We start from the raw sequence: 141,910 nt of genomic DNA, 5'->3' as shown, positions 1-141,910 counted from the left end.
TGAAACCGTATTTTATAGGGTACTCGCCGGCAGAATTAGCCCTTTGACGTGGGTGGTGACTTTTTGTTTTAGTTTTCCTTCCAGATGAGAGCCCCATAGCAAGCAAACTTCCATCTATCATCCCCAGAGAGAAGCCAGCCAGCGGAAAGGCCTCGAAGAAGGCAGGCAGGGTGACATCATGCAGACCGGGCTCTCCTGGGCTACACTTGCTCCTGCTCCGGGGTTTTGTCCACTGGAGATAGGCGTGCACCACCGGTTGGCTACAGACTCCCCCAGAGGCAGCAGCCACTCTCTCTGGGACGTGTAGTGGAAGGTCCTGAGGTGGGTGGAGGTATAGGGAGGAGACGACAGTCGGCGGGCGGGCGGCTGAACAAAGCCTTCCGAACTTGCTATTCCTGCGGGAGAGACTCGAGGTTCCAGATGCCTGGCAGGGGTTCCCACCTCCACACACAAAGGTGCGGAGGGAGGGAGGGAGGCGTGTTCTGCCAACAGCTGCATCTGCCTCTGCCCTGCAGGCATCCTGCCTCGTTCTGGGAAGGGTAGCCAAGTGCTGTGTGCCTGCAGCAGCTGCTCCCAACACCTGCACATCAAAGGCAGTTTCCCGGCCCCATGCCGGGAGACAGAACCAGAAAAACACATTCGGCTCCAAGCAAGCCCCAGCCGGCTTGTTGGCAAAGGCTAGCTGCTGTGGCTTTTCCTGGGCTGAGGCCTTTTCATCCTGTGGTCCTCTGAGCGTCTCCCCAGACTCTGTTAGGGAGGTGTCTTGGTTTCTTTTCTGTTGCTACAATAATATGTCCCCACAGGAGCAACTTAAGGGAGAAAGGGCTGATTTCATCAGGTAGTTCAAGTCAATCACAGAGAACTCAAGACAGCAGGAGCTTGAAGAGGCTGGTCACATGGCGCCCACAATCAGGAAACAGGGAGGAATGTGTTTGCGGACTTGGCTTGGTTAACTTATTTTGTGGAATGCAGGATCCCCTGCCCAGAGAATGGCCTTACCCAGTTAAAATGGGTCTTCCCACACCAATTAACTTAAAACAATTGCCCAATGGGGCTGGAGAGATGGCTCAGCAGTTAAGAGCACTGGCTGCTCTTCCAGAGGACTGGGCTTGATTCCCAGCACCCACATGGCCACTCACAATCATCTGTAACTCCAGTTCTGGGAGATTCAGTGCCCTCTTCTGGCCCCTATGAGCACAGGCACCGAAGTGGTACACAGACATACATGTAGTCAAAACACATTAAATAAATGAATGAATGAATGAATGAATGAATGAATATTTTTAAAAAATAATCCCCCATAGGCGTGCTCAGAGGTATAATTCCACATAGGCATGGTCTCCCTGATGATCCCTGATCTTGTCAAGTTGACACTGTAACAAGTCCCCAGAACTTAGTAGGCCCTGAGATCTTAGCAACTGACTCCTTGGTGGAAGTACCATTCAGGCTCTTAAAGTCAGCACATAGACAGTACCACCTGCCAAATCTGAAACAAAGGCCCAATCCATCAGAATCCATAGTTAGGGAAAGTCTCTAAATGCACTGACCTTGCTTTTTGGCTTCTGTAGTTCTGCTTCTGGCTAATTGTTCTTGTTAACTGAAGTGTGTCAACCCAGGACATGGTTTTTTGTGCTTAAAAGCTGATCCTGAGAAAGGCTCGGGGCTACACTGGGATCCCTTATACCCAGTGTAGTTGCTGGCTGGCTGATAAAGACTTTCTTTTGGCTTAAACCGATGTCAACCATACTGTCACAGGGCTGCTTTTTGCAACCTCATTCTAAACCTCTGAAACCATAGGCTGTGGGCAGAGCATCATGAATGTGTAGGACCCCAAATTCCAGGGACCCAAAGTGACTGCCCAGTTCATAAAATCCAGGATCATGAAGGCAGCTGACAAAAAAAAAAAGACAGATTTTTATGATCGAAGGTATGAGAGTGGACCTAGAAAAAATGTGAGCCGAGTCAGGTCCATTTAAAGCTCTCCTGGAATGTCCTGTCCTGGTGCTGGCTTGACCCATGTTGCCCATTCTTGGGGGTATCTCCCTTGTGAGGCTCTTTGTTCTACCTCTCCTGGCTTTTCCCGCCTCTCAGACCTGCAGCTCCTGCAGCCTGGCTCTGCTGTATGGCACTCACAGGGGGCTTTCCACAAAGCCCCAGCTGGTTGACGTTGTTAGGATTCTGCCACTCCTCCAGCTGCATGACCGCACATGCACAGTTCAGTTGCTAAGCAAGGGGTCTTACGTCTTACTTCATGTGTGTGCTTCGTGATTACGTAATTCGGGAGGCGTGGTCACGCAATCTGTGCATGCGTGGAGTAACTCTGTAAGCCCACGTGTGCAGGGGAATCCTCAAAAAGCCGGTCACAGACTCCTCCCCTCTCTTCTGCTCCCCGCCCCCCATGTGTCTTCCACAGGCCTGGTCACACTCTTCTGTCCCTTTCCCCAATAAAGCTCTGATACTGGGTTTTATGGTACCTTGTGATACGGTAACAACGCTGCTTATTATTTAAACCAACAGATGTTCTTCCCTTTCCTGCTGGCAGACTCTTAGGCCATTGGGTCTCCAAGGTCTGTCCCTCCAGTGTGGTCTGGTGAGACATCTAAGAAAACACTGACTGGAACTTCACAGAGAGGCTCTCAAAGCACCATGAAGGCATGCAAGGAAACCAGAGGACGTGGAGAAAGATGCCACCTGCAGGTACGTGAGCCAGCATTACCAGGTCAAAAACATGTGCAAGGGAACTGGGGTCCGATTACAAAGCAGTAAACGTTTTTGGATTTTGCATTTTTTTGTGGGTTTGGTTTTGTTTCATTTTGAGACAGTCTCACTATGTAGTCCAGCCTAATCTGGAACTTCTTGCTTTGTAGCTCAGGCTGGCTCAAACTGACAACCATTTGTCAGCCTCCCAAGTCATGGGATTACAGGCGTGTGCTACCACGGCAAGTAGAGATTGTATTGCAAATGGAAGTTGTTAAATTATTTCTACAAGTCTTTGGCAAGACAAAGTATGAGAAACAGCCTAGATGGCATAGAAGAACATGTTGGGAAGGCTTCTCTCTACAGTCAAGAGGCCTTTGCCACACACTAGTTACCACGAGGCTAATAATGACACCATCACAGAGACCTGGATAAAGAATAGAGAGAGGGAGCTTCCCCAGGTGACCTTGAGGATGAGAGCAAAGGATGAGAACAAAGCACAGCAGGGGGACAACTATTCTGATAAAAATAATTCCACTGGGGGCTGGTAGGATGGCTCAGTCGGTGAAAGCACCTGCTGCCAAGCCTAAGGCCCTGAGTTTGGTCCCTGGGACCCACACTGTAGAAGAGAACTGACTCCCCAAAGTGGCCCCTGACTTGCACACGAGCACTGTGGCATGTGTGGGGAGGACTGCACATGTGGTGATATATTGTGTACCCTAATAAAATTTGCCTGAAGAGCAGAGAACAGAACCAGCCACTAGATTCACAGAGGCCAGGCAGTGGTGGCACACACCTTTAATCCTAGCACTCGGGAGGCAGAGATCCATCTGGATCTCTGTGAGTTCAAAGCCACTCTGGACTACATGAGATTGACTCAGTCTAGGAGAGAAAACAGAGCCAGGCAGTGGTAACATACACCTTTAATCCCAGTACTGGGAAGCACACACGCCTTTAATCCCGGGAAGTGATGGCTGGGCAGAGAAAAGTATGTAAGGCCTGAGGAGACAGGAACTAAAGACTCTTAGGCAGAAGCATCCCTTTCAGCTAGAGGCTTTTTCAGGCTGAGGAGTCCTAGAGGTAAGAGGTGTCTGTGGCTTGTTCCTTTGTCTCTCTGATCTTTCAGCATTTACCCCAATATCTGGCACTGTTTTTTTTTTTTTTTTTTTTTTTTTTTTTTTTGTTTTATTAAAAGACTGTCTAGAATCCGGGTTATACAGCACTACCTTTTTCTTCCCTCCTCTCCCTCCCCCACCCCCGTTCTGCTCCTTCACCCCCTTCTCCCTCCTCCTCCTCCTAATGACTTTTTGTTTTTTGTTTTTGTTTCAGACACTGTCTCACTATGCAGCCTTGGTTGGGCTGGAAGGCTGCCCCCCAACTCACAGAGATCCTCCTGCCTCTGCCTGAGGAGTGCTGGGGTCAAAGATGTAAGTCACCATGCTTGACCTCTTAGGCTGTTTGCATTAGTATATATTATATTATATGGTATATATTATATGAGTTTCATTATGGTATTCTCACACATACACGTAGCACACTTCTATCACAGCCTCTCCCATGCCACCACCCCCCCCCCCCCCCCCGCTGTGCCCCACTCCCAGCTTCCTCTAATTCCTTCCTTCTCCCAGCTGGAGACCTTCTACTTCTGTGTCTTCTCTTCATGTGACTCTGAGTTTCATTTGAGTTGCTTGCAGGAGGATGATCGCCTTTCCCCCCTCAACCCAATCAACCGTTAGCTGCACATAAATCCTCAGGGAAGCCTGGGCCCCGTGGCCCCTCCCCTTTCTCTCCTTGGACCTCTTCGTATTCCGACCAGCTGTGGGAAGGCGCTGCCCACTATGGAGGAAAGTCTTTCCTCCTCAGACCTTGGTGAACGTAGGTCTCGTCAAGTTGACCATCGAGATTCCCTTTGGCTAAGGGCAGGTATCTCATGAGAGTCAAGGAGGCGGCTGCAGGCCAGAGCAGCTGTCCATGCGACCCAGCTGCAGGGGCAACATTTCTCTGTGACGGAGGATAACCAGGCTGCACCGTGGGGCAAGAATGTGGGAAGAGCCTGAGGACTACACTGTCTAGCTCCAGTTGGACTGCCCACACCAGTATCCTTTCCAGAAGATACCATGACCTCATCCTTCAATTTACCTGTACCTGGCTGACCTGTGACCCCATGACCACCCTTCTGCTACTTGGATTCTGACTGATGCAGTGAGGAGACTCCTGGGTTGTAGGTTTGCTATGAGAAGCCAAGGTAATGGTGTTTACAGAGCCCTTTGCATAACCCTCTTCCCGCTGTGCCTGTGGATGTTGACAGATACTAGCCAGGGGGTTGCTAGGACACAGGGGCTCTGCAGCATGGTGGCTGATCCCAAACTGTGGTCGCCTGGAGTCCCTCACAGGACACCTGCCCCGTGTCAGCTCCACTAGCCCCAGCTCATCAGTGAGTCCTTGGAGGACATCTGAGATCTCTTCCATCACTTTTATTTCACCCACGAGGAAACTGAGGCTCAGAGAGGTTAAGAGTCTGTAGCAAGAAAGGAGGGAGCTGAGACCAGAATCCAAGCCTGTCTTCAAAGCTTCAAAGCTTCTCCGTCCCCTAGGGAGACAGGCATACACACACACACACACACACACACACACACACACACACACACACACACACGGGAGTTCCACTGGCAACATTTTACTTGAGAACAAAATTTTGTGTTGGAACCACAGCGCCCCTGTCCCCAGCAGAGTGGCCTTTGGGCCTTCACTGGCCACATTATTGTGCTAGTAGCAGCCATGTTGCCAGGGAGGCAGGAAGAGCCAGGCCCTGGCTCAGAGATCTCACTGATAGAATTGGGATGTTCTTTCCGGTAGGGAAGGATTGCTCTAGGAACCAGCCAAACAAGCCATGTACTCAGCTCCTGGAGGCAAGAGACAGACCTGGCTTTGGCAGCTGGGGTGTCTTGGGTCTCAGGGCATGGTGAATGGAGAGGGGTCTGTGAGTGGGGTGCCAGGTCATTGTGGTTGGAAGAGTTCACATCAACTCCCTGGACTTCTTACGTTTCTTTCCTGTGTCCCCTGCTTCTGAGCCATGCTCCGAGGCAGCTCATGAGACCTCAGTCCTGAGGGCCACAGACCATGGGTCCGGCACATCCTTTTGGGGAGTCTTGTCATCTGATCAGCCAATGAAGGGGACAGCAAGGTGCTGGACTCTGAGGAGGATTCCCTGGTGGTCTCCTTTGACCTCGTCACATGACCTGCATAGATGAAACACTGGCTCTGTTTGCTTCCCTATTCCTTCCCAGCTCTCTTTGTGGATGTTCTTGGCTCACTTCCACTTGGACATCGTCGCACACTGGACTCCCTCTGGAGCAAAGAGCCAGATGCTAATGAAGTCACCACCAGGCTCCCTGGAGGCTTCTGGAGGCACTAGTCAAGATTGGCAGTCTGGTCCAGCAGCCTGCATCTGCAGTCTCGGGAGGGCTCCTGAGTCTTGTGACTCAGGGCGGACGATGAATACACCCAGATTTGTTTTCTTTCTCTTCTTATCCACAGATCTGCAACTCTGCATCCTCCTGCGTCATGTGCAACCGGTGTGGATGGTGCCTGTCAGGATGAGCCTCCTGCTGTGTGTCCAGCCAAGGGCCCCCAGCATCTGCATCCTGACCCATGGAAGGTCTATCCCAGGGGGAAGGTCCTCACACTCTGCTCACAGGTAAGTGGCACCATATCTGAAGCTGTGCTGGTCTTTTTGACTCTGGCTTAATGCTATGCAAAACTCAGGCTGCTGTGAGGAGCATGTGGCCAGTGTCTGTTGTAGAGTATTATTTTAAGGTGTGTTACTTTTTTTTTTAATGTTGCATTTGTTTAACTCTGTGAAGCTGTGTTACTTTGTCTGTCTAAAACACCCGATGGTCTAATAAGGAACTGAACGGCCAACAGTGAGGCAGGAGAAAGGATGGGTGGGGCTGGCAGGCAGAGAGAATATGTAGAGAGAGAAATCTGGGAGGAGGAAACAAAGAAGTAGCCAGAGAAGGAGGAAGACATCAGGGGTCAACCACCCAGGGACACAGCAAGCCACAGAGTAAGAGTAAGATTTACAGAAGTGCCGGGCGTTGGTGGCGCACGCCTTTAATCCCAGCACTCGGGAGGCAGAGCCAGGCGGATCTCTGTGAGTTCGAGGCCAGCCTGGGCTACCAAGTGAGCTCCAGGAAAGGCGCAAAGCTACACAGAGAAACCCTGTCTCGAAAAACCAAAAAAAAAAAAAAAAAAAAAAAAAAAAAGATTTACAGAAGTAAGAGAACGGGAAAAGCCCAGAGGCAAAAGGTAGACAGGATAATTTAAGTTAAGGAAAGCTGGCAAGAAACAAGTTAAGGCCATGCATTTATAATTAAGAATAAGCTTCTGCAGATCTATGTGAGTTCGAGGCCAGCCTGGGCTACAGAGTGAGATCTAGGAAAGGCGCCAAAGCTACACCAAGAAACCCTGTCTCGAAAAAAAAAAAAAAAAAAAAAAAAAAAACAAACAAAAAGAATAAGCCTCTGTGTGTGATTTATTTGGGAGCTGGGTGGTGGACCCTCAAAGAGCAAAAACAAACAGTGTCTGCTGGATGCCGGTCCCAGTTCACAGCCTGTGCTGCCTTGAGAGGAGTCGACCCCCAGCCCTGGGCCCCCAAGGTGGCCGTCTCTTTCCAGTGCTGGTTCCAGATCCCTTTTACCTTTGCTGCACAGTGGCACCAGAGTGTGACAAGGTCACACATGTGCTCCATTTGAGGCTTTTCTCATTGCCCCTCCCTCTCAGGAAAAGAACATGCTTCAAAGGAACTAGAAAGCATACCCTCTCAGCTCCTGGCCTGTCTCTCCCTCCCTTTGATTGCTCTATCTATTATCTATCTGTATATCATCTATCTGTCTGTCTGTCTATCAGTCAGACAGACTATTTCTAGTATCTGTCTGCCATCTGTCATCTATCATCAGTCTACCTATCATCTGTCTGTCATATCTCATCTTTTGATTATTTCTGTCTTTATCTACTGATCATCTATTTCTATCATCTATGTGTCATCTCTGTCTTCTATCATCTGTATCACCAATTCTCAATTTTCTCTCTATTCCATCCATCCTATCATCTATCTATTTATCATCTATCTATCTATCTATCTATCTATCTATCTATCTATCTATCATCTATCTATCTATCTATCTATCATCTATCTATCTAATCTACCACCTATCTATCATCTATCTATCTACCTTAATACCTAGATAGCCATCTCTCCATGGTCAGGGTCTTGCCATGCAGCCCAGACTGGCTTTAAGCTTAGCCATCCTCCTTCCTAAGCTTCCTGGGTGTCACCACAAAGCCTGGCTTGGTCTGTGTTAGTTTTCTTCCCATCCACATCTGGCATGGCTTGTATCAGCTCCTTCAGTAGGAACATTGGAAGCACAGAGTTGCAATTCTTTTTGCTGCTTCATGGCTCGTGTCTAGAAACAAGAGTGCCCTGTGTGTTGTGGGAGCTCAGTTAGTGGTTGGTAGACACTGCACATCTGTCCACTAAATGTTCATGACTGGGCGTGGTGTGACACCTTGAGTGCTGTGGAGGACACCAACACTGGCTGTGTGGCAACAGCTTACGGCAGCTGGTCTGCACACCTTGCTTTGTCCTCCTCTTTCCTGGTGGAGTTGCACTGGGGAGCAGCAGGTCCAGGAGGGCTCTACCTCCGCCCCCCACCTCGCACCACCAGAGCCAGTTTGTCCCCAGCTCCTGTGTCAGTGCCCATGACTGTAGAGTGAGGCAAGTGAGAGCATCCAGCCACTGGGGATGTGGCTGAGACCCAGTGAGGTAATGCAGCAGAGCAATAAAGGCACCCACGAGGGCCATGGGCTCAGCAGCAGGCTGCAGTCCAGCCAGGAAGCATTCCGGCATGAGCTGCACCCGCTCTCCCGGCTTTGCGGTTCAGTGTGAGAGCGGAGCCCGCCTCACGGGTGACCCAGCTGTTAGCACCAGTGCCCACTGCCATGACACTGAGCCAACTCCCACGTCATAGCTGGGGATCCTGAGTCTCTCAGGCTTGTGGGCTGGAGTGGCACCCCAGTGTCTCGTGCTGTGGGTAATTTTATATAAATAGTAGGATGTGTGGAGGGAGTCTAGTAAATGGGAAAATTCCCACAACTCAGATCCCAGCACAGTGGCATACTAGCGATGAGCTGGGGTGGACATGCTGGTCTCATTCATAACTAAGTGCAGTTGGGGGCCTAAGCAATGACCTTTAGCCTCAGCCTCTTAGACTCTGGGTCATGACCTCATTTAGGGGATTTCTGTAACTAAACAGTGTGAAAGATTTGGTGCCAGTAAAAGACTTTGGAATGCACAACAAGAAAAAGTGAATTCTGAGGTGTGGTTGGTTAACTTCGATGTGTGGTGTTTTTTATTTTAAAGTTAAAGAAAATAAAGTTTAAAAATTCTATTTTAGATTTATTTATTATTTATTTTATTTTATGTGTATTGTTTTATCTGTGTGTATGTGTGTGCCTTGTGCTCCTGGAGGTCAGAAGAGGACATCAGATCCCCTGGAACTGGAGTTGCAGATGGCTGTGAGCCACTACGTGGGTTCTAGGATCCTTCCTCTGCACCAGTTTCAGGAGCCTTTAACCATCTCCCCAGCCCCTCTTTGCAAATTTTTATAATAAAGTTTAAAAAAATTAAATTGCTCATTGAGTTGCTAACTTGAATTTCACTTAAAAAAAAAAGAAAGAAAAGAAGGAAGAAAGAGAGAAGAAATGAGTTTTGATTTGGGAATCACCACAGAACTGCCAATAATTTTTGAGTGGCCTGAAAAAGCCTCTGTCATTTTATGCTATGTGTGTATTTTGATTATAAATAAAAACATTGGCCAACTCTGAGAAACATTGAAGATGTTCTGCATCTTCCACTATTATATATTTGGCCATAGTTTAATTCCTCAGGTAAAAATAAATAAGGTCATCAACATGCAAATTACTTCAGTCTTTGATGAATAATAAAATTACATGTATCTCAAGTATTTAAAAAAATTAAGTGATTTATTATTTATTTATTTATTTATTTATTTATTTATTTATGTTTTGGTTTTTCAAGACAGGGTTTATCTGTGTGGTTTTGGTTCCTATCCTGGATCTCACTCTGTAGACCAGGCTGGCCTCGAACTCACAGAGATCAGCCTGGCTCTGCCTCCTGAGTGCTGGGATTAAAGGTGTGCATCACCACCGTCTGGCTTTTTTTTTTTTTTTTTTCTTAAAGATTTATATCCATTATTTTCAATTATGAGTGTGTCTTCAAGGAGGTCAGAGGCATTGATCCCCCTGGAGCTGTAGATACAGGAGGTTGAGAGTCACCTGGAAAGGATGCTAGGGACTGGACTCAGGTCCTCTGGAAGGGCAGTACCTCAGTAACTGCTGAGCCATCTCTGAAGTCCTGAAATAAATTTACTTATGATTTATTATCACAAACATTTGACTTGTGTACATTTTACATACCTGTAGACCTGAGGTCACATAGAAAAAAATTCCTGGGTAAAATGGGGTGTTGGGTGGAAAGGTTCAGATTTAAGAAGCCTGGCATGGGTCAAGGCTTCACTTCTGTTTTAAGCCCCCAGTGCTGGGAATTGAGCCTACGACCTCCTGCATGCTAGGCAAGCATACTCTACCCTCGTCCCTTGGTTTTGTTTTAAAAGCATGGAATCCAGGGCTCCAGAAGCTGACCAGTACAGTACACATTCTGCTTATTCCCAAAGCCAAGATGGACTGTACCCTGCAGGCCGCACTGTTTGTGACAGCGCCCCACCCCCACCCCCTTCCCCAAGCACTTCCTTCTCTGCACAACAAGCTGTAACCTGCTGAACACAGGGGAATCATTACTGGGCCTGCCTTTGAACTTCCCAGATGCCACGTTCCGGCCTCAGAGGCAGGCTGAGCAGGCGCTGGGCTGGGCCTCCTGGAGGGGCTGCATCATCGCTTAAGAGTTTGCAGGTAACTTCCCAGAGGAGACGGCCAGGGCTGGTGCCAAGTTCTGTCCTCCAAGTCAACGTGAGAGAGTGGGCAGTGGACCTGGGCTAAGTCTTGGAGAGAGAAGGTTCTGTTTAATAGAAGGACTTGGTTCCCATGGGCCAGGTCGGTGTGTGCAATATTTAGTAGAAGTCAGTATCCCTGTGTTGATGAGAAGGAAGCTTGGTCTCAGAGAGGGTCAGGAATCTTCCCAGGTCACATAGCTATGATGTTGACACTTAGTGTGCGCATGGGCTGGGAAGCCTGACTACAAGTTCCACACCCCACGCCTGTGCTAGCTAGTTCGTGATTCCCCCTCTCAGGGAAACAGGAGACCAGTTTGTACTCAGAGAAAGAGAAGATGAATAGAGAGAGGGATCCAGGGGCAAGAGCTGAACATGTGTTGGGAAGTGGGCTGAGGTGGCCTCCTTGGCTTGCTAAGGCTTTCCCTGGGACCCTGGGCTATTGGCCAACAGCACCTCAGAACACAGAGATAAGCAGGGAGGCATAAGCAAGGCAAAGCAAACTGAGTCACGCAGCCTTTCTGCGGGTGGTGGGCTCCTGTGTAACAGAATGGTCTCCTGCAGCTTTTTGGCCGCACCAGGTGTGGGAAGCACCTGGTTTGATACTCACACAGGAAGTTGCCTGAGGACGCGTTTCTCAGAGGAGCCTATCACTAAACCTGACAGTGACTGTTAAATGTTCTGCCTGTGGGTTCCAGTAAGCTATAAAGGACAGACAACCCATCGAAACAGATCGACAGGAAAAGCAAATACTGGTGCATGTGACTTGACTCCCAGGTAGCAGCTGCAGGAGGCCTGTCTCCAGATGTTCAACTGTCCTCTCCTTTCTCAGCAACTCCACTGGGAAAGAGAGTGTCCCAAAGATGACAAAAGAAGCCCCGGGACCATGTGTTATGCCCACTGCCCTCCCCTCCAGCCAGTGCGGGGTCTGATGCAGCTGCCATGGCAGGGAATGTGACCGACTTCCTCCACCTGGGCCTCCCCTCCTCACCACTACCCAGGAGAGCTATCAAACCCCAAAGCTGTCAATAATGAATTCATTTAGGAGCTCTGAGCCCTCCTGCCCCAACCACTTTCCAACAAACAGCTTGTCATCTGGCAACTGTGCCATGATAGTGAATATTGGCTGTCAACTTGGCAGGATCTTGAATGTCCTAGGAGACGCCTCTGAGCATGCTTGTAAAGGATTATCTAGATTAGGTAACTGAGGCGGGAAGACCTGTCCTGAGTGTGGGCATCATCACTCCATGAGCTGGGACCCTGACTGCATAAAAAGGAGAAAGTGAGCTGAGCACCAGCGTTCATCTCTCTCTGCTTCCTGACTGTGGATGCCATGTGACCAGTCACTTCCTGACTGTGGATGCCATGTGACCAGCTTCTGACTGTGTGCCATGTGACCAGCCACTTCTGACTGTGGATGCCATGTGACCAGTCACTTCCTGACTGTGGATGCCATGTGACCAGCCACTTCCTGACTGTGGATGCCATGTGACCAGTCACTTCCTGACTGTGGATGCCATGTGACAGCTACTTCCTGACTGTGAATGCATGTGACCAGCACTTCCTGACTGTGGATGCCATGTGACCAGCCACTTCCTGACTGTGGATGCCATGTGACCAGTCACTTCCTGACTGTGGATGCCATGTGACCAGTCGCTTCCTGACTGTGGATGCCATGTGACCAGCCGCTTCCTGACTGTGGATGCCATGTGACCAGCTGCTTCCTGACTGTGGATGCCATGTGACCAGTCACTTCCTGACTGTGGATGCCATGTGACCAGCTGCTTCCTGACTGTGGATGCCATGTGACCAGTCGCTTCCTGACTGTGGATGCCATGTGACCAGTCAGCTTCCTGTGTGATGCCATGTGGATGCCAGTGTCCTGACTGGAGCATGTCAGTCTTCCTGACTGTGGATGCCATGTGACCAGCCACTTCCTGACTGTGCATGTCATGTGACCAGTCACTTCCTGACTGTGGATGCATGTGACCAGCCACTTCCTGACTGTGGATGCATGTGACCAGCCACTTCCTGACTGTGGATGCATGTGACCAGCCACTTCCTGACTGTGGATGCATGTGACCAGCTGCCTTCTAATCCTGATGCCATGATTTCTCCACCACGATGGGCTGTACACTCAAACTGTGAGCCAAAGTAAACCCAAGTCTTTTGTTTGTAGCAGCAAGAAAAAAAAAACAAAACTAATAAACCTAGCTTTGATAGAGGAGTCTCCCAGGGATCTATTAGACCATCACTGTGCTTGGACCACATTCCTACATCCCATCTAGATAGATGAGCTTGCAGATTGCTTTGCAGAAGACAGCTTTGTAGCAGCCTTTCTTAGGTCATGGCCTGCACTACCCCATCCCTGCAGTCTGAGGCTGGTTCCCTGCAATGCGGTCCAGCTTGTGTCCCTGTGTCTCCTAGCCACAGACGACACCTTGACCCTGGTCTCTGGGTCTTCGAGGCACATTTCTTATTTTGCCCCCAAGACTGCTTCTTATGCTTTGGCTTCTCAGTGAGCATTTATGGAGAGCATTTATGGTGCTGGGGACATCGAGGCCTGGTCTGCCTTCCTGGAGTCCCCTGTCTCACTTGGTAGGTGGGAAACTATCAATTACACAGAGCATCATGGCCGAGTTGTGCTGTGGGATAGTCTGTATGTCAAATTGCTCTGATTGGTCAATAAATAAAACACTGACTGACCAGTGGCTAGGCAGGAAGTATAGGCGGGACTAACAGAGAGAAGAAAAGAAAGAACAGGAAGGTGGAAAGACACTGCCAGCCATGACAAGCAACATGTTGAAGACACTGGTAAGCCATGAGCCACGTGGCAAGGACTGGCGGGACTTGGTGGGACCTGGAGAGAAAAGCACTCCAGCTACAGAGTTGTATCATTGCAGTCCAGAGGGTGGTCGGTCCCTCCAGAGAGTTCCTCTGAGGAGTCAGGAAGGACTCTAGAGGGAAGGGACACAGGAGCTGAAGTGGACCTGGAGACACACTAGGCTGGAGATGGAGACAGGCGCTCCAGGCAAAACCTGCTGCCCAAAGTGGGTCAGTGGTCTCCAAGAGGAGACTTCTGCCAAGAGGAGACTTCCACCTTTGAGAAATGAGAGGCCTCAGATCCAGCAAGGAAGGAGTCTCCAGTAGGTGTCCAGGGACATTTCCAGGTGCACTGCTGCTCCAGGACACCGGCTCCTCCCCCCACTGTTGAGCCCCGGAGCCTCTGTTGGAGGCACCCAGCATCTTGCTCACTTTCCAGGGCGCTAGGTCTCATGTTGCTGTGTGGATTTCCTTTGTCCATTTCCTATGCCCTTTATAGTTGTAGCTAATGAACAGGTAGACGTTGGCATGTGTCGGGGCACGACCACACCCTGAGATCTGTTCCACAAACAAGACCAGCATTTTTTCTTTGGACCATGAAAAGTTTCCAGGATATAAAAACTGTGCCTCCATCCCATCTGTCACTGAGGGTTGTGACATTTTACTGCATTCCTGTCCTTTGATTGCTCCTACGTGATATGTCCGTCTCTCCTCACCTATCACCCACTTTATTTTCCAGAGCTGCTTCAGTTTGCAAAGTTTGCAAAAGTGTAGGTGACCCTGAAATTTACCTGAGTGAAGTTTTTTCTTCTCTCTCTCTCTTTTTTGTTTTTCGAGATAGGGCTTCTTTGTGTAGCCCTGGCTGTCCTAGAACTAGCTCTATAGAGCAGGCTGGCCTTGAACTCACAGATATCCACCCGCCTCTGCCTCCTGCATGCTGGAATTAAAGGTGTGCGCCACCGACCTCCCAGCCACTTTTTTTTCTTTAAGTGTTTGCCATTGTCTCCAGGGAAAGCTTGTCCTCTTTCCCACCTCATCAAAAGAGCTCACCTTCCTAGGTTTCTGCCTCAGAAGTGTAGGGTAGATTTTCTGCATTGGAAGTGCATGAACAGGGCAAGGCAGCCAGCTCACTGGGTAAATTGCTTGCCTTTCAAACATGAAGCCCTCAGTGCCAACCTCAGGACTCAAGCAAAAAACAAAAGCATGGTGATATGCACTGACAGGGAGACTGGTGAACCCCAGGGGTTCAGTGGCCAGCCAGTCTAGCCTAGTCAGCAAACTCCAGGCTAGTGAGGGGTTTGATCTCAAAGACAAGGTACATGGCCTGAGGAATAGTCCTCAAGGATGTTCTCTGACCTCCACACATAGGCATGCACACCTGTGTACACACTCACACTCACACAAGCACATACACACATTCTCTCTCTCTCTCTCTCTCTCTCTCACACACACACACACACACACACACACACACACACACACAGAGCACATGTACAAGGCAAGTATAGTGGTGCATGCTGCTGGTAATTGCAGCACTCAGGGGCACTGAGGCAGGAGGATAGAGAATTGAATTGAAGCTTGAGCTACACAGTGAGTTCCAGGTAGCCTCAGCTACATGGTAAGATGTGGCTTCAAAAAAATAAAAACAAAAACAAACGAACAAAAAACCCCAACCAATCAACCAACCAACCAAACAACAACAACAAAAACAAGAACAAAAAGAAGTATACACAAAGTTCCCATTCCCATTCATCCGTTCATCTATCCATTCATTCTAAAATGAGTTCAAATACAAAGTCCTGGGAGGAGGCGCTAGACGTTGCCCAGAGTCCTTGAAGTTCCTTGGGACCTGAATAGTTGAGCAGGGCATGGTGTTTAGAAGCCACCCAGTAAAAATGTGTTGTGTGTTGCACAATAAAATGAATCTCTGTGTTCTTTTTCTGTTGCTGTGATAAAACACCATTATCAAAAGCAACTTTAAAAAAGGGGGCTTTGTTTATGGTTTATGGGCTGGAGTCCATTAATGAGAGGGAAGACATGGAATAACCGAAGGAGCAGGAAGCTGGCCAGTCACATTTTCATACAGAGAGAGAGAGAGAGAGAGAGAGAGAGAGAGAGAGAGAGAGAGAGAGAGAGAACCGGGCAGTGAGGTGAAACTGTAGACCTTCACAGCCCACCCCCAGTGACATACTTCCTCCAGCATGGCTCTGCCTCTGAAAGGTTCCACAGCCTTGAACAAGGGACCAGTGTCACCAACTTGGAAGCAAGTGTTCAAACACAGGAGCCTCTTGGGGACATTTTTCACCAGAAATGCCACAATCTGTGACTAGCTTCTCCAGCAAAGACATTCTTGTATGGTGGTTCGATTTATTCGTGGCTTGGTTTTGTGATTATTTCTATTTATTATGAGTTTAAGTGCAACTTACTGTTTGTGAACATTAGAAAACACTCTAGAAATGTTCAAATGTGTAAATTCTCCCATTTCTGACTTGTGTTATTTGGGTTAAATTGTTTAAATGTTTTCAAGATGTTTATTTTATTTTATTTTTACGGGGCTAGGAATCCAGTCTAGGCAGGGCTTTATTCATATGAGTGCCAGCCCCACAAAATTTTGGTTTCTGTGCCCCAAATTTCAGGAACTTCCTTTTGGTTTATTTGTTTAGGTCAGGGAATTTTTTTGAATTAGTAAATATGGTATGAAAACAGGCCCTGGAGGTGGTTGTGGTTGTTGTTGTTAGGGGTGCTGGGGATGGAGCCCAGTATCTCACACAGATTAGGCAAGGGTTCTACCACTGAGCCATAGCCCATCCCCTGGCAGAGTGTGTTTCTGTCTTCCCTCCCTCCCTCCCTCCCTCCCTCCCTCCCTCCCTCTTTTTTTTTGAGACAGAGTCTAAACATGTAGCCCTGGCCTGGAAGTCCTGATTTTCCGGCCCTCACCTGCAGAATTCCAGATTGCACCACCACCTTGGTTAGCAGGAAGCAAGCAGTACCACCCCAGTCTTGTTGCTGGGGTCGGGGGTGGGGGGCGGTGCAGTGCAGGGAGCCTTAGGAGGTGCTCAGTGCACAGTGCCTGCCCCCTGCTGTGGATTATGTCATCTCTAATTGTGTGCTCGACCAAGGCAGCTCAATCATCTCACAGACCCTGAAGAAAAAAAGCTCTGGAGGGGACGAGGCTGCTCCAGAGGTCTGGGGCCATCTCGGCCTTCCACCCCTCCATCGTTTCATCTCCTGCCTTGATGCAGCGCACTCCAGTCCCTGGTCCCAGAAGTGCATGGTCTCTGTGGTAGTTCAGGAGGGCTGGTGTAGCATCAGAGGCCCCTCTCATTTACTGCCTACACCTCTGACTCAGAAGACATTGCCCCAATCCAGCCCTCGGGTCACCCACAGAAAGCCACACAGACCTCCAAGATTCCTTCTGAAAAGCGTGGGACAGCTTCTTCCAGGTCACTGCAGTGGAATGTGACCTCTGAGACCCGTAGTCAGGATTCCACCGTTCACCCTGCCCCCTCCTTAGACACGGTGCTGGCTGGTTTCCCACAGGCAGATTCTGCTTGTACTATTTCTTGATCGTGAAGGTCATACAAATACTGAACATAAATAAAAAAAATGCTGAAACATGAACGGAAGAAGCAAACTCCTTCCTCAAAAGCACGAGCAGTTTGGGAATATTTCCTTTGCATTCCCCTGTCTTCCCTGGTTGATGATGATGGTGGTGGTGGTGGTGGTGGTGGTGTGTGTGTGTGTGTTCCTGTGGAGGCCAGAGTCCTTCTCAGGTGCTCTTCCTCAGATGCCAAACACAAAAACCATCAGTGGCGCCTGGGGCTCACCAATGAGGCTGGGCTGGCTGTCCAGTGAGCCCCAGCGATCTCTTGTCTCTACCTCCTCGGTGCTGGCATTACAGGTGTGCACCTCCATGCCCAGTTTGTTGATTTTTTTTAAAATGTAGGTTCTGGGGATTTGAACTCATATCCTCACCCCTGTGTTACAAGCATTTGGCCAGCTGAGCCGGCTCCCCAGACAGGGGCTTCTAAAGGAGAACTGAACAGAACACACACACTGTTTAGTCACCTCCCTTCTGTGGGAAACTCCCAACTTCCCAGACATCATTGCAACCACCGGACAGCACTCTAATGGAGTTCTTCTTCCGTACTAGCTGCAGAGACTCCCATGGTGAGGCCCCTCTCAGTGCGTAGGAGGTCGGCAGGCCTTCACAGTCACAAATGTTACAGAGTGAACATGCTTGACTGGTAACATTAAAAACTGGAATTCCGTTCAGAAAGGCAGACTCACCAATCAAATGATACACTATGAACCAGGTCCTCCACACGGTTAAAGTACTTTCCTAATTAATAATGAGCCTGTCTCTGTCTATGACCCATTTTACAGGTGTGAAACCTGAGGCACCGAGAGGAAACTGAGGTACAGTGAGATCACATCACTCGTTAGAGGCTCATAGGCCAATACAGACTTTTGGGGATATCATTTATCTGTTTTGTGTCCGTGTGCGGTGCTGGGCTTTGAACTCGTGGCCTCACACATGCCAGGCAAATTTGGTGAGGAACGCCCCAGTTCAACTTCCAAATGTATTCCCATCAGCAGAGCCTGCCTCCCTGGTCCAGTGGCAGCAGGAGGAAGCTCACTTTCCTAGAGCTTCCTAATGCTCTACAGCAGTGGCAGCCAGCCGTGGGGAGGGCCAGCATCACCCCACTTAGAGGAGACTCCCCCAAGCCCGGAAGTCAGCGTTTTAAGGTAGTACAGGCAGCTTGAGGGGTGTGGCTCCTGCCTGATTTCCAAAATGAATGCAATTTGTGTGCAAGTAATTTTGAGAAGTTCCCGGCCAGCCCCGGGTTTCCTGAGCCACTCAGGTGCCCCACCCCACCATTCCTCGGTGTCACTGGGGACTTGTCACCACAGGTGGTAGTGGTGACGGCACTCACGAGGTTTGCGAAGGCAGCTGGGTGACAGACAGGGTCTGCCCTTCTGAGATGAAAGGCGAAGCTCTCCCCTCCTGCCTGGTTGGAGGGAGGCAGGACAAGGACTTGGTCCACAGGTGTAGGAGCAACTGGGTCCCTGAGTGGAGGAGTCTATCAGGGCATCCCTGCCCACTCCTTGCACACGGTCTGGCTGTGCTCATCTGCCTCTGTGGGAGGCCTGCAGCCTCCACCTTCAGGCACTGTATCAGACTCCCCACTCCCCTCCGAAGCAGTTACTTTATTAGCAGAATCAACTCAGCGCTACCCCATCTCACTGCTCCCAACTCAGAGCCTGGAGGTCCAGATGGGGACCTGAGACAGGAAGAACGTTATCCCTTGCCCCAGGACTTATCAAGAAGGAGAAAGACACATTATATATAGGCCTGTGGGAGTGACCAGCTGATATTGTGGGGACAAAGCTTCCCCAGAAACCTGCTTGAGAACCATAAGACCCCAAGCCAAGAAGGAGAAGGAGATCCAACAGAGTCAGGCCAGCACAGGAGGTGCAAGGATGGTGTCCCTGGAACAGCTCAGAGGAGAGGTGGGGAGGCCAAGGCCCGCGAAGATGGTGGGGGACTACTTTCTTTGTGTCAGAAGGCCTGGCCCTTCCTCTGAGAGCCACTGGTGAGTGTGGGAGCCCGTGCAAATGGAAGGAAACTCATGTTGGTTTTCGCTTCCTTTGACCACAGTGTGGAGGGTGACCTGGCCTGGCACAGGGGTTGAAGAAGCTGTCACTGCTGTCTGGAGCCAAGGGCCTGAGCCTGCAGAGACAGGTGTCCCTCCCGTATCATATATATATGATATATGAACATATATATGATATATGAACATATATATGATATATGAACATATATATATATATATATGTTCATGTGGGGTGAAGTGCACATGTGAGGCCAGAGATTGACATCAAATGCCTTTTTCAATCTTCCCCATCTTATTTTTTCCTTCCTTCCTTCCTTCCTTCCTTCCTTCCTTCCTTCCTTCCTTCCTTCCTTCCTTCTTTCCTTTTTTTCTAAGACAGACAGGATTTCTCTGTGTAGCCCTGGCTGTCCTGGAACTCACTCTGTAGCCCAGGCTGGCCTCGAACTCACAGAGAGCCACCTGCCTCTGCCTCCCAGAGTGCGGGGATTAAAGTTTTGAGCCACCACACCCAGCCTCCACCTTATGTTTTGAGGCAGGTTCTCTCGCTGAACCGGAGTAGGATAATTCAGCTAGCCTCAGTGTTTTCTGTCCAGCAAGCCGCAGGGACCCTCCTGCACCGCCCCCCCCCCCCACACACACACCAGCTCTGAGATTCAGGCGTGAGCCGCTGCACTGGCCTTTTCCTTTTCCTTTTCTTCACAGGTGCTGGGGATCAAACTCAGGTCCCCGTGCTTGCTTGTAAGCCCTTCACTGAACGAGCACCCTTATTTTTTTTCCCTGTCTTTAGACTTATATGACGTTTGAACACCCTCCTCCTCCATGAATTCCCATGGCAGCCCCCGAGGCTTGCACCGCCATCAGCTGCGATATCGCAGCCAGGAGGACAGAGTTTCAAAAGAGTTAAGGGACTCATTCGAGGTCACGTGGCCAGCCAGTGGTGTGTGTCCAACACGAGCCCTAATCTGTCTGCATCTTGGCCTTCAGTGTTTACAAATGTGTCTTGCCAGCTGGGAGAGGCAGGAAGCCCACAGAAAGTTCTCAGGGAATCACAACCAAAATGTCCCTGTCCTTTATCTGGCTGGTCACCCCCGCAGCGATTCAGAGCAGAGATTTTTGTCTGGCTTCTTAGCAGCTGGCTCCTGGCATGTCAGTCCTTCAGTGCAGGGAGTGGACGTGGGGAGTGGGCTTTGGAGGCAAACCCATCTTTGGGTTCCGCAGTTCTGTGGAGCTGTGTGACTCGAGGGAGTTACTTGGACCTCTCTGTGCTATGGCCTCCTCAGTGTCACCTCTTGCCAGGGAATCTGAATTCTGTTTCTGTGGTGGACTCTGCTGAGTGCCTGCCCCGGCCAAGGCTGGGTCTTGTTTCTGGGCTGTAGGCTGGACTCTCTGCCATCGCTCAGTGGGTCACAGGCATCTACAGAGTTCTCAGCACTGGAAACTGACCACAACTCCCCAACCTATACCTCCATTTCCTTTTCTATATTTTTTGTTTGAGACCGAGTTTCTCTGTGTGGCCCTGGCTGTCCTGGAACCTGCTCTGTAGACCAGGCTGGACAGATCTGCCTGCCTCTGATCCTGAGTACTGGGATTAAAGATGTGCATTGCCTCCGCCCAGCCCCTTTTCTTTATGTGAAGAAAAAAATTTCCTTTATGTGAATAGAAAATTCATATTTATCTTGTCTATGGTAGGTATGACTGTAAGAAAGAGGAGGAGGAGAAGGGGAGGAAGTGGAGGGAAGAAGAGAAAAGAAAGAAATGAAGAAAAAAGGGGGGGCTAAGAGCATTTGTTCTTGCAGAGGGCTCGGGTTCAACTCCCAGCACCCACAAGGCAGAACTGTCTGTAACTGCAGTTCCAGGGGACCTGACGCCCTCTTCTGGCCTCTGTGGACACTGCATGCATGTGATGTGCATCCACACAGGCAAACACTCATACACAAAAAAACTAAACTAAATAACTATTTTTTAAAGTAAAGAGGGAAATAAGTAAATAGGAAAATGAGTCTGTATATAAACTTCAAACCTTTGACACTCTGGCTATTAAGAGCTGCGCTGTAAGCCAAGTATGGTGGCGCACGCCTTTAACCCCAGCACTCGGGAGGTAGAAGCAGGCAGATCTCTGTGAGTTCAAGGCCACACTGATCTACAAAATGAGATCCAGGACAGCCAGGACTGTTACACAGAGAAACCTTGTCTCGAAAACCAAAAAGCAACAACCCCCCAAAATCTCCAAAACAACAACACCGTCCTCCCCACCCCACCCCCCAAAAAAGAGCTGCATCCCTCAGTGTTGACCCGAGGAGAAAGGAGGGTGGTTGTGAACAAGAGCCCTTACCAGCCCGAGGGAAAATATGAGAAGCATTTGGTGGACCATTCATTTGCCCCAGACTCACTCCAAGCAGCTTGAATAGAGTCCTGCCCTGCATAGCCATGGGGCCAGCAGGACACACTAATCCGGGGTGCCAGGGGACTGCACGCCATGTGGCTGGCCACTGCAAAGGAACCCCATCCTTGTTTAATTAAAAAGTGAAGAAAGGAGAAGGAAGACTGGAAAGGGGGGCAGTGGGGTGGAAGGAAGGAAGCAGAGAGGGAGAAAACCGGAAGGGAGGGAGAAAGGAAGGTGTGGCCCACTGGGAACCGCTCTTTTTACTCCAGAAGACATCAACAGCCCGCTGGGTGGGAGGGGCCCTCCCTGGCAGGAGGTGGCTGAGAGGCAGCTGGCCTCAGCGTCTCACTCATGCGGCCTTGGGACTCATCTTGGGCACTTGACTGCCAGCTTATTCATCTGCAAGACCAGTGAGTCCCACTTGTGCCCAACACCTGTGTAGACTGAGCCCTGCACAGTCATGTCTGCAGTCAGGGGCTGGGTACCAGCAATGCTGTAGGTTATCCCGTACTGGCCAGGGCAGGCTGCTTGTGAGCACATCCCACCCATGGCCACTGAGATCCAGTGCCCAGCTGAGCTGAGCCACACTGGGGACACCACTGAGTCCTGGAGATGCTTCAGACATACAGGGCTATTTCCTGGACCAGGAAACAGGGACTGTGTGGCCTAGGCTTTCATCTCAGGGTATCTCACTAGGAGCACCCAGGGTTGCATTGTGGGAGTACTTCACAGCCTGGACCCTTGACTGTGATGAGCAAATCAGTTCTCAGTTATTAAACCGGTATTTAAGTTGGTCTGTCTGCTTCCTCTCTTCTGGATTCTGCTTGAACCCAAGGGTGCAGTGGCCTCCAGAAGAAAAGCAAAGGTTCTGAACTGCAGCTCCCGTTGTGTCTTTGCAATGCTGAGCAGGTGCTGCACCCTGCCCGTCAGTAGATTCACTCCTGAGCCTCTGGAAACGGGTGTCCCTCCTGGAAGACATCCCATGTCATGTACACACACAGACAATAGTGCGAGTGCTGTGTGCCTGTGACAGAACTCCTGACACTTTGAAGGCACTAATTACGGGAACTGTGGGTCAGTCCTGCCTCACACACACACACACACACACACACACACACACACACACACACACACACACCGCCTTCCCCCGTTTTCATCTCAGACAACAAATAAAAGAACCAGCCTCCCTTGTGGCCAGACCACCAAGGCGGAGCAAAGGCCTAGCCCTCCCCAGCGCCTTGGCTCTGCCCAACAGGGCACTTCCAAGGTGGTTCAATGGCTGCCTTGTTGAGACTTCCACAGGGCTGGCCTGGAAGGAACCATTAAAAAACAGTTTAGTCAGAACAAAAGCTTGTCTGTTGTTATTGTCTCCCTGGCTGCAGTTTGGTCTCTGAAGCTGAAAGTGGATCCGATGGGCCCCAGATTTGGAAGCAGCCAGCTGTGGGTTCCCCATCTCTGGCTTCAAAGTCTGATCCTCAGTGGAAAAAGTATAGCCTAAACCAAACCCAGGCAGAGACCTTGGTAGGATGAATGCTAATGGCCTTAGAATCCCTTGGAGCTCCCTGGAAACTGGGGTGCTTATTGCCCTCATGCTGACTGTCCAGTGTTATTTGGGGCACATAGACCCTGGTGTGTATGCAGCCTCCGTGACTCTAGGCTGGCTGTTCAGGAGCCAGGCAGGACACATGGCCTAGAGAGCTCTACTGTGGCTGTTTCCCAATCCCCATGTTAAAAGTGTCCAGTGATCAAGCATTTCAGAACCCCAACGTGGGGCTGTACTGCCATGTGTTATGGAGAATGGGACCCTCTGCTTTAAATTTATTTATTTATTTTTTTTTTTTGGTTTTATTTTATGTGTATGAGCAGTTTGCCTACATGTATATATATGCATCACATGTGTGCAGTGCCCTCAGAGACCAGAAGAGGGTGTCGGATCCCCTGGAACTGGAGTTACAGAGAGAATGTGACATCTAAAGGAAGTCAATGTGACTTCCAGCAGCAAGACCCCACAGGGCAAGGGTTAGGGTTAGGCTTAGGGTACAGTTAGACCCCACAAAATATGGCAACTCAAGGAAGGTCAGTATGACTCCCAGCAATGAGACCCCACAAGGCAACCTTCCCAACCCTCTTTCTAATTTGTATTTTGAGTTGCCCAGGCTAGCCTTGAACTCACTCAGTAACTCAGGATAGCCCTAGTGCTGTGATTGTCCTGCCTCAGCCTCCTGTGTAGCACACACTAATGAGGCTGGTTTCTCCCCCAGGAGGGTTCAGACGCTCCCTCCTTAGGGCACCCTGCCTGTGAGGCTGTAATGGAGACCCATCCTATATGATACAGCATCCCATGTCATCATCTGTCTCCATGCATTACCTCAAGGTGAGCCTGCATAGTCTACAGAGAATGGGGTGAAGTGGGATGGCCTGATAAAGCCACTCAAGTCACATGGCAAGTCTCTGCTGCTGGTCCATCAACACACTCCAGTCAGCAGGAATTTGTCAAGGGTGAGAACTCTCTCTAGAGGGTCAGGCTGTACATATGTTTAGATTCTGCGGACCATGGGGGTCTCCATCACATCATCTGCTGCCATAGCAAACCAGATCACCACAGATAATATGTAAGCAGCACTGTATTTCAGTAACATGTCTTACTTAAATTAAAATGGGCACCTTATCTGGTTCTCAGACCACAGCTTATGGGGTCCAGATCTAGTGATATATGCTCCCTCTACCTCCTGAGGATATTGGAGGATGTGTTGGTCTAAGCCTGGGATGTGTGGCTGCAGCCACCAGTTTCTTATTCTCTTTCCTTTCCACTAGACTCTCTTGCAGCTATGTGGATCCTGTGCCAGCTGAGGAAATTTGAGGATGAGATATGATAACATAAGGAAAGACTATTACTTTCCTAAAAATTCAGACTCAGCTGGCAGAAGCGTCTTGCCTTTCCTTCTATTTATTCTGCCTGGAAGGTTCAGGGTGGTGCCTGGAACTGGAGCAGCTCTACCACAAAACCACAGGCCAGGAACAGCAGAGCAGGATGCTTGTGAAGAAGGGCACTCGAAATGTTGTTTGAGAACTTGTACTAATTATATTGGACTTCCTTCCTATAGAATTCCTGTCTCGTGAGAAAAAAACACAAACAAAAACAAACCCCAACTCAAGCCTATCATGTTCTTGTTTGGTCAGTCACCATGGGGAGGTCTCTGCCACAGCCAAATGCAATCTTGATTCAAATGCTGAGCCCAGTGATGGACTAACAGCCTTTTTTTTCCTTTTGTCAACTTGACACAATCTAAAGTCATTTCGGAAGAGGGATTCTTAATTGAGAAAATGCCTTTGTAGGACTAGCCTATGGGCAAGTCTGTGTAGTATCATTTTGATTAGTGATTGATGTGGGAGGGCCCAGTTCACTATGGGTGGTGCCACCCACTAGGCAGGTGGTCCTGGATGATATAAGAAAGCAGGCTGAGTAAGCCATGAGGAGCAAGCCAGTAAGCAGCACCTCTTCATGGCCTCTGCATCAGCTCCTGCCTCCAGATCCCTGCCCTGTGTGAGTTCCTGCCAGGACTTACTTCGGTGATGAACAGTGATGTGGAAGCATAAGCAAAATACAAACCTTTTTCTCCGCAAGTTGCTTTTGGTCATGGTGTTCTTGCTGTGTTCTTTTCTTTTCTTTTTTCTTTCTTTCCTGTGTGCCAGCTGTGACGGCTGTTTCCCTCCCTCTATGCACATATCACCCGCTACAGGCTTGTGGGGGTTTAGGATAGAACTTTCTGTGTTAGTAGAGTGGGCTTCTCAAGATAGCAACTGAACTAACTACCCATGAAGCTTCACTTCCTTGAACCCTTGTGTGACCCGCTCGGACAAATGGAAAGCAGAGGAAGTCCTTAGCACATCTGAGAGAGAAGTCATTCCAAACAAGAGAGAGAGAGAGGCAATCCAGTCCCCCTCCTTACCCTCAATGCCTGGAGCTCTGGCTCCTTCTTATGACCTCAAGGTGATGGCTGGAGTGTGAACAGGGAAGCTCTGAGGAGGCTGCATTGGGAAGGTGGCCTCAACAGATTCCTGATGACTGCCAGGGAACTCCCGAGACCATGCCGGTGCCACAGCCTCCCTCCCCACGGCTCTCTGAGGGCACCCGGGTCTGGTGGTGAAGACACTGCTACCTGGGCGTCCCACAGACAAATACCTCAACCTTTCAGGCCACAACTCCTAAACCTGGTGAAAGTAACACTTTTTGTTGTTGGTTTGAGACTGGTTCTCACTCTACATCCCAGGCTACCTTGGAGCTTGCTATGTAGCAAACTTGTGGGCCATCTTCTTGCCTCGACCTCTCAAAGTGCTGGGATTACAGACTTGAGCCACCCTACCTGGTTTTGGTGGGCATGACTCCCCCCCCCCCCCCCCGAGTCAAGGACCGAACCCAGGGCCCTGTGCTTGCTAGGCAAGTGCTCTACCACTGAGCTAAATCCCCACCCCCGAGCATGGCTCTTGATGATGTCCCAGTGCACTCCTAGGCCATCCCTCTTCTGTATCCCCTACTTTAGTAACATGGTGCTACCCTCCACCCACCCCACTTCTCAAACTCAAACCATAACACTTCCCTGCCTTCCTCCCTTCGCATGTGATCCATCTGATAACCACTGAGCTCCACCCTCAGGAATCATGGCTGCCTCCGACACCAGGTCCAGGTAATGCCATCTCCACCCTGACGCTCCCGTGGCTTTCACAGCTCCAGGCTTTCCACAGCCCAGTCTCCAGTTTCCTTGTGGTTCTTGGGTGACCTTGAGCCCTTACCCTGCTGTTTTCTCTCCTGGGTCTTCCACGTGTTTCTAGCGTTCTCACTCATATCTACAGCTATGCAGTAAAAGTGTCACAGACCCGGGGGGTGGGGTGGGGTGGGCTCTGGTGTGGTCCATGGCTCTCCTGCAGCATTGTCAGGGCATAGCCAGGGCTGGATCCTCACCGGGGCTTCAGTTAAGGAAGATGGCTGCCCAGGCTCACTGTCCCTTGATGACTGTGGGCCAGAGACTATGGGTCACCAGCCCGGCCACTTCATCAAAGCAGGAGAAAGCTGCAGCATGGCGTAATCACAGAAAGGTCACTAGGCCATTGGCTATGAGTGAGTCACAGCCCCCTCCCATAGCTGAATATGAGGGAGGTCACAGGAATGCCAGGAGGTGGGACTGGTCAGGACCTGCCTAAGGATCTGGGGGCTCCATGGCCTGCAACTCCTTAATGGTGTATCCCTGGAGTCAGGCTCTTAATTCCCCATCTTGGTGTCCCAGTCACTGTAACCCTCTGGTTGTTATGTAAACATACACATCTGTTCTGCCCCAGGACCTTTGAACATGTCATTTCCTTGATCTAGACCACACTTCTGCCCAATAGTGTGATTTTCTCCACTGCTTTCAGGGTCTCTGCTCAGAGTTCTCTCCTCCAGCAGTGTCTCCTGGCTGCTGCTGACGTGGCCCCGTCCCTCTGAACCTCTGCTCAATGTCACTGGGTAGGAAACGTGTTCCCTGTCACACCCTCCCAGACTCTTGGAAAGGGCCTGTCACAGAGTGGTACTCAATTAATGCTTGTTCTATGAGGATGAATGGAGTCTAAGAAAAAAAAAAAAACTCAAGCACACAGAGAGGCTGGAGAGATGGCTCAGTGGTTAAGAGCATGTGCTGATCTTTTGGAGGACCAGAGTTTGGTTCCCAGTGTCAGCCTGTAACTCCAGCTCCAAGGCATCTGCTGCCCTCTTCTGACCTACTCGGGCTCCTGCATTCATGTGCCCATACTCACTCATAGACACACACATAATTAGAGATGAAACTAAGCATGGGGGCATTGGGAGGGGCAGAGGGAGAAACCTGTTCGAGACCCAAGAGAGGTACAAAGACTCAGCCAAGCAAGCCCACACAGCTGAACTTCTGGAGAATGCCACTGTCCTCCTCAGTGTTGCGGTGCCCTGGTGTGTGCCAGCATGGATACATGAGACAGTGGGACCCGCCACAGGCGTGATCTGGGGGTTCTGCTGAGGGAGGTGAGAAGCCAGCAGGAATGTGTACTCATCAGGAAGTATCTGCTGCAGGGATACACAGGAGATTTGGCTTCAGAGTATTCATTGAGCACTGACTGTGTGCAGGAATACACAGGAGATTTGGCTTCAGAGTATTCATTGAGCACTGACTGTGTGCGGAATCAGAGCCCCGCACTGACGGTGATGCAACATTAGGGCCTGCAGGTCATGTGTGACCCAGGATCCAGAGCTGCCAACTTACTGAAGGCCATGGTCCTTCTGGGACAGAAGGGTCTGGATCCTGTCTCCAGAGCTTCCAGGAAGGCCTCCTTGTTAGGACATCACCCTGGCCTGGGCTTTGTCAGAGGACCTGCCTAGATTCTCCCTCTGAGGGGCTGAGGGCACCGCTCAGTGGTGGAGTACCTACCTCGAACCCCTCTCTGAGGGTGGGTCTTAGTGGAGGTGCGCTTGTCCAGCATGTTTGGAGTTCTGGGTTCTGTTCCTGCACCTCAACCTTCAGACCATTTCAGAAACACAACACCCCTTTCCCCACGATTGAAGATAGAGAGTCTTCAAGCCCGCTGAACTTTCCGGACACCATCACCTCCTAACCTTACCAGACAGACAGTTCTCTCTTCTTGATGGTGGTCATGGTGAAGGAATGTGTAACCCGAAACTCATCGAGAAGGCTGAGACAGGAGGATTGTTAGGAGCTGAACACCAGCTACGCTCCACAGTGAGACCCTGTCTCAAACCAACAAAGAACCCAAACCCAGACGCTCCAGAGGCTTCCAGGTGGCAAAAGACACTTCCAAATTCCTGACCCTCTCTTGCTGTGTGCGGCTCGCTCCTGAGCAGGGACTTGGGTGCCCGCTCAGGGCCCTTTTCACAGCATGTCTTCGGAGTCTTGTCCTGTTGTTTTATCTATAAAAACGCTGCCTGGGAGCCAGGCCCGATCCTCCACCACAGGCCAGTTTTATCTGCTAGGCTTGTTTACTGCTTCATTCCAAGACAAGGGTGTCTGAGGCCCAGATGCCTCCAACATGCACCGTGCCTGGGGCGCGGGACGGCTGCCCTCTGTTGATCTCCTGCCTTCTTCAAAGATGAGAATAAAAGAACCAAATGTCTGGAAATTAAATTTTCTGGTTATAACAAGGCTTTTGAAGCCCCAAAAATCAGTCTTTTGTTTCTCTGCACACACACACCCCGCCCCCGCCCTGCTCTCCCCAGAAAATTCCCACATGGCATTTCGGAATCAAAGGATTTTACCCCATCAAAACAAAATCAAGGCCACAGTGCCGAAGACACTGAGGGCCACAGGGAGCCACCGGCTTGCACCACTTCCACGGGGTTGGGGAGTAGGGCTCAGGCCTGAGACATCTGCTAATCCCTGTCCTTCCTTGGTGTGTCATAGAGGAAAGCGTGGTGTGACAAACGCTTTGGTGTCTGGCACCATGCCAGCTTCTGGCTCTGGGTGCTTGTGGATGGACAAACAGACAGCCCCCCCCGGGGGGGGGAGCATGCTGGGGCAGAGCAGGCTGGGGTGGGGTCTAGCTTCTTCTTTGGCGTAGCAGGTGAGAACCCAGTGGTGTTCTGTGTGGACTCTGTCCTGGGGAGGGAGCTGGCAGGGATCTGTGCTGAGTTCTGTTGGCAGCAGCAGGTTGCTCCTGACACTGACTCCTGCCACCCCAGTGACCGAGGTGGTAGGAGAATGCAGATAGATGGAAGGGACTGGCACAGGGCTGGTGATCCGCTGGGTTTGAAGGTGAGTCTGGCTCTGTTAGTCCATTAGCTCTTGATGATGCTCACATTGCACCTACTGTTTCCTGCACCAACAATACCCTTCCCTGTTCGTCTCATGCCTGGCTTCTCAGAAGTCCTTTGCTTGGCTCTAACCTGTCAGATTTTTTTTTTGTTTGTTTTTTTACAGGGAGTGGGGGTTGACACTGGGTCTCACTGTATACCTCTGTCTGTCATGGGACTTGACCTCACAGAGTTCTGCCTGCCTCTGCCTACTAAGTGCTGGGCTTAAAGACATGTGCCACCGTGCTGGGTCTTGTCACTCACTCCTGTTCCTCCTTTCTCTGCCCCAGCTAAAACCGAAAGGTCATTTTGGATGTCTCTCCACTGCTGCGGCTGAGGTTAATAAATACACGTAAATGAATCAGTGAATGAACAGGGTACCATTGCTCAGAGTGTGCACTGTGTAAGTCAGGAGGTCATCATCCTCAGAGATGATTGTGGTGACAGCCCAGCCCTGGGTCCCTCTGTGACACCAGCTGGCTCCTCATTGATCACAGCCATGCTGGCTCTGCCTTCTACAGCTTACCTGACCAGGATCCCAGTTTTTCACGAAAGGAGTAAATCTGAGGAGTTTGCATAGTTGTCATGCTTGGAGCTGACACATTTGCCACTCTGGCCAAGTTGGATGGTGACTTGCATGTGACATGCTCTGGCCTGGTTGTCTCTGGTTGGAGAGGCGTAGGTGGTGGAGGGTCCATTTATAGCCCTCCCCGCCCCAGGATTTCACACAGTCATTTCACACATCCCCAGTAGGTGGCGCTATAACAAAAATGGATTCTATGAATCGGCTGAGGCTTCAGTTAGGCCAGCTGGGTTCACAGTGGCTCTCTGTTTTCTCTGTATGCAGCCTGGAGCAGGCTGCTTAGCTTCTTTGGGCCTCAGTTTCCTCATGGGTGGAGTATACAAATAGTGTCTCTTTGGAAAAGTGAGGGGGAGTTCAGAGGTGACGAGGGTCGTGCCAGGAGCTCCTTGCTGACAGCTGCTAAGTCTGCTGTGGTCCCCGGTTCTGCTTTCCCAGCACCACGACCTGTCTGCAGAAACGCTGGGGTGCTCAGCCTTACACTCACAGCCAGGACAGCCCAGGGCTCTGTCCCTGGCCACAGCTGTGGGACATGAGCTGGCCAGGAAGAATGGGGGGAGCCACTGTTGCTGAGGGAGGGCTCCATCGCGAATCTTCTGTCACACGGTAGTCCTATGATAAGGACTTGTCAGCTGAGCCCTGCTGAAGGAAGGGGACCCGAGGTGTGTCTGTCATCACTTGGCAGGTGACTGAGTGTTGGCTCCAGATTCTGAGTCAGGTGCCATTCCAGCCATGCCATAGTTCTCTCTGAAAGCTTCTCGTTTATTAATCAATCAATCAATCAATCAATCAATCAATCAATCAATTCATCACTGAGCACCAGGTGCATTTCAGACACCATTCTGGTTCTCAGATATGTGAGTGGGTCAGAACAGAACTGATGCCCACATCTTAAAATACTTTACTTTTAAGTGTGTGTGTGTGTGTGTGTGTGTGTGTGTGGAGAGAGAGAGAGAGAGAGAGAGAGAGAGAGAGAGAGAGAGAGAGAGAGAGAGAGAGCACTATGTGAACGTGTACTTAAAGTGCAGTCCCCCTTGGTGGCCAGGAGAGGGAGTCAGAGCTCCTGGAGCTGGAGTTAATGATGGTTCCGATCCACTCCACTCCACACCGGTGCTCAGAACCAAACTTGAGTCCTTTGCAAGGGCAGAACGTGCTGTAAACTGCCTCCCCACCTTCTCAGTCCCACCCTACAGGTCCACATTTTAACAAGGGGAAGAAAGCAATAGACAAGGAGCTATATATTTTTGGGTGGTGGAAAGTGTGAATGAGAAAAATCCCACCTCCCCAAGCCTGTCTTGATTTTAATTTGCCAAATCTGACGGTTCTAAGCAATGGTTAGAATCGTGGGCACGGTGGAATCTACACCTTGTACTGGCTCCACGATAGGGACTGCCCAGCTGAAACAGGACTTTTGGCAGCAGGTACCCCTGGAGTGGAATGCTGGACTCGCTGCTCATGACCACATGGGTGCCTTTCTGCCTCATCTGTGGGACAGGAAAGCCGGCAACTCCATGTAGGTTAGAGTTGGAGTCCAGTGCTTTGACATGGGGAGCTGCGCCCTTAATCTAGTTCTTAGGAGGCTTTGCATCCCGTTTAAGACCCTCCCGGAACTGCTAATCTCCCCATATTGGCTTTCTCCCATGAGTCAGGACTGAGGTAGCTAAAGGAGGCTTTAGGGAGGATAACGAAAACCACAGAGTGAGAAAAGATCACACTGTTTCCGTGTGTGTGTGTGTGTGTGTGTGTGTGTCTTAGGTCTATCTTTCTCCACCGTCTATCCTTGAGGCAGGGTCTCTCACTGAACCTGGAGCTGGGCTAGCAGCCAGCAAGCCCCAGCGATCCTCCGGTCTCTGCTCCTCCACAGTTCTTGTGCTTGTGCCTCTCTTGTGGGTGCTTGTGCCTCTCTTGCTTGTGCAGCAGGCAGTTTTAACCTACTGACCCATATCCCCAAGAAGGTCCTGTGTCAGATAATGACTGCACACCTGAGTGCAGCTTCAAACCGCAGCTTGGCAATGGTGCCTGAACTAGAGCATCTCTCCTGCTCTAAGAGGGAGACACTGGAGCCCCGATTTCCAGGGCCTTTGCTGCTGCTGAAGCACTCGACACACAATGGCTTAACCTGGGAAATTCTGGCCCAAACCTAGCCGTCCCCTCTGAGACCAGGGCTAGCTGGACTCCCAGAAACAGATCCCTGAATCTTTTTAGTCCAATACTCAAATCCGAATCGGAGAGTGGTAAGAGCGCTCAGTGAGTGAGGGCACTTGCCGCCAAATCTGATGACCTGAGTTTGATCCTTGTAACGAATGTGGTGGAAGAAGAGAATCGATCGGCTACTGCAAGTTGTCCTCCTACCTTCTCATGCATGCATGGCGTGTGTGTGTGTGTGTGTGTGTGTGTGTGTGTGTGTGTGTGTCTGTGTGTGTGTGTGTGTGTGTGTGTGTGTCTGTGTGTCTGTGTGCGTGCGCGCGCATAGAGAGTAAAATAAATAAAATAAATGTAATAAAGCAATTTAAAAACAATGTGCTTGTCAGCAAATAAACATGAGGATTGTTATGTGTATCCCTTGAGATCAGTGCTGTCTGGTGACTTGGGAGTCAACTTCCGGGACAGTTTTTTTTTTTTTTTTTTCCTGAGACAGGGGTTCTCTGTGTAGCTTTTGCGCCTTTCTTGGAACTCACTCTGTAGACCAGGCTGGCCTTGAACTCACAGAGATCCACCTGGCTCTGCCTCCCGAGTGCTGGGATTAAAGGCGTGCGCCGCACTGCCCGGCTCTGGGACAGTTTTAACGTCCCCAGCTCCTCCCAGCTCCTCCCCTCCTTACTGTATAAAGGCCTTGTACCTGAGCTCACAGCTTCCTTCATGGAAACCAGTAAGGTGCAAGCATTCCCCGGGCCCAAGTGGGGCTGATGCTGGTTTCTTGGTGCTTTCTGTGGCACTGGGCCACATTGCTTCTGCTTTAAAGGGGGCAGAGAGGACAGGCCCCAAGATGCTGTGGGCATCATGCCACAGTGATGGGCACTCCTATGGGCAAGGCTCCTGTCCGGACTGGGAGATGCATGGGCAAGTCCCTGCTCCAGGGTGTCCCATGTTTAAGGACTAGACAGCCTGCATTAGAGTTATGGTTGATTGACAGCCTTGGGCGGGTTCCCGGCAGCTGAGCTGAGCTCTTCTGGTGTGTAGACTGAGGACAGCAACAGTGGATATGGTACAGGCGGTTGGGAGAGAGGGACCACTGATTTAGAAAGGACTCCAGTCCTAACTGGCATGCATGGGATTTTCAGTCTGCAGCCTTCCCACCTGAGTTGGCACTTAGGAGAGTGTATGGTTCTCCGTGAAGAGTTCACAGACAGTAGCAGCTGCCAGGCCTGGGAATGGCATGGGGCAGAGTCCAGCTGCTTTCTAGGCTGCATGTGAGATCTGCATTCAATCTGCACACCAGCAGATCCCAGCACCCCAACGCCAGAAATAGTGCTTGTGGATGGGGCGGGAGGGAAGAAGAGCTAGCTACATCTCTAATGGCGCAGTATGCCTGGGCCTGCACACAGTGTGGCTCTGGATCCTGGTCCTCTGCCGACTGGCTGGACCTTGGCCAACCTTTCTCAGCCTCTCGGCCTTCTGTTGCATCACGTGGAGATGGAAGTGTAAGGCAACGTTGTCTTAGTAGGTGCCAGCCCTGGAGCAAATGTGTCCTGTGGGTCAGAGGCTCCCTGTCACCTTCTGAAAGGAGAGGAAAGTGGAACCAAGGGCAGCTGATGTCCACTGCCAAACTGGTCTCTCTCCAGAGGAAGAAAGGACAGCCATGATGGTCAGAACAAAGTACCCTCCTGCCCTACCCCCGACATTCCGATAGCCCATTGCTTGCCAAACCCTAGAAATCACAGAGTCTGTGTGTATGGTGGTGGTGTGGTCTGTCTGTTTTGGAACTGTGGTCCTGATGACTTGTGGGTCTTTGGGAGTTTTTTTATTCCTTTCTTCCATCCTTTTTTCTTTCCTCCTTTCTTTGTTCCTTTTTTCCTTCTTTCTCCTCCTCTTCTTTTTCTCCACCCCCCCCCCGTGTGTGTGTGTGTGTGTGTGTGTGTGTGTGTGTGTGTGTGTGCATTTGAGTGAAAAGGCCAAAGGTCAACCTCAGGTAGGTCCCTCAGGAGCTGTCCACTTTATTTCTGAGTCAGGGTTCCCAAGGGAAGCTGGAGTTCACAAACGGGCTAGGTTGTCAGGCCCAGCCGTGAGCAGCAAGGCTCCTCCCGGGGAAGCACTTTCCTGACTGAGTCAGTTTCCCAGCCCGCTTTCCTTCCTTCTGGCAACAGGCTCTGTGTAGGACAGGCTAGCCTCCATCTTGCAATCCTCCTGCCTCATTGTCCCCAGAACTGGGGTTTCTTGGCCACTAGGTGCAGTGCCAAGCTGGGCTAACGGGTGATGTCGAGTCTCCTGTTCCTGTTTAAGTCTGCAAAGAGCATCGTGAAGGAGGCATGGGCGCAGGAGCTGCTACTGCTGCTGCTGCTGCTGCAGAGGAGAGTTGCCAGGAAGAAAGGCATGGCAGGTGTGCAGAAATAAGTTCCCAGTGGGGTGGTGCTCCAGGCACAGAGGAGTGTGTGTGAGTGAGTGTGTGTGTGTGTGTGTGTGTGTGTGTGTGTGTGTGTGTGTGTGTGTGAGAGAGAGAGAGAGAGAGAGAGAGAGAGAGAGAGAAAGAGAGAGAGAGAGAGAGAGAGAATGGAGAGAGAGAGAGAGAGAGAGGCAGGTTTGATGGGGGGGGGGGGGAAGGGCGGAGAGAGTGCTTTTCACTCTGGGTCTGAGATCTAGGTTGTTTGGCCTTGACCAGATTGGGTGGGAGCAGGGGAACTGCCTGTACCCCGTAGCTGTGCAGGGAACCCCTAGGCTGGCTCAGCTCCCGCTCCCCAGGCAGATGGAATGAGACTCTGCAGTTGAAGATGAGGTCCCACCTTGCTCTGCAATGTATACATCAGCAGAATTCTTTTCTTTTTTATAGCCTTGGAGACATATGCTGTTGGGATCAACATCGTCTCTGCAGGGTGTGACTGATGGTGCATGGGATGAAAACTCCTTGCCCAGCACTGGGAGGCTAGCTGGTGAGAGCAGCCTCCAGACACAGCGACACCCCTCCATTCCAGGCCCAGGTGGCCCAGGTGTGGAGCAGCCTGGGGGATCACATTACACTCTGAAGCCTGTGCTGGGTGCCCTGCCGGGTTGGGGGTGGGGCTGGTGTGGGTCAGGGCCTGCCTGCTCAGGAAGTCCCTGGGCCCAGGCTGGCCTGGGGTGGGGGCTGGGGACAATGAGAAGCTGGCAGGGGACCGGAATTCGGGAGCCTTAAAATTGACTGGGCCTCCTTTCCTCACACACCATTGCTATCTGCTCAGGGCTGTCTCGATCCTCTGTGCAGACCACCATGGAAAGTTCTGCTTGTTTTAACTGCCGGAAGCTTCCTCCAGAGGTGTTTTCAGTCTTACCAGATGGCAACTAACATTTACCAAGGATGTCCTCGGTACTCCAGGCAGCTGGCAGATCCCTTTCCATGTGGGGCACTTGTGAATCCTTAAGCAACCTTGGGAGTCACAAGCTCCTAGGCCCCCATTTTATAGACTGGGAAACTAAGACAGGAGCTGGCCAGTTTCCTGTCACTGGACCCAGGCTGTCACTTCCTCCCCACAAGGCTGTCCCTAAGCATCCCCAAAGCCTTTCCTGAGATGGCCTGGGTGCTCCAGGGATGCTTCTGTCCTGCCCCATCATCCAGAAAGAGCTGGGGTCTGCTGAGGACTTGGGGACTCCTCTGGGAGGAAGAGGAAGCAGAGATAATGATGACTGGGGGGTGGTTGGAGTTCAGAGGGAATCTTATCTCCAGAATTGAGGAATGAGAAAAGGTGGCTGCGGGGAGGTGGGAACCTGGGTGAGGGGCAGCCTTTCATGGTCCACCCCTGAGACATTGGCCTTCTGGGTTATGTTGGAATCATCCAACATTGGTGAGCAGACATCCACTTTGTGTGGGTGTGTGGGGTCCTCAGGGAGGGACCAGCAGGAGACACACTAGGATCCTTCGTTTAGGCCTTTTTGGTGGAGGAGTCATTGGAACCCCTCACAGGAGTGTTTTCCATATGGAAATTGGCAGGAGCCAGACCTGATCCTCCTTCTGCAATGACCCCACCTTGCTGGCTAGGGAGATGCTCCAACAGATGGAGCCAAGGATTTGAACTAAGAGGCTTCCTTGAGCAGTGCACCTTAGCTTGATGTCATTCTAGACTTCGGAAGGCAGCCACTCCCTGCATTGAAGCTGGCATTGGGATCGGCATAGTTCCTGTGGGGCTTTGGCTACGGCTTCAGGAAGGTCTGGGGCCAGGCTAGTCCTCGCTTCTGCTCTTCGGCACTTGCTGGCTGGGCTCCGCTTCTTGATGTCTTTTCCAGGAAAGTGTCTCTTTCAGCAGCCCTCCGTCCCATGGCTCACCTTACTTGGGTGGCTCGCTCTCTTTGAGGGGTCTTGCTTGTGTGCTGTCCTATGGACAGTGGCTTTCCTGTCATCCCCCTGCAGCTCCTGAGTCAGATGTCCCCCTCCACCCAAAGGCCAGCCAGATGTTCTGTCTCTATTTTCTTGGGGGCCTCCTCCACCTGGCTTTGGTGCTTCCCAGGCAGAAGAAGGAAGGGACTGCTCCATTCTGGTTCCCAGACCTTACTGAGGGTCCCTGCTGTTTCCAGGGGCCCGAGGACCGGCTTGTCATGGGGGTCACCATGCGGGCTCCTTCACTGTTATGTCCTCCTGCTTGGCCCTGTGTGTGGCATCCAGGCTGGCCACAGGGTTTGCTGAAGTGAAAGTAGAGCCCTTTTGTTTATTCATTATCAAGAACTGTAACATGGTGGCCAGAGGTCATGACACCAGCTCACAGCTCACAGCCAGCATGGCCTCAGTTCACAAGGCAAAGCAGGTCCAGGGAGGGGACTCTCAGGGGTCTGCACTGGCCAGGGACTCAGTACGGGGGGCATCCACAGCCTGGGTTTAAGACCTGCAGGCCTCTTTTGTTGTCTAAATCCTGCAGGCCTCAGGCAGCCATGTTGTCAGAAATCCCCATGGGCAGGGGGATTGTAGGAGACTTTCTCACCAGGCTGTCCCTTCTCACCCTAGGACTCCAAGAGGGCCCCCTTCCCAATCCCTCCCCCAAACTCTGCCCCTCACACTTCACCTCAGACTCCCTGGGTCCTCTGGAAGCCAGCCTTTAGGAGAGCAAGGAAGCCTGCCCTACCCTCCCACAGACCCATTGCTGCTCTGGGTAAAACCTGCATCGCTCCCATTTTTCAGATAAGGAAACTGAGGCCGCAAAGAGCAGCAATCCACTAAAGCCCCAGAGGCAGAGTGTTTGGAGCCTTTACTTGTGTGAGGAGAGGGTGACTGGTCCTTCCGGGGACAGGAAAATGCAGCTGGGAGGTCTCCTGAACAGCCCTGCGCCATGAACTTGGGTACAATGACCAGCTGCTGCCTACTCCTCAGCCCTGCCTGGGGCTGGGAGGTGTCTGACCGAGAAGGACTAAGAGACTTGTGTCCGGATAAGGGGGGTGGACCCCCCCAGGAGAGGGTGAGAGCGTTTTCTAGTCCCAAATTTCACTTGTGCACTCAACAAAGTTGCAACATCAGGGGATCCCCAGGTTCTGGGTTCAAAATACTAGGGTAAAAAAGCCTAGAAGCCAAATCTGAACACTCAGGGTGCTGGACTTGGGAGTGAGGGGGCGCGCAAGACCATAGACATCGTAAATCAAGAGTGTGGGTGTGTGTGTGAGAGTGTGTGTGTGTGTGAGTGTGAGTGTGTGAGTGTGTGTGTGTGTGTGTGTGTGTGTGTGTGTGTGTGTGTGTTTCGGGGAGTGAAGTGCAGAAAATAAAAGTAACGTCCGTAGGAGGAAACAACCTTATCTCCACATTATCTCTGCCCCTCCTTCCCAGAGGAAGTGGCACCCGAGGGGGAGGGGCAGGGAGAGAACGTCCCCCGAGGAGGAATGGCCCGGGTAGCAGACCTGGCAGCCGAGCGGGTGTGCGGAGGGGGTCTGGATGACTGCAGCAAATGGAGAAGTATTCGGGAGGGCTGGAGACGAGCCAGGCCCAAGGGTGGCCACTTCCGAGGAGCCTTCTCGGATTCCCGCGCTCCCTCTCCGGTACTTTCCCACCACAGCCCGAAGGTGACACAGGTCTCACTTTGGCCACCTCCAAGTGCGAGTTCCGAGAAGGCAGGGCCGCCTCGGACTCCTCTCTCCGCACCCCTGCGGCGTCGGTCCAGGTACCGGACACATGGTGGGCACTCGGTAAATATTTGTAAAGCGCCCTGGGAGGAATGAATGAAGCCATTGGGCCAAGCTTGGGGAGGGCGGGGCCGGGCGCAGGTGGGAGGCCGCGGGAGCGGGAGGGGCGGGGAGGTCGGTCCTCCTGCTCCTCCTCCCCCTCCTCCTCCTCCCCGGCCCCAGCGCGCACCACTCTGGGGCTCCCGAGGCGGCTAGAGGGAGATCCGGGGCGCGCAGGGCTGGAGCAGCGACCCGGGGCCCCTGTTCTGGGAGCGGGAAGTCGGAAGAGGGTTTGTAGCCGGTGCCCGCAGGCCTGGGCGCTACCCGAGCCAGAGAAGGGAGCGAGGGCTCGCTCAGCTGCCTCCCCGGCACTCACTCTCCGGACTCCAAGGTCTGCAAGGCTGCTGCTCCTCCCATCCCGGCCCGCCTCCTCGCTCTTTCCACAGCTCTCCGGAGCTGCTGTGCTAACCCTGCGGTGCGTCCCGGCGAGTGCGGGCCGAGGGGCCCCGCGCCAGGGCTGAGCAGAAGACAGAGGCGTCCCGGGCAGAGCGCAGCCGGCCGGGGAGTGGCCATGTGTGGCAAGGCCGCGGCGAAACTAGTCTCCAGCGAGTGATCTCGCGTCGTGGACCGCTGCCCTGCCCCCTCCGCTGCCACCTGGGGCGGCGCGGGCCCCGGTGCCCCGGATCGCGCGTAGAGCCGGCGAGATGCACGTGCGCTCGCTGCGCGCCACGGCGCCACACAGCTTCGTGGCTCTCTGGGCGCCTCTGTTCTTGTTGCGCTCCGCCCTAGCCGACTTCAGCCTGGACAACGAGGTGCACTCGAGCTTCATCCACCGGCGCCTCCGCAGCCAGGAGCGGCGGGAGATGCAGAGGGAGATCCTGTCCATCTTGGGCTTGCCCCATCGCCCGCGCCCGCACCTCCAAGGAAAGCATAACTCGGCGCCCATGTTCATGTTGGACCTATACAACGCCATGGCGGTGGAGGAGAGCGGGCCCGACGGCCAGGGCTTCTCCTACCCCTACAAGGCCGTCTTCAGTACCCAGGGTCCCCCTTTAGCCAGCCTGCAGGACAGCCACTTTCTCACCGACGCCGACATGGTCATGAGCTTCGTCAACCTCGGTGAGTGGCGGTGGGAGGGGTATGTCTCAGACGGGGATCACTTTGGGACAGGGAGGGTCGCTGCTTTCAGCCAGTGGGTCCACCTTTCCATTTGCAAAGCATCAGTGCCCGCCAGAGACTCTCGCACCGGGGTCTTAATGGACCCTAAGCTCTGTGCGCCCCCCGTAGGGCTTGCACGCTCATCGGGTTTGTGGGGGCTACCGGGAGGGAAGGATCGGTCCTGAGTCTCTGCCGGCTTCGCCGCGGGTTGGGGCGGGAGGTGCGGGCTGGGCCGCGGCTCAGTTCAAAGAGCCCGGTTGGGTCATGTGAGCTGAACCGGCTACAGCGGCCCGCCGCGCTACCTGGATTTAAAGGGCCCTTGTGGGTCAAGCTGCCTTCCCGCCCTTCCTTCGCTCCTCTGAGTCCAGCCTGGCTCTGGGATCGCGAGCATCCCTTTCCCTTCCCCGCCCTGGCCAGCCCTACCTGTCCCCTTGCGGTGCGCCTGTCTCGGCGCGCACCCGGAGCGCCTCGGGGCTCCTCCTCTCCCAGCCGCCGGGCCCCTACCTTTGGGCTCTCGGCTGGAGCCGGGGAAAGAACGTTGCCATTGCAAGCTTTCTATTTTAAATATTTAATGATAGGTCCCGGGCGGGCAGAATCCATTTTCAGCGTTTATCACGTGTGGCGCGCAAACCACGGGGTTTGGCGATTGGGTAGCTGGGGACCTCGGAGCAGAGGCCGCCACCGAGTGGCTAGGGAACCCTCTTCCCTACCGGAGTCCCAGCCAACCAAGTGATGCGAGGCTGGGCTGCGGCTGGTCCGGGACAGCTCCCCCTGCATCTGCGCGCTCACATGCTTACATGTGTCTAACTTGCTCAAACTAACCCCCGGCGGTGCGCTGTGGGGTTGATCATCAAATATTTGCCTTTGGTGATAACACACCCTGATAATGCTGCTTCCTGAGCCGCTTGTATTCTGCTTGTGGAAGTTGCTGAGAAAGCCCCAAGTCAAGACACCAAACACACCATGGGTGCTGTGTCAACTTGGAAATAATGCAGCTTGAAGGCCACCTCTCCCCCGCTGGGCACCTGGGGCGCCGAAGGGGTCTCACGTTAATCCTTCCAGCTCCAGATAAAGGCCCTGGAGTCCCCAGGAGGCCATTGTCTGCCTCCGTTATTGGTCAGAAATACCAAATAATGAAACAAGGGTCATGGTGGGTGATAGAGATGCCCAAACAATATGAATCAAGTTTAAATTCTCCTTAGACACTTGTTAAGAAGAGGCCCTGCTTTGGAACAATCTCCAAGACGTGAAGGTAGGAGAAAGCTGTGACCCGACAACTGCAGAGAGATTTTCCTGGGGGCAGGGTGCTGGGAGATGGAGCTGTGTTTCACTGTGTCAGTTTTTTAAAGTATGTAGATTTATTACTAAAAACTATAGAACACTCCTAAATAGCGTGCTTGGCAGTATGTGGTCAGCATGAATGTGTGAAGCCATCTCAAAGCCAGGGTTAATAGGGTCCTTTCCTTGGGGCGAGGGTAGAGGCTTTCCGCATCTTCTGTTCTCTCCCCCTGTGATCTCCAGGAAGGTCCTAACTGATGATTCAGAGCCTTGCTAGGCTCATCAAGCAGCGATATATAATCCCCGACTGGTGGCAGTTCTCTGTTCTTCAGGTCAGGCAGTGTGGCCCCAGCTGGCCTCCTGCATCCCAGAAGGCCAGGTGGCTCCCAGGGCGGCTCCCCCAGCCCTGCTGGGAACTTGGCGGGGGCGGTCGCTCCCCCTGGCCTTGGGTACAAGCTGGGGCATGCTGGGGAGGCCACAGCTGGGTGGCTTCCTCTGGCTGCACACACACACACACCTTTCAGTCCATTCTTTCATGTTGAAAGGACAAAGACCAGCTTGTCTGAGCCTCTTACTCAGTGGGGCTGGCCTTGGGCTTTTGTCGGACCATCCTGACTTTCTCAGGCCCCGTTTTTCTGGACCATCACTCCCAATTAGATAGCAGAGCGGCTTTTAAGAGAACCCATGGACCTGGATCTTGTTTTCTTTCTCTTTCTGTCCCTAAACTGTAGGTCATTAGGGGAAGCCCCAGACTGTAGCTGCCAAGAGCTGGCTGTAGATGCGTCTTTAAGCTCTGCTGGGCCACGGCACAGCCATGCACCTCCTGCCTCTGCTGATGTGATCTCTCCCTGGGAGCGATTTGGGGGAGCAGTCGTGTTGAAGAGGGGTGATATTCCGACTGTAAACTCATCCCGACACTGAGTCTGCCAAGAAAGCTTAGTCGGACTGCCAGTCACGCGGATAAGAAATAGACAAAGCTTTAGAAAGCCAAGTTGACTCTTAGCCTCTCACTCCCTAGAGTGAGGAAATGTCACTGGTTCCCGTCAAGCCAACCCTTGTCTCTGTTGTTGCACTTGGTGTTCCTGCAGACTGGCTTCCCCAGCTCCCCCCTCCCGTCCCCCCCCCCCCCCCCCCCCCGTCCCCCCGTCCTCCCTCCCCCGCCCCCGCACACCTCCACCGCTCCCCAGGCCTGCCTGCTGGGGGACCCCTGCCTCAGTCCTGAAGGTTTTTGCAGATCCTTTACCCTTCTGTCTGCAGCCAAACTGGTTTTTGTTCTTGTAAGTCATTCTCGCTGGAATCTGAGCAGTTCGCCAGGCTGAGTGGGATCTACACTAGAGGGAAATACACCACAAAACCAGGTGCTGCTGCCTGGGAAGACTTGACCCTCCCAGACGACACAGACCAGCCTGCATCATAAAGCCCCTGGAAAAGCCAGTCGGCTACTTGCGTGGGACACCCATCTTCCCAGCTCTGGCCCCTAAATTCAATGGCAAGATCTGTAAACTGGTTTGGATTAACAAGCCCCTGAGTCCTCTGGGTAGAGTTCATTTTGGAATTCAAAACAGGCCACACTCTCTTAAACAGTCCCCAGGCAAAGTTGATCCTGCAGAGACTTAGTCTAGCCGTTAACCCCAACCATTCTTTCTCTGGAAACCCCAGCGGCTCTCTTCAGAATCTTCTAGAAAGCCAACCGGCTTGGAGAGGGTGTACGTGACTCCTGTTTATCTCGGGGCCAGGTTAGGAAGGAATGAAATTTGTTTAATCTTCGAAGCTGAGTTAGAGAAAGGGGAAGTTAGAACCCTGTCATTATTGTAGCCAGCACATGAAAGTGGCTTTTGTTAACTCAGGCTGGGAAGCAGAAGGGAGACCGAGCGGTTGGTTTGCACTTTACCCCATCTGGCTGTCCTTTCTGCAGACAAGTGTTTGGCGTTAAGATCTCTCCTTTACCCCTCGGAACAGGCCCTACCACTGGGGAGTAGTAGGGAGAGGTTCTGTTACAATTTAAACACGTCCTTTGGGGAGGTGCTCCACGGAGCATGCTGCAGGCCCCTGCAGCTGTAAGCTGGCCCGCCTTAGAATTTGGAAGGGGCTCCTTCACATTCCAGCTCTTTCTGGTTAGCAAAGGAAGGTTAATAGAGATGTCACATGGTTTCCTCCTTCATCTTTCTCCCTCTCTCTCTCTCTCCCTCTCTCTCCCTCCCTCTCTCTGCAGACCAACTTCACCATAGGGGTGCACCAACAGCTGTGTTTTCAGTAACCCTTTCAAAATCACTTTTAAACCTCATTTTCCTGGGTCTATAAATCAAAAGATTCCCCCCTCCCCTTTTCCCAAGGATATTATGTGACCCAGATTTGAACTGTTTTGGATCTTTTGTGTATTTCCCGTCTGCAATCAAGGCAAAGGCTGGGCCCTGGATGGCAGCTCGGATGGCTGGCTTGGGTGTTTATCCCAGGGCTGTCATTTGGGTCTGAGGTTCCCGGTGGAAGGTGGGAGGTGGTGCCTAGAAGAGCTGGTGATTGTTTCCCTACGTGGAGAAAAGAATGCCTCTGAGACCCAGCTCCAGAGGACTGGGTTGGGGCCTCAGCCTCAGCAAAGATGGTGGCGGCCACCGAGCCTTTGCCCAGATAAACACGGAGCGTGGACGATCCCCTGACCGCTGGCATGCCTGTGATGTGAGCGCATGTCACATGCCTGCTGAACTGGGAGACAAGTGATGATTTCATCCCAGGCAGAGTCCCGTGGACATTGATTGATCGCCCCGATCGCTTTCATATCTTGCCCACCCCGCTTGCTAAGGTCATATTTGGCCCTCATCGAGCCTCACAGTGTCCTCCGGCTGCCGCCTCCACCCTTCCCGCCCTGCCCCTTTGTGGAGCTGTGGAATGGAGAGCCCTTCCCACCCAGCAGCCGAGGCTGGGGCCCATCGACACACAGGGGATGGGGCTGGCCACTGCACAGCTTGCCTTCTCCAGCTCTGCTGTGTCTCTGGGGTCAGGGCACAGGCAGGGATGTATAGGATCTGTCTTGCTATTGTCAGAAGGAATGCACTCCGGGATTAGCGGGAGAGCATGGTGGTGGGAGGGAGCCACAGCTGTGTACACTTATTATACAAGATTTAAGTCCCACTGGTAAAATCAATATATTGAATTGCACAGCCCTCTGCTTTTAATTAGTTTAAATCAAACGCGTCCAGGCTGTTTTGCCTCCCCTTGCCTCCGTGGGGTGAGGAAACACCAATATTTACATAGAAACTGATAACACGTTCAGCATCACGCACTCCAGTGGCCTCAGCCTGATGGATCCCAGATCGACGTGGAGTTGGGAGGGATGATGTCAATGGGATGAGGGATGTCGTTGACGCCTAAGGCTTGGATCCCGATATTGGGACACAGTAGGTGTGTGCTCAGAGGTAGTGTTGGTGAGCCTAGACTTTCAAGAAAGTAGCCCACTTTTTGTATAGGCATTCAGAAAGCTGAGATTCACCGATTCGCCCTCTAGAATATTCTTGCAAAACCATTCAGGGTCTTTGCCAGCATGTGGGGTTCTTTGTGCTGGGGCAGCTCGGGGCACACGCTTTGCTTTATTTATTCCAGAACTCGCCCTCCTAGTCCCTGCAACTGTTTATAGAGCCAGGAGGGCTTGCATTGCAAGCGATCGCATGCACCACTAAGGCTATTATGTGAGCCAGTTGGTATTAGCTGTGTGCTCAGCTGGGATTGAATTCCCCAGGTTTTGCAGCAAATGGCATTTGACAAATACTATTTGACAAAAAATGTGACTTGGTATTTCTTAATGTGGAACAGATATTTCACGGTTAACCTCCCCCGGGTGAAAAAAAAAAAACCCGCTCGACCCCAAGTGTGATGGTGGTGCAGATGAGCGCCAGGACAGGCTGGGTACTGCCCCGCTCCGGGATGGGCTGTTTATAATTTGGGGGGATGTCAGGAGTGCACGGAGCCCGCCACGCCCCGTTGTGAAGCTCAGAGTAGCATGTGCCAGGCTGTCCTTTCAACATTTGTGTCGGAAGGCATCGCGGGAGCGGCGCAAAGCCTCCGCTGATCCTCTAGGAGTGGATCGAATTAATGAGGCCTCTGCGAGCACCAGGGTTTGGGTAACTGCTTTATTGTTTGGGAACCAGAGTGCTTATAATCTGGTTCCTGTACCAACATGTTTAACGTGTGTTAATGCATTTCCAAACCGGAGCCTCTCAGCGCAGCCCTGCTTTTCATTAATTGATGTCAGTAGCATGGTACAGTATTTCAAAGGGCTGGCCAAGCATAAACTGTGTTTCCAATTTCCTTCCTTTCCTGTGTTTGGGATGCCATTGTTAATTTGTTCCCATGCAGGAGCCGGGACTGCCAACCGGCGTTCTATAAAGGGCTTCCCAGTGAAGGCTTCCAGCCCTCGCTCATGCTCAGGGCTGCCTGGCCAAGTTTCCTGACACTTTGCAGTTAATTCTGGATGATCTATGGGGTGGGGGGTTGGGGGCTTCCCTGCCGAGGAACGGAAGTTCTTGGTGACAGCGGTGGGTGTGGCTTGGCAAGGGAGCCCTGAGGAACATCCACAGTAATTCTCTTTAGACACGGCTTAAACCCATGCGTCTGTTTCCACCCTGGTGGAATAAGTAGCCGTGTGACCTTGGGCGAGCTACTTTAATTGTCCCTGAGTCTGTCCCCTCATGTTGTAAAGGCTGGATAGCAATCCTCTCCTCCACAGATCCTCAAGAACACACCCGTCCCATCATCCCAGAAATAGTAGGTGTAGAATGAATGTACTTCTTGTTGTTGGACTGGCTAGAGCTGTATTCATTTTGGTATGTTAGTCTAAATTTTAGTTAAAATTTCTTATTACATTTATTTATTGGGCAGGAGGTGCATGTGTGGCCCATGGAGCTTAGAAGACATTGTGGAAGCTTAGAACTTGTGGAAGCTGGTTCTCCCCTTCCGCCATGACGGTTTTAGAGATCAAACTCAGGTTTCAGGCCTGGCAGCGAGTGGCTTTACCTGCCGGACCGTCTTGCCCACCTCTGCATTTCAGGTTTTTAAAGAAGATTCTTTTCTTCTCTTTCTCTCTTTCTCTCTTTGTCTCTTCCTTCCTTCCTTCCTTCCTTCCTTCCTTCCTTCCTTCCTTCCTTCCTTCCTTCCTTCTCTCCTCTCTCTCTCTCTCTCTCTCTCTCTCTGTCTCTCCCATCTTGTGTGTGTGTGTGAGAGAGAGAGAGACACACACACAGAGAGAGAGAGAGAGAGAGAGAGAGACAGAGAGAATGTGTGCACATGTGCTCACAGATGCCCCTGGGCCAGCGGAGGATGGCTGGTCCCTTGGAGTGGAGTCACTGGCGTTTGTGAGCCTCTCTATGTGCATGCTGGAGTGACTCTGAGCTTCGTGACTGAACACCAAGCATCCTTCACCACTGAGTCATCTCTCCTGCCAAAATGTCAGTTTCTGAGTAGTTAACTATAAATACTGAGATGAGGTGCTGGGAATGCAGCTTGATTGGTAGAGCTCTTGTCTACACGCAAGATGCCCTGGGTATGATTCCCAGCACCACAGCAAATCAAGCGTTGTAATGCCAACACTTGGAAGGTAGAGAGAGGGCAGGAGATTGGCATTCTAAGGCTAGCCTTGGCTATGGAGTACATTCAAGGCCAGCTTTGGCTACATAGAGTACTTTCAAAAAAAAAAAAAAGTACACAGATACTGAGATCAAGTATTTGAAATGCAGCGGGGTGGTGGTGGTGCACACCTTTAATCCCAGCACTCGGGAGGCAGAGGCAGGCAGATCTCTGTGAGTTTGAGGCCGATCTGGGATACAGAGTGAGTTCCAGGATAGGCTTCAAAAGCTACACAGAGGAACCCTGTCTTGAAAAAAACAAAAAAAGTATTTGAAATGTAAGAAAATGTCCTGAGACCAATGAAATCAAATTGAAGACCCTGACATTAATCCATGCACATATGAACACCTGGTTTTTGACAAAGGAGCCAAAACTATACAATGGAAAAAAGAAAGTATCTTCAACAAATGGTGCTGGCATAACTGGATGTCAATATGTAAAAGATTACAAATAGATCCATATCTGTCACCATGCACAAAACTCAAGTCCAAGTGGATCAAAGACCTGAACATAAATCCAATTACACTAAACTTAATAGAAAAGAAAGTAGGAAGCACTCTTGAACGCATTGGCACTGGAGACCATTTCCTAAATAAAACACCAACAGCACAGACCCTGAGCACAACAATTAATAAATGGGACCTCTCGAAACTGAGAAGCTTTTGCAGGGCAAAAGACACAGTCAATAAGACAAAAAGACAGCCATCAGAATGGGAAAAGATCTTCACCAACCCCACATCTGACAGAGGATTGATCTCCACAGTATATAAAGAACTCAAGAAACTAGACATCAAAATACTGAACAGTCCAATTAAAAAATGGGCTAAAGAGCTAAACAGAGAATTCACAAAACAAGAACTACAAATGGCTGAAAGACATTTAAAGAAATGCTCAACATCCTTAATCATCAGAGAAATGCAAATCAAAACGACTGAGATACCACCTTACACCTGTCAGAATGGCTACAATCAAAAACACCAATGATAGCCAATGTTGGAAAGGATGTGGAGCAAAGGGAACACTCCTCCACTGTTGGTGGAATGTAAACTTGTACAACCACTGTGGAAATCAGTATGGCGGTTTCTCAGAAAATTAGGAATCGAACTACCTCAAGACCCAGCCATCCCACTCTTGGGCATATACCCAAGGAATGCTGATTCATACCATAAAGATACATGCTCAGCTATGTTCATAGCAGCACTATTTGTAATAGCCAGAACCTGGAAACAACCTAGATGCCCGTCAACGGAAGAATGGATGGAAAAAATGTGGTACATATACACAATGGAGTACTACTCAGCAGAGAAAAACAATGAAAGCATGAAATTTGCAGGCAAATGGATGGAACTAGAAAAAACCATCCTGAGTGAGGTAACCCAAACCCAGAAAGACAGTCATGGTATGTACTCACTCATAAGTGGATTCTAGATATAAAATAAAGAACAATCAGACCACAAAAAAATGTATACTAGAAAAAGTACAATTATTGAAGAGGGAAAATCAATTTTTCACAAGTATACTCTGAATCAACAACTGCTAGTCACATATGGCTTTTGAAATTTAAATATAGTAATTTGCATTTAATGAATGAAATAAAAATGGTTAATTAAAAAAAAAAGAAAGAAAATGTCCTGAGTTAAGTTTCCCCCTTTTTTTTTTCCTGAGATTTAGAAACTCTTTTCAATTGTCATTAATTCCATCCATCCCACTCAGATTAGCAAAGCCTCACTCAGTACTACTCCCCATAATGCCACCTGACATAAATGGGAACAGAACACCAAGCTGACCGATGGTAAACAGAGAAAATGCTGACTCTTTCTCTGGATTTCAGTATCTGGTTATTTAAAAACATCACAACCTGGGAGATCAAAATGGAGTGTAAAAACTTATTTCAACATGAAAAAGTTTAATTAAAAAAAAAAAAATCTCATTACTGAAGTATTTCTTCCCACCTCCTTCCTGGAAGCTTTCCCTTCGGGGGAGTGAGGAGCCCAGAGCATTCATTAACTGAGCCTGTGGCTTCACTTGTGATTGGAGCAGGTGCAAGGTGCCCCTGACTCCTGCAGCTGGGGCTGAGCAGACATCAATAAGGCCTGGTGTGGATTCCACAGAGGCCAGAGAAGGAGAGAGGTCATGTCCAAGGCCTGAGGCAGATGTGGGTGCCCTCCTCCCGGGCCCCACAAACGTCCTTCAGCTCTCCATGCCTTTGGAAAGCCTAGCACAATGCACACATTTCTCAGCATCCCCGAGGCCACGTGTTTTGTCCCATCTGTGTCCCCAGGGCCTTTAGGCTTCCGTCTCTGTAATCATGCTTAACTGTGAGTTCGAACTTGTGCTGTTTTCAGAGCCAAGGGCTTGCGTGTTTTAAGCCCTGGTCTGAGGTGTGTGCGTTCTTACTTCAGCCTCACTGTCACTTTTATGTGGCACTAAACATCACACCCTGTATCCGATGGGCCAGGTGTTCACCGGCCGTGTGACTTCATACAATCGTGCACGTACAAACATGAATGGATACATGCACATGCAGATACAGGTACAAACGTGCATGCATGCACATGCATGTTCACATACATGTGCATATCCACACATCTGTACACACACACACACACACACACACACACACACACACACAACAACCCAGGGCTTCTCTGGCTTTGGCTTTTGATGAGGGTCTCCTTGATTATTTTCTCAGTCCTCCTTGCTGCTCACTCAGGCTCGGCCTTGCACAATTCCCAGGGTGCACCAGGAGTTCACATGTTGGCTGTCTGTGTCTGTGTCCACGGCAGCGGCGGGCAGGGTGATGACATTCCAGGCAGAGTCCTGTAAATGTGTCTGATTCCGCCGTCCCTCCCTGGTTTATTTTGAATGCACAACCTACATAGAAACAAAATGCATAATGAGTAGCATGTTGGGGGATTTTTGCTTTTTGTAAAGGCGTAGATGAGAATAGCTGTGTAAGCAGGGGCCTGGAGAAGAAAAACAGCACAAACTCTTTGTCAGGAATTGAATGTGAACTGTCCCCCCCCCAGCTCGTGTGTTTGAACACCTGGTCCCCAGCTGCTGCTGGTGTTTCGGGAGGTCGTGGAACTGTTTGGTGATGGACTTAGGGTGTATGGGTGGAGCTTGATGAGGAAGACACGTGCCCAAGTTTTCTCAGAAGGTGCCGGCTGTCCCTTGTCCCCAAGTCTTGGCCTGAGTGGAGAAATCCCTGTTCTCAGGACTTAGAAGTGGCTTCTCTTTCCCCAGTGGGCCTGTGTGCCTAAACCCAGACACTGGATTCAGGGTCTTATCTAACTCTCTCTGAAATGCGTCAGAATGATCCTGCAAGTCCAGAGCCAGCTCTCCATGTAGCCATTTACTTAGGCTTCCCCGCCTCAGCCCTGCTCCTTTTTAGCTCTCTCTCAGTGTTCTGCAAGGTAAGGGCCATGGGCAACCCTGCCTTACCTGATGAGTGTAGACCGTGCATGTGATTGAACACAAGCCTCTCCGTCCAGGGAGGGTCCTGGAGGAAGAGGACAGACTGACTGCCTGGGAACAGATGCCGGGCCTTGACCTTGACTTTGTGGTCCCTTCTGATGGGTAAGAGAGAGAAGCAGGCATGCCCCCTCCCTCTGGCTCTCCATCCTGATTGTAATAACTCTCTCTGTAATGGCTAGAAAAGCATTGTCAGGGCAAGAGGCCTGTGTACCCATATGCGAGGACTGCATCCCTCCTGCTCCCTCCGAGGAAACCCTGGGGCAGCTACGTGTGTCTTTTAGCAATCAGACCTGGTGATGCAGATGGAAAAGTCTGGAAGCAGCCTTACCACGTGCCCAGGGTTTCCGATTGTGGTGGTGTTGTGATATGGGAGGGTCACCCTTCTCTGTCATCCTCCAACGGGGAGTTGAGTTCTTTTCCTGTGTCTCTGTGTATGCATGTGCCTGTGTGTGTGTGTGTGTGTGCGTGTGCCTGTGGGTGGGTGTATGTGCATGTGGTAGATGAATTGTGGAGAACACTCTGGGATGGCTCTGGGAACCACAGCAGCTGTGCAGTTCAAATGCACAGACCTCTGTCTGTGTCCAGGGTGACTTAGAACACATCAAGAGAGGAAGCGAGGGGCAGAGGGTGTTTAGAGTGTGAGCATTTATAGGCTTAGCACACAGGCTCACTGGGCACTGGGAGTGACTACAGACTGTAGGTTTTCATGTTCTGTAGTGAGGCCATGAGCATGAGGAAAGACTCATGACCTTCAGGGTGACAGCTGCTGGGGGAGGTCAAGGCAAGGGTTAAGGACCCGGAGCACATGCCTCAGCCGAGTTTCATTCTTGTGCACACATGGTGTGTGCATTTACACAGTGGTTCCCCACCCTCCTCACACTGCAGCCCTTGAGTTCCATTGTGTGTGTGTGCACATGTGGTGTGTGCATTCACACCAGGGGTTCCCCACCGTCCTCACACTGCAGCCCTCGAGTTCCAGTGTGTGTGCACATGTGGTGTGTGCATTTACACAGTGGTTCCCCACCCTCCTCACACTGCAGCCCTTTAATATAGTGCCTCGTGTTGTGGTGATTTCCCCACCACCACCATAGAATTATTTTCACTGCTACTTCATAACTGTAATTTGGCTACTGTTATGAATTGTAATGTAAATGCCTGTGTTTTCTGATGGTCTTAGGGGATCCCTGTGAAAGGATTGTTCAAACCCCCAAAAGGATCATGACCCACAGGTTGAGAACTGCTGACTTTTACATACTTAAGTGTGTGCCAGTGTTGGGGTGAGTACACACCTTTCAGGCGTGTGTCTGCACTTGTGTGTGGAGGCCAGAGGTCAACATGAGGTGTTGGTCTTGTCTTTCTTTCTCAGCTACTCTCCACTTTTTTGGCTTTTGTTTGTTTGTTTGTATGTTTTGAGACAAACTGAACAAGACCTCAGCATTGGAAGGCTGACAGGCCAGTGAGCTCTAGGGATCCCTTCCTGTTGCTGAAGTAACAGGTGTGTGTGTGTGTGTGTGTGTGTGTGTGTGTATGTGTGTATGTGTATATGTGTGTGTGTATGTGTATGTGTGTGTGTGTATGTGTGTGTGTGTGTATGTGTGTGTATGTGTGTATGTGTGTGTGTATGTGTGTGTATGTATGTGTGTGTGTGAGTGTGTGTGTGTGCGCGTGCCTCATGTAGCTTTTTCCATGGGTGTGGAGGATCCAAGCTTGTGTGGCAAGCTGTCTGCTGACTGAGCCATGTCCTCAGCCCTCAAGTTTTCATTCTCCTAACAGTAGAAAGGCAAAGGGAAGCATGGTCCGAGGTTCTTGGGTCAGATCTCGGCTAGGACTGGACAAGACAGCAATGAGCGGTCACTCCCAAAGCTCCCAGCACTCACGTTCCGCAGCTCGCCAGCACGACTCTCAGTTTTGACAGATGCCTGTGTTTCTGGACGACGCTCATATGGGGACGGACAATAAGGGCATAGGTAGTAGTTCTGCACACTAGCTTTAAGATTCGCGTGCAAATCTCATCATTCTCAAATAATTTATCTCACTTTATTTTTTAAAGGCAGCAACCAGAATGTCACCTCTCGTGGGTACATGGATGCCTGGCATGTTTGTCTCTAAGGTTTGCTATGTGAATAAGCTTTTCCCAATTCCAGACCCACCAGACCGATTCCTACTGGAGATGCCCGCTGGGTACGGTCTGCATCGCTGGGTACGGTCTGCATCGCTGGGCACGGTCTGCATCTGCATCGGGTCTCAAGGCTCTCTGCGGCAAGGCGGCCCCTCCCTGCTGCCCAGAGTACTGCTGTGGATTCGTGCCTCATGGGTCAATAACCAATCAATCTTCAGACCCATTAGCACAAAGGGGACCGGCCGAGAGCAACCGGAGACTCAGTGGGGTAGTGCCCGGAGACATTTAAAGCTCCCTTGCCTGTCCTGAAAGTGCTTAGAATAAAGCAGCCATTTGTTCACGGGGCAGGGGCTGTCTGGGGTCTTTCCATTTACTCCTCGGTCTTGAACTTTGTAAAACATACCCCCACTCTTTTCCCTTCTCAAGTTCCACTTTCTGACTGACTTGACCTTAACATTTGTTGAGAGACAAGCCCTTAAAAATGGCAGTGGGGCCTGGAATCTTCCAGGGCCAGTAAATGTTTATAGGATGGAGGCATTGGTTGGTCCTTCACCACAGAGGAAACAATAAATGAAGTGACTTGCCTCTCACCCGCTCACTCACTCTGGGTTGTATCAGTGGGGGTTGGGTAGGTGGAGAGGAGGGTGGGGAAGGGGATGCAGAAATATTGGGGCCTGTGTGGCTTGAACACCCTGGGAACATGGAGGTACCCTTTGCAGGGAGTATAGGGCTGCTGTGGGTGTGGTCTGCGGGGTCACTGTGCTCTGTGCACTGTGGAATATCCAGCCATCTCCCAGGCCTCCACACACCACATACTAGGAGTGCCTATGTCTTGAGTTGTGACACCCTAGTGTAACCCCAGGCCTGGTTAGGCATCTTTTGGGCAAAGGGAAGCTCCTCCCAGTTGGAAGCTACGGGTGATTTTTCAGAAACTTAGAAAGTTAGCCGCAAGTTTGCAGCAACCAGGCTGAGTGGGGATACCACTTTCTTGGGGGTGGACCGCTTTCTGGCTATAAGGAATGAGTTTTGCAATCAGAAAAGGGCCACTCCTGGACCCTGCTACCTTCCTGAGAGATACCACAGCGACTAAGGTGGAGGGGGACACCCTGAGAACAACTGACCAACTATTCTCTTTAGAGCCCAAATAGATGGCCCTGTTCCCACTCCCTACATGCTAAAGACACTTAAATGTGCACCCAGACGAGCTGATCGCCTGGACCCATTCTGGGTCCATTCATGAGCTCTCTTCCAGCTCCCCCAGGAGGAGGCTGGATGTCCTAGCCCGGTGATCTTTTCAGATGGACAAGATGGACAAGCCAGCTCCCTACGGGCTTCAAAACTCCTCAAAGCAGGGAGGCCACCTTAGACCTTGGCTAGAGTTGGACCACAGCCTGAGGGAGACTGCCTGAGACCTCAGCTGAAGTTGGACCATGGTCCAAGGCTCAGTCTAGCCACTCACCTGTTTCTCTACAACCCGTGATCTCAAAACGGTTTGTTCACCTAAAACACGAGTTAAATGGTCAGAAGTTACAATTACCTGCAGGAATTACCTGTCAGGGAATGCTAAATAAATGTTTAGCTGGCACACAGGCTGGGTGTGTTCTTGGTGGCCATTATCAGTCCATAGTGGCTTACCAATGGCTGCGTCAGATACTGTGGTAGTCAAAGCCTCAGTGTCTTCAGCCTGGCCACCATGGGCCTTTGTGGACCCCTGCCTGTGAACAGATGTTGTCTGGAAGCATTATCCTTCTTCAGGGAACTCCTCCCCCTTCTCAGAGCAACTCCTTCCTGGTTTGGTTGGACCCCTGTCTCCTCTGATGTTAGCTCCCCCCCACCAAGTGGTCAGATCTTTGTGTCCCATCCCTTCATGAATTTTTCATAAGCTGCTCAGCTCTGAGGCCCACTCCTACCCCTTGGTAGATCCAAGACCGTTTTCTTTTTTAGCTCAGGGACTTGGTCCATATCTAGCATTGTTCTGTTGCCTGTACGTTGGGGTCTGGGTTAGGAGAAGAGAGGAGATTGGTGTACGCACGCTGAGGCCAGGGACCTCGGCTGTAGGCCTCACTGTGGCCTGAGTACAGGCGTGCATGCAGCCAGGGTTCTGAGCATGGTGTCTCAGCCCTATATCTAGGGCACTGGATGGAGGTGGCATGCCTGAGCAGAGAGACACACTGACTCTGTCAGAAGCTTGCCTGTGTTGACAGGACACGAGGCAAAACAGGAAGTTGGTGATATCACACTGGGCTGATCCTGTTACACTAGAAAGTTATGTCTTGGTTGATTAAGATCTGTCATTGCTCAGGGCTTTTAAAGAAACAGAACTGGGGACCAGATGGAGAGGTGCCCCAAACAGAGTCCTGCTAACCTCACCTGAAGTTCCCTAGATGTCTCCTTCCTTGACTCTCCAGTCACACTGGGTCATAAAGACACATCTTGCTGCAAGTCAGGGTAGAAAGGTGTGCTCTGGCCTCCAGCCAGCTTTGCTCATGGAAGGCAGAGGGAAGGTTAGAGCTGGCTGTTGGGAGCCATGTTGAATGGATTAGAGTGTTCTCTTCCTCTTTGTGGTTTCCTGTATTGCGTACTTGTAGTTAGGAAGGTATGCATGTGTGATTTGGCTCCACTGTATGTGTGGGTAAGTAGAGCCTGAGCTGGCTTCCAAAGCCTGCAAACAGCAGTGTGCCCCTGTGAGTGTATGCAGAAGGCTGGCTGCATTTGATGGTTGTTTTGTGTTTATTGGTATTGGGGACAGAAGCTGGGGCCTTGAGCCCTGCTGGCCAATGCGCCACCTCTGAGCTGTGCCCCCAGCTCATTACTGCTAACCAAACGAGACTCTCAGCAGTCCGCAGACTGCCCCGAAGGTCTGGCCTTGAAGACCCAGCTGAAGTTAAGCATTTGCTGATAACATGACCAGCAGAATCCTTCCCATGTCCTTCCACAAGGGCAAACGTTCTTGACAATGACCTAGGAAGGTCAGAAGTCCTGTCCTGCTCAGGGACAGGTGACAGCTGTCTCCCTGGTCGGAGTGTTCACAAGGACAAGATGCTTTGAATGTCCTAAGAGTCTGGTTCACACTTGATCCTTGGAGGTGGCTCAAGGCCCTGAGGACCTGAACCCTGGCAGGCCCTTCATCAGTGGGTGGGGTCTAGCCTTGACCCTACTGCTGCATGTTCCCCTGGGGGAAGCTGGGACAGGGCCTGGATGTTTCTTCTAATGGATGTGGGAGGTGGGAGATATCCATAGAAGGCTTTCCGGCCAGCGTGTGTCTGCTCATTTGTCAAAATTCTCTGATCATGGGCATCACAGCTCAATAATGAGTAGCTTATATGTGTTGGGGAATCAGTGCCTCCCCAAGAGTAAAGAAAGGGCACACTATGCCAGCACCCACTGAGTCCTGGAGAAGGTGCCAGATTTGTTCGAAAGGCTCCCAGCATTGTCAGTAGACAGATGTAAGCCCTCCTGCCTCCTGCTTCCTGGTCTATTGGAGCCAACATGGCTGCTCACAGCAACTTGTGATTACAGGATAAGCGCCCCTCCCCCCTTGCTTGCTCAGCTTCCCTTGCAGCTTGAAACAGCCTTGGGCTGTTATTCTAATTAGCAAACACAACCGGAAACCTGCTGGTTGTACGACGGGCTAGGAGGTGGTTCTGGAAAATATTTTGCTTCCCACTGAGTGACTGCTGAGCCGACAGAATCTTGTCTTTTTCCTTTCCTTGTGCCTTGAGTGTGGTTCTATGAAGACGTGATGCTTGGTGCTGTGACAGCTCTTTTGTGACCACGAGGTCCAAGGATTAAAAGCCATTGTGCAAACAGTGGCAAGGTGAAAAAGACGAAAGGAACTTGAGTTATTGATGAGGTGACTGAACTTCCGAATTTAACTAAAAGTTTTGGAGAGAGACTTGAAGCTTGATCACATGCTGTCCCACGACTCAGTTGGTTTAGAAGGTAGATCTTACCAACTAGATGGGTGGCAGGGAGTCAGCCTCTGGTCCCCTGTGGCTGCTCTGGGGACACGGGGTGTTGTACCTGCTCTTTGATTGCAGCTGGGTTAGTCAAAACAATAATGATCAAGTTTGCTTGTGCCTGATATCCTCTCGTTACCCTCTTGGTTCATAGCATCTTATTCTTGTAACGTATACCCCTGAACACTTGGAGCAGTGAGTGAGATGTGGGGTCCCCTTCCCTGCTCTATAGCCTCCTGTTCTCACACTTGGTGGTCACCACTGTCTGCCTCTGAACATGTAAGTTTGTTTGCCAATCCGTTCTTAAATCGAAGATTCCAGAAATCGTGGAGCAGTATGGACCTGTCTTTGGCTTGGTGTGAGTCGGCAGTAGGAGGAGCCTCTTCCTCAGCTCCCGGGGGGATCCACAGGGTCTCACCATGAAGCCTGGACTGGCCTGGACTCAACAGAGGTCCCTCTGCCCTGCCTCTGCCTGGAGTGCTGGGATTCAAGGCGTGTGTGCGCCACTGCACCAGACTCCACAGGCCGTTTTAAAAGTGCTTGGGTGGTTCAGACCAGGAGTTTGAGCATTTTTTGTAAAAATGTGAGCTTGAGACAAGTGAGGGCCTTGAAGATTTCCAGTTTCCACCGAATCATCTCCAACTATCTCCATACCAGTCTTTTTCCAGGAGTGAAGTCGAGCACTCCTTTGTCCATGAGTGGACTGGAGCCTCAGGTCAGCGCTACGGAAGACTCTTATTTTGAAGGGGAGATGGAGCCTGTTCCTTTCTGAGACACCTGCGTCTCTGGGGCTAATGAGTTTAGGCTGATAGAACCCAGACCCCAGGAAGGATTATAAATTCTCATGTGATTTGATTTGCTGCTGAATACCTGAAAGCAGCTGTGCCTGCCCACTGACCCCACAGCCCAGCTGCCTGGGGGGCGGTCTGGGTCTCCCCTTGCCCAATGGGGAAAGAGGAGGCCACAGGTCCACTCCCACCTGGCTGTTGAGCCTGGGCCCCTGCCGGGGCTGGCTGTGTAGCAGGGACCTGGTCCTGCCACACTGTTGGCTGGCCTCTGTTGTCTTTACTTTTCACTGCAGTCCATAAGTAAGGGCCTCTGTGTGGCTTTGTGTCACGGGGGAAACTGAGCCTGTTAGAGATGAACTAACTTGTCCTGAGTCCCCGTCAGTGGTCAGCTGTGTCCCATTGGACATTCAGGCCCCTGGGATCATACTCCGCTTTCGTTCTGAGCAGATTGAGGTCAGAAGAGGAGTCGTCCTGGGCACTGTGGGATGCTGCTCAAGTCCTTCCCAGGAAACTGTGAGCACCTGGCTGAGGAGCGGTGGGCGGAGCAGAGGTGAACCCAAGCGCGACGGCAGCCATCTTTGAGGACCTTTGAGTGTACCTGAGGCTCCACAGATGTCATGCATCCCAGTGGTTGTGGAAGTGGGGTGCCCTGGCAACATTGTAACTCTTGGGAATAGGCTAGGCCCAACCCCAGAGCCTGTTTGGCCATCAGCGTCTAGGGGGAGCAGTCTTGACTCTCCCGTGGCCTGGGTCCTCGGATCTGGAGCAAGAGCTCATGCCAGGACTGTGGAGCCAGGACCCGTCCTAGCTCTGACCCACGGTGGAGACTGGCATTCGGTTTCTGCAGCAGGCAGCTGTATTCCAGGCGGGAAGGCCTAGAGGCCATGGGAGCAGAGCCCTGCACATGTCACCTGGACATGTCTGACCACTGTCCCCACAGGAGGACATTAGTCACGAGTGTACTGTGAGCATCTGCTTCAAGGGACCTTGCCACCTGAGCAGGGGTCTTCCCGCAGGCAGAACCAGGGACATCAGTGTCCACGGTCCATGAAACCTACACATGCGCCTCAGACCCCAAGATCTGGAATGGAGAGGTGTGTGTGTGTGTGTGTGTGTGTGTGTGTGTGTGTGTGTGTGTTCACGTGCTCACACAACACATGCTCGTGCACATTAATGTGTAGGTAGGTGCATGTGGAGGTTGGAGGTTAGTGTCAGATGTCAATCTCTTTTCCTCTTATGCTTTGGAACAGAGTCTCTCAATGAAGCCAGAGCTCATCAGTTCAGCTAGACTGGTTAGCCAGTGAGTCTCAGGGATCCTCCCGTCTCTGTCTTCCCAGCACTGGGCTGCAGATGCGTGCTGCCCTGCCCAGCATTTGTGTGGGTGCTGGGGGTCCAAACCATACCCTCATGCTTCCGTCGCCGGCACTCTACCCACTGAGCCGTCTGTCTCCACAGCCCCTTCCGTGGAATTCTGCTGTCCACGGATCTTCTCACCTTAAACCTCCTCTCTTTGAGGACAGCCATCCTGTGTGTCCCACACACGTGCTCTCCTTCCCACTTCGCACCAATTCTACACAAGTTGCATGGTTTGGAGCAGGTGGTGGCACCTGGTTCAGCAGAGTAGTGCTGATCCACAGGATTTTCCACCGTGCCGCACACGTTTGTTGGGCAGAGAGTCCACAGGCCACAAGTGGCTGTTTAAGCTTTAAGTTAAATACAGCAGCAACAGCAAAGCACCCAGCCACGGTGGCCACATCTCAAGGGCCCGGTGGCCACATGTGGTCCGTGGCTACTGCCATGGGCAGTGCCCATGGATAGAGGCCATCCTGAGCCATATGTAGGTCCAAGTTGGTGGGATGCTGGCAAGTTTGCATGACATGACCTCCTGGAAGAGAAGGAGGATTTCAGAGTGATGAAAAGCTTTGGGGTCCCACCCAGCTGGCTGACAGCCCAGATACGGACCAAGTCCAGCACCCTTGACCTCTTGAGGTTTGGTTAGCTCAGAGCCTCTCAACACTGCACAGTAACATCTGGGAGGCATTGTGGAACAAGCCTGCAATCCTAGCACTTGACAGATGGAGACAGGAGGGTCAGGAGTTCAAGGTTATCCTCAGCTACACAGCAAGTTCAAAGCCACATCTCAAAACAATCAGAAAAGAGCTTAGGGATGGAGCTCAGTGGTGGAGGGCTTCTCTAGCATGTCTGAGGCCTTGGGTTTAATCCTCATCTTCACAATAGATTAATAAATAAAGAAGAAAGAAAAGGGAAAAAGTTAGAGTGAATCTCACTATTTTGCTGGGTTGTCCTTGAACCCGGAGGCTCAAGTGACCCTCTTACCGGAGCTTTCCCAATAGCCAGGATCCCAGGGATGAACCACCATTAATCCCCTCGTGCCAGTCTGCAGTGCATGAGTTGTGGGGTGCGGCAACATTACGACTTCCACCTACTAGATTCCAGTAACCGTGTCCATCTGTATGACACCCACGGACACATGGGTGCTGCTCAGATGGCCCGGTGCAGAAGGGGTCAGGGTCAAAGCTGTCCTGATTGGTTTCGTGGAGCGTTGCCATGACTTCTCTTGTTTCCCTGTGTTTTTCAGTTATGTGAGGATGGCACTGGGACCAGATGGCCCTGGGTCTCACCCTGACCTTGGTCTCCTGGACCTCTGGTCTCACCCTGGGGACCCCTGGCTTGTGGAGGGAGGAAGGCCCCAGACTCATGGACCATCTTTGCTCTCGGCTCTTTTCACTCTGGGTCTTTTTAGGCAAACAACTGGCCCAGCCCTGGAGAGATAATTAGACCCATCTTTCCCCGCTCCAGCCCAGCCCGAACCCTCCGCTTCACCAGTTTACAATGATGACATTGTTTGAGCTGTGCTGCACACATGTGGACACTGAAGTGTTTAATCTTGTAGCAAAGACCTCATTCCTCAGTGCCGCCTCCGGCCCACCATCTCTAGGCTGCGGACTAGGACAGAGAGGCACCCCACCCCCTGCCGATGCCAAAGCAGCCCTGTGCTCAGAAGGAGGCTTCGTCTCCTAAGACCCCACTGGAGAGCTGGTGCGGGAACTCTGGAGGCCTGACCGTCACTACAAATACTCAGTGATGTTCCAGAGCTAAGTGGCGGCAAGATGAACGTGAACCTGTGCGGAATGCCAAGGGCTCTGTGCACATCCAGCTCAGGTGCCTCCCCTGTACAAAGCCGGCTGTGGTTTAGAGTGGTGGGCTTGGCCCTGGCCTGTGGGCCTCCAGGTCTCTGTGGCTGTCGCCAGTGATTTTATACCGAGCCTCAGTCTCCTCAGTTGTGAGACAAACCTGTCTCGGAGTAGGGGTCTTGTAAGGATCAAGGATGTAACCTGTGGGATAGGGGTGGGGCATCTAGGCCATTGAGAGAGAGAGAGAGAGAGAGAGAGAGAGAGAGAGAGAGAGAGAGAGAGAGGGAGAAGTGTATGGGATGTGTGGTGGTAGTGTGTTTTGTGTTGTGTTGTGTATGTTTTTTTATGTGTGGGATGTGGGGAGCATAGTGTGTGTGGTTGTGTGATGTGGGTGTGATTGTGTGTGTGTGTGTGTGTGTGTGTGTGTGTGTGTGTGGTGTATGGAGACTGGAGGTCAACCTGAGGTATCATTTCTCAGAAGCTGTCCAATCTTATTTTTTAAGACAGAGTGTCTCCCTGTGTTAAACAAGGCTGGCCCCACAGACCACATGTCCCGACTCCCCAGAGCTAGGGTCACAAGTGCATGCCGCCATGTCTGTTTTTTCACATGGGTCCTGGGGACTGAACTCATATCATCATGCTTTTCCGGCAAGTACTTGACCATCTTTACTAGCTGAGAGAGCTCTTAGGACGGTGGCTACCCACATCTCTGTGCACTGTGGGTAAAATGAGCAGTTTCGGAGGCCGACAGTGATGCTGTTGTAGTTCCCCTTGATAGCAAACAGAACTAGCATAGGACTCAGCCATTCCTGCTTTTGGTCTCTCCTCAAAAGAATTCAGAGCAGAGACTCCAGGAACTGCCTGTACAGCCATGCTCACAGCGGCATTTGTCACAACAGCTGGGACAGAAGCAGTCCAGATTCCACAGGAGGATGAATAGATAACAGGGCGTGGTCGAGCCATATGATGGAATGTTAGTCAACCTTGAAAAGGGATGTTCTGATGCCTGTTATAACCTTGATGATCCTGAGGACATTGCTGAGTAAAATGACCCAGTCACAGGACAGATTCTGACAGGAGGTCCACGGAGGAACGCAGCTAGAGGACAGGAAGTTACACAGTGGTCTCTAGTGCCGGGGGAGCGGAGACTAAGATGAGCCTTTAGTGGGGACAGAGTTTCACTTTTTCCAGATGAACATTCTAGAGACAGCGGACTGAGATGCGTCTCGCAGGACTGAGTGACGTGTGCGCAGCGGTGAGACAGCGCTGGTCACCCACATTTCCCCAGGTGACGGTAAAGCTTGGCGGCTGTTGAAGACTAGAGACGTCTCAGCCGCTAAGAGCAGCTGCCGCTCCCCCAAAGGACTCAGGGTTCAATCCCTACACCCACATCAGTGGGCGGGCTCAAAACCCACCTGAAACTCCAGCTCCAGGGGAGCCAACACCTTGGTCCTGCCTTCACAGGCGTGCATTCACACACACACACACACACACACACACACACACACACACACACACACACACACTCACAAGTGTAGGGGCTTTCATGTTGTCTGGCTTAGGGGCCACATTGGAGAAGACACTGCAGGCCCCACGGCCCCCACCACTTCTCTCTGGTACAGTCTAGCCAGGTCTCGAATCCGAGCCTGGCCTCAGTGAGCGCTGTGTTGACTGAGGTGGTGGGTATGGAAAACCTGTCTGTCTCCTCCCTCCCCCGGGAGCAGTGTGGACGTCCTGGCCTCTCTGGTGTGGCACTGCCCTGTTAGTGGGGACACACTTTCCTTTAGGGTCCCAGGGTTTCAGGACCACACAGTTACCATGTCCCTCCCGCCCTTTTCAAGCTCTTCAGTCTTGTCCTTTCTAGATCTCTCTGTCTCTCTCTGTCTCTCTGTCTCTCTGTCTCTGTCTCTCTGTCTCTGTCTGTCTCTGTCTGTCTCTCTGCTTTGTTTGGAGTTTAAGAGATGTGCTCTCAGCCACCGTGCCTGCCGCTGCCATGCTTCCTCACCGTCGTGGTGATGGACTCTCGCCCTCTGGGAGCCCAAGTTCATGTAAACCCTTCCCTGTAGTCTTGCCTTAGTCCTGAGAACTTGGTCACAGCAACAGAAAAGTAATTAATACAGCGTCCCTTTGTTTGTTTGTTTCTTTCTGCCTCATGCTTCCTTGTTTGTCTTTGGTAAGTGACCCTGTCCCGTGCTGTGATGTAAACACCCACAGGTACATCCTGTTGTCTGTACTGATGGGCGTTCTCCTGCCTCATCATTTGGAGGCCCCGTGACAGTGGCAGACACCCTTTGCCATTACTGCTTAAGGGCCACCCTTGATGACTGCCAAGGCCATTGCTGTTATCCTCTGAGGACACAGAGACAGTTGAGCACAGGTCACATGACCCAGGCCACACAGCTGAGTGACACAGCCAAGACCAAACTTGGACCCCAGGTCTCAGTGAATAGAGGTCAAAAGTGTGGGGTTCAGAGTTCCGCTGTCACACATTTTGCATTGTGCATAAGCTAATTGGCCTCCTGAACCCCAGTTTCCTCATCTGCAAAACAGGAATCCCTCCAATCTCACAGGTTCCCCCTAGACAATGGCCAGAGCTATTCATGGTGAGCATCTCTGAGCACTAGCAAGGCCTGTGCCTTCTGCACCTCTGGGTTCTTCAGCCATCCTTGGCTAGGAAAGAGAAGACACTCTGCTGTCTTCTTCTCTGCCTGATCCTTTGGTTTGCTAGTGGAACTGGTCTGAAGCCTGGGGGAGGGGACACAGAACTAAAGCTTGTCGGGATTGACTGCACTCCAGCTGGGAGCCCACAGTGACCCTGGGCAGACACAGGGTGGCTCTCCTTGCTGAGCCTGGAAGCATCACTCGCCCAGGGAAACATGGCCTACTCCAGGAGGGGAGAGGAGTGGAGAGAAGGGGAGGGGAGGGAAGGGCTTTTCCTGTGGGCAGAGCAGGAAAGTGGGTAGGAGGACATGGTGAGGGCCATGTCTTAGCGGTGTGGGGTGGGCACCGAGAGCACTCTCCCGACACTCCAGGACACCACTGGAACCTAAGCAGAAGTTCCCATGATAGGCTGGTCCCATCTCTAGGCAAAGTGCCCAAACTCAGCTGTGTGGCTGGAGAAAAGGGAAGGGGCGGAGGGGGTGGCCATAGAGAGAACTGCTCAGGAGCCTTAGGATGAGGAGGGAAGGCGTGCGTCTGGGTTGGTTGTGGGGGCTCTGCTAGAGCAGAAAAGAGTGAGCGTTGCTTGGCCAAGCTGAGAGAGTGTCAGGAGAGAGCCGGTCTTGACTGGGGTGATTTATGAGTGATCTGGGGACTGACTTCTCATTGGTCTGTGAGTCCTACTACTGGAGATACCAAGACAGGACTAGATGCATGGGCAGGAGGCTTGGGGGAGACAGCCAGGTATGAGAGGAAGCCACGTGCAGAGAGTTGTCTCCATGTCGGAGCCCTTAGCAGGTAGGTGGTCCTTTGTAGGTGGGGTCCTCTGGAGGCGGGGTCCTCTGGAGGCGGGGTCCCCTGGAGGCGGGGTCCCCTGCAGGTGGGGTCCTCTGAGGTTGGGTCCTCTGGAGGTTGGGTCCTCTGGAGGTGGGGTCCTCTGGAGGTGGGGTCCTCTGGAGGTGGGGTCCTCTGGAGGTGGGGTCCTCTGCATGCAGGGAGCCATCTGCCTGTGGGCTGTAACCATGTCCTGGTAGACGAGCTCTCCCTGGGGAGCTGTGAGTAAGCCAAGGCTGAATCTAGGGAATGCTTGCCAGATGGACAGATGTTAGGACCAAGAAGAGTAGCTAGGCAGTCAGGAGGCCCCTAACACTTTCTGGTGAAGGAGGAAAGTAAGGGTGGCATCCAAAGGCTGGAGTCACTTGCTAGCTACCTCCTGGAAGCCAGCAAGACTATGGATGGCCATTTATGTCCCAGCTGGATACAGGGTGGTCTTTAGTGGCTTTGCTTGGGTGGGGATGCTATTGGGGTGTACATTGGAAGCTCCTCCCTGGGGTGAGCGGATGGGGTGGTGTGGGCATAGGTACTGGCTGTTCACTGCGGGACTGGTGGCTGCCGCCTGAGCTTCAGGCCTCCGTGGCTTCATCCTTCCCTGTCCCTGTTCACAGGACTGTGTTCCGTAGCTCCTTCACAAATCTCCCCGGCACCACACTTTGGGAAAAGAGTATTCTGTCTTGGTTAGGGTTGCTATTGCTGTGGTAAGACACCATGACTGTCTTGGGGTTGCTATTGCTATGAAGAGACACCATGACCACAGCAACTCTTATCAAGGAAGACATTTAACTGGGTGGCTCACAGTTTCAGAGGTTTAGTCCGCTATCATCAGCAGCATGCATGTGGTTCATGCACACGCTACACATGTGTAGTGGTACACTGTGAAGTCGTTCAACAAGCAGATAACTCAACCCACCCAGCTGATCTCACGGTTGCTTTAAACATATGTGGTGGTGCAGGTCCTGGGTTTGGTAGGTCCTGGTGTGAATCCCAGCATTTTGACTCTAGGCAGGCTGTTAGACACCTTCGGGTCTCAGGTGCATGCTTGACCATTGCTGTATTATGCTCCCTTTCTCAGGTAGCTTGGGCACTGTGCTGGTTAAGTTTATCTATCCATTGACAGCACCTAGCATCACCTGGGACGTTGAGAAATTGTCTAGATCAGGCTGGCCTGTAAGCTTGTCTGCGAAGGACTGTCTTGATTGCTAATCTTTGTAGAAAGACCAAGTCCTCTATGCGTGCTGGCATTCCGTAGGCAGTCAGGCCCTGACTGTATAAGAATGAGGAAAGTCAGCAAGCCAGCAGGCCACGTGGGTACCTTCATTCCTCTCTGTCTTGCCTGTGGCCAAGCCCCTGCCGTGATGGACTGTCACCGGGACCTGCAGGCCAAAGGGACCCTCTCCGCTTTAAGTTGCCTTGTGTCAGGGTGTTCTATCAGTGTCAGAAATGAATTGAAGCAGTGTGGAAGGAGCTGCGGGTGAGAACTATCCAAGACTTCCTGCCTTGACTCCTTATCCTGGGATCACCTCCCCAGGCTCTCTTGATACCCAGGAGACTGCCTTTCTCAGCAGCTTCTGCAAAGGGGCCCTTCCCTCCATCTCTGACACCTCATTGTCATGTCAACTCACCTCCCTATGTGTTCCTTGCTTCAAAGAGTGGGCAGGAGAAGAGCCGATACCAGGAGGCATCTGGAGAGTTCCCTCTGGCCAGCTCTTGATCCCTTTTGGTTCAGGGTGGGCTATGAGGAGCACGGTGTGGTGGCAGCTCATGGTGTGCGTATCTTCTCGTCTGAAGTCCCTTTGGGTCATCAGCTGAGCTCTCTCAGGATGGTAGCATTTACACCATAGGAATTGTCACACCTATGCTGAGAGCTGGTTATAGCACAAGCCCACCATGACCAGACTTCTTTAATTACTAAAAGCATCCATAGTCAGTCTTCCATGCAGCCCAGGGCTGGGAACCATTGTCCTACGCTGTCCCTGGACAGGCCAAGCAAGGTGCCTGCTCACTAGTGACAGTTATCTACCATAACATTATCAGTCATGTATGTGAATTCGGCCCCTCACACATCACAGCCCCATTTTCCACATGGTGAAACTGAGTTTCAGATGGGGTATCGGGCATCTTTTACTGCCACAGTGCTACTTAGTGGCCGAGGCTGGATTAGAACCCAGTCCTAAGCTTCTAGGGTTTGGTGTGGTTGTTGCTGTGGTCAGTGCTTTACTTTCCCCAGCAAGTTGGATACAGAGCCATGCTCTTGTTCAAGATTGCCCTAGGGTCTGGACCAGTGACCATCGGGTCCACAGTGTGTCTGTATGGGATGGAAGGCTTTCACAAAGGGTTGGCCAAGGCAGTGTCCACCCAGCTCAGGACACCCAGTCAGTTGCATGGACAGAGATGAACCAGACACTAAATGTTCTCGGTGCTGGTGTGTTTTCTTCCCCTCCAGTGGAACATGACAAGGAATTCTTCCACCCCCGCTACCACCATCGAGAGTTTCGGTTTGATCTTTCCAAGATCCCCGAGGGCGAAGCAGTGACTGCGGCTGAATTCCGGATCTATAAGGACTACATCCGGGAGCGATTTGACAACGAGACCTTCCAGATCAGAGTCTACCAGGTGCTCCAGGAGCACTCAGGCAGGTAGGTTCTGCCTCTGCATGGGAGTGGGATCCTGAGTTCCCTTAGCTGCAGAGGAAGGAGTGGGTGACGGCTGAGGGTGGGGCGGGAAACAATCCTGGCAGCTTCCACTATTGGGCCCTAGACCAGATGACTGCCTTAAGGTATGTGATGTGTGAATGTTCCTTCAAACTATGACGGTATATAAACTTGGTGGGGGATATTGGGAGGCCAGGAAGCCTGGGAAGCCTGTGACTGTGCCGCCCTAGACAGGTCTATATGAACGGTCTAGGTGTGGTGGTGTGTTGGGGTTGGGGGAGGGCTGGTGTTGATGGTCCTTCTATTCACTGCTCTGAGCCTTGGGTGATATCAGGACCACCAATGAAAATGGCCATTTGTAATCAAATGCTAAGGGAAGGAAAAAAAAAAACAAAACAAAAACGAACCAAAAGCAAACAGCTGGAGAATCTTGGCTGTCCAAGAAATGCTAGGTCAGGAACCAAAAGTTTGTTTTGAAAGACTTATTTCTGGAACCTCGAGAAAGGTGAAGAGCTCAGAGATGATGGGGGGCCGCCCTCAGATACATTCCAAAGTTCCGTAGCAGCCAAGATCTCCTTTCTTGTGGCCAGGCCTTTGTATTCTGAGGCTGTAGGACTTTTATTGTCCCCACAGACACTGTGGCACAGAAGTTAGTGGGAGAATGCCCAGCTAGGACGGGAACAGGGACAAGGAGAGCCTGGGCCAGGCACTGCTTCTGGGCAGCCCGTCTTGGTGGCTAAGGAAACAGAACTTCTGTGGTGTGTTTCTAGTGTCTTGCACTCATGTGTAACTTAATATACACACTAGCACTCTGAAGTAAGGAGTCTGTGAAATGGGCAGGATCAAAGTGTCCTCCCACCAAAGAAGGTCAGCCAGACAGAGAGAGAGACTCGGCCCAGGTTTGGGAACTGGAGACCAGGCTTCTGAAAAGCTTTTCTGATAATAGTTTAGTTTTGAATGGAGTCTGATGGTACTCAGCTGAGGATTGGCATCTCTTAGTGACACCCTGTCTCAAACTGAAAGATAAAATAAGAGGTGTGGGAACTAGCTCAGTGATGAGTGCTTCCCTAGAATGCGCAAGGCCCTGGTTCAGTCTTCAGTGCAACAAGGAGGGAAAATATTTTCAGATGGACGCGACAGACGCATGGAAGGACGCTGCAGAGAGAAGCAGAGGCCACTGGAGTTTAGGTTTCCTCTCACGGTCGAGGCCTCAGTCCCTTCCCCAGGCGGCCTCTTTGGCTCTGTTTCTCTTTCCATGGAGGAGTTCACCATCCACTGTCTCCTGCTTCTAGGTGGGGGCATTTTGCTCGACACCGCCCCGTCCTGAATCTTTCAGACCTGCACAGTTCTGTGGGATGGGCTGTGTTGTGTTGGGCACCTCATCTGTTTGTTCTGTGAAGCAGCCTTCATCTGCTGTGGTGGACAGTGCTCTGGGGGTGGCCTCAGGGACAACTGGAAGAAGTCAGTCCTCTCTTTCCATGTGGGTTGCAGGGATCAAACTCAGGTGGCCAAGCTTGGTGGCAAGCACCCTTACCCACTGGGCCATCTTGCCTTCCCACCCTCTGGCTTTTTCTTTACGCAGTTCAGGGGGATCCAAGTCAGGTCCTCATGCTTTCGAGGCAAGCCTTTCCTTGATGAGCCACTCCCCAGGCCTGCTGCCTCCTCTCACCCTGATCACGTCTGCCTGAAGTTCTGTGGCTGGGTTACATACATGTGTGCACATGCCCATCCACACACCACACATGGCCTTCGCAAATGTCACTGGGCTCCTTCCCCCAGTGAGGGAGGAGACGGCTGGTCCCCATGCACTCGGGAAGGCCTCTTACCAAACTGTTTTGATCTTTGTCACTCTGATGGGTGACAGATGGCATCCTGGTGTGGCTTTAATTTATGTTTACAGCCCCCACGGCCCTGCACAAGCTCTACCCTGTTCGGCTTTCTTGCCAGAGAGGTAGGCAGTGAACGAGATGGCAGAGACAGGAAGGAGCTGGGGGGGGGGCTGGGGGCAGGGCGGCAGCTGTGCAGATTGACTTTAGATCTCCCCAGACACTCAGGTGTCCTGTGGATCTTACCTTGGTCCCAGGCCCAGCCTCATGCGGAGGACATGGCCCGTCTTCTGGAGTTCCAAGCACCTACTGTGGACTTGGGGACATCATCACTGCCAGGACTCTTGGTTTACAGTGCTTGGAATCAAATCCGGGTTCTCATGTAAGCTGGGCAAGTGCTCTCAACCACTGAGCCGCCCTTTCCAGGCCATCGAGATTCTTAGCCAGACCAGATGCTTGATCTTTCTTGAAGGCTGATGGCTTAAGGTAAGGCACATACCCAGAAGTTCCTTGTCAACAGGTGGGGCATCCACCTGTGCCCAGGGCTCTTGGCTGCCTCCGTATCTGCCTCATTGAGAGGTCCAACTTTGGGAATGTGGTGGCATCTGGTGAGTCCTGCCTAGCCCACCTGGGATAGCTGACTGGCCATACACACACTCTTCTCCCATCTCTCCCTGCGGGAACATGTGCCCTCCTGGTGGCTGAGGGCCATTTGGTCTGCAGGTCACCTCTGACCCTGAGCTCCTCTTGCCTGTGCAGAACTTGCTTCCTGATACACAGCTTTTGCATGCTGTTTTTCCAGAGAAGGGGTGTCTCTGTCTCACGCCTGTGTGCACCTGCTGTGCCCTGTGTTGGAAGGTCTGGCGGCCCAGAGACCCACAAGCTCAGTCAGGCGGCTTTCATGGAGGTCAAGGCCATATCATTGATGAAACAATGGGCTCCGAGGTTTATTAGTCAGCTACTTTTGTGCGCAGATATGCCCAGTGCCGTTCTCGGAGGCCAGATAGTGGAAATAAATGGGGGGTGTGTGTGTGAGAGAGAGAGCATGAACGTCCTGTGAAGCTTTGGCTGAGGTACATCTGAATTTCCCAGGATGCCACCATAATGAAGTCCCACACACAGGGTGGCCCAGAACATTAGGGCTGGATTCCCGGAGGCTGTTACTTTAGAATTAGTCAGTGGGGCCTGTCCCCTCTGAAACCTGTCTCTGTGTGTGTGTGTGTGTGTGTGTGTGTGTGTGCATGTGTGCATGTGTGCATATGTGTGTGTACGTGTGTGCATGTGTGCATATGTGTGTGTGTGTGTACATGTGTGTGTGTGCATGTGTGCATGTGTGCATATGTGTGTGTGTGTGCATGTGTGCATGTGTGCATATGTGTGTGTGTACATGTGTGCATGTGTGCATATGTGTGTGTGTGTGCATATGTGTGTGTGCTTATGTGCAAATGTGCTCTTCTTGAAGTGTCCTGAGGTGGCCATCAGCTGCTTGTGCTTTTAGGCTCCATCTCCTCTCAGTATGACCCCAACTGTTTTCACTTGGGTTCCTCCTGTGTCTGCATATGTCTACAGAAACACTAGTTCTGAATGAGGATGATTCCATTGACAGATCTGGGGGTTAGGACTGGAATCTCCTTTTGGGGGTACAGGATGACAGGTGTCTGTTAGGTAGTCACCGATGTCCTGCTGAGCTGAGGATGTTTGAGTGACAGAGACTCTGTCAGTAGAGGGCAGAGGAAGAGTGTGCATGGGGGACCACAAAGGGTCCTGTGGTCACGTGAGGCAGGATGGCGAGAACTGCCCCCCCTCCCACGCTATGATGGGATGAACCATCTACGCCTTGCCTAAAAGATAGCCTTAGTGCATCTTAGCCCTCCCATTCCTGAGATTCAGTGATGGATCCTGCCGTGTCAGGGAGGTGAGGTATGGGTTGTCACAGTTGACAGAGGGACACACGGCATAGGACTCTTCAGCCCCTGGCATACTGGTGTCATGGGTGGCTTATCGCTGAGGGCCTGCCTCTTGGGGCTCCTTGCTTAGCAGAGGAGGGTCCAGAGCAGGTGGAAGTGTACGGCTTAGAGGGAGCAGAGGGGATTGACAGCAGGAAGGCGGGAATCGTGGACTACTAAATATTCTTTCTAGCTCCACAGGCGGAAGCGATCAGGCCCTTCTCCGGGAGTTAAAAAGCTTTAGCTTTTAGTTTGTTTTGTTTTCTGGTTGATCTTGAATCTAGGTGCTTCTCTGGAGGCATGGGGGTGGGCTAATCCGGCTTTAAGAAGGCAGATTCAAATCCTGCTTGAGTGATTCTGGGAAGTCATGACCTTGGAGCCTCAGTTTCCTCCCCTGGAAAGGAATGGGTTTGTGGAGTCTCCCTCCCAGGGTGTGGGGAAGGTTTTTAGAGACTGTCTTCCACACAGTACGTGTTCACTAAGCGCTCAGTGATGGTCTGTTTTTCTCCTCACTGTAGGAGGGAGAGTCCATAGCGGAGTGGGGAGCTGCAGGCTCTGGCGGCCCCGCCCTCTCTGGGCTTCATCTTCTGAATGCCTGAATACTTTAAGCCCAAGAATATGCCTGGGGACACAGGCCTGAGCTAGGTAGAGATGTGTGGCTCCTTTGCATAATCCAACTGTGCATCTTCCATTGCAAGCCTCCCACTTACCCAGTCCTTTAAGGAGGACCCCCCCCCAAGTCCTGCCACCACCCCGGGCTCTGTGCTTAGAGAATGAGAATGAGCTCTGCTGCCACCAGCCACCCAGCTGTTCAGGGCCTGGGACATCTGGCTCTCTGGCAGGCTCAGCTAAGCTCCAGGGACACTCCGGGGGTGCTGGGATTAGCCAGCTGTGGGCTGGCCTCAGCATCTCTTCCCTGTGGGAGTCACTTTCCACCAAGTCCTCTTGATCTCTTGGAGTTGGAGGCCTTCCATGGCCTGTCCCTGCCTCAAGCCCCAGACAGCTGGAAAGACAGGAGAGGTATGCCACCCTTGTTGGCCACTGTGGGAGAGCCAGGGCTCAGAGATGGGCCTGGGGGGGGGGGGGTTGGCTTGGTTCTGGAGGCTTTGCTGGGGTGGATGGGGAGGATTAGGAGTTTAGCCTTATTTCCTGGACCCTAAGCCTGAGGCTGGGCTAGCTAGCTTCCAGGACTTGAGCGTGCTTCTGCTCTCTTAGTTCCATCTGCAGGCAAGGGGTCACACTAGGCCCTCCATCTCAACCTGTGCTCTTGCTGGGAGTTTCCAGGCATGCTCCTCCTGCACTGGAGGGCGGGGCTTGCACCAGGAGCCCCAGGAGGCCAGGCCCTGTCACCACCAAGGTCGAGATGTTGTCTGCAGCTGGATGAAAAATGTCCCCTGCTCCATCACAGGGTCTTTGGCTGCCAGGAGGGTGACCTCAGTCTCTCCAATGCCAGGACTTGGATCAACCTTGGCCTGAGTCACTGTGATGGAGAAGGGGCTGTTTCTGCCTGTCCTTCCAGAGAGAGATTTGGGGCAGAGATGGCCAAAGGGGTGGCTTACCAGTTCCCTCTTCAACCCAGTCCAGTTCTGCTTGTTCCCGAGTGCCCCACCCGGGATGGGGACAGTAGCCTCCCCAGGACATCTGGCTTTCCACTCAGAGGAGGTGCCCTGTCCAGGCTGCCCCTGCTGTATGAACAGGTGCACACCTGCCCACAGCTCTTCCCTGTAGCCCACCATATCCAACCTCCGAGGCATCTCAGCTGCCCTTTTCCCTCAAGTCCAGGGAAGATGGCCTCTTACCCACACCAGGACAGGCTGTACCTCAGGTTTACTGGAAAGGCTTGCTGGAGCTGAGGGCAAGAGAAGGGCATCTGGCCTCTACACCCCACAGTGGTCTCCAGGTGGCCCTTGGGGTGGCGCCTCACCTCAGCCTGTCCTCTGTGGGGACTTTCAGGTGGCTATCACTTTGGTTGTCGGGTCGGGACTTGGTGACCAGACTCTGGAAGGTTTTCCTATATCCAGGTTTAGACAGAGGTCACGGCACAGCGCAGAGACAGCACCAGCAGAGGTTTGGGGCTTCTCCCACTTGGGTGTTTTCTGTTTGCCGTGATATGGTGAGTATTCCACCGCCACAGTGAGCCTTTTCAGTGTTAGCTCTCTTCCACAGACTGGTTCAGAGGCTGCTTCCGTGACTTAGCTGAGGTCACAAAGTCAGCAAGTGGCAGAGGGGAGATTCGAACCCAGGTTTCTGGAAACACCCCCCCCTCCCCTGCATTCTGAGCTGCAGTGAGATTTTCAACCGTGACTGTGCATTATTGGTTGGGTTGGTCAGGGTCTGTTAAAGCTGCCAGTGTTGGTGGTTTGAACTGGGTGTTGACATTTCTCAAGACAGCTCATGTGTTTCAGGTGCGAGGCTCCGAGCAGGTGACTGCCGCCCCTTATGTCCTATGAGAGGTGGACCGTGAGTCACTCCTGCTTCAGCTTCATGACTTGTTCGCTTGCAGACCGTCCTCCTCTCACAGGACAGAGCCCCACTCATGTTCCCGACTCTGTCCATTTTACTGGCGTGGGGAAGGGATTGACTGAGAGTGGGGGTCCTTCCAAAAGCTTCTGGCTTTCCCCTGCCCCTATAGGCCTATGTGCAGGCTTTTGAGTCTCCTGGCTTCTATCTCTCGCCACTACACCTCAGCCCCAGGGCATAAGCTCGGGATTTGAGCCTGCCTTAGCAGTGGGCACTAGGGGGTCACAGTACCAGTGCTGTCCTGGAAGATCACAGGAGCGGCCATGAAAAGCCTGGGTTAGGACCACCTGGGCACCTCTCCTTGAGGCCTCTTTCTCAGGGAACCACTCCAGACCCCAGCCCTGAGCCTTGGACACAGTACAGTCAGTCCTTGGTGTTGCTTGGTCCCCTCAGGGCCCCTCAGTAATTTGCAAGGATCATTCTGGAAAAAGCTTGCATTCAATGCCACCCAGCAGGGCAGGACAGCAAGCCACTGTGTCCAATCTAGTTAGTTCTGGAGAGGCAGTCAGCCGGTCCTGTCCTGTGTCCTGGAGCCAAATGCCCAATGGCTTCCTGTCCTGTGGTCTGAGGCCAGCTGGTGGGCTTTGGTGGCTGTTTTGATCTGCGTTCCTTCTCCTTCCTTCCATCGTCTCTCCCACAGCCTGGCTTCTTGGGAACTGGGTGGGCACCGGTTGGGTGTTGGTGGTAACAGGGTGTGTCTGTGGGGCACTTGTGATAGGGTCCTGTGGGGGTTCAGCAGGGGCCTTGCAGGGGGCTCTCATTTTCTTGGACTCCTCTCGGCACCGAATCACATGGAGTCAGTTCCCGGTCAGGCATCCGCAACATCGTTGCAGACCCACCGCATGGGAAGGGCTGTTTCCTACTGCTGGGTGGATCTGGGCAAGTTTGAGATGCCGTCCTCGTCTCTGCGGAAGGGGTAGCTGTCCTCCTGAGCAGCGTGACAGAGCTGACTGGGCGGCTACAGCAGTGCACCAACAGAGGTCTCCTCTTCACCCCTTTTGCTGAAAACCGAGGCCCGTGACCCAAGATGAAAGAAAGCTGACGAGGGCAGCTTGTCCATTCTCTTCACCCAATTCTTTGAACTGGGTGATAGGTCAACCAGATTCCCACCAGGGAAACTGAGGCAGAGAGGACAACCCACCTGCCTAGCTTGTCCTGGCAATGTCGTGAAGATGCCCAGGCTGCCACCTGTAGCCACCTCCAGTTTCGTGACTGTGTGGACTTGGCAGCCTGCTGGCCTGGCAGAGCCTCAGTGAGCACTGAGTGATTTCCGAGGGGCGGCCACAGAGGCTGTCGGCAGGAGTGACGTCTGAGGCACACAGTAGGCACTCAGAGAATGCCCGTTGCAGGAAAGGGCAAAGACTTCTTGTGAGGAGGTGTCGCCCCTGAGGACGTGCCCACAGGGGCCCGCTGCATGTATGAGTGCCGGCAGTGTCTCTGCTCGTGGGCTAGGTGGGCCACCCCAGCACATTCTTCCATAATCTCTCCTCACTGCCTTGTTTTCAGTCTTACCTCAGCATCTGAGCTCAATTTCCAAAAAGTGAAAATTGCCCGTAATTATACTGCTTTCGATTCTCCGCAGGCTTTGCTGTGATGATCATAATTATATTATGCAGAGCCGGGGGCCGCCCTGGTGCCCAGGGGTCGTGGGCTTTCATTGCCAGTGAGGGGGAGATGGCAGCGTGTGCCGGAGCCCTGTGTTCCTGACGCTGGAATGCATCTGGGGACAGTGGGCTTCGGGATCCAGTCTGTCTGGATAACTTGATCAGACACTTTAATTCCAAAAGCACTCCATTCTTGGATTGAGACCTCTGCTTGCCTATAGGAACCTATTTTTCCAAATGTATTAACATGTGTGTTTCATATCAGGGCCTGTAATTGCTTTAGCCTTCTTGGCAGGAAACAAAGGGAATTAATATTTTTCAATTTGGTTGTAAGCGGTCATCTGTAGCTGGGATAACAAATGCCTTCTCAGATGCTGACTCCGGGAGGATGGGGGAAACAGGTGCCCCAGGAAAGTGCTGTTTCCAAGGCTCTTTTTCCACGAAGGGAAGGCCTCTGCTATCTCACATTCATGTCAGGAGCAGGGACCGGTCAAGGCTTGGTCAGACTCCGGTTTCCTCCTCGGTCTTCCTACTGCCACCCGAATTATTGCCATCATCTTTCTCCGTGGCTTTGCTTCTGCTGCTTCAAGAATGGAAGAAGAGAAGCTGACACTTGGCCTCTCTCTGTTCTAGCATGCTCTGCACTAGTCTCCCTCAGGGAACCCAGGCAGGCATGACTAATGGATCACAGCACTCCCTCCTGCAGGTCCTCAGTGCAGCTGCAGGAAAGGGAAGCAGCCGCTGCTGATCAAATGGAGCTGTTGGCCAGGGAAGCCTGCGTGGCCTCTGGTCTCAGGTCAAGGTTTCTCCAGGGCTGAGTGTGTGTGTGTGTGTGTGTGTGTGTACTGTGGGTGTACTGTGGGTGTACTGCCTTGCTCAGTTTGTTGTGAGAGGGCATGGGTTTGGTCCCCAGCAGCCTCCTGAAATCCATCTTCCCAGGATTGAGGGTTTGTGAAAGGTTTCTGGGAGAGGAGTGGGGAGGGGGGCGGGAGGAGACAGGAGAAGATGGTTCTGTGCAGGGCCCCAGGGGAGAGCTGTGATCTGCTCCCCTGCAGGGGGTTCAGAGACAAAGTTGCATCCTCTTCCTGCAGGACTTAGCCCTGCAGAGGGCATCATTTCGAGCAGAGCTCCTAGCTTTGGTGCTGTGGGCTTTTGACCTCTTCTGGGATGGGCTGAGGTGAGATGGCAGGTGTTCAGCTCCAGCCTCAGAACACAAGATGCCGGCCACACCTTGCAGCGCCCAGGTGCAGAACCAGACTAGTCCGGGGAGGCCTCCAGAGCTGGCCACACTTGGAATGGAAAGTACCTCGATTCCCTCACTTCGTTCCGACCTCCCCTTCAGCTTGTTCATGCCTCCCTGTGCTGGCCTGGCCACCCGGCTCCCACTGTCCACAGTGCCTGAATCCACCCAGACCCTCAATTCTAACTCAGGTTTTTAGACAGAGATCTGCAGGCACTCACTCCTGTTAACACATGCCTCCAAGGCTAGTCACAGATCAGAGAAAAGTGATCACGTCAATGTGTTAAGATGCCATCTATAATCCTAGTCCTCAAGAGGCAGAGGCAGGAGGATGACTACAAGTTCAAGTGTGGCCTTCTCTACAAAGAGACTTCTAAGCTAGCCAGGATGACATAGTGAGATCCTTCTTGTCTTTAAACAAAACAGCAGACAACCATCAGCGTGGGACTGGGGACGTGCCCGGGGATGGATGCTTGCCCGCCTCCCACAGGGCACAGGGCTTTATCTCTAGCTCACAAAGCTTAGCTAAAATGTGGGGAGAATTTCGGCATGTTAATAGTGGGCCACTGAACATGGCTTTATATGATGTGTGGCGTCTTACCCTCCTGAGCAGGAAGCCAACCCATCAGGCCAGCCTGGTCTTTGTCGCTGTTGACATTTGTATTCAGCTGACGATGGACAGGACCTGCAAGGCACACCTGTCACTCAGGTCTCTGTAGATTTGTGCCCAGGTTCTGTTTCCTTTCCTGCCTCCTTTCTTGTTCCTCCATGTGGGTCCTGGCCTCACATCTCAGACAAACCCTTGCATCCATGCCCTTGACTGAAGGTCAGCCTCTGTGCCTTTTCTCACGCGTGATAGAAAGTGAGAGTGTGTCCCACGGTGCAGCCAGCAGGGCATGCTTCACAGGCACACTCAGTGCCTGGCCTGGCTCTCGACACGTGGCAAGTACCTAAGTATGAACCCTTCTTCTTAGCTGCCCCTTCTCCTTTCTCCCTCTGGTCCTCTGCCCTGCCTCCTGAAGCTTCCGTTAGTCTTAGCTGTGGAGAATCTTAAGCTTGGGAATGGTCACAAGCACACTGTCAATAACACAGCAGTACAGGTTTGTGTTTGTCTAACATAAGAGTTTATTGAATAACATTTGCAAGCTACATCAATTTCCTTGGTGTGAGGATACTTAAGCCACCGGCTGATACTTTAGACTTGGAGACGTGGGTGGGAGTGAGTGCGTGGGGGGTCTTGTTTGCTCATTCCTCTTGGTGAGATCCACTTGGACAGTGCAAGGACTAAGCCACACTGTGCATCCAGTGACACATCAAACATCATCACAATGAGACAGGGAGACCTTAGGAGGCTCCCCAAGAAACTGTGGGGAGCCCTGTGGAGACTGTGAGTCAACTCGGTGTCCTCTTGATGGACGGACGCCCGGCTGAGGCTGGTGATGCAAAGGCAGATCTTTCCAGCCTTTCCCTGGTTGCTGCATTTCTGAAATGCCGCAAGCTAATAAACTGCATTCCTCGTGGCCTCTGGGAGTAGTTCTCTCCTACTGTGTGGGTCCTGGGGATCAAGCTCAGGTCATCATGCTTGGTGGCAAGCACCTTAAACCACTGAGGATCCTGTGGTCTTCATACTTGGTCATCAGGCTTGGAGGCAAATGCCGTTACCTGCTGAGCCATCTCGCTGGCCCAGGTGCCCCCCACTCTGCGTGATCCAGGCAAGAGAAGAATGAACTGAGCCAATACAATACAGCCAAGTGTTTCTGACAGACAGAGGGAACAGATGTGTGGAAGGTACGACAAAGTGAGGAGAGGGGACAGGTGGCTGTGGGGCCAGAGGTGGGCGGGGCCTCAGCCTGCAGGCTTCTGGCCACTCAGTTAGATGCCTAGAATACAGGGAGAACATTGGATGGCAAAAATCCATTGCCAGGTACTCCCTCCTCCTCCCTGCCCTCCACACCTTCACTCTGCTGGACATGATGGGGGGAAGGGAAAAAGAGGGGAGAAGAGAACATGGCAGCAAGAGAGAAACTCAGAGTGAACAGAGCATGCACAGGCTAGCATGATGTCATGTGGGTAGAGCCTCGTGAGTCAGGAGAGAGGGGCACTTGGCTCACGGACCTGGAGCCAGCCCACATGCACACTCCAGGCCGCAGGGTGGCCCAGGAGGAAGATCAAAGTCCTGAGATGAAGTTGGCCCTGCAGGGTCGAGTCACCAGGCGCCTGGAGCTGCCCACCTCAGTGTTAGGAAATGCACTGCTCTTCCAACAAGGACCCAAATGGTCCTGGCGTCCCCGAGACGAGCCGATGAAGTCAGAGAAGCACGATGCTTTTTATAAACCACTTTCTTGAGGCCCTATACATCCAGGAAGACCAAAATTAAGTCGTTTGGGAGAAAGGTGGAAAAACAGACGAAAAGCCGCAACACCTCCTACCGCAGAATGATCTGGGGCCACCCACGGCCTTCCCATCCACCCCAGGACTGGCAGGCTGCCCACTGAGGAAGCCCACCAGGCAACCGTGGAGGACGTGGGACATCCTGCACAGCAACCAGAAGGCTGTGCTGTTACAGGCAGGGAACAAGTAGCAGCCATTCACGATCAGGGCTCCAAGAGCCTGTCTGCAAGGAGATGGGTTTGAAACTTATCAAGGTTCCAAAGCCTACCTCATCCGTAGAAGGCCAATGGCCAAAAGGGCTCAGTAGTGGAATAAGCAACATGTTGTACTGTATGTATGTATGTATGTATGTATGTAAGTACGTTAAAGGCTCTGAAGGGCCTCGAAATGGCTCAGTGGCTTAAGGTGCTTGCCACCAAGATGATGACCTGAGAACAATCCCCAGGACCCACACAGTAGGAGAGAACTGACTTCTGCAAATTGTCCTCTGATCTACACACACACACACACACACACACACACACATGTAAAATGAATATGTATGTGTATGTATGTGAAAGAATTAAGGAATAAAGACTGAAAGAAAGCTTTTTTTCAAAATTGCAAGTGTCACCAGAAATGGATTGGCTTCCCAATTCCCTGGGGCCTTTGCCCACAGGTCCTACTCTGAGCCCCTTGGAAGTCCACTCTCAAATCCCAGGGTGGTCACCCACACTGACTAAGGAAAGACTCTGGACACCTCCTCCCACCTCACACAGAGACCCTGGCTGGTGCTGTAGACTTGGAGACTGGAGGAGGGGGTGCTGTCCACTCATCCCCCACTTGGTGAGGTCCATCTGGACAGTGCAAGGACTGAGCCACACCTGCACCCAGTGACACATCGAACATCATCACAGTGAGATAGCGAGACCTCAGGAGGTCCCAAGAAACTGTGGGGAGCCCTGTGGAGATTCTGAGTCAGCTCGGTGTCCTCTTGATGGACCCCTGACTGAGGCTGGTGATGCAAAGGCGGATCTTTCCAGACTTTCCCTGGTTGCTACATTTCCTTCAGCCTCCAGCTTGAGACAGAAATAGAACAAGGTAACCTCAGACTCCTCACGAACACTCAAGGCACCAACTAGTCAACAGTGACAGCTTCCCCATCGCGTCATCTTTCCAACCTTAAGAAGAAAACAACCACAGACCACCGTTTTAAGATTCCAAAACCCAGAGACCAAAAGGGGAGCGGAGCAGGGCTCAGTAAGAAAATGAACTTGAAAGGGGCATAGCACGGAGCTAGATGGAAGCAAGCAACACCATGCCTGTGGAAGGCAGGCTGTTCCCTGCCCTGAGGACCTCCATACAAGTCGCCCTCCTCAGGCTGCATCTTACCCTCAAAGACAGAAGCTCACACTGTTCAGAGAGTGAACCAAGGCTGTTGAGAACGCTCTCAAAACCTTACTTTTGCATGTCAACACTCTTGGTCTGTCCAGCCCTAATCACGAGGCACAGACTGACAAGCAAGTGACTTACACAAATAAAATATTACCACCTACCAAGTAATCAAATTAAGTCAGCAACACATGACATGTGGGTGTACCAAAACCACCTCAGAGAGCTAAAGAGATGGATCAGTAGGCAAAGTGCTTGTCTTGCGAGCACCAGGACCTGAGCTCAATTCCCCAGAGCCCATGTAAAAGCTGAGGTGTGTGCTTGTAATCTTAGCACCAAGGAGACAAGGATAGACAGATCTCTGGGGCTTGCCGGCTGCCCAGGCTAGCCTACTTGGTGAGCTCCAGGCCAAAGAAAAACTTTGTGTAGAAAAAAGAAAAAAAAGCCAAGGTGAGTGGTACCTGTGGTTGTCCTGACTTCAACAAACAAGCACACACGGCACACCTACACACAAACAGGCACACATGTGCACACCTCCATACACAGGCACACACATGTGCACATCTACACACACAGGCACACACATGGGCATACACAAAATCGTAGCATAGCTAACAGACCCATGAACTTACAGACATATTAGGCCAGCGAATGACGGCACGCCCGGGAACGCCCTTGCCTTGGAAGTCTTATACTTCTCTTTTGCTCCTTCAGAGATCTTCCCTTCTGGAGGGTTTCTCAGCATTTTGGTCATCCAGTTTGTGTGTTGCTGTCCTTGCCGCTGGTCCTCAGACCCCATTCTGCCTGCGGTCATCCCTCCAGCTCTTAGCTCTGGCAGAGGGACGAGAGTCGAGGTGTCCTCTGATGGTGACTGGTTGCTGTAACTAGGGACCACACATTTAATGGCTTAAAGTACAAATTCTAGGGTTGAGGAGATGGGTAACGTCCTTGCTGCTTAAGTATAAGGACCTGAGTCTGGATGCTCATCACACACATGAAAGCTGGAGCTGCTGGGCACAGTGGACACACCTTTAACCCCAGCATTCGGGGAGGGGGGAGTAGAGGCAGGTGGAGCTCTGAATTTGAGGCTAGCCTGGTCTACACAGGGAGACCCTGTTTTGTTTGTTTTAAGGCAGAGCACAGTGATGTGAATCTAGAACCCTGGTGTTGGAGGGCAGAGACATGTGGATCCTGGGGCTCTTGCTGGCTAGCTGGTCCGGTCAACCCTGAGCATGAGGGCTCTGGCCCCACAGAGAGACCTTGTCTCAGAAACTGAGATGGCGAATTATAGAGGAAGACCCGGATGTCCGCACTGGACTCCTAGGGCCCCCTCAGTTCCTGGCCTTTCCTGGCTTTCCCGGAAGTGTCCTTTCCTGGTTGGATGTGCCCTGCCAACAGTCCCATCATGCTGACATCTGACTCCCCACCTTCTTCTTTTACTCATGATGACTCTGTGGTGACTTGGACCATCCTGAAGAACTGCCTCAGTTCAGGTGTCCCTCATATTGTCTCTTTGGACCCTTTGGCCATCTAAGATAGCACACACAGGTCCTGGCCTCCACTCAGGACTTCTGAGGGCGTCTTGTTCTGTTGGCCTCTCAACTCAAGTTCATTTCCTTTTGTTTGGTGGTGGAGCCATTCCGTCCAGGGCCTGATGCATCCTCACCTGTCACCTCCTGTGACCTGTGATGTGATTCTAGGCTGGCATTGTCCAAGTGAAGATTGCCCAGAATGTTTCCCTGTGCCAGCCTGAAGTACTTGCCCAGCAAGCACCCTGATCCCTAGTCCTCTCCACTGCTAAGTTGGGAGATAGATCTCCTACCTGCATCACAGGAGGCAGAGAGGTTAGGTGGCAGGTGCCTGGCCTAGCCCTGAACCAGGCCTCTTGGAGAGACTTTGGGGAATTCCAAGGGCAATACATTCTCTCCAATTTGAACATGTGCCTGCTCCCTACAGGTGGTGGCCTGGACCTGAGGGTCCCTGCATGTGGTGGGCTGAGTCTGAGGGTCCCTGCATGTGGTGGGCTGAGTTGAGGGCTTCTGGGGAGTTCCAACTGGGTCTTGGACTGTGATATTGGGAACCCTCCCCTCAATTCTGAAGCTTGAATTTAGGGCCTGGTGTCTGTTAAGTAAGCATTTTATTACTGAGCTATACCCCCATCTCTCTCTCTCTCTCTCTCTCTCTCTCTCTCTCTCTCTCTGATTTTTATTTTGAGGCAGAGTCTAGCCAGATTGCCCAGGCTGGCCTTGAACTTGTAATTGTCCTGGTAGTTGGACTTTTATGTCTACACTTTGCCTGACTGAGAATATGTTTAAAATAAGATTTTATGACTGTCGCCTAGATCCTCGCTCCCATCCAGCTCCCAGTAGCTGCACAGTGACACAGACACGGGCCATCTTCAGCTGAAGCTAGGACGTCTTGTAGGGATTCCGAGGTCCTCCTGGGCCCTCAAGACACTGGTTGCTTTACCCCTCGGCAGGGGTCAAATAAGGCATGTTCCCCAAAACTGCGTTCTGGGTTCTGAAACATGCCTTCACTTGCAGTTGAGTGCCCTCAGATTTTCCAGAGGCCCCCTGGGGTCTTTTTCTTTTTTAATCTTTGGTGGTCTCCATGTGAGGAAATGTGGCCATCCCCAGGGGGTGGTTGAAGGCCCCTGGGGACTGCGGACTAGAAATAGCTTGTGAGTAGTCAGAAGTCCCAGACAGGACTCTCCACCCTCCCACATTGGATTTAAAATATCCACTTTCCATGGTGGTAGAACTTTCCAGGTGTGTGTGTGTGTGTGTGTGTGTGTGTGTGTGTGTGTGTGTGTGTGTTACTTCCCCTCCAGGGTTAGGTTTCTGCTGTTCACCGGTTTCCTGGGGAGGAGGTGCCCCAGACCCTGCAGCCTGCAGGCCACAGTCAGGTGGTTAATTATTAACATCCCAGTGCCAGCGTCAGGGTCAGCCCAGGTTCACGCCTTACAGAGCAGGACTCTGAGGAAACCTGGGTTTCTGGAGGGGAGAAGGTGACCTTCCGTGTCTTAATGCTGTTTCTGTGTGTGTGTGTGTGTGTGTGTGTGGTATGTGTGTGAAAGTGTGAGTGTGTGTGTGAGTGTGGTATGTGGTGTGTGTATGTGTGTGTGAAAATGTGTATCTGTGTCCTGAAAAATATCCTCAAGACTGTTTTGTTTTGTATTGAAACATTTTAAATTTTATTTGTTTTATTTTGTGTGTGTGTTATGTTTTGCCTGCATGTTTCTGTGTCCACTGCATGCATTATTTTTGTCTACACTATAAGCATGCAGTGCCCACAGAGGCAGGAAGAGGGCATTGGATCCCCTGGAACTGGAGTTACAGATGGTTGTGAGACACCCTGTGGGTGCTGGGAACCGAACCCCACGTCCTCTGCAAGAGCAGCAAGTATTCATAACCACTGAGCCTCTGCGCCAGCCCCTGCACTTGGATTTTTGAGATAGGGTCTCTTACTGCTCTGGAACTGGACAGGTCCACTGGGCTAGGCTGGCTGGGCTGTGAGCCAAGGGATGGCCTGTCCTCTACCTCCTAGTGCTGGGATCACAGGCATGTGCCAGCATGTGCCAGCATGTGCCAGCATGTCTGGCTCTTGTACATGGGACCTGGGCATGGGACTCAGGTCCTCACGTTTGTGTAATGAACACTACCAACCAAGCCATCTCGCCAGCCCTTGCTATTCCTTCAAGAAGAATTAGTGGTGGCAACAGTCAGGGACTCGTGCCCTGAAATCTGCTTCATACCTCTCCTGAGCTTGGCAGACAGGGCCACACTATGCTTGTCCATGTAGGGGAAAGTGAGTCCTGTCACTCTCTGGTTTTCCGAAAAAGACCACAAGAATGTGGGAATGTGTTGTCCCAGACAGTCAAGTTTGTTTGTTTGTTTGTTTTTTAATGATTTATTTATTTATTTAATGTGCACTGATATTTTGTCTGTATGTACTATGTAAGGATGTCGGATCCCCTGGGATTGGAGTTACACAGTTGTGAACTGCCGTGTGGGTGCAGAGAGTTGAACCCTGGTCCTCCACAAGAGCAGCCCGTGCCCTTAACCACTGAGCCATCTCTCCAGCCCTGACAGTCAGGGTTTTGAGAGCCGTATGTTTTCAGAATTGAGATCTGGAACGCTCCCTTCCACCCTCTAGACTAGAGTATACACAAGCAGACTTCCTGTGTGTGTGAGGGGGGCTACAAACTCTAGGAAGAAGGTAAACTGCGGGGCCGCTGTCCAGTGCATTGCACACCCTCACTCACCCTTGAGCTTTTGTCGTTTAAAAAAGATAGTGTAGCTTAGTGCAGCTCTGAGCTCTCAGCAGAGAAGCGTCTTTTCGCAGTAGATGGTGATTTACACAGAGACCCACAACTGGCTATGATTTAGAGAGTAAGAGACAATGGGATGGGCCATCTCTATCACACACACACACACACACACACACACACACACACACACACGACCCAGGGGTCATTCATTGCAGAGTGTAAGAGCCAGAGGTGGTGGACGACTACAAAGAAACATTGGTTTCTGGGCACAGCAGGGCAGTAGCACATCTGATTCACAGCGGGCATGACAGTGTGCACAAGATCTGTTCAAGCACAAGCCAGAAAAAAAAAAAATTACAGTATGCAGAGGAGAGGGGTGCACAAAGTCCCATCCCTAGCTGGATTTGTGTGTGAGAGTGACAGAGTGCGTGTGCGCATGTGTTTGGAGGCCAGAGTTTGAAGTCAGATAGCATCTTCAGGAAGGCAGTCCACCTTATTATTTGAGGCAGCATTTCTCACTGAACCTGGGGCTCGCCAATTTAGCTAGGTTGGCTGCTAACTGAAGCCCAGGGTCCTCCTGTCCGCCTGCCACGCAGCGCCACACCCAGTGTGTTAGATAGGTACTGGAGATTTGAACTTAGGTCCTCACACTTTCACTGCGAGCGCTTTGATGACTGAGCTACCTGCCTGTTGTTTATGTCTTTCACATTTGTTTGTTAGTTTGCAGAGGACAGCTTGCCCCCTTCCCCCCCGCCCCCCCCCTCTGCCGTGTGGATTCTGGGGTGGAACTCCAGGCATCAGGCTTAGCAGCAAGCACCTTTAACCCCTGTCTTGCCCGTCTGAGTTCTATTTACCTTTGCCAGCTAATGCAACTGGATCTCTTTTTTGTGTGTGACCACTGGCTGTTTGGCCATCTTTGGAGACCAGTCTATCAAAATTGGCTACATTTGTCCTCTGAGGCAGTGACATGCTAGCTTTGCTGTGTGAGCGTGGATCCTGCCTTCCACTGTCTTGACCAGCTTGAGCAAGAAGGAATTACTCTTGATTTTGGTTGAGCCTTTGATGTCTGAGCCATCTCCAGTCCTACTGCTGATTTTGTGAAAACCACTAACGGAGGTACTTTACTCTTTAATTTCTCCGGTGCACACTTGAGGTTTAGTCTTATCTTTTTCCGTCAGGTTGTGTCCCCAGATGTTTGCACATCACACATTCTGTGTGCACTCCTTTTGGTCAGTGCCTGTCTTCCTTGCCACCAGGTAGGTCTGTGTGGTTCTTTGAGCAGCCATGGAGCACCCACTTGCCTTGGACATCCTGTGGTGTTTTAATCAGTCCCCTTGGGAGACAGTTTTCAGTTTTTCTGTAATGGGAATTCTGAGTGTTGTCTGGGTTATCTTTCTCTGGAACTGACCATCCTATGTAAGTGGCTTAAAAGGAGAGCCATTCTGCTTGGGAATTGGGATGTGCTCAGCCAGGCAGTTCTTCTGCTCCAGGACCCTCTGAGGTTACCGATGAAGATGGGAGCTGGGAGGCCCAAGCTGATACCTCACCTAGGGATAGCTTGGTCTCTTCCTTCCTTGCTGTGGCAGTTTGAACATGGGATGTCTGTTGTAGACTCTCAGATTTGAAGCCGTGGTCCCCAGCTGGTGATGCTGTCTGGGGAGGGAATGGAATTTTAGGAGGTGCAGCCATGCTGAGGAAGTACATCACTGGGGGTGGCCTTGGAGGGTTTCTAGCCTCACCCCACTTCCTGTTCTCTAGCTCTACTTCCTGTGTGTGGTTGAATTGTCGTCTGCCAGCTTCTTGCTCTTGCTGCTGTGCGATTTTTGATTGATACCATGTCTTCTCTGACATGGTGGATTGATTGACTCTACCCTCTGGAGCCATAGCTAAAATCAATTATTTTTTGCTTAGGTTGTTTTTGGTTTTGATGTTCATCATAGCAACAGAAAAGTACTTAATCCACTTCCTTTGTAGACTCTTCAGCTGAACATTCTCTTTCTCCCCCCTCAGAGAGTGTTTTAGTTGGGGTTGCTATTGCTGTGATGAAACACCATGACCAAGAGCGAGTTGAAGAGGAGTAAGTTTATTTGGCCTACACTTCCATATCACTGTTTGTTGTGGAATAGAATAATTGTTTAACTATGTAAAGATGTGTTGCTGTTTCACCTTGCCTGCCTAAGGCACCTGATTGGTCTAATAAAAAGCTGAATGGCCAGTAGCTAGGAGAGGAGGGATAGGTGGGGCTGGAAGGCAGAGAGAAAAGTGGGTGCCAGCCAGCCAGGGACCAGCAGCCAGACACAAAGGGAGCAGGAAACAGGATGGACAGTGCAGTGTGTAAATGAGGTAAACAAACCTCGGGGCAGCACCTAGATTAATAGAAATGGATTAGTTGAAGTTTCAAAAAGCCAGCTAGAAGCAAGCCTAAGCTAAGGCCCATCATTCATAATTAATAATAAGTCTCTGTCATGATTTGGGGGCTGGCAGTCCAAAAGAGCCTGCTACAGCTTCATCATTGAAAGGAGTCAGGAAAAGAACTCAAATAGGGCAGCATCCTGGAGGCAGGAGCTGATGCAGAGGCATGGAGGGGAGCTGCTTACTGGCTTGCCCCTCATGGTTTGCTCAGCTTGCTTTCTTGTAGAACCCAGGACCATCAGTCCTACAGACTTGTCTACAGCCTGATCTTATGGAGGCGTTTTCTTAAGTGAAGTTCCCTCCTCAGATGACCTTAGCTTGTGTCAAGGTGTCAGGAAACTATCCAGCACAGGACAGCCCCCCACCACAACACACACACACACACACACACACACACACACACACACACACACACACAGTGCAATTAGGCTTGCTGACTCCGTGACTTGATTCCCAGGAGGCAAATCAAGAGGCCACTCAGATTCTCAAGGGCTGGCCCAGACTGGACCTTGCCCCCACAGGGACCTGTTGGTACAGCAGGTCACACAGTTGGTCTAGACATCAAAGACAGAGACCGGCCTCCTTTGCTGTATGAGGGAATGGGTCCCGGATGCAGACACGAGGAGCTGGTGGTGGTCATATTTAGAGAGTCTTGCACAACTGTGAGCGGCTTTGCACGTGTGTAAAGTCCACAGTTGAGAGTCTTTGCATGGGTGGAGGCCTTCCTGTTGGAGATTCTTCTGGGGCCTCAGAGCAGTCTCACCCTAGGACTCCCAGAGAATTTACCAGTCCTGCCGTAACGGGTACAGTGTGCACCTCAGGAACATTGGAGTTGTGTACAGTGTGTACCTCAGGAACATTGGAATTGTGTACAGTGTGCACCTCAGGAACATTGGAGTTGTGTACAGTGTGTACCTCAGGAACATTGGAATTGTGTACAGTGTGCACCTCGGGAACATTGGAATTGTGTACAGTGTGCACCTCAGGAACATTGGAATTGTGTACAGTGTGCACCTCGGGAACATTGGAATTGTGTACAGTGTGCACCTCGGGAACATTGGAATTGTGTACCTGGTCTTCACTTGGCTCTTCCTAGTTGCCAACCAAGACGACACTGCCCTCATTTTCCCTAGGAGGATGCCAAGGCTCAGGATGAACTGGTGCTACCCCTGTCCCACACAGTGCAGGCACCACACAGGGCCTAACAGGTCCTGTCCCTCCCTCCCTCCCTGCTGAGATGTGACCTGGGGGTCTCGAGAGGGGGGAAGCAAGGCTTAGAGATAGAGGTTTTTGGATTAGCTTTCCTGTGCCACAGCCCAGTTCCACCATGTATGAGGCTTGCCCTGAGACAACAAGAACATGTCCCCATGCCCACATGTGTGACATCTGCTGCCTGGGACTCATTGCAGAGATCAGGCTCACAGCAGTCCTGCGTCAGCCTCCCCAGCGCTGGGATTGTGGGCGTGTGGCACCATGCCCGACTTGGGAGTGACATCTTAACATGACTGAGGGCTGGGGGAAGTTCAGAGTGCCGGCTTGGAAAGCACCCAGGCTCCAGGAGTGGAGAAGGTAAAGGGATGTGCGTGCATCTGTTCCTTGGGGCCCCAGCTCCTACGCCTTCCCCACCTCTGCTCACCTGGGCTGCGCGGCAACCGGTGTCTTCTAGGTAAATCAAAATGTCCCAGAGGCCCATTCCCCACTCTGTTGTGTGACCAGTGTTCCTTTGCAATCCAGTGTCCCACTCAGGTGGGAGCACGCTGTTGAGTGTGTCCCTGCTGTCCCGTGGTCCCGACTCTGTTCTGGTGAGGTGTCTCTACATCTTCAACCCACTCCTGTCCCTGCAGATGAGGTGTGGCTCTTCCTTGCATGCCTGAGATAAACTGTAAACTCTGATGGGTGTGGGGCGTGGCTGCCTTCATGGTGATCTGGGAATGAGTCACTTCTGGCCTGACACATCTGGCCTCAGCGTCCTGGCCTTTAATGAAAGAAGTCTTAGCATCTACGGGCAGGGTAGGTCCCTGTGAAGGCTTGCTGTGTCCCCCGGTCCAGCATCTGCTCCCGTCTTCCCGCACGTCGGATCTCCTGGCAGCGTCACCACCCGAGTCTCTCATCTCGTGCTTGGAGCAGATGTCCCGAGTTGTCTCGGAGTGACATCTTTCTGCTTCCATCTGCTGACTGTCAGGCTAGCGAGCTGCTTCATTGGCAGCCCCGAGAGTTCTCCAGAGTTAGGGAAGCCATCAGGCAAATCGGAGATGAAGCCAGCCAGATTTCCCTATGTGTGGCTTTGAAAGCCATGTAAGAGGTTCTCCTAATAAGTTTTGGAGTCACCTCTAAAGGGGCATCAGGGTAGAAGTAAGTGGGTCCTGAAGACTAGGTCATTATTATTGTCAACTTGGACATCCAAGTCAAACTTAGGGTCTTTCAAACCCTGTGTGGCCCTAATAAGGCTTCCTTGCCTCTGTAATAAGTAACTGAGAGGACAGACTTCTGCAGGTCTGGAGAGACTTTGGCCTGGCCCCCAAGGGGCAACATAGGCTCTTACCCAGTGGCTAATTTACTGGTTTTAAATCAGAACGTGAAGCATCTTAGTCTGTTTCTGCTGTTGTAACAAATTGCCCGATACTGGGAAACTTACAAGAACAGAAATTCATGTCATAGTTCTGGAGGCTGGAGGTCAAGGCGCTGGTGGGATCTGTGTTCCACAAATGTGACTATTTCAAGATGGCACCATGTCACTCTGTCCTCACACAGAGAAAGGGAGAAAGTCCAAAGGGTTCAAACACTCTCCCTCTATGCTTCTCACAAAAGCTAGTTCATTCACGAGGAGAGCGCCTTCATTACCTGGCCGCCTCAGAAAGCTCCCGCCTCTTAATGTTGTCAGACTGTGGATTAGCCTGGGAAGGGGTGTGGTGTCCTGGCTGAAGTAATGATGTAATTCAACGTTTTCTAAATCAGGTGTAGGGAAACCACCCCCACCTCCACCCCTACCTATGGTCTCCATGATATTTGTCCATGTCTGGAGTGACCACCATTCCCAAACCTGTGCATGTGACTTGCCTAAGCCGCCTAGGTTCTCTGTGCCTAGACTTTTGGCTGGAGGGATGAGAAGAGGAAGAAATGGCTTAGAGCATTCCTTTCGTGACTTTGATCCTTGCGACTACTGGTGTCCTCATACTTGCCCTGGAACTAGCTCTCTGAGTCTGTTTGCATCCATGTTTGGTCTCTGGGTGACTATTGAACTTCCAGAGAAATGCTAATGGGTTCTGAGGGAAGAGACATTGAAAACACTGGCTACGGATCTAGGTGCCCAGCATAGCATAAGGAGTGCTAGTATTTTAGTTGACCACTGAAGGGCTCAGAATGTTGAAACTGAGCCTTGATAGCTAAAAATCCACAAGAGCTGATATGAATGAAAAGGTGGGATGGTACTCATCTACCCACCCATCATCCTCCACATACCTACACATCCATCCACCCCATCCATCAATCCATCTGTTGATCTCACCATCCTCTCTCTGTTCACCGATCCTTCCATCTACCTCTCTCCTTCATCCATCTGTTACCCACCCCTCCACATGTTATCTATCCGTCATCTATCTCTATCAATTCGTCTACCATCCATTCATCCATCTATCTACCTGTTGTTCATCTACACATCCACTTACCTATTCATGCATTCATCTATCCACCCACTCACCCACCCATCTGCTCACCCAGTCACCCACTCACCCATCATCTATCTATCACCCTATCCATCTCTCATCTGTCCACCTACTTACCTACCTACCTCCCAACCCACCCATCTTGCCTCTATTAATCTGCTCACTTAACCTATCCATCTATGTATCTACCCATCCATCTTCTATCCATAAATCCATCCACTGCTCCAACTCTCAACCAGCTAGCCAGCCATCTTCCACCTCTCATAGGGTGAATTACGGCTTTACCCTGCATGGAGCTCTTGGTGTGGTGCCAGGCATATGGTGAATGACCTCCTGGGCATCGCCTTCTGCCCAGCAACTTGCAGGCTGTATAGTTACTGCCTCTCCTCTGTCTTGCTAGGGTCCCCTGACATCTGGTAGAGTGAGATGGCCTGTGCCAGCTTCCCCTAGCTGGTAAGCTGCTGGCTGTCAGGGTGGCTGAACTGTGACCTGCCTAACCTCAAACTATGTCTCTCTCCTCTTTCCAGGGAGTCGGACCTCTTCTTGCTGGACAGCCGTACCCTCTGGGCTTCTGAGGAGGGCTGGCTGGTGTTTGACATCACAGCCACCAGCAACCACTGGGTGGTCAACCCACGGCACAACCTGGGCCTGCAGCTCTCCGTGGAGACCCTGGATGGTGAGTCCCAGACACCAACACCTCTAGTCCCAGCTGGTGCTCCGCCCCCATCTCAACCAGGCTTTCAAGACTAGCTCTTTTCTGAACCCAGCGTATCTTCTCGTATCACACAAGAAGATCGGGAGCTGGGCGAGCTGGGACAGAGATGGCCTCACTGCTCACAGTTATCCTGCATCAGCTGGGTTTGCAGTCACGTTGCACGTGTAGACTCTCAGGTCCACACAGACTGCTGTGTGAGAACTGCACAAGGCCAGAGCCCTGAGCTGGCATAACACACGCAGCGCAGCAGGGCACACCAGACAGGTTTTTCAGCTTGTTGCCCTTGGCACTCCTGGCATCCTGGGCAGTGGAGCATGGTTGCTGGCATCCCCGATCTTCTAAGCATTGGGTTCTGGTAGTGCCATCCCCAAATTCTTCCAACATTGCTAGATGTTCTCTGTGGGATGATATTGAAGCACTGAAGTCACGTTGGTGGTCTGAGTTGCAAATTCCTGGAGAAGCCATCATTAGCTGGTCCTTCCTGGCATGTCTCACTCCCTGTCATGTGTGTGTCTGTGTGGGGGGATGAGCACATGAGTGAAGGTGACCTCAGAGGCCAGAAGAGGGCATCGGATCCCCTGGAATTGGAGTTACAGGTGGTGTAGAGGTGAATGGTGTGGGTGCTGAGAACTGAACTTGGGTCTTCTGCAAGAGCAGGAAGTGTTCTTAATCATGAGCCATCTTTCCAGATCCCTTTCCACCAGTTCTTATTAGTATTATTGTTTTTGTTTATTTATTTGTTCTTTGAGACAGGGTTTCTTTGTGTAGCCTTGGCTGTCCTGGATTAAAAACATGTACCACCACTGCCCTGACACCTTTTTACCAATTTTAAGGGAGAAAGGAAAACACATTGTTTTTTCATTCATTTTGGAATAGGAAGTTTTCATTCCTCCATAGTCAGCCTGATGGAAATGTGTCACAGTAAATAGTTTCCCCCCGTTTCCTTCCCCCAGATTCTGAGTTCCACTTTCCAAAGATAACTCCTCCTTAGCACTCATGGGCACCTTTACAGGGATGATGTCTGGGTACTTAAGAGCTTAGGTATAGATTCTGATTTCTGTTTTGCTTCTTATACAAATGATTATCTGATTTTCTTTGAAACTGCCAGCTTCCAATGACATGGAGAATTATTTATTAATTATGAAAGCTTGGCCTTTAGCTTAGGCTTGTTCCCAACGAGGCTCTTATAACTTAAATTAACCTTTTTTTTTTGTCAGTCTGTGTTCTTCCATGTGACTTTTTACCTCTCTTCCATTCTGTATGTCTGACTCCTCCCTTGTCTCCATGGCATCTCGCTCATGCCTAGATTCCCACCCCTGAGTTTCTCTCTCTCCCAAAAGTCCCGCCTAGCCTCTTTTCTGCTTAGCTATTGGCTGTTCAGCTTTTTATTAAACCAATCAGAAGGCACTTTAGCCAAGACACATCTTCACAGTGTACAAAAAGATTACCCCACAGCATGATGGTGTGTGCCTTCGTTACTTACCTGTTCCTGTGATGAAACACCATGACCAAATGCTATAGACAAATTTTCTTTTTTTTTTTTTTTTTTGGTGGTTTTTTTTTTTTTGTGATATATATTTTTTATTTTACATTATTCATCTACATATAGCATGGTTCCCCTATTCTCCCTCCCGCCTCTTACCCAGCCACCTCATTCCACCTCCTCCAGACAAGTCCTCCGAGACTGTGATCAACTTGGTAGACTCAGTCAGCAGGTCCAGTCCCTTCCTCCAGACTAAGCCAAGTGTCCCTGCATAAGTTCCAGGTTTCAAACAGCCAGCTCATGCAATGAGCACAGGACTCGGTCCACTGCCTAGTTGCCTCCCAAACTGATCAAGCCAATCAACTGTCTCACCTATTCAGAGGGCCTGATCCAGCTGGGAGCCCTCAGCCTTTGGTTCATAGTTCATGTGTTTCCATTCATTGGCTATTTTTTTTAATAATTGAGTAAAACTGAAATTTATTATATGCCACAGTCATCCAAAGACTCCATACTATATATATAGCCTCTATGTTCTATGGGTTGTGGTCTGATTGTTCTTTATTTTATATCTAGAATCCACCAATGAGTGAGTACATACCATAACTGTCTTTCTGGTTTGGGTTACCTCACTCAGGATGATTTTTTCTATTTCCATCCATTTGCCTGCAAATTTCATGCTTTCATTGTTTTTCTCTGCTGAGTAGTACTCCATTGTGTATATGTACCACATTTTTTCATCCATTCTTCCGTTGATGGGCATCTAGGTTGTTTCCAGGTTCTGGCTATTACAAATAGTGCTGCTATGAACATAGCTGAGCATGTATCTTTATGTATAAATCAGCATTCCTTGGTAGATGCCCAAGAGTGGATGGCTGGTCTTGAGGTAGTTCGATTCTTAATGAGAAACCGCCACTGATTACAGTTTACAAGACATCAAAAGGGTTTCTTTTGGCTTAGAATTCCTGAGGGTCAGAGTCCATGATGGTGAGGACAGCATAACGGCAGGTCGTAGACACACGGTGACAGGAACAGAAGCAGAGAGCGCACATCTTCAAACAGAAAACACAAAGCAGCAGCAAGCCAGAAGTGGGAGGGGTGTTTTACTCTCAATGCCCGCCTCCAGTGACACACTTCCTCCAGCAAGGTTGCAGCCACTAAACCTCCCCAAACAGCGCCACCCACCGGGGACCAAGTGTTGAAATGCCAAAGACTATGGGGACATTTCTAGTTCAAGCCATCGCAGTGTTCAGGTGACAGCTTGTCTTGGAGATTGGTCCCATCTTCTACTGAAGAGCTTTCTAATTCACTTTAAGGTGGGTTTGATGTCGTCTCCAACGTGCAGGTGGTAAGGGAGTGCTGGCCAGGTGGTTGTTAGAAGATTTCATGAGTTGGTATGGGGGCGGGGATTTAAAATTATGTCTCAGTGGGAACACAGAGAGGTGAGGACACCACTAAGACTGAGTTGAGTCCTCAAGCCCCATATGGTGGAAGGAGAGAAATCCATGTAAGTTGTCCTCTGACCTCCACACATGTATGGTGGCATCTGTGTGCTTCCTGGAGGGTTTCCCAGGACACCTCTCAAAATGTAGATTCAAAGTGAATAGGTGTGGGTGGGGTACAGGGAAGCCTGTTTTTCCAGACAACCTCCCCTGCTCCCCAGGCTGCTGCTCCCTGGACCACACTGTGGATGAGCAGGACTTAGATGTGACCTGGATAAACTGACTGTCACTACCACTGTGTGGGCGGATACTCTCCACTCTGTGACTCTCGCAAATAGGACAACCGTGAGGAACCTGGCTGCAGTCCTTCTCCGCTGAGTGGGTCATGTCTGAACTTGACCCTGCCTGTGGTCCATGTCTTCAACCCGCCCAGTTTGGAGACCTCCCAAATGCCCCCCCAGCAGTGTGGTGGGTGTCTGCTGCCCCTCCCTCAACGGTTCGGCTCTCACACCTGCCCTTCCTTACTAATGACCTGCCTTGTGTTCAGTAAAGCTTCTCTTCTCCGGAGAGAGACGGTGTTTCCCACAGGTGCTGTCTGCAGTCTTTGCTTTCTCCTTTGTGTTGTGTGTGTGTTGGTGTGTTCTCCAGTGTGTGTGTGTGTGTGTGTGTGTGTGTGTGTGTGTGTGTGTAGGTCAGAGGACAACTGGAAGAAGTCAGTCCTCTCTTTCCATGTGGGTTGCAGGGATCAAACTCAGGTAGCCAAGCTTGGTGGCAAGCACCCTTACCCACTGGGCCATCTTGCCTTCTCACCCTCTGGCTTTTTCTTTACGCGGTTCAGGGGGATCCAAGTCAGGTCCTCATGCTTTCGAGGCAGCCCTTCCCTGACGAGACACTCCCCAGGCCTGCTGCCTCCTCTCACCCTCTGCCCGCAGCTCTGATGATCCTGTTCTCTTTGGTTCTGACTCTTTGCAGCTTAGTTTGGTTTTCTTTGCCCTTGTGGCCCCAAACAGGAGTGGACACGATCACTTTCTCCTGTGTGGTTCTGGGCTTTGCTTCTTCCCCTCTGTCAGAGGCCCTGGCTTTAGTCTGGGATTGGAGGCCCTAGCTAGAACCTTGAGGATGACTGAAGGACAGTCTGGCTTAGACATCCCTTTTCTTTTTCTGCAGACCGATGCAGAGAACTGGGACAATCCTGATCTTGCCACACCTTCTAGAACATTCTTTCGTCTGAGCTTCAGAAAGCTCATCTAAGTTCAAGGCTGTGCGGACACCCCAGTGTTTGGGGCCACTCTCTGCTTTCTGCACTGTTCCCTGGTCCCCTTTCTCCCGTTCTCCATCAGCTTTCCCTGCCCCTGAGACTTACAAGGGCCTCTAGAAAGTTCTGGAGTCTCACCTTCTATATCAGGGGCTGGTAAATGACACCTGATGACCATTTTCAGCTTGAAGCTTGTTTTTGTCACTTCTGGCCTTTTCTTCTTCTTCTGTATATGTGCATAGGTGTGGGTATGCATGGGTGGGTGTGCATGGATACATATGCACATGTGTGTGTGGAGGTCAGAGGTCTAGATCAGCTCTCTTCCTCTATCACTCTCCACTGATTGGCTAGACAGGCTGCCCAGTGAACTCTAGGGATCCACCTGTCTCCATTCTCCCGAGCCCCAGTGCTGGCATTACCCATGAATGCAGCCATGCTAGTCTTTTTGCATGGATCCTGGGGATCCAGTCACATCCTGAGGTTGCTTGGTGAGCACTTTACCCATGGAGTCATCTTCCCAGCCTGAATTTTCATATTTTTGAATAGTTTCCAACAAACCAGAAGAAAACTCCGGCTGGCACAAGAAATGCTATGGTAGTCACTTCATTGTCCACAAGTGTGTCTGGTGGCACGAGTCACGCCCGCCTGTTCCTGTGGTCCACAGCAGCTTTTGAGTTTCAATCACAGAGTTGAATAGCTGTGGCAGACACCTGATAACCTGCCGGGCTGGGTGTGTTGGCTCTTTTGAGGACAATCACTTCTGGGGAAGTTGATGGCATTGGCCCTGCACCAGCCGATCTCAGCCCGTGCCCCCTAGAGAGCCACAGGTGCCCCTCAAAGGGAAGGGTTCACGGTCTGTTAAGTATGAGGAATGCCAGCTGAATAAACCAAGCAGGCTTCTCTTGAGGACTTACTAGAGACCATTTTGCCAAGTGTCCCTGGTTAATCTCAGGGTGAGGGTTTCGCACGGAAGAATCCAGAGTGTTTCTTTTGCAACAGAATAATTCCGCTCTTAAAAGGCCTGGTAGGACATATGGAAGACAAGAGAAAAATGAAGTACAGAGGTTAAGATGAACTTGATTTCCCTCTTCAGAATGGCTGCTTCTTTGGGTTTGGGAACACCTGTTGGGACTTCCAGCTTGACTCAGTGGGTCCTGAGTGTCTGTGTCATGCCAGTCCTACTGACGCATGTGGCTGAAGTGTGCTTTTCCCCTTAGGTGGCCTGTGCTCATCGGCCAGGCCTCCTCTCTCCGATCCTTCCCCAGAACCGTGACAGGTCTCAGCAGGCTTTGAGGTAGGGCAGTCTGGTGCGCAAAACTCTGTCTCAAGAGCCAGGTGGCCCCGGCTGGAATGCCAGCCCTGCTGTTCCCTAGTTTGGTGACTAGGGCAAGTTATCAAAGAACACCCTCTTCTGGAAGATGGCCCAGAGCAGCTCCTGTTCCCAGGGTGTCTGTAGCAGCCCAGTGTGCTTCCGCAGTGGGTGACGTGGCGGCGGCCAGGCAGGAGGGTCTCTTGGCTCAGGCTGGACCTGCCTCCTGGGTAAGGCCCAGAAGGGAAGGCGTGCCTGCCCACTCTCCAGGAAGGCCTTTCATTGGTCCCCTGGGCAGGAAGGACTGCCCACAGACCATCCAGACAGATACGCACGAGGCCACTGGCTGTGTGGATGAGGACCTCCGAGGATGTGCTACAGGGCAGGGTGATGGGCACTTCTTAGCCCAAGGCCAAGTCTTCCTCATCTGGTAGTCTCCAGTGAGAGAGGTCCTTTAGAGTCACCTGAGCACACAGGCCCCATCCATCCTCACCCATGGCAAGTCCCTGAGGGTGTCTCATAGCTGTGTTCTTGGGCATCTTGGTGCCTGGGTAGGTATCAACAGCCCTATGAGCCTCTCACACCCCATGTCAGGGACACTGCTTATTTAGAGAGCTGCGTAGCGGACAGACTCCGCTCTTGCTACCACGTGGGTGCAAGGCTCATGGGGCCCACTGGGGAGTCAGTGTGACGAGCAACTACTGTGTGCTGAGCCTTTAACTGGCAGCGGAGTCCCCGCGCCCACCCTGGGGACCTGGACTAACTCAGGTTGCCTCGATGTTTTGGACAGCTCCTGCTGAGGCCAGGCTCAGGACGGCACCAGGGCAGAAAGAGGCAGGGTAGCAATCCTCACCCTGCCTCTCAACGGTTCATCAAGACCACCAAGCCTCGAGGCCGCGCCACCTGGCTGGAGGAGACGTGCCTGGTGGCAGCCAGACTTTCGAGCTGGCTGCCCGTCAGGCCTCAGTTTCCCAGCTCGGGGACATCTGCTTCCATCCTAATGTGCTGTTCTTTCTGGAAGCCTGATGTTGTTTCTCCTGACGTCAGCTCCTACAGGATGGCAAATTGCAGAGTCCTCAGGCACGCTCACTGCTCACTTCCCCCATCTGGCCCTGAGGGAGGTCCCAGGTCAGAGGTGCCCTTCCCAGACCACCCAGGCAGTGTCCAAAGTCTGCCTCTGTCCCTCGGTCTTCCAGCGGCAGGCCCCTGCTAGTCACCAGAACAGCACAGCTGGGTTCTGGGGGCGAGTGTGTGGTGTGGGATGGAAGTCAACATCCTCTGGATACCTAGGCTCCCAGAAGACAGGCAGACAGCCCTGGGGAGGGAGGGAGGGGAGGGATGCTGTGGGGGTGAAGGCTGGTGACTCTGCTTTTCATACAGAAGAGACCACAGGAGAGGTGTTGGGTCCCCTGTGCAAACCCCGTGGCCTGCTTTCCCCATCCCGGAGCCAGCCACCAGGCTGGTGCTAGGCGTGGGGGTGGGAGGTGGGGCAGAAGAGGAGGAAGGAGAGGAGGGCTACCCAAGCAGGCTCCTGTGACTCTGGTTCTCCTGTAGCGACTGGAAGGGCAGTCCAGTGGTCCCTGGGGTTCCGTTGCTACTCCTTAGGTCGCTGTTGGGTGGTTGCCACAACCCATCCAGCCTCTTAGGATCTCCATTCCTTCATGGTCTCCATGGACATGCTAACATTACCTCTCCATAGGCAGCTGGGAGGAAGAGGAGGTGAGTTCTTTGGAAATGCCCAGCGCTGGGGCAGCCCTGCCTCAGTGCTCCCGAATGGTAGAAGTCTGTATTACTGTTGATTTCCTTAACTCTCACGGTCACCATTCCCGGAGAGCACAGCTGAGGCAAAGGAAGCTGGGGGATTAAGTCACCTGGCTCTCAGTGCTGAACTTGGAACTCAGACTTGTGTCCCCCAATTCTTCACTGGAAATACCTTGTAGGAATGTGGGTACCAATGACAGGGCGGGGGAGGGGATGAGGGTGAGAGGTGCCGTGCTGAGGCCCAGCTGGGCCAATCAGACAGAAGCCCGGGCCCCTGTACACCCGGCCACCCTCCTCCCTCCTCTTCCCTGGGGTAAAGAGAGAAGGGGTTCCCTGTGGGCCTACAGGAAGAGCATGTCTGCACATGGCATGGCCTGCACCCCACTTTTTATGTCTGTGTTGGCATAAATAATCCTGACTGGAATGAAAAATAGACGTTTTCTCTGCAGGGGGTGGTGGTTTACATCTGTGGTAGCAGCAAATGGGAGGCTGAAGCAGGTGGATTGCCACAAGTTTGACATTAGACTGAGTTACATAGTTCAGGCCACCCTGAGCTACTGATTGAGACTCTGACTCAGATAGAAAACCAAACAAAAATGTTTCTTTCCATGACCTCACACTCTGGCTTATGCTTGAGAGACAGAAGAACGGCTCACGGGCCCCTCAGTGTCCTGATTGATGTCCTGGCCCATGGCACAGTGGAGCCACACTGACCCCTCCCCTAGTCCCATGCCCGTGTGCGAGAAGCCTCTCTGCTCCAGTAGCCTGCTGGTCCACACTGGTTGGAAGCTTACATAGTCACCCCCCAACAGACAGCCTGAAGAAGTAGATTTGCTCTCGTGCAACCCACAGCCTCTCCCAAGGAGGTGCACAGACAGGGTCCTCACACTGAAGGAGAGAGACAGAGGCCAAGTGGACAGGTTCTTGTTTTGTGGGGAGTGCTCAGAAGGGCTTCCTGTGGTCCACAAACGGACACGCCTACTTTCCCAAGTTTCCGAAGAAGAGCTGCTCAGGCTAGACACGCTGACTCTGCCCACACAAAGGCACTTGTTTCTTCCATGAGGACCCCAGTCATCCCGTCTTAGTCTCTGGGGTCCCCCCCCCTCTGCTCACTTGTGTGCTTCAGAAGGCAACACCTATAGATCCCGCCAATCCCAGAAGACAATCTGGTGATCTCATCCGGCCCCCTCACTATGGCCACAACTGGTTCTTCTATGCCTTCCAGGACTTGCTCCCCATCTCCTGTGCTTCAAGGCCACATGGCACCTCCTTCCTTCCACCCCACCCCTACCTGTGTTCTCTCTCTCCTGCCTCTCCCCTCCCCTTCCCTCCCGGCCTTGTGTGTGTGTGTGTGTGTGTGTGTGTGTGTGTGTGTGTGTGTGTGTGTGCGCGTGCGCGCACTGCCTCATGATTCTCTGCTTAGGCACATGGGAACATGTGTCCCTCTTTTTTTTTTTTTTTTTTTTTTTTTTGAGACAGGGTTTCTCTGTGTAGTTTTGGTGCCTGTCCTGGTTCTCTCTCTGTAGCCCAGGCTGGCCTTGAAACTCACAGAGATCCTGCCTCCCAAGTGCTGGATTAAAGGCGAGCGCCACCGGCCGCCGCCGCCACCACCACCCAGTTGTGTCCCTCTTCTTGACCATCCAGGTGGATCAGATATGCTACAGGACATTTAAAGACCAATGGGCAGGGGTTGTCCAAACGTGATTCTGGGGCAGCTGGGAAGAAAGGGAACTGAACCTGGGCCTGAGGTAGGGGACTCCATGGCATAAAGCCAGTCTGGCGGGTAATCTCTCACAGCGTAGCTGGTTAGAACCTCTGCACACCAGGACCCCTGCACTTCCTTTTTACTCAGGATCCCAAAAGACAGAGAATGGAAGAGGCCATGGGCCCAGCAGCTGAGGCCTGTCCTCCTGGGGTCCAGCAGCTCTTAGGTCTGGGTAGAAAAGGGCACCAGTGTTAAGTACATTGTCACGTGTCCCTGTCCTTCCGATGCAGTGGCTGGAATCGTTTTTCTACATGAATGAAGAGCATTCTTAGGCTCTTGGAGATGTGATTGGGCCTAGAGAACAAAAAAGCCACAGGAAAGCAGGATACCACCCTCCACGGAGAGGAGGCACCCTCCTTTTCCAGAGGCCCCATTGGTACCCTGCCTGATCTGGGATATTTCTGAGAGCTCGTCAGCTGCTGGGCTCCCCGATTCTGCTCATGCCCCCTGGGCACCCCAAAGCACCTGCTGGCCCCTGCCTTCAGCTCATTCCCCAGAGCCCCATGCCCTCAGGATGGCTTCCTGGAAGGCCCGCCTTAAGCCTTGACCTGTATCCGGACCCGGTCCTTTCTGGATTTGGTCTTTCTTCTGGCATCTGCCTACTCTCTAGTGAATGGTGCAAAGTGAACTAGGCCATCCTGAGTCAGCTAGTCAGGTATGGATTCTGTCTCAGCCATCTGCTGCAGGGACTCACATCTGTATGAAGAAAGGTGGTCATCGCACTGGCACTTAGCAGAAACAATGGCGTCTTATCTTTGGGGTGTACCAATGGTTTTCTTTTTATAGCTTTTTTTTTTTACCTTCTTAAAGTTAGGACCGTGTGTATCTCAGACTTGTCTCAAACTTGTTATGTAGTCAAGGGTAACCTTGAACTTCCGATCCTTCTTCCTCCATCTCCCAGGTGCTAGAATTACAGGCACAGACCTCCAGGACTGATTTTATGCAGTAGCAGTGATCAAACCTAGGGCTCTGTGCATGCTAGACAAGCACTCCACAAACCAAGTGCTCCCCAACTTCCACCAGTTTTCCCTTACGGTCTGGAAATAAACAGATCCAGAGTCAGTGTAGGTGAGAGTGGATATCAGCAAATGCCTTCCAGAGCCTTCCAGAGGCTGGGTGTTTCAAGTGTGAAGGGGGAATTGTTTGCCCTCCCCAGTGCTCGTTAGCATGAGGGTAGCCAAAGGCTGCATTTGCAACTGTACACTGGCTGTGTTCTAATAAAACTTTATTTGCTAAAGCAGGCAGTCAGCCAATTGAAGGATGCAATTTGCTGATTCCTGGGCTAGAGTATCTGTAGTACTAAGGCTTTCACCTTTTGGCCCATCACCTGAGCACACTGGCATTTTGTTCTGTGCCCTAACACGGCACACTTGGCAAGATGGCTGCCTCCAGCTCAGGTCCAGCGTGGAGGGGGAAGGGACTCTATGGATAGGATAAGTGATTCATACTTCTCAAGCCAGACTTGTTAGGGAAGGAGACACGTCTAAGAAACCCACAGCACCCAGCCCCAGAACAAGTGAGGCAGGAGAAATTACGGTCTGCGGCCTCCAGGGAGGAGGGAGCCAGAGACTGGGGTGGGCAGTGGGGTCTGCATCTCCCCCTGTCCTCTGGGCTTTCCTCTGATCACACCTTTGCCTGGGCCCTTTGGGCAGGCCGAGCCCGCAGCTCCCCTGGCCCTTCCACTGGGGAGAGTGTTGAGTTGGGCTGGAGGAACTGAAGACCAGGATCTGGCTTCCACACAGCGGGAAATGAGAAGCCAGGTTCCCATGGAAACCTGTGTGTGGCTGCTTCTCTCTATGTCTACAGTCCCCAACCCTGGACACTACCCAAGACCTCACCAGATTATTGGATAAATGGCCCATGATGTGTGTGTTGTGAAATACTGCTCGGCATTGGAAAGGGTTAACAATGGGAACATGGGGCTTCATGGAAGGCTCTGGAAGACATGTAAACTGAAATAAGTCAGTGCAGAAGACTGGGAGAGGACATGTGATGGGTCAAGAAGATTTAGAGCCCCAGGGAGGCCCCACATCGCACTTAGTAGATCAGGACAGTGACCCGATGGGATAACTCAACTGAGGCATTAGTTTCTGTGCAACGTCAGTTGCCTCGGGCTCCCTCTGACATGTATGTCCCAGACATGGTTCGTGGTCTCTGAGAGCAGCAGCCCCCTGCTGAGAACTGGAAGAGTCTGTGTGTGTGTGTGTGTGTGTGTGTGTGTGTGTGTGTGTGTGTGGTGTGGTGTATGTGGTGTGTGTGTGTGTGTGTGGTGTGTGTATGTGTGTATGGTATGTGTGTGTATTGTGTGTGGTGTGTATGTGTGTGTGTGTTGTGTGTGTGTGTGGTGTGTGTGGTGTATGTGGTGTGTGTGGTGTGTGTGTGTGGTGTGTGTATGTGTGTATGGTATGTGTGTGTGTGTGGTGGTAGCACTGACTCAACAGCTAAACACACACACACACACACACACACACACACACACACACACACACACCCCACCCCCTAAAAAGTCATTTTTGCTATTTCTTACTTTTAAAGGGAATAAAATAAACAGGGCTGGAGCTGGGACTCGGTAGAGACTTCCTACCCTGTTTGAAGTCCTGGGTTTGATCTCCAGCACCTCATAAAGGGGTTGTGAGGTGCACGCCTGGAATTCCAGCACTCTGGAGGTGGAGTGGCAGGACGGACGGGAAGTTCAAGGCCAGCCGCAGCTGTGTAATGAATTTAACACCAGCTTGGGCTACAGGAGACCTAGTCTCAAAGCACAGAACAAGGAAGCAGCCACAGAGGGACCCGCGTGTCCCAGGGAGGAAGAGCCCACTCTGGCCCCGCCCTCTGCTGCCTGGCTGGTGGGCGGGGCCCCACGCCTTCCTGCTTGTTGTAGCCCGAAGGAGGCTCTGGGCACCCAGTGAGAAGAACGTCCCGTCTCAGCCTTAGGGATGAGACGCCAGTAGAGTTGGAGTGACCTGGGACCGCAGCGCCGTCAGTGTGGTCCTGCACGCAGCAAACAGTCCTTGTTTTTCGGAAGTTCAGATGGGGCAGCTGCTCCCTTACCTCCCAAAGCTGCCTTTCATAGGCACGTCTGTGGGCTTCGGGGTGGAGAAGAACCAGTCGGCTAACCTCGGCTAAAATAAAAATAGTTTCTAATTCTGCCAAAGACACAGATTTTGTGGTTTAAAGTATATGTCTATTGTCTTTCTGCCTTCATTAATTAATTCATCCTTCCTCGTAGCCTTGCTGGCTGTTTAAACACAAACAGTCAAAACAAATGATTGCAAACACTAATTGAAAGTCATGCAGAAGCATCTCAAAGGAAAAGGGATTCTTACCATCAACCCCTTGTTTTGTTTTGTTTTCAAGACAGGGTTTCTCTGTGTAGCCCTGGCTGTCCTGGAACTTGCTCTGTAGACCAGGCTGGCCTCAAACTCAGAGATCCGCCTGCCTCTGCCTCCCGAGTGCTGGGATTAAAGGTGGGCAGCACCACTGTCCGTCTACACACCATTTTTTGACTGCTCCCTGTTCAGTATCAAAGTGAGGAGCACAGCGTGGTGGCCTACGCCTGTAATCTCAGCATTCAGGAGAAGCAGGAGGATGGCTGGAGGTTCAAGGCCGGCCTGGGCTATGTAGTGAGACCCTGTATCAATGTGTGTGTGTGTGTGTGTGTGTGTGTGTGTGTGTGTGGTGTGTGTGTGAATATATATAGGCACACCACTGTGTATAACAGGCCAGAGCATCATGACGGAACATCTGCCAGCACTGGGCATGAGTTCAGGGCCTCCTCCGGGCTGGGTAAGCGCTCTACCTGGGAGCCACATCTCAATAATTTATTTTGATTACTTTGTATATGAACACCTAAGATAAGGCAGACAGAGTAACAGCCAGCCATGGCTTTCCATCCAGGACCCCTTGCTTCTTAGGGGTCATGTGACATTGTCTGGGGTCCTGGGTGGAGGCGGCTTGAACACTCTCCAGTGCATAGAACACCCTCCAAGGGCACATACCTGTGGTGCGTCCTCCAACTTTATCCTGCTCCCATGTGCCATAGCTGTGGGTTCTGCTTCCGGACTATAGGAATAATGCTGCTGTGGACGCTCATGTGTGGAGTGTGGTGTGGGCTGTGTTAGCTGCCTAGCTGTGACAAAGTGCTGGCCACAGTTCGTCAGCAGTCAGGAAGGAGAGAAGATTAATGCTGGGCCTCAGCTCTCTCTCTCCCCCGGGACCCCAGCCCACCACAGTCACGGTGGTCTCCCTCTTCAGTGAAACCTCTTGGGAGAGTTCTTTACAGACCCTCCCTGAGTGTGTCTCTGATTCTAAATTTAGCCACAATGGCAAGATGGCAAGGAAGGTGAGCTGTCACACTTAACAGGATGTGTTTAAATTCTTCTAAAGACTCGGCAGCCATTTTCCTGACCCCGCTTTCTGATGAAGGTAAACAAATGCAGTTGGGTTGTCTTCCAGCCTCTACACAGAAAACCCGAATCCTTCCCCAGATTAGGTAATAAGGACAGAATCAGCACTTGCTCCTGAGGGCCAGCTCCACGCCAGGCCCAAAGATGGCTTGTGCCCATGATCCCTGTCGCCAGCCTCTGAGGAGGGGGTGAGATAATTCCAGGCTCTAGACTTAGTCATCGAGGTGGGGCGTTCACGGTGGTGGTCGGGGTGAGAGTGAAGGCTGGCTTGACCCGTGACAGCTGTGTCCCACGAGACCCTGTCTGTGCCGTTCCTTCCACGGGTAGCCCTTGTTTGAAAACATGGCTTCCCTGGGCTCGGTACATGAAGGTAGTTTCTGGAATGCCATCTGTCTGCCTGCACTCTGCTGAGAGGTTAAGTTTCTCCCAAACATTAGAGCAGCAAGCGTGTTTTCTAGAGATCTCCAGAACTCCTCTCTCCCTGTTCTGGCTGAACTGGGTCACGTCTCACCCCTGAGCAGTGACAATGATTGTATGGGATTAGGTGCCTCTTGTCAGACCGCATCCCACCCAGCCCCGAGGCCAGGGCCCAGTCAGCTGGGGCGAAGCTGCCTAGGTTCAAAGTGTGCCATTCACCGGGGAAGCAGGGACACGAGACCAGTGGCCTCATCCTACCTCACACACGCGGAAGTCAAGGCTGCGCAGGCAGCTGGTGGCCGGTGTGGGCTTGGTTCCTTCTTAGCGGAGGTTATGACCATTGGAGGTGGCTTTGCTGACATCTGCCAACCCCGGCCAGCAGGTCAAAAGGGCCGCAGGACTGGGACCACTCTTGGCACCTGGATTTAAGGGGTCCAGAGAGGCATCAGGGTTTCAGGCGAGGCATTTTTATTCCACCCTAAAAGCCTTCCAGGGGGGAAGCCCAAGTCCTCGGGGCCCGGCTTTAATGGTTTCTTTTATAGACTCACTTGTGTTATAGATGGATGAACTAAGGGGGACCCTGCTCAAGAATGCAGGAGAGCTGGACGATGAAAGGGGGGGGGTAAATTGTGGGGGTTGGGGAAATGTGTTTTCTTAAACATGAACTCTTAAAACCACACTAGCTCCCGGGACTGAGCGAGGCACTGAAGGCTGGCCTTCCCCATGTCTGACCTGCCTGGGGACACTAGCTGATATGACTTCCTGATGCGGGCGGCCAAGGCCCTCCAGAGCCATCCCTTCTGCTGGCCTTGGTTCTGTCACTGGACTTGGGGTTGCAGTAGCTACAGTGGTGAAGTGTCGTATCGTGTCCCACACCCCCGTCGCCTCCCCACCCCACCACCACACCCCACAGACACTGCTTTCTGAGCTGCGCGCTTTTAGGCGGGCTGCACAGCTTTGCTCGTCTTGTTCAGCCTCTCACGTCTTGTCCTGCTCTGCACAACCGACACTGTCTTCACCTGGTGTCTCCCAGCTCTGAAGTGTTCGTCACCACACGTGACCTTAAATTCTGATTCTTAAGAGCTCATCCCGGTTGGTCCATGGGAAGAAGGCGAGCCCAGGACCTGCGTGTGAGTCACTTTCCTCAGTGATGTGACAAAATGCCCAGCAGAAGCCACACAGGAAAGCTTAGTTTTGGGGATGTGAGGCAGCTGGTGACAGGTACCCACAACCAGAAGCAGACGGAAATGAGTACTGATGCTCAGTGTCCTTTCTTCTTTATACTCACTCCAGGACCAGCCCACTCTGGAGACAGGGATAATACTGCCCACCTTGAGGGTAGCTCCTCCCAGGTCAGGTAACCCAGTCTAGAAACGGCCCTGTAGAAGTAACCAGAGCTTTGTCTCCACTGACAGTCAAGATCTGTCAATAAACCCTGGACGTTCATCATCGTACTTTCTCACTCTGGTTTCTGGGTCTCCAGGCTCTCATGGAGCACTTCTCTCCTCTCCGGGCCTTTCATGATCCTCCCTAATTAGGGGAGCCTGCAAACTCCGCTGAATGCCCTCGATTCTCTTTGAAAGAAAGAGGTTACTTGGAGTCAGCTGCCATGTTTTGTCTAGCCTCCTGGATTCAAATCCCCTAACACAGAGAGCTGAGCTCAGCACACACCATGGTGGGAGGAGGGGCATTAAAGTGAGGAGAGGGTAACCCAGGAAGCCAGGCAGGTCTGGACATCCTCACTCCACAGGCCTGGTGAGGGCCTCAGGTAGCAAAAATGACTCTAATCTTAACCCTAACTCAACCCTAGACTAACTTAACGCTAGCCCTAACCCTAACCCTAACATAACGCTAACCTGACCCCCACAGCCCTGACCCTTGGTTCCAAGAAGGGATTTCACACAGCACCTGCTAAGTTAAACTATACTTTGTCTCCCAGGTTCCACTCCCCAGCCCCGTGCCTCAGTTTCCCATCTTTGTAAAGCCTTCTCGGCTTTAGCCAAGGATGTACCAGTCTCGCAGAACTGTCTTTTTTCTCATCCCACGGCAGAAAACTGACTGACGGGTAAATGGGGCCTCTAGGGACATGTCTGTCTGTCTGTCTGTCTGTCTGTCTGTCTCTCTCTCTCTCTCTCTGAGGCTAGGGCGGAGCTCACAGTTCTGCACATGTTAAACTCTACATTGAGGTAAATCCCATCCCAAGTCCTCTTTATATTTTAATTTTGAGGCAAGTCTTTCAGTCTCCCACATGAACTGAACTTTCTATCCTCCTGCCTCAACCTCGAGAGTAGCAGAGATGACAGGCATGCGGCACCAAGGTTAGCTCCCCACCCCAATTTCACGTGAATCTCTTTCCAAACAGAGTTGGAATCAACATCTTTCCAAAGGTTAAGCGGGCAGCAGGTAGGCGGCTGGAGGGTGTCTGGGGAAGACGTCCAAGAATCACGTCTTACCATGCTCACTTCCACCGCCCCAGGCTGGTCCTTTGGAACCCTTCTGTCTGTTCAACTGAATCGGCCTGGACTTTGACTTCTGTCTTTCACCTTGTCCGGTCTCAGGGTCAGCCCAAGGTCATCATAGAGAACACTCTAAGTCCCCAGCCCATTAGCTCCGCTTTCTGTCATCCCCTCTTGTCCCACTTTGGGTATCTGTGACTACGTCCCACAAGCTGCTGGCTCCCAAGTATCAGGCCTCAAGCCATCCCATGTAAAGGCGGAAGTCCTGTACCCGGCGGTCACTGCCTGTGGGCCCTCCTTCGGCACAGGAAGGTCCCGCCTACTCCCTCCACTGCGGGCAGCTCCTGGCATCTGTGGTGGTGTGTAGACTCTCTCTTGCTTTTCACGAAGCCCCTGGCCCCCGGCATGAAGGCCTGTCCTGCATGGCCCAGCTGTTTCTCAGGGCTCACACCTGCCAAGACCTTGTTCAGGCAGAATGCTTGCTGCAGGCCTGGAGGTGATCTGTGCCTCTAGCCTGTTATCCCTTGTCACCCTACCTGCCTGCTTCTCTTTCTCATCCTCCTGGAATCCAGCTTTTCTCTCCAGGCCTTTACTTCTGTAGGGCCTGTCTCCCATAGTGCCCTTTCCCACATACTTAGGGGTCACACCTCACTGCCACCTGGTCTCTCTAGTGGCCTCTCCATTGCCATCAGGCATTGGCAGTCATGCTCACCTCCTTGCCACACAACAGTTATATTCCTTACCCCTTGAAGCTTGGCCAACCAAGTGACCCACTCTGGCCAGTGCAGTGTGAGCTGCACATTGCCCGCACTAGCCTGAGACCCCCTGCAGGTCTTGGCCAGAATCCTCGTGCTTCTTAGTGTCAGGGTCACCATTGGGTGATTGTGTGCTGCCTCCCAGTGCTCCCAGGGGTCACCAGAGAGCAGGGCACCCCTAAAACAGCTCCTGAAATTGCCCAAACAGTCCTTGCCGGATGAATGAGTAGCAGTGAATGGGTTGTAAGGTGAGGCTAGAATCATGCCCCTACCCCTTCCCTCTCCCTGCACACCTCTGTAACGAATACCTCCTCTGCAGGGCAGAGCATCAACCCCAAGTTGGCGGGCCTGATTGGGCGGCACGGACCCCAGAACAAGCAACCCTTCATGGTGGCCTTCTTCAAGGCCACAGAGGTCCATCTACGTAGCATCCGGTCCACTGGGGGCAAGCAGCGCAGTCAGAACCGCTCCAAGACGCCCAAGAACCAAGAGGCCCTGAGGATGGCCAGTGTGGCAGGTAGGCCAATGCAGTCTGAGCAGCCCGAGGGGACCATATGTACAAATGCATTGTGGATGGCTCCAGAACAGATCAGCCTGTGAGCTGTGGGATGTGCCTGTCCAGCATGTATCTTCTTCAGGATTCTGGTGACCTTGAAGCAAGGCAAGGACTAGGCACAGATCAACCAAGCCTGCTTGTGAGGGCTCCAGGCTGACTCCGTCTTCCAGCTCCTGGCCTTGGGATTCTGAGGAAACATCCAAGGGAGTTTGGGCTGTTTAGAACTAAAGAGTGAGGCCACCATGCCATTGCCCTAATCCCCCATCGAACCCTCCCAACCCTCCACTTCAGGTCACCTTGCATTGCACATGGATTCTTCCTCTTGTCTGGAAATTGGTAGTCATTTAGTTTCTGAAGGGAGAAGGTAACCTGCTGTGGCGGTGGACTTACTGTTTCTGGGGTGTCCCCCAGTACCCTGGGGAGACTTCAGTGGATAGAGAAAGTTGTGTCAAAAGTATAGACGAACACAGTCCTCTTTCCACAGCATCAGAATTTACCATTAATTCAGAGGCTATGCCAATTTCATTGGCTTTAATTTACCAGACACCCCTTTCCCTTGGTAAACATGGCCGCTTCCAATCATAGGTTCTTATTCCAATCTTAAGTAGTGTGAGTCAGTCCTAGCTACTTAACAGTTAACGACACAGCACATATGTACATGTGTACACACTGCACACGTGTAGCATGACGTGACTTATTAGCACACAGTCGCAGAGAGGATAAAGAGCAGTGCAGGAGGAAGCAGCGCTCCTCAGAAGGCTGTCCTAAAGCTGGAGGGGCAGAGCGACCCGGCCTCAAGGAGGTCTCTACGGGGATAAAGGAGTCTCAGGCTGAGCTCAGGGCTCTTCAGAGCAGAGTTGCCAAATGATGCAGGTCGAGGTGAGTTTTGGTGTTGATTTGCAGAGGGCTGAGGGTGGCAGGCAGGGGCTGGGGCTGGAATCCTTCCCTGTGGCCGTTTTCCTGGACAAGGTTCATGACCAGTGACCAGGGCCTGGGTCCCTGTGCCAGCATGTCCTAGCCCAGTGAGAGAGTTCCATCTGGTATGGTGGATGGCTCGTGAGTCTGATGTTTCTGACATAAGCTATATTCTTAGATGGCATTGTTTACGGACACAAATAAATTACCCGGAAGTCTCCCCTCTGGTGTGCTGATGGTGCTGCTTTACTTATATAAATAAGATGCAGAGTCCGTCTGCCTCAGCATTCAGACTCATCATGGAGCCACCACTCAGGGCAGCACAGTTGATCTGTTAAACAGGTTACCTGTGGGCGAGGCATAGCCTGCAATGTGCTGTTCTGAACAGTCACGCAGAGTCACCTGCCTGCTCTGTCAGCAGCCCGAGTGTGGACAGAGTCCTCGCAAGCATTCTCTTCTGCCAGGTAGGGCTTTTTATAGGCATCTCAAAGGGGTCTGTGAGCCCCCAAATTAAAAAAAAAAAAAAAACACCGAGTTTCCTTCATATTTGGAGGCCTTGTTTATTCTGGGAGTGGAATTCTGTAGTGGGAACCTGAATGTAGAAACTATTTGGGACAGGTAGATGTGATTGTCACCCTCATCTGTGTGTGGTGATAGGCCCAGGATTGGGGATGGTGACTGGGTAACTCAGCTCATTCCAGGGGTGCAGAAAGAGTTCCCATGGGAACTGAGCTGAGGTCTGTGAGCAAGGCCAGGCTGGTCCCATTGCTAAGGCCTGTGCACCCTGAGGGTACCAAGCCTCATGGTTTAGCTTTTCTGACACCTTTGAGACTGGTGACTGGTGGAGGAGGCAGCTGGAGCCACAAGTAGGTGGAACATTCTCTTGGGAGTCTCATCTTCGAGTTTGAAATCCATCCCAAGCAGGAGTGGGAGTTTTATGGTTTCAGGCTGTGTGCAGTGTGGGTGTGAGGTCATGCTGGGTGCTCTAGGAAGGGTGGGTGTAACACAGGGTGAAGGAGGGCTCCAGAATCTGAAACTTCCTGAAGCTTCTGCAAACTCAGCTGGCAAAGAGCTCTGGCGTGTCCCATGCCAGCAAAGGTGACCTTGTCTTGTAGATCTGCAGCGTTTGCCTCTGGACTAAGGAGTGCTGAGGGCTCACCCTACACAGAGTGCCCACTTTCAGAGCCCAGGACAGGGTCCTCACTCCCTCGAATGACAGCTAGTCCGTCTGGCTCAGACTCTGCCTGCTCCTGGAGATTTCAACTCCTGCTCTCGTTTTAAGTTCTTCCAAACCCTGCCTGGAAGTTTAACATAAAAAAAAAATTCCAGGACTGGGGCCCCACCCTGGTTTAGTGAGGTGGCCTGTGCATGTGCGGAGGCGTGTGCCCAGTGCCTTTGAAGTGCTCACACCTCACATGATGGGCCACACAAGTTGAATCCTCTCTTGCACGCACATCATCCTTTATGTGTCCGGCTGGAGACACATGTCCCAGCATGCCTTTGCCTGGAAGTCTCTTTCCTGTGGCCACCCCTGCCCCAGGGCTCCAACTGCTATTGAGATGCAGGTGGAGAACTTGGGTCCCTTCTCCTCTTCAGTCCAACACCCTGCTAATTGGCCATCTTCTCCAGCCGACCCTGGGGTGTGGAAGCAAGTCTGAGCACCTGTCCTGATTGGCCTACTACCCGGGTAGGGCCTTCCAGAGGTGCAGCGGCTGGTGGCTGGCACTGTCTGCTGTTCACTGGCTCTCTGCTGTACTGGGTGGGGTGGGTGGAACCAGACTCGGGGCAGAGGAACCAGGTGTCTCCTTTATTCCTTCCCCTTGCTTTTCTGCTAAGAAGGACCCGAGAATGCTGGGGAATTCCCACCACCTTCTCCTGGGGCGGCCACAACCCCAGATAGGAAAAGTAAGGGCCCATCCCCCACAGCACACCCACAGCTAGCTTCCAACATTAAACCAAAGATCTTCACTGGGATCTGCTCCTTTCCGGCATGTGACAGACATCGCTAATTGTCACGGCGTTTCTTCTCATATCTCACTTCAGGATCCACCCTGACTCAGGACTGGGAGCTGTGGGCAATCTGGCCCCAGCGATCCTACTCAGAACTGTATCTTGCTCAGACTGCTTCACCCTGGGCTGAGGAGGTGGTCCACTTCCTTTCTTCCTTCCTGCCTCTCCACAGGAAGTGGAGTGGACAGTGCTAGCCTCAGCCCCCGGCTTTGCCGCAGCGGTGAATGGTGCCTTAGATAGCCACTCCACGGCTGTTCCAGGAGGCAGACCAGTTGTCCAACTCCGTGGACTGTGCTCTGCTAGTGCCCTGGCCCTCGACCTTTGTGTTGAGACAGCCTTGACCTGTGCATTTCTTCCTGACCTCAGAGCTGTGCAGGTGGAATTCCTATGCATCCAGAGAAGCCGACTCTGAGGGATGTGTCACTTGTCACCGGACACCCTGTGGCCTGTCAGTGGGTTCAGAGGGAGCAGTCATCACATGTGGGAGATTGTAGGGTGTGTGGGGATGAGGAGTCGCCTGAGCACTCAGGCACTGGCCTGTAGGGCTCTGTCGTGTAGACCAGGGGCCCGGGCTTTATGTGCAAGGACAGATGATGGAAAGCCCTAGAACAGTCAGGTGGGGACAGGCATTAAGTAAGTGCCAACCATTCATACAGCTGCAGAGTAGAGGAAGATCCCACCGCTCTGCACGAAAGACAGACAGACAGATTCCCACAGTGTTTACAAAGTGCAGTCTCCAGACCAAATGCTACAAACTTACATCCTTCTAGAACACCCAAGCACACTGTTCTTGGCCTTTAAAGAAACTCAGCTGCTGCTGCTGCTGGGGGCCGTGAGCTTTCCGTGGTTTCTTCCTGAGGGTGTCCCCATCCTCGGATCTGTACCTCCTGGACCTGCAGGTGCATGAGCGTCTTGGGGCTGACTTGGTGGGCCTCCTCGGGCAGAGTGGTCTGGAAGCAGGATAGTCTGAGCGGGACTGGGGGTACTCTACCAAGGGTCAGGGTGACCATGAGGGCTGCAGGTCCTCAAACTGTCTTCTGGGCCATCACTGCCCTTCAGCCCCCGAGTTCAGTGGCTGCTCCCCCACTGCAGAACCAAAGGGCCTTGAACATGTGTGTGTTTCTCTCTCCTCCCCGGGTTTTTCTCCTTGTCCATGCAGAAACCAGCAGCAGTGACCAGAGGCAAGCCTGCAAGAAACATGAGCTGTATGTCAGCTTCCGAGACCTCGGCTGGCAGGTAAGCATGGCTGGATTATCACACACTGGGGCTTTCTCTGTCCCTGCCAGCCACAAGGCTGTCTCCATGGGTGCAGTGGGTCACAGTTTATGTCTTTTTCCCCTCAGGGACAGGGTCCCATATGTCCCAGACTGGCATCACACTCACTGTGTAGCCTAGGATGACCTTGGACTCCCCTACATCCACCTCCCAAGTCCTGGGGTCACAGGAGTGTGCCACCATGCCTAGTTTGTGCCATGCTGGGAACAAAACCCAGAATGCCCTGCATGCTAGGCAAGCACTCTACCAGCTCAGTCCCAGGCCACTCCACAGTTCTTGTCTTTACTGGTGAGATGTCTGATGCCAGGAGCCCTGACCTGAGAGAACGCCTTGGACTGAATACTTGCAGAAATCCATGATGTCCCATGACAACCGAGGTGCGGTTGACTCTTGGGCCAGAACTTGAAACATCACCTTCTACCTTCTGAAGTGTGAACTTTATTCTTCGTGCACACCCTAGTCCCACTCCTTGGCTGGCCGCTTTTCCCACATCTCCCACGTATGACCGTGTGTTCGAAGCCAGCCCTGGAGGGCCAGCTCCCTCCACCTCGTTCTGTGACTCAGATCGGGTGTTTGTTTCTGAGCCGAGCAGGCTGCTGTGTTGGAAGTGAGGGCTCTGCACGTGCTGTTTCTCCAGCGTGCTGGGTCGAACCCTGCTGCAGGGGGAGCTCGGACCTGCTGCAGGGGGAGCTCGGACCCTGCTGCAGTGGGAGCTCGGACCCTGCTGCAGTGGGAGCTCGGACCCTGCTGCAGTGGGAGCTCGACCTGTGCAGGGGAGCTCGGACCTGCTGCAGTGGAGCTCGACCGCTGCAGTGGGAGCTCGGCTGCTGCAGTGGGGCTCGGACCTGCTGCAGTGGGAGCTCGACCTGCTGCAGTGGGAGTCGGACCTGCGCAGGGAGCTCGGACCCTGCTGCAGTGGGAGCTCGGACCCTGCTGCAGTGGGAGCTCGGACCCTGCTGCAGGGGAGCTCGGACCCTGCTGCAGGGGAGCTCGGACCCTGCTGCAGTGGGAGCTCGGACCTTGCTGCAGGGAGCTCTCCACTTACCATCCCTAGACCGATGGCATCATGGAGCAGCGTGACAACGTTTCCAGGGCTCCCAGAATACCCTGTCTGGATTACCCGAGCCACAGAGGGTCACTAGCCTCTTGCTCAAGAAGGCGCACCGGGCAGGGAGGTTTGCTTTAGATCCACAGGCATGCCCTGTTTTGACAGTGGAACAAAATGTTGTCGTCTACAGTGTTCACTCTGAACCCATATATACAAGAAGGTGCAAACAAACAAACAAACAAACAGAATTCAGACGTTCGAACTCTACCGTACTGTGCTGGGTTTCATTTGTAGCTGTCCTTACCCAGTGGGTGCAAGGTCTAGGCTGTGAGACAGACACACCTGTGAGCGAGCTGAGGCCTGCCACCCCTAGCAGAGACAGGGATGGTTCTAGGTGTGGCCTCTGACCTGTGGCTCACTCCCTGCTGCTCCTGCACCCATGGTCCAGGGGATGCAACGCAACACAAGGGTGTCCCCTCTAAGCCTCGGGCTGTTTTTCTTCTCTTCTGCTGGCCTTACAAAATGCCAACGCTCACTTCCCTGGCCCTGAAGGGACTCCACATCTCAGAAGAACATAGTCTGAGCCTGTGTCTCCGGAATGCGGGCGAGGAAGGTCCACACAGGGCGGGACACACGGAGGTGGGGCCCTGCCCTGGGCTCTGCCTCACTCCCCTCTCTTTGCAGGACTGGATCATCGCGCCTGAAGGCTATGCTGCCTACTACTGTGAGGGGGAGTGTGCCTTCCCTCTGAACTCCTACATGAATGCCACCAACCACGCCATTGTCCAGACACTGGTGGGTGCCTCCTGAGGGTGTGGCCTATGGGGGCGGTGAGTGGCTCCTACTGCCTTTATCCAGGGCCTCTATCCAGGGCCTGGGCAGCTGTCTGTCCAAGTGTGTCATGACTCTTGTGGGTACCTGCTGTATAAAAGGCTGAAAAGATATGTTTTAGTCATATAGTGGTATAAAGATGTGTGTGTGTGTGTGTGTGTCTGTCTGTCTGTCTGTCTGTGGACCCTATCACTGTGCCTCGCTGAAGACTGGATCCCCTCCTGGTGGGAACCATCCTCTTGAGTGTCAGCATGCCATACTGTGTTATGATAAAACATGACTTAGCTCCTGGCCCTCCCCCCAGCCTCTGGCCCTCTCCTGCTATTGGTAGACTTCAGTTTGTCAGGACCACAGCCCCCTTTCCCAGCTCATGACTTTCTTTCCCAGCTTTGAAGTTGGACATGAAGGTTCAGTAATTTGAGAGGCTTTATTCTGTTGATTGTCTGCTGTGTGCCGGGGGCTGGGGGCACGGCAGGAGACAGCTCCGTATTCTTGACCTTGGGCTTTCCTGACCAGGGGAGGAAATGGTCATCTGAGCAGATGAGAGTTTCAGAGGGAGAGAGTGGATGCAAGGGAGGAGGGCAGGAGGCAGCTGCTGATTCAGGTCAACCCTCCGTGGGTCACTGGGAAGAGCCGAGTGTTGGGAGGGTGCTCTGAGCCCATGCTGGTGCACGAAGCCTCGGGTTGATGCTGCTCTATCCAGGCCCAAGCGCCTTGCTCTGCGGTGGATGTTGTCTGGCCTTCTCTCAACAACCAATCATCCATGCTGGTTTGAATTCTGGTGCCGAAGAGCTCACCACATGATCCTCTTCCTCGAAGTTCTGTTTGTTATTTAGATTTATGTTTAACCCATGCCAAACTTGTAAATCCTTGAACAGAAAGCTCACTCATGCCCTTCATTTAGTCCAAGCTTTACCCTGTGGCAGAGGAAGGGTCCCCATCACTCCTCCCTCCTCCCTCTTCCTTTCTCTCTCTTTCCTCCTGCACTTGTTTTATGGTTAAGAGGCTGGACCCCAAAGCCTCATGCATGTTCGGCAAACTCTCTACCATAAGGTGTATCCCTAGGCCTTAGGTTTCACTTTCTGGCCTGGTCTTGATCTCACTGTGACTTTGTGGTCCTCCTGCCTTAGACTCTGAGTAGCTGGAATTACAGGCCTGCACTCCAAGGCCAGCAGCAAGAAATATCTTTTTTTTTTTTTTTTTTTTTTTTGACATAAGGTTTCCCTGGCTGTCCTGGAACTTGCTCTGTAGCCCAGGCTGGCCTTGAACTCAGACATCTGCCTGCCTCTGCCTCCCGAGTGCTGGGATTAAAGGCATGCACCACTAGCACCCGGCTAGCAAGGGGTGTCTTTAAGTAGTGATTTTTCAATATTTTCCCTCCCCTGGACTATAAACTCCAAAACTGCATTTGGGATGGAGTCTGCAGCCAGGGACGGAATGGGCTGCCTGGACCTCGTGCTCTGCCCGTGCGCCTTATTGGACCTGCTCTGAACACCCGGAAGGTGCTGTGTCCTGTCCTGTGGCTTCAGGGCCCTTCTCCAGCATCCTTCACCACTGTCTTCCTGGCCCAGGGGCAGGGGCACAGCCTCCTCTTTTAGCATTTCACCATGGAAGTATCCAATGCTGGAGGGAGGAGGCCTCTGTGGTCCACGTGGACCAGGGTAAATCCTTCTCTGGGGCATCCTAGTAGTGAATAAACTGGGTGTGGTAGTTTAAGTCTGTCATTTCAACCCAGCACTCAGGAGGCAGAAGCTAGATGATATGAAGTTCAGGATCATCTTTGGCTCCACAGCAAGTTCAAGGCCAGCCCTGGGATATAAGAGCCCCTATCTAAACAAACCAATAGCACATGAGAACTGAGTCTCTGGCCTGTGTTAAGCACCGAGTTCACTGAATGGCACGGACTAGTCAGCTGGGCTGGGGTCAGCTGAGCTGGGGTCAGCTGAGCTGGGGTCAGCTGGGCTGGGGTCAGCTGGGCTGGGGTCAGCCTGGATGAGTAGTGGCCTCTCCCTTCGGTTTGCTCCACTCCTCCCTAATCCCTGCTGCCTACTCCAGGTTGACTTTGCTTGTCAATGGTACTTACATGGCAACTGCAAGGCGTTTGAGTTTTCTCTTGTCTGAACCCCTGTGTGGTGCGCTAGTGCCTGTGAGCAAAACAGCCCTCTCTGTCATTGTCATGGTGCTGGGGATGGAACCTAGGACCTTGTGTGTGCTCAGCAAGCACTCTGCCTCTGAGCTACAGCCCATCCCTTCAGACAGAGTGCTTTTTGAATGGGCAGCAGCAGTCAGGGGGATCTTCCGTTTGGAGCCCAAGCTGTCTCTCCCGCATTAGATACGTGCGGGAAGACTGTGGGTCCTGGTTCCTTCACGCGCACAGTGGAGGCGAGTCCTGAGCTGAGCTGGGTCATGACATGCTCATCTGTCATTTATGGTCTTCTTAGCCAGACAGTAGACGTTCTTTGGAGAACTGTAGAAGCCCGCAGAAGGCCTTACCCCTCTCACCATGATTTCTGTTGGTGGCTGCAGGTTCACTTCATCAACCCGGACACGGTACCTAAGCCTTGCTGTGCACCCACCCAGCTCAACGCTATATCTGTCCTGTACTTTGACGACAGCTCCAATGTCATCCTGAAGAAGTACCGGAACATGGTGGTCCGGGCCTGCGGCTGCCACTAGCCTCTTCTGAGAGCCTGACCCTTTGGGGCCACGTTGTTCCAGATCTGTGGTGTCTCACCTTTAGTCTCTCACTGCCCACCTTGGCGAGAAGCGAACAGATCAGCCACCTCTCCTGAGCCTTCCCCTCACCTCCCCAACTGGAAATACGTAAGGCATGAGAAACCTGAGCACCCGGTGGCTGGCAAGCAGGCTTTAATTCTGGCACATTATGGGCAAGATCCTACAAGCTGCCACAGGCAACATCCAGCAGGAAAAATGCCTTCCACGAATGAGACTGTTGGCCACATGGCCCCTGTGGCGCTCTGTGAGTCCTTGAGGGCTAATTGCAAGTGTCCTTCAGCCAGGCCATCCGCCGCAGCAGGAGGAAAGGCCTAACCAGGGTGAGCGCTTACGTCTGTGCTGAAGAAAAACCAGGCAGAAGTCCCTGTAACAACATGTCACAATAAAACCCGTGAATGAAAATGGTTAGGATGTTACAGATATATTTTCCTAAACAATTTATCCCCGTTCCTTGGTTTATTCTGACTTCATAAACAGAAGCCGGGGCCTGTGGAGGCTGGGGAGGCCCCCTCCTTTTCATTTGGTTTCCTTCTGAGGCTGCAGGGCCCAGTGTTTACCCAAAACTGCCCAAATCCACCGTGTAGGGAGGGGAAGGAGGGATGTCTGCTCAGAAGAGGCCAGGGAGTACTGGCCTCAAAGAGGTATGTTGGGGTGGAGAAGGAGGGAGGCACACACGCACGCACGCACGCACACACGCACGCATGAAACACACACACACACACACACACACACACACACACACACAGACACAGCTCTGCCAACCCCTCGGCCCCAATTCTGCCCTGTGCTAGGAACCAATGAGGAAATTCAAAGTAACAAGACAGAGGGTGGGAAAGCTTGCACTCCACCCCTATGTGAGGAAGCACGGGGTGCCCAAAGCCCACGGGTGCAGGTATTCGGGGCAGTGTCCCATAAATAAGGCCTCTCTGGTCACACACCATATGGCTGCCGTTCCTCACTCTCAACCTCTGTCAGAAGGCCCTGCAACAAATTGGTTCCTCAGTTTGAGGGAGACTGGGTTCAGGGTTACACTGGACTTAGAGGCACCCTCCTAACCACGCTTCCTGCCCCAGGTGGCATTTCTGTCATGGCTCAAGCGAGCCCACTCTACCTGGGTCTGTGATGCCCTAACCATCATGCACCAGCTCCTAGCTTCAAATGCAAGGCTGTGGCAAGGCCTGGACTGTCTGCCAATGTTTCCTGCATCCACACAAAGAATGGGGTTAGCCAGGTGGGACCCATGGCCCTGTAGCGTCTGGTCACGTGGGGAACCAGTTCTCTATGTCTGTGATTCTAGAAACACTGGGTTCTCTTCTGTTATTATTATTATTTTTTTAAAATTTTTCTTCTTCAGTAGCTTGGGCTGCAGCCTCCACTCTGCCTGGTCAATGGAGGAAAGAACATTTCTTCTTGTAATTTGTTTTGTGTGTTGGCAGATCTGGGGCTTTGTGTGTGACTCCCTCATGGTACACATTTTACTACTCATGGCCCTAGTCCGCCCGCAGTCAGTGTCTTTTGTACATTTAAATGTGTAAATAATTGTGACAAGACAAAGAAATTATTTATTTCCATCTGAAGTTCTTCAGGCTCCTCATGGAGGACAATGGGGTCGCTTTCCTTCCATCTGTTTGTTTTCTTATTTAAGACTATTTATTAACAGCCGGACCGATGTACCCATAGCTGTGGAATAAAGTGGTCCTTAGTGGAAAATCTGTATAGATAGAGGAAAAAGGGGTTTGACTTTGCAATAAAAGGAGACGTTTGGTTCTGGTTGTCAGACCTATGTGTGTATTTCTGTCTTTCCCCTCACCCCTGGACTCCTGCACATTGGAGTTTCATCTGCTGAGAACCTGCGACCTTGATCTCTACCGTTAACGGGATGTTTATCATCCAGGCCCGGGGGAAGCGGGTGCTCGTCAATATTTGGTGCAGCTGCATGGGGCTCCAAGCAGGAGAGCCGAACCAAACAACAAATGGGAGTTTGGTAGGCTGGATGGCAAGGATCCTTGATTGAATTACAGCCCAGCTGTCAGCAGCTGCTTCAAAGAGGTAGGGGGTAAATTAGCTGTGTTTACTGCTAACATAGTCAAGGATTTAGTCATCCCAATAAAATAGAGGCACAAGAGAGGAGAGGGGGTGTATACCCCAAACTTGAAAGCAACACTGGCCTCACAGCTGGCGTCATTCAGTGCCCGTCACCCGGACAGTTGGGGGCTGCCCTTGCAGGCCAGCTGTGGAGGTAGGTGGCCCACCACAGGCCTGGATAGGGTGTGGGCCCCACCAAGCTTGGAGCAGCGCTCATCTGGCTCCATCTGTCTTTGAAGTGTGCACTAAGGTCACCTGATGGATGTTTCTAGAATCCCAGCCGACACTTGGACAGGCTGCTCTGTCTTCCCCTGTTGACTCAGACCCAGCGACCGCTCCTAACACATTCCAGCCCCTGCAGTTTCTAAACCCCTGCTGTCACTGTCCTGACAATTTAGCTTTTGTTCTGTTTTCCAGGCTGAAGACCAGAGCCACAAACCGGAGGTCCAGATGTGGCCTCCCAGATGTGCCTTATCCTCTCAACCCCACCCCCACGGGTGTTTACACATTTTTAAAAACACAAATTCGTTGCCAATATGTTTTTGCAAATCCGATGTTCGGGTTTCTCTTGATCAGTCGACAGAGTGGGCCACCTGGTTCCTCCATGGGTGCTGGTCCTAGCTGACCAGAGATGCCAGCGCCCCAGTCACCACCACACTCCGTTGCCTCTTCCGCAAAGGGGCGAGAGCAGCTGACATTTTAAAAATGGCAGATGAACATCTATGTGTGCCCAAGTCCCAGAAGGATAGAAAATGAAAGCTACTCTGAGCTTCAGGACGGGCAAGTAGCTTTTATGTTTGTTGTAAGATGGCCTGTTCCCACAGCCCTCGGCAGACCCTGTGGCCATGTGTGGTAGACCAGATGTACTTACCTCCTCTCCCCTTCCCACTGTCTTGGCTTCCACCTCTGCCAAGTGCTGTTTAATACTGGGCACCAACAAGTGACAGACCTTGCTTAAAGCCCTCCAGTTAACCGTTTCTGAAACCCAGGCTCCCCAGCGTTGGAATTGCCTGGGGCTGTTTAGGAAGTAGGGTTTCTGACTCCCGGCTTTGAATCCAGGCTGAGTTTCTGAACTGCACGCTCAGCATGGAGGCTCCCTCCTGCTTCCTGACTGTTTGAGGCTCTGCACCTCTGGACGTGGCCTTGACCTGGATTCCCCATGACTGCTGACCTGAGCAAGCAACTTACCCATTGTGGTCCCTCCCTTCTCCCCTGGCCTGGTGGACACTGTGGGAGCAGGGAGGGGTGTCAGTGCCACGGGGTCCCCTCTGGAGGACCTCTCACAGGAACATTGGGGTCCCCTGTGGAGGAGTCTCTCATGGGCACATTGTCCTTGCCTCTGCAGTTTTGTTTTGTTTTGTGGAAGATTGGTGTCCATTTCCTGGGGCCAACACAGCTCAGTTTCTTACACACTACTTAGCAGCCTTGACCCTACCTTCAGGAGGCCCTCTCTTGGGAACAATGCCCGCCATATTCAAGGAGGGCCTGTGTGACAGATGGCAGAGTTCTTACGAGCCTCTTGGAATGCTGTGTCATCGCTCACATCAGGAACCCACAGGCGCTGCACGGACATTGAAGTGTCTGTCAATCAACAAAAGGCACGATGCACATCACAGGGCTGTGCTGAATCCAGGGTTCCCACCGAGACAGTTAGAATGGTTATTTGTCACCCCAGATCCTCTAGAACGTCATCCATTGCCCAGCTCCTTGATGGGCCTAGGAGGGGCGCCGGGGGGGGGGGGGGGGCCTGCTCCTAACGGCTCTGTCTGGAGCCTGGCTGCTCAGGACATAAAGAGTAGCCCTTGGCACTTGAACAAGCTCAAGACAAGCCTAAGGGCTGCATTGGATCCAGGCTTGGGGATGGAAGCAGCACAGGCCCTAGTTGTCATGGGACTGGTCGTCTTCCCCGATGGGGCCCTGCACAACTTCACACACAGCACCAATAAAATAATGCCCCTAGCGGGGTACTGTTCATGATGTCACTGGAAAACACCTCCAGGGAGTTCGTGCTGACAGCTTTGGCCAGCCTTAGTCTCTTCTAGGACTCAGCATTGTCAGGTTGGCTGGTCCCAACCCATACTTTGGTCTGCCCCTGCCAAAGACATGCGTGATGACCTCCTCAGACATTTCCGATTGGCCTGCGAGTCCCATTCTCCTGGCTCAGACCCTTCAGCACTCTGGCGCTGGCCTCTCTTGGTCCCAGATTTGAGGAAATAAAAATAGAAGAGGAAAACACTCTGCTCTCCAGGGCTGTTTCGACAGCTGCTTGGATGGAGGCAGAGTGCACCTGGCAGGAGGACCATGCTGCCCCCACGGCATCAACTCTGGTGTTCCCTGACTCCTGCGGTCCTCCGAATTACCAGGACAAGGCCCTGGCTCTGTGATCAGCGCAGACGAAACATGGAGTCACACCCAGAAATTACCCTCCCAGCTCTACTGGCCCACCTCAAGTCTGGTCCTACCCACCATTCAGCTAGGACACAGGCTCCACCCTCCAAAGGGCCCTGAGCGTAATTATGTGTTTTGCTGTGGCCAGCTTGAAGTGATTAATGTTTGTGGACAAGTGCCCCATATTTTTATTTTGCCTGGGGCTCCACAGATCCTGTGGCCAAGGGATAGAGTAGGGCATCTATCACATGTCACTCATCAAGGACATTCTTAGAGTCCGTGGGCCTTAGGTGCTGTCCTGGGCAGGACAAGCTCTTTGCAGGTGAACAATAAGCCATCAAGGAAAAGGTCAGACACCAGCAAGGTCTCACAGGAGTTACCCAGGAGTCCCAGAAGGAGGAAAGGTCTACTCAAGCTAGGGCCTTCAGAGGTGGGTGGAGGGAAGTGGACACGGTCAATGTGAAAAGCAGGGTCAGGGCAGAGGACAGGGGTGGGCTTCTGATGAGCTGGGTGCAGTCGTTTAAACTGCCCACACACACACACACACACACTGCCAAAGTCTCCTAAAAATGATGGGCAAAAGGCTGGAGAGATGAATCAGCAGTTAAGGGCACTGGGCTGCTCTTGCAGAAGGCAGGGTCCAAATCCCAGCACCTACGTGAGCTCTCAAAACTGTGTGTTACTCAAGTTCCGTGGGATCTGATGCCCTCTTCTGGCCTTCTCAGGCACTGCATGCATGTATATACAGACATGCATGCAAAATGCCCAACGCAAAATAATAGTTAGTAACCTATAAATACTACTAATAATAATAAGAAAGATTAGGTGCATGATCCAGCACAGTTTCTGATACCCTTGGAATTCCTTGATAGGGATGACCAGAACATCTCTTGTCATTCACAGCAAGCCCTGTCCACCCGATCCAAATTTATGGTGAGCCAACCTTGGGTCAAGGGCACAGAGCTTTCAGCTCCATGAACTGAAGGAGCAGGGGTGCTGGCCCAGAGGCCACTGATGGCCAGTGATGTTATCCATTGTGTTACCACTTGGAAGCTCTCGGCACATAGCACAGCTGACTGGATGTGTTTTGATAATTAGATGTTAATAAGAGACTAGGAGTCAGGAGATGTGGGCACTGATCCAACTAGTCACGTGACCTTGGAGGGAGCCTTAGCACTGGTCTCTTGAGCCTCCTCCTCCCCTGTCAAGGCTAGACAACTCAGTGGGATTTTGTTCTACAGTTCTGGCGGTACTGAGCAATGTTTGGGGGTCACCAGTGCCGTTTCTCAGGTGTGCGCAGTATGAGTTCTGAGGGAGCCATGGCCTTCATTTCACACTGTAGCTGTTTCCTCTGCTTCTTGTAGGAAAGGAAGCGACTGGGAATGCTAAGAGTAATACATCTGACCTCAGCCGCCTGTTTGCCCAAACTCACGTCATTGTTTAATGGCATAAGCAAGCCATGGATAACAGACTAAATAATCCCCAAAGACAATTTACGTGAGTGTGGTGGAGGCCGTGGGATGATGGTGGAGGCTGAGGGCAAGGAGCCTGGCCACCATGAGCTCAGAGGTCTCTACCTTCATACCTGACCTTTGGTGGTGGATGTTCAGTTTAACTAACAGTTGTGTTGCATAAAAATGTTTTCAATCGGTGAAGGGAGCAGAGAATTACACATTTGAGCTCTGACCCTTCCTAAGAGAATCCAGAGACGGCCAGAGGTCTGTCTGAGCAGGCTTTAACACGTCCCCTCAACCCAGAGTTGCGTGGTAGGAGCTTTGTGTCTCCACCCTGTAAGGCTACCCTGACTGTGGCCTGGGAGTTGTTCACCGCCGAGTGTTGTGAGAGGCGGAGGCATTCTGAGCACATTCTTTTCCCAGCTGCCTTTTGGGAGGGGCTGTTTTCAGCTTGGGAATTCTCTCCAGTGCCCCCCACCCCCACCCTGCTCACACAAGTGCTGGTCTTTGTTTGACCTGTTCAGAGTGTTGGTGACGGAGAGAGTGACAGGTGACCTGGGCCTCCATTCCGGCCTATCCTTTGAGTGGTCCCTAAAATAATACCATTAGTGGGGCGAGTTAAGGCTGCTTATCTCTGGAGTGGCCTGCTGATAATGCTGAGCAGGTCCTCATGGAGTTCTGGGGCCCAGATGGAGAAGTGGCTGGGAGCCCCTGATGAACGGCAGATCTTAGTATCCGCTGTCTTGATGACATTCCGAGGGGTATAAATAGCCCATCAGGTTTGGCACCTGCCTGTGCAGTATGAGGTCGGCAACCTAGAGAAGGCGCACCTGGTATGTGACAGGCACCTTGAGCCGTTTTACAGTCCTGCCCACACAGCTGGGGCTGTGAGGTCTAGGGACATCCGGGGACTGACTCACAGTGCAGCCTTCATCCAGCTGTGTTGGTTAGGGATGCTTACCCTCAGCACCACGCCCACGGCATCTCCTGGCTGTAGCTGGCTCACCTGCAGCATTTCCTCTTGACCTCATTTGGTTTTCTCTAGCCATGATTTGGAAATAAAGAAGGGCACACAGGAAGAGGAGAGACTCCCCAGAAAGCCGCGCTCTTCCTCCTGGACGTTGTGGACATTTGTTAGACTTGCCTATGGGTATTTCCCCACCTTTTTTCCATGTTGTTTTATAATTCAACAAGTTTCATCCTCCACCTCTAACTTACTCCTTTGACTTACTATATCACAGAGTCCAACGATGTAGCTTCAAACTCACCAGTCTCCTGCCTCAGCCTCCCTGTTACTGCAGTCAGCTTCATATTTAATGGCATCTGACTGAGCACACACAAGCCGCCTGAGTTTCTATCCCTACCACATTTACCGTCTATGGGACCTTGGGCGAGCCCCTTAATCTGCTTTGGTTCTCATGTCATGGAAACGGTTTTGAACCTCACAGAAAGGTGGAAGGACTAGATAAGTTATATGTTCAGTGCTCAGAGGTGTGCCTGGTTCAGAGTGAGCACAGAGCAAGTGTGGAGCTAACAACACCATCAGCACCATCACATTTACTGCCATCGTCAATATGCCTACCACTGCCAGCCCTGACATCACCGTCACCACCACCATCACCATCATCATCACCACCATCACCATTATCACCCTCAGTACCATCACTGCCATCCACACCATCATCACCATCACCATCAGCACACCATCACCATCAGCACCATCAGTACCATCAGCACCATCAGCAGCACCACCACCATCACCATCACCACCATCAGCACCATCAGCACCACCATCACCACCACCACCACCACCATCAATCACCATCATCATCACCAGCACCACCAGCACCATTATCACCCTCAGTACCATCACTGCCATCAGCACCATCATCACCACCATCACCATCCACCATCACCATCTGCAACTCCATCACCTTCCTTTTGCCCACTGCTCTCCACACATGCAATACTATTCAGTGGGTTTGGGACAGGGAAGTGAAGACATACTGGGTTGACACAATATGGTCACACTTTAGATACAGGTGGCCTGGCCACACTGAGTACTGTCCCAGTGACTAGAGAGAGGCAGGGAACCCAGGCGTCCTGCCAAGTCTCTCATAGTCCTGGAGGAACATACGGGTGAGACCACCCTCTCTCCTGAGCGCATTTGTTCATTGCTCCCAGGAAGTGGAGAATAGGTTGAGCGAGGGACCGGAAGTATCTTTTGTCAAGCGGCAAGCAGGAGGCAGCTGGGTGAGCATGGGGGCTCTTGTTTGTGGACCCTGGGCTGACAGTGCTCCCTCTGAGCCTGTGTTCACACCTGTAAGATGGGCAGGGAGGCTGACGTCATGAGCTTGCCTCTGCGTTTTACTCCTGAGCACTCTTGACTGGTCTGAACAAGCAGGAACCTGTCTCTCTGCCGCTGGGGCGGTGGCCCTGTGGAAGTTTGTGTCTTTCCTGTTTCCTGCCGACACAGACACTGTTTCTTCTCTCCACTGCTCACACCCACGGAGATGACCCTTCCCGACTCTCTTTGAACCTCTGTGACCGTCCCCCATGCCCTGTGGTTACAGAATCCCCTTTCCCTTGGTACACTGTGAACATCCACTGGGAAACTGAGGCAGTTACGACTTAGCCTCTCTGCTTTGCTTCCCGTTCCTCCAGAGACCCAGGTCTGGGTCCCTCCAACTGCCCTGGGCCCTGCAGAAGTCCCTCTGACCCAGACTCTGGCTTCTTTGGGCCAGTTTGCTAGCCTTGGCCAGTCCAGGGCTCACCTGCACCCACCTGGCTGGGGCACGTCACAGGTGTGCCCAGAGGCCTTCATGAGGGTTTATGATGCCTTTCAAGGGCTCTCTGCTCGCTCTGGTCTGTGGAGCCTTCCTCTGGCCATATAGGCATCTTCTTGTAAGGTCCCACTTGCCCACTGACGTCCATAAGACAAAGCTGCCCCCCCCCACTTCTGAGGCACCTCCATCTCTAATCTCTTAAGATCAGCCTCAAACACTCTTCACCCCAACTCCAAACCTGTCCAGTGAGCTGCACCTTGGGATGTCCCAGTGGAACCCCTGGGCTTCACTGCCCCGGTTCCTCTACATGGCCTCCCACCCAACCTCTTCCTGGGCAGCCCTGGCCATGCCATTCCCCTGAAGCCAACTTGACCCAACAAACCCCCTGCTTAGACACCTGTGGCTGAGCCCTTTACTCTCATCCAGATTCCGTACAGAAAAAGATGCTAGAATTGGGTGCATGGTTGTAATCCCAGGCCTCAGAAGTTAAAAGTAGGAGGGTCAGGAGTTCAAGGTCATTCTTGGCTACATAGTGAGTTCCAGAGCAGTCTGAGCCACATGAGATCCTGTCTCAAACCCCGCTCCCCAACCAAAGCAAAACAAGTTAACACTAAACCGAAACACATGGAGAAGATACTGAAAGGCAATATACCAACATCAGTTCTCTTGGGCAGGAGGGATGTTGGGCACATTTGTTACCTGTAACATTAAGACTATTTCCAGTGAGCGCCTATCTGTACAATGAGAAAACGAGCTAACTATATAGGTGAAAATATGTGCAAAAAAGAAAAACATGCTTATCAAATAGTATAAGTGTATACATCTTAAGCAAGAAGACACTAGCAGCTTCCTCAGCCTTCAAGTTAAGTCCCAGGGCTCCTTGGGTCCTGTGAGTCTTCCTGGCTTAGCCTCAGCCACCATCCATCCACACACCTTGGGTCCAGCCTCCAGGCCTCTGAGGCTCCTGCTTGCTTGGCTCTAAACCTGACCTTCAGACGAACATTGTCACCCCTCTGGGGAGCTGCAATTGTTTGAAAGAGAGATGTCCCCATAGTCTCTGGCACGTGCACACTTGGTCCCCAGTTGGTGGCGCTGCTTGGGGAGGCTGAGATGGTGTGGCCTTGCTGGAGGAAGTGTGTCACTGGGGGTGGACTGTGAGAGTAGAAAGCCTTACCTACTTTCAGTTAAAACCCTCTGTCTGTGCTCACTGTTCAAGGTACGGGCCTTCAACACGCAGTTCCTGCTGATTGCCTCCAGGCTGTCGCCACCATGATGGGCCTTCTGGAACCATTAGAAACCCTTTCTTACATAAGTTGTCTCGGGCAGGGTGCTTTGCCACAGCAACCGAGACACAATACAGTGACATTCCTTGAGCATTCAAATCCACCCCAACCTGAAAGTGAGCCTGGGCTGCTGGACTTGTGTGCCAAGTGAGACCATCTGTTGCTTCCTTACCACAGAAAACAGTCCTCACATTGTTAACTTTTATTTCAGTGCTAAATAAAAACTTCAGCTCTATCGTGAAGTTTAGAATAAAAAGGAGCTGTGATGTTTCCCACCACTGGCCCCTACTCTCAGGGGGGCGCAAGCTTGTTGTTCTATCTTGAAAAGTCACCAGGAAAGCTGCCAGGACGTAAAGTCTGGGTCCTGAGCCCTCCAAGGAGTCACCTCTCTCTCTGCTCTTTGCCTCTCCTGGTCTTTGTTTAGATGACACTGACCGCATACTCGGTGCTTTTCTTCATTTCCTACTTTAGATATGACCCCACTGCTCTGGTCTGAATGTCTGTGGTCCTCCAAATTCTTGGACTAAATCTGTACCCTACGGTGATGTGCCCTGGTTTGGTTTCTGTTGCGGTTGCTGATAAAACACTGACCAAAAGCAACCTGACTAGGAAAAGTTTTGTTTCGGTATACTTTCAAATCATAGCTCATTATCAAAGGAAGCCAGATGTGGTGGTTTGGATGAAAATGGCTTTCACAGGCTCCAGTATTTCAATGCTTCATCTGAAGTTGGTGGAACTGTTTGGGAAGGATTAGGGGGTGTGGCCTTGCTGGAGGAGGTGTACCACTGGGGGTGGGCTTGGAGGTTTGAAGTTGGTGGAACTGTTTGGGAAGGATTAGGGGGCGTGGCCTTGCTGGAGGAGGTGTGCCACTGGGTGTGGGCTTGGAGGTTTCAGTAGCCCAGGCCATTCCCGGCTAGTATACCCCTCCCCCCGTCATACTTGTGGGTCAGATGTAAGGTCTCAGCGACTTCTCCAGCACCATGCCTGCCTGCCTGACTATGCTCATCACCGCGATGGTCATAGACTCACTTTCTGAAACTGTATACAAGCCCCCAATCAAATGCTTTCTTTTGTAAGTTTCCTTGGTCATGGTGTCTCTTCACAGCAATAGAAAGGTAACTAAGGCACGAGAGCTCAAGGTAGGAACCTGGAGGCAGAAAGTGAAGTGGAAACCATGGAGCAATGGTGCTTGCTGGCTTGGTGCTCCCCCTGGCTTGCTCAGCCACTTTTCTCAAAAAGCGCAGACTCACATGCCTAGGGATGGCGCTCCCCACAGTGGCTTGAGCCCTCCTACATCAATCAGTAATCGAGAAATGACCCTCAAAGACACGCCCACAGGCCAATGTGATGGGGAGAATTCTTCAGTTGAGGTTCCCCCTTCCTCACTGTCAAGGTTTGTGTCAAGCTGACAGTTGATGCTGACTGTGACATGATGGTACAAGAGATGGTCTTTGGAATTAGTGTCCTCATGCAGCAAGCAAGCATAGAGGACACTTTGGAACCCGTGGATCTCCACTTAGTTTGCGTTATACAAACACGTATCTCTGTAATAGTACACTTGATAGCCCAGCTTCTTCACCTGCGTGTGCTGTGCACACACACCCCTCTAAATAATATGCCTAGTAATCTCAGAGCTTCTAAATGCCTCACCTGCATCAGGCTACATGTAATCCGATCCCTGAACAAAAGCATGGATTTCTCCACCCCTAGCAACAATCACATTTAGACAATTTCCATTCAAGCATAGATGTGTTAGGACATGAAGAACAGAATGGCTGATCTAGCCAGAATTGGTTTGAGCACATGGTAAAAATCCATGTCCTCTAATGAAATGACTACTAGAGCCTCCTTCTCTTGCACCCTATGAAAGGATGCCCTGGATGATAATGGGGTGCTTGACTACCCTCAACTCATGTGACTGCTGTCAGTCTTGACAGTTTATCCCTGTACCATCTGCACCATCGCTTGGCTCTGAATGAACTTAACCTTGTTTATTTTGAAAATCTGTGTGAGCTCTCATTTCCAGTTCTTTGAATAAGAGGCCAAGAACCTGGAAACAAGGCTGGAGGGTTGTTTCAGTGGTTAAGAACACTTATTGCTCTCTCAAAGGACCTGGGTTCTGTTCCCAGCACCCACACAGTGGCTCACAACCACCCAGAATTCCAGTTCCAGGGGATCCAACACCAAGCAAGCATATGGTGCCCATACATACATACAGGCAGAATACTCATACATGTAAAGTAAAATAAATAAATCTAACTAAAGAAAACAAATCCTGGAAACTCCTGGCTCAGTCCCTGGCCATTGGTAACATTTGCTCCATAAATCAGTGAGGACACAGCAAAGGTTCTGTGTCTAAACCAGGAAACAACTTCCAGCAGACCCCAGATCCGCCATCCTCTGGGCCTTGAACCTACAGCCCCGCCCCCAGCAGCAACTTTCTGTTGTTTGTAAGCTTCCCAGCTAATGGCATTTTATCCCAGCCGCCTGAACGCACCCACACATCTGTTGAGCTCACAGCTGGAAAACAGTGATGGAAACTTTACAATTTCCTCCCTGTATGGACTTGGTCCCTCCTGCACCAACTAGCAATCCAGACAATCCCCCACAGACGTGACCACAGGCCAGTCTGATCTGGGACTTCTCAGGTGACTCTGAGCTGTCCTCTGAGAGCAGGAAGTGCTGGCAAAGTCCACCACGGGAGGAGTCTCACAGCTCAGCGGACCTGGAAGCGACTGAGCAGAAACTAGGTTGAGGGGGGGATTTAGAGGCCCAACCCCAAAGAAATTGCTGATAGATGACCTAAGGCGTTCATCTAGGAAGAGCTTTAGTTCCTTGGGGAGAGCTGAGGTCACAGGACAGTGGACATCGAGCCTGTCCCCCACCCTGCATTGGTGGTGCTGCCATACCTGAGCTTTCTGCCCGCTCTTTGGTCTCTGGTTTCCTGGGGCCTGGGGCTTCACCTTTGTCCCCAGTGACCTGACTTCAGCCTGCTCTCACAGGAGGCCAGCCTGTCACTGCTGTCACCCTGGCTCTAGAGACACTGGGCCTCATCTCTGCAGCTTGGTACTCACTGCATTTCCAAAGGGGTGGGACTGAGGAGTCCCTTTCCCCTGGGCCTCCTGTCCCCTGGGCCTCCTGTCCCCTGGGCCTCAGCCATCCACATTCCACATTCTGTGGTCCCATTCTGTTCTCTTCCTATCATTCTTTGTGTTTTTAACTTTCTTTAACAATTCACATAATTCCCTTTGAAGAAAGGCAAAGAAAATTCATGCTTATGGTGACGCTGGGTTCTACTTTACCTAGGATCTGTGGGTTTTCAAACAGGAGTCTTGCATCCCAGGAAACCCTGTTGCACAAAGCCTCCCTCCAGGTGAACCATGAGGTCACCCCCTGATGAACTGTCTGCCTTTGCTGGGAGTTCCCTGCAGAGCCCCCCTGAGAATAGCATGCTCACCCTGGGCCCGTATCTCCACAGCCTCCCCGGACCACAGGGACTGGGCCACTCATTGCAGGCACTCACAAGTGTCTGGAAAAGTCCCTGTATTTCTGGAAACCCCAAAGATAAACGGCACACATGACTATCATTACCCAAATTGCTGGGGGCAGCAGAGTAGGCAGGGCCTGGTGCGCTCCGCCCGCACATTCTCTGTAATTAGAAGACAGCATTTGAAAAGCTTCCAGTCCAAACAAGAGCTGCATGCAGAGATCAAGATGGGTGCTGGGGCTGGAGAGGGGCAACCTGGAGGAGGCTGGGGGACGCAGTCAACGGCAGGGCACTGGGCTGGCCTGCTATCACAGGCGTGGACAGTGGGGGTTTTAGATGGGAGTGTCACCCAAGTCCCCCTTTGGATGGATATGCCATTTATCACACCGATGATCATGACGGGGGACTGTCTTTCCTGACCGGACCTGCCTAGGGGAGACATCCTCTACTGTGGAGATGGACACCTAGAGAGAGGGGCACCTAGCCAGCAGGGGGAACAAGGTTGGAGGCAGCGCAGCTAGTGGGGAGGCAGGCCCACTTCCAAGATGCTGAGCTGGTTGTGTCCCAGCCTCACCCACTCACTAGATGTGTTATTTTGCCTCTCAGAGCCTTGGTGTTCTCATCTGCAAAATGGGTTTAATTATAGCACTTGCTTCACAGGGCTGTGGGGAAGATGGAGAAGGAAGATAGAGGATTCACGCATGGTGTGGCCACTGGTGTGCATGCGGCAGGGACGATGTCATTACTGCCACTTTTATTCTGCTGTTCCTTGGTGGAACTCACCTCTTTAACGTTCATCAGCCGTGGCCACCAGACATGGAAGTGAGGTCGTCAACTGACCTTCAGGGAAGTTTGGCTGAATGAGACCAGGGTAATGAGGGCCCAGTTCCCCAGCCTGCTTCCCATCTGCATCCTTCCCCCGACCCCAGCCTTTCCGAACCCTGGTCCCACTCCATTGTCTCTGGCTCACGAGCAATGGTACTTCCCCCTGGGTGAGTACTGGGATGCTGCTGGACAGAGGTCCAGTCAAATCTATGGCTTGGCCAAGGCAGAGGGACAGGCAGGGGCCAATAAGCTGCCTCACGCTGTAAGGCTGGGGTGGTGGTGACCAGGAACCTGTTTGGACCCCCATTTTCTTTAATGGGGAGAGTCCTGAAGAGCTGAGCTTCTTGCTGACGGGCTAGGCGTTGTAGACCAGGCACCATGCTCCAGTGTCCCTCCACCGTCATCTCGTGGAGTCCAACAGGTAGAGACAGTCACACAGAGTCTGCAGAAAACCGACAGAGCCCTGGTTCTGGTCGGTAATGTTAGGGAGAAAGAATTAATTAGGCACCATGCAGGTAGGCGAATGAGCTGGTTTAAATTTTTTAACGGAATAAACCCGACATCTCAGCATTTGGGAACAAGAGGCAGGGGGATCAGGAGTTCAAATTCACCCTCAGCTACATAGTAAGCCGGAGTCCAGCCTGGGGTACATGAGACCACACCACAAATGAGCGAAGAAAACAAATTCTCAGTGGTGGAGGAAGCGTGGAGGACGGCGTGCTCAGTTAGCCCTAAGCTTCACGCATCTGGCTGCTCTGGCCCTCCATTACTGTCTATTCACATCGCCATTTTTATTTCTCAAAAGCCCAACAGCCAGCTGGGCTAAGCAAAGAGCACAGATGACGGCAGCATCCAGTGCTGAATGGGAACTCGGGGCCTTTTGTTTAGAGACCATTGAGAATTTCAATCGGGAGACCGAGGCAGGAGGACCGAAGTTTACCACATCCTTAGCTGTAGTGTGTGTTCAAAGCCATCCAGGGCTACATGAGATCCTAAACAGAAGAATTTTATGCAGGAGTTCCATGAGGGTGAAGCCTGAACACAAAGGCTGCCCCTAGACAACAACTGTACCCAAAATAGCTGACAGTTGTCCTGTGGTGATCATGTATGGGGTTGTGCCAGACTCTAGCCACCCATCCTGATGCTTACCCCATAGGATATCTGTCTGTCTCTTGTCTGCCTATTGCAGGTAAGAGACAGCCATAGGTGTGGCATTCCTGGAGAACCGGGGCTGGTCAGAGTGTGGGTGTGGGCTGGCATGAGCCACACCAGAGGGACTGAGCTGTTTGTGGTGGGCCAAGTCATCTCTGGAGCTCAGCTGGCTGCAGTAGAGGGCACAGGGATTGTGGCGTGTGTCTGGGAGGTGGGGAAGTGAGTCAGGGAGGGGAAAAGCCACCACAGGCGCATGCAGGGCCAGGCCATGGCTGCAGGGAGTCAGAGCAGAAGGACGTCAAGACAGCAGAGGCTGGCATTCCAGCCCAGGCCTGCGGCCAGCACCCAGACAGCCTGGCTGGGCCTGCGCCACATGCTACCTGTTGTTCTGTTTCATCTTGGCAACAGCCGTGTGTGTGTGTGTGTATGTGTGTGTGTGTGTGTGTGTGTGTGTGCAGGTAAGAGACTCACATCAGGTGTCTACCTTTTTTCTTTTCTTTTAATTCTCTATCTCTTTCTTTTTTTGAGATAGGGTCTCATAAAGACAAGGCGAGTGTCAAACTTTCTATGTAGCTAAGGATGACCTTGAACTTCTGATCCTCTTGCCTCTACCTTCCTAGTGCTGGAATGGCAGGAGTCACTGCCATGCTTAGTTTATATAGCGCTGAGGATCAAACCCAGGGGTTCTGCATGCTAGCAAACATGCCCCCGACTGAGCTGTGTCCCCTGCCCTCTCCTATTATGATTTATTTTATGTGTCTGGGTGTTTTGCCTGTGTGTGTGTGTGGGGGGGTGTGTATACATATGTGTGTGTACACATTTTTGTATGTGTGTATATGTTTGTGTGTGTGGTTTGTGTGTGTAGTTTGTGTGTGCATATGTGTATGTGTGTGTATACATTTGTGTTTGTATGTTTGTGTGTATGTGTGTATATGTTTGTGTGTGTGTGTGTGTGTGTGTGTGTGTGTGTGTGTGTGTGTTGTGTGTGTGTGTGTGTATACCACATGCATGCAGTGCTTAGGAGGTCAGAAGAGGCATTGAATCTTCTGGAATTGGAGTTGAAATGGTTGCGATCCTCCACGTGGATGCTGGGACTGAACCTCGCTCTCTGGGAGAGCACCCAGTGCTCTTAGCCTCTGAGCTTCCCTCCAGTCTCCCTCCACCTTATGTTTTGAGACAGGTACTGTTACTAAACTTGGAGCTCACCAACTGGTGAGGCTGACCAGCCACTGAGTTCCACGAATCTTCCACGAATCCACTTATGTCTGCTTCTGCAGCCCTGGGGTGTTAGGCTTTTTAAGTGGCTTCTGGGAATCAGAACTGAGATCTTTGTGCTTGGAAGGCAGACACTTTAGGGCTGAGCCATCTGCCCAGGCCCCTAGAAACCCCATTTTATAGATGGGCAAACTGAGCCCATGGGGCTGAATTGCTTAGTAGTTAATGAGGTTGAAGCTTCAGCCCAGGTCCTGGTCCAGCGTGCTGGAATCTGCAAGGTGATGCTCACACTGCCTGTCTTATAGTCTAAACTTGGAGACACAGCAGCCTGAGTCCCCACATTCTCAGCCTCGTGTTGGACCACTGTCTGTGGGTACAGCTTGCCTTGGCTGTGCAGGATTTGGGGTTCTGTCCTTGTGCCGTGGGACTCCTCGGCTTGCCCGCTCCAGCCACTTTGATGTGGTTGGAGCTCCCTGACTTTGCATCTGGCCTGCACATGAAGGGGCAGCCTCCAGGCCTGTCCTCCAGCGTCCTATAGAGCGTCTCCACAGCTGCTCGTGATCCCAACACCTTCCGGATCTGTCCTCCTGTGCAAGATCTGCCAGGAGCAGGAGGCGGGTGGGGGACACAGTTCTTGGGGACAAAGGACACTAGGCTCAAAGTTCTGCTTAGGCAGCCAGGCAGGGCTGGCTCCTCACAGCTGCAGGGAAAGCCTGCCAGTGGGCTGAGCTGGCTCTGAGCCTTTGGACCCCCCACTGCCCTGGACCCCCTTAAACACAGCTTATAGAGAAACACTACCCACTTTGGGGATGGTAGACATCTGCTCCAAGAAGACAGTTCTAAACATTCTAAGGAACATCCCTGCCAAGGCCAGCGGCCAGGGTGGGAAGTCATTAGGCTGGACCTGTGCCACACTAGCCATGCAAAGGCCACGGTCTCTGGCCACAGCCCCTTCCTCTGTTTCACAGAGCCCATGGAGAAGGTGCCCATGGGAGGGACTGTGTGACATCAGCCAGTATGCCTGCCTTCTGAAGGTGGAGGGTCTGACTTTGGATCTTGGCTCCCCACCCGGTGGCTGTGTGGGTGTCATTTAGTACCAGAACCCCCATAACCCCCCCCCCCCGTATCTGAGTGTCCCTGGGATTGTGTGACCTACAGGATTGCTCAAAGATCGAGTGTGTACCCTACAAGCTCAGCTTCTGAGCGAACACTGACCAGCTGTGCCCGGCCTAGGAGCCGACAATGTCGGCTCAGGCGTCCAGGCCTCGAGCTGCAAGCTGCAGGGGAACCGAGGTTCTCCTGGGCGGCTGAGTGCCTTAGCCTTGCGGCTGCCGTCACTCAGGGTTTGTTTGCAGAGTCCAGCACGGAAGGAAGGTAGGCTGAAGTCAGCCTCCATGTGCTGGTCAGCTGCACACAGGGCTGCTGCGGGAGCTTGGTTGAGTCCAGTGACGGGCCACCCTCTGCCGCAGCCGGGGCGGCCAGCGGAGCCTCCACTGTGTGAATTCCTCCCATCCTGGTTTATGTGACACTCAGGGGCTGGAAGGAAATGAAAGGCCGGGGAGGGGAGCATAGCCAGGGAATTCGAAGCGAGGAGGTGGGGTAGGGTGGAGGTGGAGTGGGGTGGAGGTGGAGTGGGGGTGGGGTGGGAACAGGCGAGTTCTTCCTCTATGAACAGCAACTCAGGACGTATAAAAATGTAACATGGACTTGCTTCCCCCTTTTAATAACAAAAGTCCTTTGAGTGAGTCCCAAGGAAAGTATATAATCTTCATGGGCCACGCACGGCCCTGAACAGCAGCCAGGCTCGTGAGCCAGAGGACCGGGGTCAACCCTTGTTTCTAGAGTGGAGGCTGTGTAGCCTTGGGCAGGAGGTACGACCTGTCTGGGCCTCGGTTTCCTCTTCTGCACGGGGCCGATTGGGCAGTGCTGAGAACGCGTGCAGAAGTCCCTGGGCCGGTATGGGGCTTTATAAACGTCAGGTCTCACTAACGGCATTGTTGTGTAACGGCTTGATGTGAGCAAATGCATCACATTTTTAGTCACTAAAATGTTCAGATAACTTCAGATATATGGCCCGGAAATGACTTTTTTTTGCATACGTGGTGTGTTGACTCCTGTGTGGGGGCAGGTGTGTACATTTGTGTGTAGCGGTCACAGGGCAGTGTCCGCTCTTGGTTCTCACATACCTTCCATCGTTCCTTGGAGATGATTTGTTGTTGGTCTGGCGCTATTTAAGGATCCCTCTGCCTCCACCAAGTGCCGCCGCAGAGCCTGGGAATCGAACTCAGGTCCTCATGCTTGTGAGGTCTGGGCTCCACCCACCGAGCCACCTCCCTGGCCTTCATTCTGAGAGTTGTTCAAGGGGGAAATACGTGCACGATGGTCCCAGAGGCTGGCATTCCCTAAATCGGGGTGTTTCTGAAACCTGGGAGCGAGTGCTTTACTCTGGGGCCACACTGTGTTTGACTTCTGACCTCCACCTACCGTATGCCTCCTCCCAACCTGATTCTGGGCTGAGAGTCTTTGCTGTGGAGGGAAACTGAGGCTAGAAGGCATTATGCTAGATAAGACCTTTGTCTTTTTCTCAAAAAATCCTTAGAAAACCAGAATTGGGCTGAGCCTGAGAAAACACCACAGCAGAGTGACAGATGGACTTTCAGCTTGGTGGCAGCTGAGAAGACTTTGGAACTAAGACTTTACAATCCGTGGCTGGCGAGACTGCTCGGCAGGTAAGGGCCCCTGCCATGAAGCCTGGTGACCTGAGTTCAGTCCCTGAGACCCACACGGTGGAAGGAGATAACATGCACAGGCCGTGGTGCATGCAGTGCCCCGAGACACACTAAATAATTAAATGTAACAAATATTTATACCCCAGCATTCCTGCCCCTTCTCGGCCTCTGCACGTGTGTGAGCGAGTCGCATTCTGCCACTGTCACCTGGAAACCAGCCTAGCACGTCTGATGGGTTCTCCAGCACCTGGGGCCTTCCCTTAGGAATGAATTCCCATCTTCAGTCGCCATCCCCCGTGGTTTTCATCTCCGCTTGCAGAATGACCGCAGCCTTTTATTTACCATCGTCTTGAAATCAACACTCACCACCTCTCCTCTCCTGTCGCCGTCAGCCTTGGCTTCAGCCGTTGCTTCGAAGCCACAAGCTCCTCATGCTTCCCTAACACATTAAACACACACACAGGAAAGGGCGCTGGTGCCTCCTGCTGTGACAAAAAACTGCCACACACGCAAAACTTCATCCGTAGGCTGTGACACAAAATGACGCTGGATGTGACAGCCACCTAATGGAGGAAGGGTTTGTAGTGGCTCACCACTGGAGGGTGCAGACACGCATCATGGGTGGGATGAAGGCAACAGTAGGGCGTGGTAATGGCAACACAGAGGCAGCTGGTCACATGGACAAGTCAGACTTACAGTCACAGCGAAGTAGACTGGTCACATGGCATCCACAGTCAGGAAGCGACTGGTCACATGGCATCCACAGTCAGGAAGCAGCTGGTCACAGGCATCCACAGTCAGGAAGCTGACTGGTCACAGTGGCACAATCCACAGTCAGGAAGTGACTGTCACATGCATCCACAGTTAGGAAGAGTGACTGGTCACACATGACATCTCACAGTCAGGAAAGTGACTGGTCACATGGCATCCACAGTCAGGAAGTGCACTGGTCACATGACATCCATCAGTCAGGAAGTGACTGGTCACATGGCATCCACAGTCAGGAAGTGACTGGTCACATGACATCCACAGTCAGGAAGTGACTGGTCACATAGCATCCACAGTCAGGAAAGCAGCTGGTCACATGCATCCACAGTCAGGAAAGCGGACTGGTCACATACATCCACAGTCAGGAAGTGACTGGTCACATGGCAAATAGTCGGCACATCAAGTCAGGAAGTGACTGGTCACATGGCATCCACAGTCAGGAAGCAGCTGGTCACATGGCATCCACAGTCAGGAAGTGACTGGTCACATGGCATCCACAGTCAGGAAGTGACTGGTCACATGGCATCCACAGTCAGGAAGCAGCTGGTCACATGGCATCCACAGTCAGGAAGTGACTGGTCACATACATGGTACATCACACATGGCAGTCACAGGAAGTGACTGGTCACATGCATCCACAGTCAGGAAGCAGCTGGTTCACATGGCATCCACAGTCAGGAATGACTGTACATGGCTCACATGGAACATCACATGGCATCCACAGTCAGGAAGTGACTGGTCACATGGCATCCATAGTCAGGAAGCAGCTGGTCACATGGCATCCACAGTCAGGAAGCAGCTGGTCACATGGCATCCACAGTCAGGAAGTGACTGGTCACATGGCATCCACAGTCAGGAAGTGACTGGTCACATGCATCCACAGTCAGGAAGTGACTGGTCACATGGCATCCACAGTCAGGAAGCAGAAAGAGATGAACGCTGGTGCTCAACTCACTTTCTCCTTTTTACTCAGTCAGGGACCCCAGTTCCCAGGACATCATTGTCCACATTCAAGGAGAGTCTTTCTTCGTCACTTAAACCTCTCTGGCAATGTCCTCACAGACACACCTTTTGGTGCCTCTAAATCCAATTAAGATGACCGTGATGATGGACCATCACACCTACCTTGGGAAGTGGCCATGCTTTTCCCGGTAGGGGGTACCTGGGGATGAGGCCATAGTGGGTCCCACAGAGACACCCTATGTGGAGACATCAACATGCAGGGCATGCAGAGCACACCAGTCACCCCAGCACTTGGGAGGCTGAGGCAGGAGACTTGTGTGGCAAACTGAAAGCCAGCCTGGCCTATATAAGGAGTTAGAGGTCACCCTGGGCCACATAATGAGACACTGCCTAAAATAAAAGAAAATAAGTAAAACTCAGGAAACAACCACAAAAGCAAGATTTTGCGTAGTAGAATAAGATTTGGGGTGTGTGTGGGGGCACTTAGAGACAGGGTCTCAAGTAGCCCAGGCTAACTTTGAATTCCTTGTGTAGCTGAGGATGACCCCTTTGGGTACTGATCTTTCTCCTTCTACAGGTGTGTGCTGTCACACCCAGTCAAATGTAATAGTTTGATTTTTAAATTACACTTATTTATTCTTTAGAGTGTTGTTGAGGGTGCATGCACCACAGCACATGTGTGGTGGTCAGAAACCACCTTGCAGGACTTGGTTCTGTCTTTCTACCATGTGTGTCACAGGGATCAAGCCCAGGTCACCAGACTCAGCAACAAGCACCTCTACCCGCTGAGCCATCTAGACAACTCCCCTAATACAGTGTTTTAAAACATTAAACATTAATACAAAAAAATCTCTACAAGAACATGTCAAAAATGTGGAGAAAGATGGACCAGTCTGGTGCCCTGGAGCCTGGGCACAGGGCAGATCAAATCTAAGCATACAGTGTCCCTTCTCCCATTTTGAGACTGAGGTTTGGAGTGTTCTTTGTTACTGTTCTTTTGCTATGAAGAGACACCATGACCAAGGCAACTTATAAAAGGAAGCATTTAATTGGGGCTTGCTTACAGTTTCAGAAGGTGGGTCCGTGGTCATCATGGTGGGGGACACAGCCGTGGACAGGCTGGGGTGGTGGCTGAGAGCTCATATACATCTGAAACTTGTTGGCAAAGAGAGTGAGACTGGACCCGGCTTGGGCCTTTGAAACTTCAAAGCCCACCCCAGTGACATGCCTTCCCCCACAAGGCCGCACCTCCGAATCCTTTATACACAGTCAGTCCACCAGCTGGGGACCAGTCATTCAAATACACGAGTCTGTGCAGGTCATTCTCGCTCAAACCACCACAGAGTGACAAGGCCATACGCACTGTCCTTGGCTTAGGGGTGTGGTCCCAGGCTACCTCTTCTTCTCACTGCCTCCTTGAGTTTCCTGAAAGTTCCACAGCTTACACTCACTGACACCATTGTCCCCACTAGAGTTCATTGTTTCCACTAGAGCCACAGAGGTTTGCAAATCAAAATTCATCCCCACACCAGGCTTCGATTTTCGTTTGCCTTTTGAGACAGGGTCTCACGGAACCCCGGGCTGGCCTTGAACTTCCCACTGTCAGGACTCACCATCCCGAGTACTAGGGTTACAGTTGTGGCCTGTGAGCTCGCGTCTGTCAGACGCATCATGCTCGGAGCAGCAGGCGGCTGCCTCGCCTGGAGCCTGACATACGGTGGTCTCTGCTGTGCATCCTCCCCACACTGTCCTCCCTCCCGAGCCCCCAGTGGGTGACAGGCCTTGCTGTGACTGGAATACCTGCAAGCCTCTGCCTGCCTCCGGGCCTTTGTCCCAACACCTTAGATGTTTGCTTAGCTCACACCATCCTCAGTTTACTGGGGCTCGGATCCATTGTCACTTCTTCAGAGAGGCCAATGACTCCCTTCCCTGGTCCTTCTGGGCACATTCTGCCTTTCTGTCCTCTGCATGCTGTTCATGCCTGCCTGGCATTTACATAAAAATGTTGGGGATCCAAACCCTGGTCACCACACCTGTGCACCAAGTGCATTTCATAGTGGAACATATGGGCAGGGCCTGGAGTCTTCTGTGTCCCTACCAGTTGAGGGATTTTGTCCATAATGCCAGATCACCAAATTTAAAGGCGTCGATCCTTTTCTGTGCCCCCTCCAGGCTCTGTGAGCATTTTTAGAACAAGTGAATGAACAAAGAAACTCCCATATCTCCCCCAAAGCTCTGGCACTGTCACATCCCACCTCCACCCTGGAACCCCCTTTCCAGCCAGTTCCTGGGCTGCCCCCCACATCTTCGGCTCCCCATGCTCTCTGTCTGGCCCCCTTAGCAGCCAGTCCCTGCCCCCCCCCATATTTTCAGCTCCCCACATTCCCTGTCTGGCTCGGATTACTGCCAGCCACCCGCAGACAGCAAACGTGGACCAGCTGTGCCGCAGGAAGCCGCCTGCACCTCGGCACGATGGCAGGATGTCTTCAGTTAGCGTAAATCGTCTCTGAGAAGTTCGGGCTTTCCCTCTGTGTAAAATGTCTATCATTAATTCTGACTTGGAGATCAAACAGTCAACACCACGTTGGTCCCCACTTACTTCCGTGTATCAGACCATTCCGGAGAGTTACAGGGACCCTCTGACAAACACACCCGTGTCAGGGAGGAGGCCCAGTGGGGACCCTGGGAGGAAGCCATTAGCTGGTCTGCCCACGGCCTCCGGTCGCCGGTGCCTCGTTCCTACCCTTCTCCTTGAACACTGCTTTTTTTCTTTCGCTTTCTGCCTTTCCCCCTTTCAACCAGAGGAAACAGACATCGCTAATTCATCATCCTGGGCGGCATCAGAGGGAGGCTGGGAAATGAAAAGGCTTCATTGAGCGGCACTGGGTTTGCCCATCCCTCTGTGCACATGAGGTCCTGCATGGCTACTTTGTGAATGGACTTTTCTTCTCTTCAGGACGTGCTGTCTTGTCAGCAAAGTCCTGTGGCTTTTCACACTCTGTACCCAAAATGCCAGGATTTCTAAGACGGCACCATATCTTCAGATGCTCTGGGTACAACGGGTCCAAATGAATATAGATAAGTCAACAACAAACTGGTTACCACAATCCAGGGAGTGGTGGGGACTGTGGGAACTGCAGAGCCCTACCCAGCCAGCAGGGGGAGCCACTGTTCAAATTGTGTCCACCTTTTTTTTTTGTTTGTTTGTTGAGACAGGATTTCTCTGTGTAGCTTTGGAGCCTGTCCTGGATCTTGCTCTGTAGCCCAGGCTGGCCTGGAGCTCACAGAGATCCGCCTAGCTCTGCCTCCCGAGTGCTGGGATTAAAGGCGTGCACCACCACTGCCCAGCTGTGGAGAGAGAGAGAGAGAGAGAGAGAGAGAGAGAGAGAGAGAGAGAGAGAGAGAGAGAGAGAGAGAGAGAGAGAGAGAGTTACATATTTAGCTTTTGGGACAAATCAGTGGGTGGCAGACCCAGAAATGTCCCAGAAGAACTGAGGGCCAATCTCTGAGAAGGATAATTATATTGTCATCTTGGACTGGAAGAGTGGATTCGAAATTCTTTGTTAATTAAGACATCTTTATCATGTGGAAACCAACCATGATGGTTAGTGTTCATCGTCAACATGAATCACCCCAGAGATGGGCCTCTGAACATGCTGGTGGCGGGATGATCTCTATTAGATTTTCCTACTCTTGAATTGAGATAGGAAGAGCCTCCCACTGTGGGTGACGCCTTTCCCTGGCTGGGATTCTGGACTGTGTGGGCAAATGCACATGTTCATCAAGCTCTGATCCCTGGTTGCGGATGTAGTGACCAGCTGACCAGCTGCTTCAGGCTGGCTTCCCCGCCACGACGGACTGAGCCTTGACCTGTGAGCTGAAAAATAAATCCTTCCTCTCTGAGTTGTCTTTGTCAAGGGCTTTCATCACAGCCCCAGGAGAGTGACAAGACAGTAGTACTTCAGTTCCACACGAGTGTGAGAGACAGGCTAAGTTTGAAGGGAAGCTGTTTCTACTGCAGGCCCTGACAGAGCGGCTCCCAGCCTGCTCCTTCACACCCGGCAAGCCACCCTCCACTGAGCCACACCCCTGGGGCCTCTTTCCAAATGCCACGGAGACCTTGAACTTGTGATCCTCCAGCCTCAGCTTCCTGATGGGGGGCGGCTGAGCCACCTCAACCCTGTCTGAAGCTAGGTGAGTGCTGACACTCAGCAGGAGTGAACGGAATTTGGTGGGGTGTAGGTGTGGGAACTGCCGTCTCCTCAGGCATCTTCCTCAGTGGAACCCTGGCCGGCAGGATTGGGGGCTGGGGTGTGTCCTGTGATTTATGCAATGTTATCAATCTCAGACTGGGTAGAGGAGCAATGTACTTGAGGAGAAAGAAAGGCTTGGAGAGAGTGTGCAAGCTGGGGCCTGGCGTGGAACAGAAAACCACCCCGGCTGTAACGGGAACCCACCCTGCCAATTGAGTAGATAGTTTTAATGTTTCCCGAATCTTGCAAAATGTG

General features: G+C 52.0%; 1 protein-coding gene and 1 long non-coding RNA gene across 2 annotated transcripts; both read left to right on the top strand.

Moving 5' to 3' along the window:
• The first annotated feature begins 4,306 nt into the window (after nt 1-4,306).
• LOC119087913 lies at nt 4,307-9,386 on the top strand. Its single transcript, XR_005091444.1, has 2 exons — nt 4,307-6,394; nt 9,227-9,386. It is a non-coding gene; the product is annotated as an uncharacterized LOC119087913 (long non-coding RNA).
• Nucleotides 9,387-38,375: 28,989 nt separating this feature from the next.
• Bmp7 (bone morphogenetic protein 7) lies at nt 38,376-118,046 on the top strand. The gene is made up of 7 exons (XM_028893791.2): nt 38,376-39,319; nt 65,686-65,878; nt 89,663-89,811; nt 107,216-107,413; nt 111,537-111,613; nt 113,385-113,495; nt 116,058-118,046. The coding sequence occupies exons 1-7, from the start codon at nt 38,905-38,907 to the stop codon at nt 116,205-116,207; spliced, it is 1,293 nt and encodes a 430-aa protein (XP_028749624.1). The 5' UTR covers nt 38,376-38,904; the 3' UTR covers nt 116,208-118,046.
• Nucleotides 118,047-141,910: the final 23,864 nt, after the last annotated feature.

The sequence above is a fragment of the Peromyscus leucopus genome, chromosome 4 (assembly GCF_004664715.2).
Source record: "Peromyscus leucopus breed LL Stock chromosome 4, UCI_PerLeu_2.1, whole genome shotgun sequence".
NCBI classification, from domain to species: domain Eukaryota; kingdom Metazoa; phylum Chordata; class Mammalia; order Rodentia; family Cricetidae; genus Peromyscus; species Peromyscus leucopus.
The sequence above is the reverse complement of the archived record's forward strand: the minus strand, read 5'-3'. Positions and strand labels throughout refer to the sequence as shown.

Excerpts from the sequence above, each read along its gene's own strand:
- Bmp7 (XM_028893791.2), top strand. The coding sequence starts at position 38,905 with ATGCACGTGCGCTCGCTGCGCGCCACGGCGCCACACAGCTTCGTGGCT. Across the intron at positions 65,879-89,662 it reads CTCCAGGAGCACTCAGGCAG|GGAGTCGGACCTCTTCTTGC; the intron begins GTAGGTTCTGCC and ends TCCTCTTTCCAG. Across the intron at positions 89,812-107,215 it reads CTCCGTGGAGACCCTGGATG|GGCAGAGCATCAACCCCAAG; the intron begins GTGAGTCCCAGA and ends CCTCCTCTGCAG.